We start from the raw sequence: 144,179 nt of genomic DNA, 5'->3' as shown, positions 1-144,179 counted from the left end.
GCTGGAGAACATGATATCCATTGCACGAAAGAATTTCATAGCGTCCTTCAGGATATCGTTGTGCGTTGCCATCAGGGGTCGAACCCAGTCCCGCGCCCCCTTCTCAAGATGCCCAATTACGAAAGCAACTCGGGATTCCTCATCAGGGAACTCATCAAACTGCACATTCAGGGCATATTGCATTTCAGTCCTAAAGGCATGGTAATCCTTGGGGTCCCCCCCAAACTTCTGCACTAATCCTGGTACCTTTCTGGGGAACTGAGTGGTTCTCCCCTTCTTGTCTGCATCTTGAGCCCTCCTCTCCTCGAGCCTCGCCGTCTGCAGCGCAAGTTGGACCTCCAATGCTCGGTATCTGTCTTCCAAGCTTGGACCAGCTCCACCCCCTGCGGCTCCGGCTCCTGCTGGGTCGCTCATGATGCCTTCTCCTGCACAGGCAGCGTACAGAGACTGTCGGACTGCTGTCAGGGGATGATTAGCTGCTTGTGCTTAAAATAGTGCCCCTTCAGAGTTTGTGCGACCCCACAAACCTCTGTGTGTGACAGAGCTCCTCAGACATGTCTGCTCTAGTCACTTGTAGAGTCCGACAGTGGCTGTCTGCGGAAGCGCTTCCAGCAAAGAAGTTCCTTAACGGAAACGCGTCTCCTGGACTCACGACGTGACAGCTTCCGGCGAAGCATAGGTCTCCCTGCAGTTGCTTCTGACACCTCCCCGCTATTTTCGCTCGAAGTGTCTCTCACCCCTTTCTCTCCCCTTCTGCTTCCTGCCTGGGCTGCTGCGTCTCTCTCAGCATTACTGAGATCCTCCTCCAGAGACCCCGCGCTCCCCCTACTGGTCCCTGCTTTAGCTGTTGACTCTCTCCCAGTCTCTGGGAGCCCTACCACTTCCCTTTCCTCCGATGTCAGTTCCCTGACAGTACGTTTCCAAATTAAAAAACAGTTAAAATAAAACTTACATTCCAAGATAAAAAACAATTAAAATAAAACTTACATACAGTTTTGTGTTGGGTAGGCTCCTATGATGTAAGTAATGGGCCTCACCTGCTAGCCTGCTCCCTAAAATATCACTGGCTTGCTCATTTCTATATATAGGGTGCCTACATTCTGCATGGACTGGTTGCATGACAACATGTGCAAATGGCTTTAGATACCTGTTAGGTCCATAGATTACCATATAGCATATATTCAACACAAAAACAGCGAAAATTTGTTGTTGACAAAGGACAGCCGAACATATAAAGGGCCCCATTACCTTCAGTAGCTTTGTTTGTTTGGTCGTTTAGTCATGTCCGACTCTTTGTGACCCCCTGGACCAGAGCACTCCAGGCACTCCTGTCTTCCACTGTCTCCCGCAGTTTGGTCAAACTCATGCTGGTAGCTTCGAGAACACTGTCCCACCATCTTGTCCTCTGTCATCCCCTTCTCCTTGTGCCCTTCATCTTTCCCAACTTCAGGGTCTTTTCCAGGGAGTCTTCTCTTCTCATGAGGTGGCCAAAGTATTGGAGCCTCAGCTTCACGGTCTGTCCTTCCAGTGAGCACTCAGGGCTGATTTCTTTCAGAATGGATAGGTATGATCTTCTTGCAGTCCATGGGACTCTCAAGAGTCTCCTCCAGCACCAGAATTCAAAAGCATCTATTCTTCGGCGATCAGCCTTCTTTATGGTCCAGCTCTCACCTCCATACATCACTACTGGGAAGACCATAGCTTTAACTATACAGACCTTTGTTGGCAAGGTGATGTCTCTGCTTTTTAAGATGATGTCTCTGCTTTTTAAGATGCTTTTTCAGTAGCTTAGGGCCTCATCAAACCTAAATCCAGCACTGCTGATGAGCAGCAGCTCTGCAAGTTTTCAGATGGGGGATATTCCCAGTGCTATCTGGAGATGCTAAGGATTGAACCGCATGCAAAACCGATGTTCTTCCACTGACCTATGGCCCTTCCCCACCACACACCTGTGGGTGACACATTGGCAACCCATGTTCCACACCTTCCAAAACACCTCTTGTGATCCCCAATAAAGCCACTGTTTATGGGGATGTGGATTCGGGTGAGCAAAAGATGGTGGTACCCACTCCAGAGTACTTTCTGTGCCAGCATGCGAGTTGCAGAAATCCCTCCCCAGAGAGATAGGGCCGGCCCACTCATGAGGCAAGGTCAGGCAACTGCCTCAGGAAGCAGGGTCTACCAGGGCAGCAGTTTTACATTTTAGCCCTATTAGCATAATAATGCATATCCTGCCAGCCCGTCTGTGCTCCCAGAAGTGCCACGCTTCTCAGAAAAGAAACATTTTGTGGGCTTTTGCAGAGGAAATATTTCTACTGGGATCAAATTAAAGCAGCGTTTAATTTAAATACTTGCCCTTTTGCACCCGAGCTGTTTGCATCAAAGGATTACATTGGTAATTTCGAAGCTGCACTAGCACTGATGTTTCTTGGTCTCCCAAAGGAAAGGGAGAAAAGGCAGTGATTTTACATATACCTACCCACCCACCCACCCACATTTCCCTTTTGGCCTGTGAGATATTTTTCAAGGGAAATGCTCTTATCTGAAGCTTTACAAATATTTTACATTTATTACACACACACACACACACCTTGGGGTTATCTCTAACTTCTTTCTGGCTATTTTGTCATACGTTTTGTAATATGTAGGGAGTGATTCTCAAAATGACTCAGTTATGCAGCTATGGAAACATCTTAGTCAAGTTAGACAAATGTTCTAAGTACATCCAGTGGTAAAGGTATGGTCTCAGGGAGCCCTATTCATTTTCCTAAATAAATGTGACTCTGAAAATATGATGGAATTAAATGCATAAGAACTGGTTAGCTAAAATCCTGGGTTATTTTTTCACTGATATAATATAATAACAGCATATTTTGATTTCAATTAACCATATATGCACACATGAAGGTAGAAAGAGAAAATCCAAGCAAAAAAATCCAAAAAGAATGGGGAAAATATAGAGAATACCTTAAAAAGCAGTGCCCTCAAATTAATACTTGGGCTTGTTTCGATTAACTTCTGCAGGATAATTTATGGTACTTAAATTTAAAATAGTAAGAAAAGGGGGTAATAATGAACTAAGAAGGAGACGGTTTACCAAAAACAAAAAGAGAACCGTGTTGAGGTTGAAGGAAGTCAACTGGAAGAAAAGAAGAACTAAAATATGGTGTGTGTATATCATTGATTATCTGTTTTGTATAAGCTATCGTACGCTATTATGCTTTTTTGTTTGTTTGTTTGTTTGTTTGTTTTCTTTCTTCTTGCTTGTTTTTCTTTTGATTATCATTATTTCTATGTTTAGTTTTACAAGTGTCTCTCTCGCTTTCTGTGTGTGTGCGCGCGCGCGTTGTAAATAAACTCAATAAATATAAAAGAGAGAAAACTTCATCTGATATGATAGCCATCTTCAGATACCTCAAGGACTGTCACATGGAAGATGGAGTTAGTTCCCCCCCTCCTGCTCTGGAGGGTAGGACTTGAATCAATGGCTTCAAATTACTACAACAACAACAACAACAACAACAACAACTCATTATAAATATTTCGCGAATCTGACTGGGTTCCCCCAGCCACAAGAAAAGAGATTTTGACTAAACATACAGAAAAACCTTTCTGACAGTAAGAGCTGTTCCACAGTGGAATGGTTGCCCTCAGAAGGTGGTGGACTCTCCTTCTTGGAGGTTTTTAAGCAGAGATTCTTGTGTTGCAGGGGGTTGGACTGGATGGCCCTCAGAGTCCCTTCCAACTGTCAGGAGTCCAGGTTCCCAGCTTGATAACACAGTAAGCATAGGTAATTAAAAAGGAGGATTTATTGCAAAAACAAACAGATAGCTCTGGACAGCTCTAACAAAGCCACTGGCATCACTACTCATGATGATCCTTCTGAAGATTCCTTCCGGTATCTGCAGAAGATATTGAACTTTCGCTTACGTCTCTTGTTTTGCTTCCTGTCTAGCAGCCCTCCCCTTCTCTGACTGTGGGGATTTATTGGATCAGCTTTGCTTTTTCAGAGAGGCTGTCTCTGAGTTTGTTAGCCCCGTTTTGTGCTTCCTGTATGCTTTGGCTGTGTTCTAGCCTGCTCCCAGCTACCGCCTTATCAGACTGCACGCCAAGGTCAGGAATAGCTGAATTCTGCAGCTGTTGGCTCTCCCCTGTCTGACGAACAGCTAAGCCTCTCTGTTCCTGGCTGCTTTCTGCGTTTGGCTGCAAATCTTTGCTGGGAGCTGACTCATTCCTGACACCAACTCTACAATTGCTTTCTTGTCGTTTGAATCCATTGGTTCAGGTCTTACCCTCTGGAGTGGGAGAAAAGAAGCTTGTTCCATCTTCCATGTGACAGCCCTTCAGATATTTGAAGAGGGATATCATTTCACCTCTCAGTCTCCTCCAGGCTGAACACACCCAACTCCCTCTATCCCTCCTCCCAAGGATTGGTTTCCAGACCCTCCACCAGATGTCTGTACAGATGCATTTGGATTCTGACTCCCATCAGCCATAAACAGCATAGCTCATGGCCAGAGATACTGGGAGTTTTAGTCTAGCCGTATCTGGAGGATAACAAGTTTCTCATCCCTGATTTATAGGGAGTTCATTTGCCTGGCGTCTCCTCTGCTGTATTTTCACTTCCCCACCCTACATTTTTTTGGTTTGGTTTTTTGCAACCTTGTCCTTCCCTCATCTTTAGTTACCTCCTCTTTAATTGGTATATTTTGGTCTCAGAAGTCTAAGTGCTTTGAAAGCCGGCCATGAAAACAGCTCTTTCTCTCATATATTTCTCCCCTCGCCTTCACCTGCTGCCCCAGGAAAGCAATCAAAATCTTAATATACAGAGTTAACTAGCGGCTGCCAGCTTTGTTGACTTTGTTTGCTGGAAATTAAAAGTGAGGCAAGGGCTAAGCTCAGCTGAATAACCTAACAGCAGAGAGGCAGGGAGAGAGAGCTACATACAAAAGAGAAAAAACCCTCTGAAATGGCAGGTTGCATTGTGAACTCCAAAAGCTCTTTGCCCAGATCTGTTTTGATTTCCCCGGGTCTGTTTTGAAAGGAAATGTGCTGCCTCTGAAAGCTACATTTCCCCCTGTTTCTTTATGTTTATAGCCTTAAAAAGAAGCTATTGCTAAAACCTGGTTTTCCAGTCATGGGCCTGGAGCTGTTTTTGTTCCTTAAGGGGTGTAGCAACTCCTCTATGAGTAAAGGAACATGGGGGGAAACCTGGTGGTCTCATAATGCCATACCGCTCGACTGTCCCAATTTAAGAGGGACATCCTGGAATTACAGAAGCCATTCCGGCTTCTGATTGGATCCAGGAATGCCTTTTTTGGGGTGGGGTGGGGTGGGGGCCCTGTGTCAGTACTCCTTTCAACCGATGTGCAGAGACTGGGCTCAATAACTAGTTCTGCCCTGACTGGGCTGGGCGACTGGAGCACTTTCAGAGACCTTCCAATCCTGGAAAACAGGTCCCAGTGCACTGGACCTACAACTGTGCATTGTGAGCCCCAGACTGATGCAGAGTATAAATAACCCAGAAGCTAGCTGTGAAGCATAACTCCTTTTATTTCTAATAGCTACTACAGACTAAAGAGCTACTGGCTTGCATGAGTGTTACATCTCCCACTCAGCCAACTAGTCACTATATAGATAAGACTCTCTAAACACACAGAGTCAAGCAGTCAGGCAGGAGCAGAAGAACAGAAGAGCAGTTTCTGCCCCTTCCTTTCTCAAAGGATCAGATCAGGAGATTCTTGCAATGGGAGGGGTGAAGATATCAACAGTCTGGTGCTCTGGTGCAAGTCAGCTGCCTTGCACCGGAGCACCGGAACAAAAGGCATTCCATTTTTGGTTTCTCGCTCTGGCACAAGCCAAACAAAAAACAAAAACCCGAGCACCCCAATTTGGATCACCCAGATGTTGGAGGGTATGTAATGCTCTTCGGCAAATCTATAGTGCAGTTTGCTATATTGTGTACACCTCAGAATGAATATTGCAGAATTGTAAAAGGTTCAGAAAGGGGCAACGGAAATGATCAAATCGGTGGAGAGACTCCCTGGTGATGATGGTGATGACAAGAAAAGGTATAGGGACCCCTAACCGTTAGGTCCAGTCGCGGATGACTCTGGGGTTGTGGCGCTCATCTCGCTTTATTGGCCAAGGGATCCAGCGTACAGCTTCTGGGTCATGTGGCCAGCATGACTGAGCCGCTTCTGGCGAACCAGAGCAGCGCACGGAAACACCGTTTACCTTCCCGCCGGAGAGGTACCTATTTATCTACTTGCACTCTGATGTGCTTTCGAACTGCTAGGTTGGCAGGAGCAGGGACTGAACAATGGGAGCTCACCCCACCATGGGGATTCGAACCGCTGACCTTCTGATCAGCAAGTCCTAGGCTCTGTGGTTTAACCCACAGGTCCACCCGCGTCCCTGACAACCCCTTGACACCAATGTAGCGGCCATCGCTGCATCTTGAGGTTGTGTGAATCCCATCAGTTAATCCTGGTCTCTCTGTGATCAAACTTCCTTTTGCACTGCCGTTCAGCTTCACTGGCCGACCCCAAATTCTAGCAGTGCCACAGGAGACAAATCACATCTCCTCCCTCTTTTTCAAACGGTCGCAGTCTGGGTTTCCTAGTTCAACCTCCTGCCAGCGTGTGGGGGTGCTTCTTCACAGCTGTTGGAAATGAAATGAAATAAAATAAGAGCTGACGGATGTGGTTCACAGCAACAGCTAACCCACTCCATGGAAGTTCTGTCACTGCTCCCCTGGAGTTTGAAGCAGCAGGTGTAAGACAGCATTTAACCATCCCTCTGGGAAGCCTTGAGCTGCTTCGAGCATCTGTAAACCCAGGTTACATCTCAAGTACAGATTTAGAATTGGATTAATAGTCCCACATCTGATTTTCAACAAAGTGATTAAGAGTTGCTGTTTTCCCCCTGTACAGCAGTACTTTAGAAAGATGGGAGTTTACATGTAAGCTCCATTTGGAAAACTTAATCACGATGGACTCCACAAAACTTCATTACAGGGGGATGTGGATGTCCTTGGAGTTGGGGACAATTGCCACCTAATGTCGGGGACTGGGCAGAGGAGGAATGGTGGAGACCACCTCCCCATCCTGACCTTTCCAGAGAGGAGGAAGAGGAAGACAGTATAGATTTGCAACAGGGGTTTGAGGGAGGTTCAGAGGCAGATGAGGGGGAAAGCTGGGAAATAATGGGAGAACCAGAGCAACGCCAGGCTGACACGTTGTCATTAGAAAGCATTCCAAACCCTCCATCTCCCAGAACCCAGAGAGCCTTAAAAGTAGGAGAGCAAAGAGCTCAAAGACAGAGGGGACGTAGCAGCACCCATAAAGAAGACGATGAGTATGATGAATGAAGAAGTGGGAGAGATGGAGTGGTGTTGGTGGAGATTCACTCGGGACAATGCCATTATCCAAGAGGCTGGGTTCTATAGCCTCTGTCTGTCAACACTGAAATAAAAAAAGGACTGTAAGAAACTTTTCATTGTCTTTATACTTTCCTGGGCAACCAGCCAGGAGCCACCGACAGCATCCTGACACCTATCCCACAATATACCACAACCCTCAGGTCCTCAGTTTTGGGGGTTTGCTTTTTCAAAAAGAGTTTCTAAAAGTCGTAGAACCTGAGATATGAGCCAAAATGCTCCCCTTTTCAGTGTATTACGATGACAACAACAACTTGCCCTTCACCCTAATGTCTCAGGGTGCTCTCCCAGTTCTGCTGGACAGGTGATGCATGGTGGGAAACATCAGATTGTTCTGGCTCAGGGGAAGGTGTCTGTAAGGCTCCAGAGGCTCTGGACCTAAAAGCCCAGGTGGTCTGGAAGGCTCCTCTGGGATTTATTGTCCCCATCTGGTGTCTTACAGCTTCTGACTCTGTATCCAGATGTCCAGAGTCCAGTCCCCTGCTTGATCACACAGTAAGTGTAGTTAATTAAAAAGGATGATTTATTGTCAAAACAACAGATAGCTCCAGAGGGCTCTAACACAGCCTCCCGGCATCATCAGTCACGATGACTCTTCTGAAGACTGCTTCCGGCGTGACCAGAAGCAACTGAACTTTCGCTTCACATGTCTTTTGTTTTGCTTCCTATCTCGCAGCCCTCCCATTCACCAAGACCTTGGACTGAGTGGGTCAGCTCCCACCTCTTCCCCATTCTCTGAGAGGCTGTCTCTTAACTCTTTCCTGCCTGTTTGTGCTTCCGGCGAGCTTGGACTGCATTCTAGCCTGCTCTCAGCCATTCCCTTATCAACCAGCTTTCCAAGGGGCGGGGGAGTTGGCACTAGCCAATGCTCATCCTGCATGGCAGTTAATCCTCTCTATTCCTGGTTGTTTTCTTCAGTTGGCTGCAAACCGTCCCTGGGAGCTGGCTCATTCCTGACACCAGATCACTGCTGGAGGAAAGGGTCATGACTGGTAGGCTGTCCTTTAGTGCAAAATGAAGCAAATTTCTCCTCCTTCCCAACCAAACGGTGGTGATGGCACCAAGGTCTCGATGGAGGTTTCCCACACTATTTTCATGCTTCCATAATCTCGCGGATTGACTACTGCCACGTTCTTTCCATGGGCAGTCCTTGGAGATGGCTTAGAAGTGGCAGCTGGTGCAGAAGGCTGAAATGAAGTTCATCTCCTGATTACCAGTAATGTTGGTAGAAATACATTTTCAAGACTGCAACTTTCAAGACTGTGACTGGTTAAGTGTTCTTCACCAGCAGTGAATAGGTTCGTCAAAGCTGGCTTGAGCTTCATGAGTTCACCAAGGGTTGGAAGAACTGTGCTTACGTCGTCAAGCTATGCAGACAACCACATTTGTCCAAAGTGCATTTCACGATTCACACAGCAAAGAGAGGGAAGGAAAGTTGTGCGATGTTCCTGCTGTTTGACCCGTAAACCCCGAGTCAGCAATTTAAAGGAAGAAAAGAAAGCAGAAGAAATATTTGAAAGCAGTGAAGAGATTGCAGCTCTCCTAATTGCTGCATTTGCCTGTGAAATATTAAGAAATTTATTGGGGGGATTTTCTACTTTAAAAAAATTAAAGGGAGTTCATTATGTGCCATGAACCTGCTTAAATATTCATCATGTTGTTAATGAACCACATTCATTTTTAAAATGTGCAATCTGAGATGGCATCGAACATGAGTTGATAATAATATAATTTGCTTGTAATGGTGGAATGGATGAGAACAGTGAAAATAATTATATTTCTAAACATTCGACATGGTTTCCTCCTGGCTAACGAGAAGCTGTGATGTTATATCCTTAGCTGATCAACCTGGCACAGCTGGAAACATTTGGAAGGGGGAAAAGGTACTACATGTTACCAAACTGATACATCCTGAAAATAATTGAAGTGTTGAAGTGTGTGTGTGTGTGTGTGTGTGTGGCCTTCCATCTAGGCCTAAGGAGATATGGATAGAAATGAATGCGACAATTTCAGTTTCTCCACTGCTCTCTTCCCTCACCCCCTAGTTTTAGGATCAGTTAATCTCATTTCCACATCAGTTTGCATTTACCACCACACACAAAAACACCATTCATGAAATTCAATCAACAATTATTATTATTTATTGATTAAACATATTTGTTACCTGAAAGGTCGGGACACGGGTGGTGCTGTGGGTTAAACCACAGCGCCTAGGGCTTGCCGATCAGAACGTCAGTGGTTCGAATCCCCGTGACGGGGCGAGCTCCCGTTGCTCAGTTCCAGCTCCTGCCCACCTAGCAGTTTGAAAGCACGTCAAAGTGCAAGTAGATAAATAGGTACCACTCCAGCGGGAAGGGAAACGGCATTTCCGTGCACTGCTCTGGTTCGCCAGAAGCGGCTTAGTCATGCTGGCCACATGACCCGGAAGCTGTACGCCGGCTCCCTCAGCCAGTAAAGCGAGATGAGTGCCACAACTGGACTGGACGTAATGGTCAGGTGTCCCTTTACCTTTACCTTTACCTGAAAGGTCTCCAATCCATTGACTTTAAAAACCATAAAGATGGACACATCATACCACAGTAAAAAAGAAGAAGAAATTCATACAAAGCATCGAAACTCTCAAATTATGTGCCTACATGCACACACCATGCACACTGACACATGTGCAAGAACGTGTCACACTCTCTCTGAGATCTCCCACCTTCCTACAAGTACCTCCAGCTATCAGCACCAGAGTGGGAAGAGGCCTCCATTCTTCTCTCACCAATCCTGCCCAGTGGCGTAGCGTGGGTTGTCAGCACCCGGGGCAAGGCAAGTAATTTGCGCCCCCTAACCCGTGGATTTGCGCCCCCTAACCCTAACCCCCAGATGTTGCGCCCGGTGCAGCCGGCCCCCCCCCTGCACCCCCCACGCTACGCCACTGATCCTGCCTCACTATGAGAAAGACTCAGCCTCACTATGAGGAAAGCTCAGTGATAAAGAATAGGCTTTGCTTGCTCTTGGTTTCAAGTTCAATTCCCAGCATCTCCAGGTAGAGCAAGGTGAGACCCCTGTATGAAACCCTAGAACTCTCCTGCCAGTTAGCATAGACAGTCCTGAGCTAGATAGATCAAGGGATCAATGGTCTGGTAACTTCCTGCATTCCAGGGCTGTTTCCCCCTGTGTTGTCCTCTTTCCTTGCCTCACGATGCCCTTAGCCTCTCACTGATCCCAATGGAACTGTGAGTTCTGGAATGCTCAGCAATGAGTGTCTGAGTATCATCAGAATGCTCAATGGTACCCAATGGCTAGAGATCATCTGCAAGCATTCCAGAAGTGGCAAGATTTAGAATCATCTAGTTCAACCCCCTGCAAAGCAGGAATCATGGCTCAATAATCCCCAACAGATGGCCATCCAGCCTTTGCTTAACATCCTCTGATGAAGGAGAGCCCTGATGAGATTTCTATTCCACCTTAAGGAGCAGACGTGTGGAACGGCTACGTGTCACATGTCTGTTTACATTCCAGCACAGCTTGCTGAGAACTTCAGTTGTGGGTATAGCTTTTGCTTTTCCCATTCTCTCTAAGACAACGAGAGAGAGAGAGAGAGAGAGAGAGAGAGAGAGAGAGAGAGAACATGTTTCTTTGTCCTGATTTATGATTAATGAATCTGTAGTTGTAGTATGCTTCCACAAGCCTCACGCCTATTCTTTGTGCGCAGTTCGCTGTCATGTCTGTCAACGTTTCCCTTTTTTTAAGGGAAATTCCCTTATTCTGAATAGGATTCCTCACAAGAAAAGAGAAAAGTTGACAGCTATGTTCGCTGTGCTGATAGTGTGCCCTGGCTCTGAAGCCTGGGTCGCTGATTTACGTCAGAGCAGAAGCTGATGGTCTACGCAGCGGGACGGCAAGAAGGGGACAGCTCAGCTGGGGCTTGCCAGCTGGCCTCCTGGCCCTCTACATGTCAACCAGCCCACCACCTTCCAAGGGAGTCCATTCCACTGTCAAATAGCTCTTACCCTCAAGCAGTTCTTTCTAATGTTTGGTCAGAAGCTCCTGCCTTAAAATTTGACTCCATTGGTTCGGGTCCTATCTTCTGGAGCAGCAGGAAACATGCTTGTTCCATCTTCCATGGGATAACGCTTCATATATTTGAAGGTGGCTATTGGGTCATCTCTCAGTCTTCTCTTCTACAGGCTAAACACACCCAGCACCCTCAACCATTCCTCATAAGGCTTGGTTTCTACACCCTTCATCATCTTGGCAGGCTTCCTCTGCAGACATTCCAGCTTGTCAACATCCTTCTTAAACTGGGGTTCCCAGAATTTGGGAACTCTAAGAGAAGTGGGCACAATTCATGTGACTATAGAGCAGTTTTTTACCGTGTGTGTGTGGCCACCACCACATTTCCTCAGCATTATTTATTTGAGGATTTATAATCTGCTTTTTAACTCCAATGAGTTTTCAAACAGCAGAACGATATGAGAGAGGGGGGGGACAAAGGGAGGCGGGGGGAAATGTACACTGAATCAGCTGCATTATCTTAACAGCAGGGAGAATAATGCAAACCCAAGTAAACTCCATTGTGCAGGAAGGTTCAAAGCCAGCTTAGAAATAAAAGACTTAATAGCAAATCTCAAACAGAAATGAATTCCCTAAATGAAAAGTGGCGATGGGGAATGATCTGTTGATAGATTATTACCACTATCATCATCATCAATATATTTATATCCTGCCTTTCTCCCAAATTAGGATTCAAGGTGGGTTACAACATTTTAAAAAGTAACAGGTGTTCCCCAGGAGTTGTGGTGTCTTCTATAGCTGAGGGGATTGGATTAGATGACCGACTCTACAATTCTAGGATTTTATGAAAAACATCATTATAAAATACAAATTAATAAGCACAAAAATAGTTAAGATACAATAAAACACATTTAGACCCAGCATTAAAATACTGATCTACATCATCTGCACATTAGTTTCCAAAGGCATTTCTGAAGAGGAAAGTCTTCTTAGCCTGCTGGAGGGAAGATAATAACACAGGCAGTCAATCTAACATCCTTTGCGAGCGAATTCTGCAATATGGAAACGGCCACCAACCATGCCTGTGATGTTTATGGAACCAAGCTAAGGTGTTCTGTCCCCTCTGCCTCCATCTCTACCAACCTTCTTGGGGGTTAATCTGCAGAAATGGAGACGGAACTGTAGACTTGTGGCAATTCCACTATTTATTTCATTCTTCTAGCTTCACAAAATGCATTTATATAGCAGTCTGTGGGCCACTTCAAGATCTGAGTGTTTCATGTGCACTCATCTGAAGGCAGCCCTGTTTAGGGAAGCTTTTAATGTTTAATATACTATTGTATTTTGATATTCTGTTGGAAGCCACGCAGAGAGGCTGGGAAAACCCAGCCAGATGAGCGGGGTATAAATATATTATTATTGTTGTTGTTGTTATTTTGTTTCAGTTGTGTTGCTATTTCAAATGGATATGGATCATGTATGCTTCTTGCTGTTTGCTCATGAGTATTGGATTGTGGATTTAATGACATAAAGCATGGGTAGGCAAACTAAGGCCCATGGGCTGGATCCGGCCCAATCGCCTTCTCAGTCCGGCCTACAGATGGTCCAGGAATCAGTGTGCAGAAAGTGTCCTTTTATATAAAATGCATCTCTGGGTTATTTGTGGGCCTGCCTGGTGTTTTCACATGAATAGAATGTGTGCTTTCATTTAAAATGCATCTCTGGGTTATTTGTGGAGCATAGAAATTTGTTCATATTTTTTTCTTCAAAATATAGTCTGGGGCCCCCACAAGGTCTGAGGGACAGTGGACCGGCCCCCTGCTGAAAAAGTTTGCTGACCCCTGACATAAAGCTACAGAATTATTTGAATTCTAGTTCTAATCCAGGTTTTCTCAAAGTCCAATCACTTCCACACAGTTAAGATTTTAGCCTCTGGCCATTCTCACACATAAATATTTCACCCATTGTTACGCTCCCTCTTGGGATCGCTTAGGCTTGTTTTCTTGCAGCATCGGTGTGGATTCTCCCCGCACCACAAATGTGCCATGTTAAGTGTCAGCCCTGGTTTGGGAACCAATAACGTAAATTATACAAGCGCCGGTAATAATATTGGAGCAATTTGACTGGCATTATATCTCTCACTTCTGTACATGCACCCTGAAAGCAAATCTTTGCATAATTTTGCTCTTGCCACACAATAAATAGCTTTCTGTGGTTGATTAAACACAGCACCTGTCTTAGCAGCTGTTTATTAACCAGCACACTCAAAGACAGAAGGCATTATCTCTTCCATTTGTGATGCTAAAGGAAGCTGTTTGCCGGCACAGCTTAACACGCCTGAACCGTGCTGGAGTTTTGTAACCCGTAAAAGACCGAGGAGTTAGGAAAATGATTTGTTTTGTTATTCTAATTGGCCACTGAAGTGCAGGGCTTGCTGCGTGCTGACTCCGCAGGCTGTTTTCATGCTAAAACAGATAGAATCCGCAAGCCTGCAAAGAGGTGAGCGAGGAGAAAGCGATGCTTCGTATTCCAAGGTGGAATTACTGCTTACATTTGGGAGGGATGCAGATTTTGATAGGGACATGAATCTTGGCTATGGAGAATGAAAAGTGTGCAGTGTTAAAAGCAGGCTGTGTGTCCAAGGAGCTGACATATTTCTGGGGAATTCGTGGAGAATGGGACTCCTCTCCCTTTCTTGTGCTACACTGCTAGACTTGCCCCTGACTTCTGCAAGCTAGGAGACAAACAACCTTTCTTACTACCACTTCTAGAAAATGACAAGAGTTTTACAAGTGAGTTAACACCTGCAGATGATAACATTCTTGGCTGCATGAAGTAGCTGACCTTTGGTCGGCATCCATCTATCTCGAGAGACAACGGAGTGTTTCTCCGGGGTTGAAGCCAAACTTCTGTGTTAGTAGCACTGATATGAACTCCCAGAGCACAAGGCTGGACAGTTTGTGTGGAGGTCCTGGCCTGCCCAGGAGACACAACCCCTGCCTAGGCCTCACTGATGTGATCCAAAGGAAAGCAGAGCAATACGTTCAGCACCAGCTCGGCTGCAGGAAGAAGAAGAGAAGAAGAGTTTGGGTTTGATATCCTGCTTTATCACTACCCAAAGAAGTCTCAAAGCGGCTAACAATCTCCTTCCCTTCCTCCCCCACAACAAACACTCTGTGAGGTGAGTGGGGCTGAGAGACTTCAAAGAAGTGTGACTAGCCCAAGGTCACCCAGCAGCTGCATGTGGAGGAGCGGAGACGCGAACCCGGTTCACCAGATTACGAGTCCACCACTCTTAACCACTACACCACACTGGCTCCAGAAGGTGGTGTACAAAACACAATCAAAACATCTTAGGGACTCCACTCCACCTTTTGTAGGGTTTACTCCTTAGCCTTTTCTTCTCCTGGAGATATCCCAGAAGACAACAGAAGTTTAGGATCAGAGTTTTCCTTCTCCTAGATGGGCTACCTTCCCAGGTGGACGAGTCCCATCTGCTCCCAGTTTCCTTCTACAGCAGACACCACCTTCTTGACCATTGGACCCACAATTGGCCTCATCATCTCAATCCACCAGAGCCTGTCTTCGCATGCAGTGGGTGTCCAAGTATTTGACCACAAACCAATTATAGGTGAAAATGTCTAGCATGCCAAACCAAATCATAGTTCAGGAATGGGGAATCTGGGGCCCTCAAGAGGTTGATGGGATTTGTGGTCCAACATCACTGATCACTTGCACTGCTGGTTGGAAACCCATTGCCATTCCAGGGTAGATTCCTGCATTGCAAGGACTAGATGACCCCTAGGGTCCCTTCCAACTGGTTCTATGAGCTTGATGGACCAATGGTTTGACTTGAGATAAGGTAGCATCTTATGGTGGCTTCTAGCAGCTATGCTGATCAAACAGGATTGCTCAAAATCTCAGAGAAAAGGTCTCAGAAGGAAGTTTGATACAATGGATATTGGCAATGTCGAGCCTCTGAATGTGGGGCGTGAATAGCAAATCATGGGGATTGCACCCCATCCTGCTTGTGGGATCTCAAATGGCATCTGACTGCCTAAACTTGGGGTCAGATTACTGCACCCTTGACCTCATTAGCAGGGATGGCAAACCCTGTTCTGCAGCCTGAGACATAACAGGAAGGTGCTGTCTCCCACCAGCAGCCCAGTGCTGACGTCCCCCAGCCAAAGACTCAGTTGCCACGTGCCCATGGGATCTCTGTCCCATGGGATTCTGCTACCTGAGGTGACAGCATGCTGATCATTCACTATAAACCATAAAGGTAAAGGGACCCCTGACCATTAGGTCCAGTCGTGACCAACTCTGGAGTTGCGGCACTCATCTCGATTTATTGGCCGAGGGAGCCGGCGTACAACTTCCGGGTCATGTGGCCCGAATGACTAAGCCGCTTCTGGCAAACTAAAGCAGCGCACGGAAACGGCGTTTACCTTCCCGCCGGAGCGGTACCTATTTATCTACTTGCACTTTGATGTGCTTTCGAACTGCTAGGTTGGCAGGAGCAGGGACCGAGTAACGGGAGCTCACCCTGTCGTGGGGATTCGAACCGCTGACCTTCTGATAGGCAAGTCCTAGGCTCTGTGGTTTAACCCACAGTGCCACCCGCGTCCCATGAGCTGTGGATATCCTACTGCTATTGTCCCACTTGAAATCTGATGCATAAAGTGTTATGTATTGAAGTTCTCACCCTGGCCACCAGGGGTATCGTGTATATAGTTTTCACTCAGGTCCACGTCAGTTAATTTAGGCGGGAAACCAAGGGTGGTGGTTGCTACAATGTTGACAGCTGACTGCCTTTAAAAGCAGGCCAGCTGAGCTGTTTGCTGTTCAGTTCAGTTCCAGCTTACTTATAAAGAACTACTTGGAGAAATCTCTTGAGTTGTCTGCTATGTCCACCCACTATTTAATATAAAGTTTCCATGAAATAGGCAAAGCTGCTAAGGCCCGAGACTACAGTTTCCATGAGGGTTCACCTAAATATTCAAGGGGAATTGGGAAGTGGTTGCTTGAATACAGTATTCAGAGAAGTTCCCAGGAAAGCACATAAGTTTTAGGAACGTCAAATGCAAGCTCTGTACATCCTTAGGCCTTTGCTGAGTTTGTGATGCTAAGCACCTGGGCAGGCTGGCCGACAGAGGGCTTTGCAGCTTGTGTTAGCGTGCTCTGATTATTCCGGCATAACCCAATTCTTAGGATCAGTCTGTTGATATATACTGGTTGCATTTCCCCTCTGAATACATCAAGAAGGGACCTCCATTTAAAATGAAATCAAAGCTGAATTTGTCTGGGATTCAACTCCCCAAACTGATTTAGCAAGATGTTAGAAGGCCTCATAAATATTGACACGTTCCTTCCCCACCCTCTCTTTCTTCCTTTCTCCTTTTCTTTCCAAGGACTTATAACTCTGTGCTCTGCTTTGTACTCAGCTCAATAATGCCTCCATGTGTTCTGACACAGAGGAGAGCGAGAGATTGTGCCATGGCCTGCCCCCCTGCCCCCCATCTCTGGAATGCTTTGACACATGGAAACTTTTAATTACCATGCTGAAGTACCGTGCCAATATCGTCTCCTGGAACACTCATGAAGCCACTTTGTGGTGATGAAAAATTAAAGGTTTGAGACATCTATTCCTTCTGCCGCATTTTGCCTCGTGGGCACCAGAAAGCGTCCAATTCCACCTAGGCCAGCCATGCCAAAGAAAGACTTTCAGCAGGACGTGCTAGAATGCAGTCCTCCGAAATTGCAATGTGGCTCCTTGAACTGTTTCTATCCGCTTGATAGGTTCCCTACCCAGGAAGATGCAAATTAAATTAACCCAGAGGATACAAAGAACAGCAATGCTAATTGCTGCAGGAAAAGAGGGGGAAGGGGAGGGGGAAAGAGGAGCGGAGTTGGTTTTGAAGCTTAATTGAGTTTTATTTGGCAGTGTTTGAGAAGGTGTAAAATACAGCGATAAAGCACAGTGATTAATAAAGCCAAGAACAAAGTTAAGTTTACGGTTCCATGTAATTCGTTTCTGTTTTTCTTCGTAGGAAAGAAGGCGGCTGCTGATTTCTAGTGTTGGTGGGGCTGTAATTTTTAACCGCCCCTTCCTTGCCCAACCAAGACCTGCTACATAACTGGTAAAGGAAAGAGTGCAAATGATGATGATGATGATGATGGTTGGATGGCCATCTGTCATGGATGCTTTAGTTCAAATTCCTTCATTGTAGGGCAGGGGTCAGCAACCTTTTTCAGCCATGGGCCGGTCCACCGTCCCTCAGAGCATGTGGGGGGCCGGACTATATTTTTGGGGGGAAATGAACGAATTCCTATGCCCCACAAATAACCCAGAGATGCATTTTAAATAAAAGCTGACATTCTACTCATGTAAAAACACCAGGCAGGCCCCACAAATAACCCAGAGATGCAGTTTAAATAAAATGACACATTCTAACTCATGTAAAAACACACTGATTCCCGGAGCGTCCGCTGGCTGGATTGAGAAGGGAATTAGGCCTTAGGTTGCCTACCCCTGTTGTAGGGGGTTGGACTAGATGACCCTTGGGATCTCCTCTAATTCTACAATTCTATGATTCTATGTTTAGGGGAGCTTTTATGTTTGACGGACTATTGTATTTTAATATTTTGTTGGAAGCCACCCAGAGTAGCTGGGGAAACCCAGCCAGATGGGCGGGGTATAAATAAATAAATTATTATTATTATTATTATTATTATTATTATTATTATTATTATATTCTAACAACAACAATATCAACAACCATTTTATTATTTATATGCTGTGCATCTGACTGGTTTGCCCCAGCCACTGTGGGTGGCTTCCAGGAAAATATTAGAACACCGTAGAACACCAAACGTCAAAAACATGTGCAAAGTGTCATAGAATCATAGAATCATAGAGTTGGAAGAGACCACAAGGGCCATCGAGTCCAACCCCCTGCCAAGCAGGAAACACCATCAGAGCACTCCTGACATATGGTTGTCAAGCCTCTGCTTAAAGACCTCCAAAGTAGGAGACTCCACCACACTCCTTGGCAGCAAATTCCACTGTCGAACAGCTCTTACTGTCAGGAAGTTCTTCCTAATGTTTAGGTGGAATCTTCTTTCTTGTAGTTTGGATCCATTGCTCCGTGTCCGCTTCTCTGGAGCAGCAGAAAACAACCTTTCTCCCTCCTCTATGTGACATCCTTTTATATATTTGAACATGGCTATCATATCACCCCTTAACCTCCTCTTCTCCAGGCTAAGCATGCCCAGCTCCCTTAGCCGTTCCTCATAAGGCATCGTTTCCAGGCCTTTGACCATTTTGGTTGCCCTCCTCTGGACACGTTCCAGTTTGTCAGTGTCCTTCTTGAACTGTGGTTCCCATCCCTTGCAAGGAACACCAAGGCCCCTTGTTTGCAGATGAGGAGGCATCAGCACAAAAACCAGGCAGAGTTGAGCATATTTTTCAACACACCTTCGAATGTGAAGGGCAGTTTTCTGTATTCCTGATTCACAGTTTTTACATATCCCAAAGGGATAGCCATGATAGTCTCTGGGCTCATCCAGTCTTCCTTTTCTGTTGCATTTCTAGGCATGGGTGAAATGTTCTGAAAAAATGGTCTATTAGACAAAAGTGCTACAAGATTCACAGTGAAATGCAATGAACTTTCATGAGATCTTTTTTTAGAAAAACAACAACAACAACACACAAACTGATGTGGAAATGTGGAGAACTGTACTGGAGATTTCAAAAATGAAAAGCTGGAAGAAACTGGAATTGGCCTATTCTCCTGCCCCTAGGTCCCAGAGAACATAATGATGGACCTCCTGGTTGTGCGTAGATTCTCCCCCACCAACCCAAAGATCCTGGAGTTCAGGGCCATTAAAAGACAGCTAAACTAAATTTAGGAAGCTCCCTCCTGGGTTGCCATCTGATGAATCTGAATGGGAAAGCTAATGATCCTCACTGTGTACTTTGGGTAAAATATGGCCCCACTCTCACCATTCGGCAGGGGAATAGAGACAGCAACTATTTTGCTTGGCCTGTGCTGTAACATGCATGGTTATGAATCACAGAAGATCTCTTGGGCAAAGCTTGACACTGGTCGTCCAACGAAGCTGAATGTTGGAAGATTCGGGACAGATGTTAAAAAGTCCCTCTTCAGAGAGTGCATAGTTGAACTATGGAACTCACTGCCACAGGAAGCAGTGATGCCTCTGAAAAAGGATTAGATTAATTCATGGAGGAGACGGCTACTGGAGGCCACTAATCATGGTGGCTAGAGGGCTCTTGTGTTTGAACCCTGCTTGCAGGTTTCCCACAGACATCTGGTTGGTCACTGTGAGAAAAGGGTGGTGGACTTGATGGGCCACTGACCTGATACAACAGGCTCTCTTTGTGTTCCTAAAGCATTCAAAAGCCAGGCATGTCAGCCTAATGTTTTGGACTGAATAAAGTCTACCCTAAAGTGCAAAATGGAAGTAAGAGCTGGACCATAAAGAAGGCTGATTGTCGAAGAATGGATGCTTTTGAATTCTGGTTCTGGAGGAGACTCTTGAGAGTCCCATGGACTGCAAGAAGATCAAACGTATCCATTCTGAAGGAAATCAGTCCTGAGTGCTCACTGGAAGGACAGATCCTGAAGCTGAGGCTCCAAGACTTTGGCCACCTCATGAGAAGAGAAGACTCCCTGGAAAAGCCCCTGATGTTGGGAAAGATGGAGGGCACAAGGAGAAGGGGACGGCAGAGGACGAGATGGTGGGACAGTGTTCTCGAAGCATGAGTTTGACCAAACTGCGAGAGGCAGTGGAAGATAGGAGTGCCTGGCGTGCTCTGGTCCATGGGGTCACCAAGAGTCGGACATGACTAAACAACAAAACAGCAACAAAAGTGCAAAATATTAGGCTGTGTTGATAAGATAGCCTGGAGGTGTGGGGGACTTCTTCAATGTGAGGGCCACATTCTATTTGAGACAACCTCCCAGGGGCCACTTACCAATGGATGGCAGGATCAGAGAGGAAAATGGTAGGAGGAACAAATAGATAATTTACCTTTGTGCCCTAAGCTTAGAGCTTTAGAAATATCGTTGTTGTTGTTGTTGTTGTTGTTGTTGTTGTTGTTGTTGTTGTTGTTAATAACCCACCCTACACCCTAAGGGCATGTTACTACCATTCATTGGCGCTGACTCCAAAGGGTTGAGGCAGTTTAAGCCCCCAAAATATAAATTTTTAAGGGGACTGGGCCCCTCCATATTCAGAGGATGTCCTGCAACATCACACCGGCCCACCAATCCTCTGGAGAATCTGGAACCTCTGCTACAATTAAAACACAAGGTTAATATTGAAACATAATATGACACAATCTTAAGAACAGTTCAGAACAATTGGCAGTCCCAGAAATATGCCGGGTTCCAAAAATATACACATCGAGAGTCAGAAGCCAGAGTGAAGAGGTGCGTTTTCAGCCTATATTCTCGATAACAATGGCGCCCGCAAGTGGAGAATGCTTTTTGTGTGTGTTATATATCTTTATTATTTGTAAAGGAAATCGTCACATGAGTTAATACTTTATTATCCCTTTGGAGCCATGCTGTATCTTTGTTCCACTGCCCTCTCAGACTGCAACGCTTTCCATTTTTACATTCTCTGTCTTCTTTCTTTCCGGGATGTTTGCCCTTTGGTCGCTGTTGTTGTTGTTGGCAAAGCAATGAAACATAATAAATAAATAAATAGTTAAGGGATAAACAAGCCTGACCTCTTTGCGCAGCCTTTGAGTAGAGGGCGGAGGGCTGGGAGGTGACGAGGCCGGCTGCAATTCCATTGTGCGGCTTCCAATTGACAGAAGACATGCAGGCAATTTCCCCCTTCGCTTTATTTAATGGATGTTTACAGATTACTTATGTATTGTTTTTGTGATGCTGCCAGCTTTGGGGGCTCGTTGTGCGATGAAGGCCGGGCTGCAAATTGAACAAATAAATAAATTAATGCCGGAAGGCAGCATGATAGAAACGGAGTGCAATTAGGCGTGGCGAAATCAGATAGAGAAAAGGCTTACCCACCCCTTCTCATAATAGTTGAGGAGTTCCGATTAAAGTAAATGTTGGAATATTCAAGAGAGAAGAAAGAGCCCTTCTTTGTGCAGTGCATGGTTGAAGTGTGGAACTTGGAAACAAGAAGAACTACCGATGAAAGAAGAATGGCAGACGAAATTAATGGACCATGCAGAATTAGATAAGATGACAGGAAGGATCCGAAAACTGCGGGACCAGAGATTCTCAGAGGGCTGGAGTAAATATCTGAACTATTTGCAAAGCAATTGTAATAAACAGCTAGTAGGACTGCAAGAAGTTTTGTAAGGAGGACTATGCGAAGTATTGCAGAGAAGATTATGAAGAGAGTTATTAAAGGTAAAGGGACGCCTGACCATTAGGTCCAGCTGTGGCCAATTCTGGGGTTGCGGCGCTCATCTCGCTTTATTGGCCGAGGGAGCCGGCGTACAGCTTCTGGGTCATGTGGCCAGCATGACTAGGCTGCTTCTGGCAAACCAGAGCAGCGCACGGAAACGCCGTTTACCTTGCGGCCGGAGTGGTACCTATTTATCTACTTGCACTTTGATGTGCTTTCGAACTGCTAGGTTGGCAGGAGCAGGGACCAAGCAACGGGAGCTCACCCCGTCACGGGGATTTGAACCGCTGACCTTCTGATCAGCAAGTCCTAGGCACAGCACCACCCGCATCCCTTGAAGAGAGTTATTAGTTAAGGGTAATTAAAAGCAATAGTTAAATTAAGAAATGGAGATTAAGTGATAAAGATGGGGAAATTGTCAGATGTGGTTGATGGAAGTCCAAAGCATTGTATAAGATAAGAAAGTATGCAATATGATTTTTGGAAATTATTTGTAAAAATCAATTTTTAAAAAATATTTTTTTAAAAAAAGAAGTGTGGAACTTGGTCCCACAGGAGTCAGCGAGGGCAGAGGCGGAGCTAGCTGCTCCAACCCCCTAAGTGGCACACATGCTGTGCATCCCCGGGGGGCGCAGTGAGCAGTGAGCATCCGGGGTGTGTGGCGATATCACCCCCCCACCAGGGATGACACCCAGGATGGACCACACCCACCACACACTCCTTCCTCCGCCAGTGAGTGAGGGCCACCCACTTGGCTGCTAAGAATTGATGCCTTTGAATTCTGGTGCTGGAGGAGACTCTTGAGAGTCCCATGGACTGCAAGAAGATCAAACCTCTCCATTCTGAAGGAAATCAGCCCTGAGTGCTCACTGGAAGGACAGATCCTGAAGCTGAGGCTCCAATACTTTGGCCACCTCATGAGAAGAGAAGACTCCCTGGAAAAGACCCTGATGCTGGGAAAGATGGAGGGCACAAGGAGAAGGGGACGACAGAGGAAGAGATGGTTGGACAATGTTCTCGAAGCTACAGTGGTGCCCCACAAGACGAATGCCTCGCAAGACGAAAAACTCACTAGACGAAAGGGTTTTCCATTTTTGCATTGCTTCGCTAGACGAATTTCCCTATGGGCTTGCTTTGCAAGCCAAAAATGTCCTGCACTTTTTTAAAAAAGCTGCTTGAAGAGGCGCAGTTGCGACGGGCCGTGCTTCGCAAGACGAAAAACATCGCAAGACGAAAAGACTCGCGGAACGAATTCTTTTCGTCTTGCGAGGCACCACTGTATAGTGATTTAATTTAATGAAATTGGGACTGCTTAAATGCACGACAGTGTGATAAATTCTGGAATGTTCCCCAGTAACTCTGGTGCGATTGGTTAACTCTGGTCACATGGGAAGTATCTTAATACGATGGACCCTCGGGTTATGTTACTTTCAGGTAATGTAACTTTTGGGTTGTGAACACGACAAACCCAGAAGTGTATACTTTGGCAGTTTCAGGCCTTGGGTGGAATCCTTTAGTCTGTTGTTGTTTAGTCATTTAGTCGTGTCCGACTCTTCATGACCCCCTGGACCAGAGCATGCCAGGCACTCCTGTCTTCCACTGCCTCCCGCAGTTTGGTCAAACTCATGCTGGTAGCTTTGAGAACACTGTCCAACCATCTCATCCTCTGTCGTCCCCTTCTCCTTGTGCCCTCCATTTTTCCCAACATCATGGTCTTTTCCAGGGAGTCTTCTCTTCTCAGGAGGGGGCCAAAGTCTTGGAGCCTCAGCTTCAGGATCTGTCCTTCCAGTGAGCACTCAGGGCTGATTTCCTTAAGAATAGATAGGTTTGATCTATCTTTAGTCTATCTTCCCTAAATGGGGGGGGGCATGAAGCGGTGGCACACGCCCCCCCCCCGGCGATGGCGATCCCAGGGTTCCCCGTTGAAGGGGTTGTGTTGAGGGGAGTCACTGGCCACACGCTGAAAGGTTGTCAGTGCTCTCCTCTGTGTGGCGGTGAAATGGGGGGTGGCTCTCTGCTTAAACATATGCCTTCCAGAGCCAGCCCAATCCCCAGACAGATTGATTAACCCTGATGTGCCCCAGATCCCCGGCTGGGGACTGGGAGGGATGAATGTCCAATGCCTAAACCAAGGTCTTCCAAAATCTGAAAGTTCAATAAAGTTGTGGCTAATTTTAATCCCATAACACGTGTCACGAGTCATTAGTCCACCTGGGCACACAGTGATGACTACCCAGAGCACATGGAATCTTTCCTGATTTAGAGACTTCCTGATTTAGAGACTTTCAAATCACACATTGCGATTTGGATTTAACGCACGCACACTTTTCTGAAAGTCAAAATTCATGCTCTGTAGGACTCCACGATTTTGCAACCAGCCCCCCCTGCTAAAATAAGGAGAAGAGGGAAACCCTGGCTGTGCGCTGTGGTTTCACTGCAAAGCGAGGTTTTGATTGAAGCAGAGATGATAGAGATTTGACACTGGAGCAAAATGATGTGATGCCACGAGATGTATGGGATTTTTTCCCGCCACGTGGGAAAGAAGGAATGAAAGAATGAGCTAATTGCATTTTTATCTTTAAAAGAAGTTAACAAATTACCATTTCAAAGCAGGATTTGCAAAACCCATCACTTTTCAGAGATTAAGTTGGTCTTTGATTTTATATATATATATATATATAACAAGAAGCCGAAAGCACCAGCCTGAAGATGACGAGTGAGACCTCGTCGAAACGTCGCACAGACACCCCGACTCTTACACGGGAAGACACCCGAAGACACCAAAACCTGCATATATATATATATATATATATATATATATATATATATATATATATATATATATATTATATAAGGATAGATTTGTAATGCTGGAAAAAACAGTGCATGTGGGAATGCGTTTACAAATATACACACATACACACACACATACATACACTATTATTATTATTTTTGACATGCCAGTTTTATTATTCCATCTTCAGGAAGAAGACATTTTGAAACACACACAAAGAACCAGAGTTCCAAGGCCTCCTGGGCCAGTGGGGTGTTTTCCAGTGCAAGACCCATGTGGAAATCATTTTGGAACTGTGCAAGGGCAAATTCAAATGTTCTTGCAGGGCTTGTGTTCATTTAAATAGGGGTTGCTCTAGAGTCCAAAAGGTAAAGTTACAGCAGGCATAGGAAACATCTGTGCTCCCCCCAGTGTTGTGGGACTGTGACTCCAATCAACCCCAATGAACTGTCTAGCAGCATTTGAAAGGTTGCTGGTCCCCTGTAAAAGGTAAAGGTAAAGGGACCCCTGACCATTAGGTCCAGTCGTGACCGACTCTGGGGTTGCGCACTCATCTCGCTCTATAGGCTGAGGGAGCCGGCGTTTGTCCGCAGACAGCTTCTGGGTCGTGTGGCCAGCATGACTAAGCCGCTTCTGGCGAACCAGAGCAGCACACAGAAACACTGTTTACCTTCCCACTGGAGCGGTCCCTATTTATCTACTTGCACTTTGATGTGCTTTCAAACTACTAGGTTGGCAGGAGCTGGGACTGAGCAACGGGAGCTCGCCCCATCATGGGGATTCGAACCGCCGACCTTCTGATCAGCAAGTCCTAGGCTCTGTGGTTTAACCCACCGTGCCACCCGCGTCCCTGCAGGTCCCCTGTAGCTGCTGTAAACTACCCAGGGTGGAATCCACACACATATAAAAACCTGAAAAGTGTTTTTTAAAAAAATACATTGAATTTTCCATAAGGCTCACCATCTCCATCTAATGTCACATTGTATATTGCGCTTAAAACACACTTAAAGCTTTTTATTTTCAGCCGTATAGCTAAATTCCAGGATGCACCCCGGAAATGATCTCTTTCAGCTTCTGCCTTCTGGAAGAAGGCACAGGGTAATAAAGATTAGGACTAGCAGCCTGAGAAACAGTTTTTATCCAAATGCGATTTTGGTTTTAAACGTAGTGTAAGGTAGTCTCTGTGGGAGTCTATTGTATTTAATTATGGGGTGTCAGAGCTTTTAGGGGGTTAACCAGGCTGGGATAGCTGAGATAGCAGACTTGTTGGTTTTTGAATGCCTGATGTAGTTTTTTTCAATTTCATTGTTCTGTATGGGTCAATGACAATAAAGGTTATCGTATCGTATCGTACATGGGATGGCTGTGCAGGGTAGGGTACCGTTGGGTTCAAAGAGATCCCAGACAATCTCTCTTGACCAGATTCTCACCTGCTCTTCTTCAGTAAGGTTGAATCTTCACATGCTTCACACCATATGACTGGCCAGAATTGGGATGGACCTCCTTGGAAGTGCAGTCCTTGTCACCAGATTGTTGTTGTTGTTTAGTCGTTTGTCGGGTCCAACTCTTCAGGACCCCATGGACCAGAGCATGCCAGGCACTCCTGTCTTCCACAGCCTCCTGCAGTTTAGTCAGACTCATGTTCGTAGCTTCGAGAACACTGTCCAACCATCTCGTCCTCTGTCATCCCCTTCTCCTTGTGCCCTCCATCTTTCCCAACATCAGGGTCTTTTCCAGGGAGTCTTTTCTTCTCTTCTCATGAGGTGGCCAAAGTACTGGAGTCTCAGCTTCAGCATCTGTCCTTCCAGTGAGCACTCAGGGCTGATTTCCTTCAGAATGGAGAGGTTTGATCTTCTTGCAGTCCATGGGACTCTCAAGATTGTCCTCCAACACCATAATTCAAAAGCATCAATTCTTCAGCGATCAACCTTCTTGATGGTCCAGCTCTCACTTCCATACATCGCTACTGGGAAAACCATAGCTTTAATGCGGAATTGCTAATGCATTTTTTTTAATTTTATTTTTCGTCATTCTTGGGCACTGAATAAAAAAAGCACTCTCCTTCCGATCAAAGACACTCTTTTCTCTTCTTGTTTCCCTGAACTCTGGAGTTAAGCCCTGCCATCGAAACAGCTGCAGAGTTCTGTCATCCTATGATGGAAGTAAACAACAAGGTTGCCTTTTAACATCGATGGGTGTGGGGTTGAATTATCATTCTTAAACTATGTGCATTTCGGGGGAAAGAGAGAGACTCATTTATTGAAGAGGAGGAGAGATTAGGGATGTGCTCAGAGGGGATTAAGATCCCCTCACTGCAAACTTGCAAATGGAGATTACGCCTTTGACTTGATGTCACTGTCACCCTCTCTTTCTGTCCCCCATCCTGAATTAAACAGAAAACTCAGCAAGAGAGAGAGAGAGAGAGAGGTGATGGAGGAGCGGGGGTGCTGTGAAATGTTGGGCAGTACAAGGCTTTCAATTTCCTATTTAAAAGCTTTCCTTCATGTCTGCTTCTCAGAGATATGAGCGTTCAAGTAAATGGTCCCCCCCACCAAACACACACACAAAAATTCTGCCACACTACCAGACATGTACAGAAAAAGAGGAGGAAAGAGGGGAGGAAAGGAAAGCAGGGAGAAGGGGGAAATATGATGATGTTCCATCAAAAGAATGAAAGTTGCTGGCGGAGACAGAGGGAGTACAAATCCCATTTGTAAATCCATGACTAATCCTGCGAAGTTTTATATATTTTCAGGTTTGGAAATGTGTGTGTATATGTGTGTGTTCATGCAAGATACAGTCTCTGCCATTCTTGAAGGGGAAACAAGCTTAGCAGAACTTCTTCTTCTAACCTCCAACCATCCCTGTGAGGGCTTTTATCTCCCCAGCCCCCCAAGTGCCTCTTAGTCCTGAATTATTATTTACACTGATCATCTTCATGCATATAGTAGAGATTTACTTCCTGCAAAGGCTAACTAAACAGGGCTTTGCAGCTCTAAGGGTCAACGTATACAGAGGGCTCTTTTGTGATGATTTTCCTTGTAAGGCAAGGGAAGGCAAACTAAGGTGTGGGGGCCAAATCCGGCCCAATCGCCTTCTAAATCTGGCCCGCGGTTGGTCTGGGAATTAGCGTGTGGCACTGTGGGTTAAACCACAGAGCCTACGGCTTGCCAGTCAGAAGGTTGGCGGTTCGAATCCCCGTGACGGGGTGAGCTCCCGTTGCTCCCAGCCCCTGCCAACCTAGCAGTTCGAAAGCATGTCAAAGTGCAAGTGTATCTGAAGAAGTGTGCATGCACATGAAAGCTCATACCAAGAACAAATGTAGCTGGTCTCTAAGGTGCAACTGGAAGGAATTTTTTTTATTATTTTGCTTCGACTATGGCAGACCAACACGGCTACTTACCTGTAACTAGGATTTGTGAGGAAAGAGACAATGGGGAGGTTTCCCACTTTGACCTTGCAGAGAAATATTTGAGGTCAATTTGTTCCGGACCTTTTTTGTGGGCTTTCAGACATGTGGTTTATATATACAGTTATGAACATTTATTTATTTTTATATATGTGACCTTAAAAATCTTATAATACTGGCCTGATCCACCAAGCTTTCCTTATGTTCTTAAAAAAAGGAGGACTTTGCCACCTTAGATTCTAAGATAAAGCATTGCATGTGAACGGGCAGAGATGGGATAGGAGAGGATGCCAACCCCGCTCATTTGGGGGTTCAGGGAGGCATTATCATAACGTCACAATGTGTTGCAGGAATGGGAAGCTGGGAATGGAGATTGATGGGGCATTAACGAGCCTGAAATGCTGGTGGCTGGAGGCTTAATTACACGGAGCACCTTGGGACTTATCCCTTTGCAGGGATAAAGGCAGCAGGCGGGGGAGAAAGAGAGAGCCAAGCTGGAGGAGGCAAGGCTGAAATGAGCAGCAAGCACATTCTGATGGCTTTGGCTGCAAGTCAGCAGCTCCCGACATTTATAGCCTTTTTCTCTTTTTGCTTTAAAGAGGAGCCAGAAGGCTCCAGAGCGAAACAGGCAGGATATTAAGTGGCTCTTCAGCCCCATACTGGGCCGAAGAGACTCAAGATGCCCATTAGGACAGATCTGAGTCATCGGATAATGGGTTTCCCCAGCGCCATTCTGGGTCCAGTGAAGACGCCTAAAAATAAAATGGTTGGGAGATAAGCCTCCTGTGGCCTAAAGAGGAAGGGCGAGGTGGAACTGTTGATCTGATCAGCCGACTCTGACCGTTCTAGCTTTCTAATAGGACACCCGCATCATTTCATGTTGTGGACAGCTTTGCTGTTCAGCATCACAAAAAAGCGGTGCAGGCATTTCAAAATAAGTTAATAAGTCAGCAGAACATCGGATTAATTGAATGAATTTATGTAATTTAACGGGACACGGGTGGCGCTGTGGGTTAAACCACAGAGCCTAGGACTTGCCGATCAGAAGGTCGGCGGTTCGAATCCCCGCGACAGGGTGAGCTCCCGTTGCTCGGCCCCAGCTCCTGCCAACCTAGCAGTTTGAAAGCACATAAAAGTGCAAGTAGATAAATAGGTACCGCTCCAGCAGGAAGGTAAACGGCATTTGCGCGGTGAGTTCCCACCTCCCGCCAGTGGGAATAAAGACACATGACACAGTTATTTAAGGTTAATGGGCTAAATATGGCCACAACTTTATTGGTTATAGGTGATGAGCGGTATTGGCCTAGGCATTGGTCCTAACCGACTATATCCAACTTCAGCCCATCTGTTTGAAGTCCGGGAAGGGATAACCACCAGTAGGGGGAGTCCTGCTGATGCACATCAACTAGGAACTACCCCAGGGTCACTGATAGAGGACGTGCTTTAGGCCCTCACCTCCCCAGGCTTCGGACAGGGCCACTCCACCCGGAATCCTTTATCGGACTACCCTTCAATATGCGGGGGAGGTGATGGCGCTACCTCCCCTCTTCCATCTACAGAGCAATACCAATGCCTAACCGCCAATCCCAAGGAGTTGTGATGATTTGCTATGAGGTAGGTGAAAAACCAATTGGCTGGTGCCAATTTGCCAAGTGGAAAAAATTCCTATCAACAGCAACCAAGCAAAGTGCATTGCAAGGTCCAAGACAAAAACCTTAAAGGGCGGGAGGGTGGGAGAAACCAGAACAGCTAAAAGCGGCAAAAGAGGGAGATCCCTGGTCACACCTGCATTAAATGGAGCAGGCTATGACCCCCAGGCCAGCTGATTGGCTGGCCAGGGGATGACGCGGTCAGGGATTCCCTCAATCGTGCGGCGGCTGTGAGCCAGTAGCCACGCACGTGGTGGGAGGGTGAAGCCCGCAACCCCACCTCCTTTCTAAGTCTGAAGTGGCTTTCCATTCGCTGCTCTGGTTCACCAGAAGTGGCTTAGTCATGCTGTACGCCGGCTCCCTCAGCCAATAATGCGAGATGAGCGCCACAACCCCAGAGTCGGCCATGACTGGACCTAATGGTCAGGGGTCCCTTTACCTTTACCTCTATGTAATTTACATGATACATGAATTTCCCCCGCTGGTTCCTTTTTGGTCTGCATCCCGATGCCCCTGGTTTAATTGCTCTTTATTGTTTAATTTTCCGTACTGTTTTGTATCACTTTCAGAAAAATCTCTTGAAAAAATTACCAAGCTGCCCCCCTCCATTTCTGCAACGCCCTGTGGCTTCTTTCTTTGAAGCTCGTATTTTTTGTTTTTTAAAAAAGAAATCCATTCCTTGCCTCCTCAGCTGCCCATGAAACTGAGATGCTCCCAAGACGTATTGGGAGAGACGGAATATAAAAATAGATGTCCTTAGATTCCCCAAGAAGGCACTCAGTGCTGAGATTCTGGCTAATAAAGATTTAATTACCACCATTGTTTGCTCCTCACCATCATGTTGAATGGTTTCTTTAAATGTAAAGGTTCATCATTGTTCCACTCCATGTGTATGTCTTTAAGGGGCCGGAGCAAGGGCCAGAGCAAGATAACGAGACCCAGCTTTACAGCTGTGAAATATAGCAGGTGCTGCTGAGTTGTATTTGATTAAGGCGTGTCAGCATTTGGGTAGAGTATATAAGGAGCAGCACCTAGCTCTCCCATTACCCTGGGGGATGGGTTGGTGGTTGGGTCATGTTGGTTTGTTGATGTATTTAGTGTAAATGGAGTTTTTGTTTTTCTTATTAAAACCTTTAAGTACTTTTTGAGTCCTTTCTTTTTAATGCATGATCTCCCCAGCAAGCTCTCTGCAGCGTCACTATACTGCAAAAAGCCAACATCTTTGGTTATGGGCCCAGCTGCTGAGTGGATGACTGCATATTTTTGGACTCTGAGAAAGGTTTGAAAACTCCTTCTCCTGTTAGCGTAGTTTTTGTGGGTCTGCAAGAGTTCCAGAATGGTTGACCGGGTTCCTGAAGCTGAGAAGGCTCTGGTCTTCCCACAGCTAACAGATGAGAACTATAGTTTATGGTCTTTTCGGGTGGAGGCGCTTTTGACCTCTAGAGAAGTATGGACCTATGTAACTGATGACCCTCCTAACCCTGTGACTAATGCTTGGTCGAAAGGAGATGCAAAAGCCAGGGCGATAATTAATTTGGCAGTCAGCGACCAGCAAGTAGTCTATATAAGAAATAAGAAAACTGCCAAAGAAATGTGGGACAGTCTTGCAGCAGTGCATGTTAGAAAAGAGTCAGCGTCTGCATTGACGTTTTTCAAGCAGTTGTACCAGACGAAGTTGCAGCTTGGTGGTGATTTGGCAGCACACTTGAGACGTCTGGAGGCAATACGCGGCGAATTAATTCGAAGGGACATGGAGGTACCTGATATTCAGTATGTTTTTATCATCCTTTGTTCCCTTAACGAGGACTTTGATGGTATAGCTAGCCAGATATCTGCTGTTCCACCAGCACAATTAACTGTGGAAGGGGTAACGGCAAGATTAATGGGCAAGTTGGATAGAAGGGAGGCTTGTGCCATAAGCACTCCTGTTTCCAGAAAGAATGAGGAACGCCATATGCAAACCTGTGGTGATACAACTGCATTTAAAGCTGCAAAGCGTTGTTGGTTCTGCAATAAGCAAGGACATTTTGCAAGGGACTGCAGATCCAAAAGAAAGCAAAGTACTCCCAAGCCTGTTTCTGTTCATCAGTCACGGTCGTCAGCCCAGCAGCCAGCATCGTATAGTAGAGACAGAAACGAGCCGCGAGCTTTTCACGCTCGGACTACAGATTATAAAAGAATTAAAGGTGCCAAGTGGAATTCTTTTACTGTGGACTCAGGAGCATCGCAGCACGTTTGCAATGATCGAAGCTTGTTTATTTCTTTCGAAGAGGAAATTGGTAATGTACATTTAGCCAATTCACAAGTCTTGCAGTCGCTTGGCAGGGGTACTGTTAAACTTGACTCTTTAAACATTACAATAGCGAACTGCATTTACTGCCCGTCAATGGACAATTTATTATCAGTAAGGTGTTTTGCTCGTCAAGGCATAACTGTGCGTTTCTTAAAGTCAATGTGTGAGTTTTTCGAGGGGAACAAACGTCTATTGTATGCCCGGGAATCTGATGGTTTATATAGACTGTATTTTCGCACCTACTCCCAATCGCCTATAAGTTGCAGAGCAGCACAGTCAAGCCAGGGGTTGAGGAATGTAAGACCACATTCTGGGTGTGTCCACATGGCGCACAGAATTCTGGGACACCTGAATTTTGCTGATGTAATTAAGACACAGAATATTGTCAATGGCCTCAACTTAAAACCATGCAAATTCTTTATGCAATGTCTGTCCTGTTGCAAGAATAAGATTAAGGTTGCACGCAAGGGTAGGTGCTCAGATAGGAAAGTAACTGAGCCATTTGAGCGTGTACATTGTGACTTAGTTGGGCCACTCCCACCATCATTAGGAGGTTCTAAGTACTGGCTTACTCTCATAGACCAGTATAGTAGATACTGTTGGACTTATGCAATAGCTGAGAAGTCCCAAGCATTTGAGAAGTACAAAGTTTTTTGCAACTGGGTAAAAACGCACTTTAACAAACCTATTAAGAACCTGTTTTCTGACCTGGGTGGGGAATTTGTTTCTGAGGATTTTGAGAAATTCCTGGAAGCGCAGGGGACTACTCATGAGTTATCTTGCCCCCGAAGTCCCTGGCAAAATGGGCTTGTTGAAGTTGTGCAGCGTGACCTGCAGGCAGGGGTTAAAACTTATCTGCACGATGCTAATCTGCCCAAAGCATTTTGGGCTGAAGCGCTTAATGCCTTTTGTTATGTTAGAAATCGCAGTTATCATTCTGGTTTAGATGTCACCCCCTATGAGAAGCTGTTTAAAAAACGCCCTAATCTGAAATACCTACGCATTTGGGGTTCAGATGTAATTATGCATTATCCTGCTAACCAGAAATTGGGTGAACGTAGTGTTCAGGGAAAATTAATGGGCTACCAGCAGGGGGCGTACAGAATTTACATACCAGCAACTGGCAAATTTCATATTACCAGAAGCATGATACAAACTGTAAATTGGAATGGAGTTGCTGTTTTCCAAGATACTGATGGTATAAATAATACTGAGGAAGAAGAGGAAGCAGCAGCAGCAGCAGCAGCAGGAGAAAATGGTGATTCTGAATTAATGGGGAAAGACAAAAAGCCTGTTGAATCTGATAATTTGTTTGAGGATTTAAAGTCACAGGCACCCGAGGGGAGGTTAGATTCTCTTGAGTTTTCTGACCGTGAGCTTAGCCTACAGGCACCTCTTCAGTCTGACAGTGATGATTTACAACCTGAAACTAGTCGTCCACTTAGTCCCATTAAGTCTGAGGAGTCTGATTCTCCTTCCGGACTGAGACGTTCAGATAGAAAGAGGCAGAAGCCACAACGTTATGCAGATGAACATTTTAATACTGTGTTTGCCAATAAGGCGGTTTTTGAGCGAAAAAGCTACAATGATGTTCAGAATTTACCTAAGCACCAAGCTGCAAATTGGTATAAAGCTATGAACTCTGAGATAGCTTCTTTAAAAGAGCATAACACTTGGTCTCTTGTACCACAAACCCCAGATATGAGACTTATTGATTCAAAATGGGCTTATAGAGTTAAAATGAATGACAAAAATGAAGTTGTAAGGTACAAGGCAAGACTAGTTGCTAGGGGCTTTCAACAAATTCCAGGAGAAGATTATGATTTGTGTTATTCACCAAGTGTAAAATATGAAACAGTTAAGATTTTGTTAAAAGATGCTTCACAGTGTGGAAAAGCCCACTATGCAATGTTTCTCTGCTCTTAAGAGAGTGGTAATGTACCTTAAACATACCAAACATTATAGGTTGCAGTTTACATTACACATGAAAAACATGTACAAAGTATGCTTTATGTTTTTGTTCCACAATGATGAACCGCAGGGGATATGTTGAATGGTTTCTTTAAATGTAAAGGTTCATCATTGTTCCACTCCATGTGTATGTCTTTAAGGGGCCGGAGCAAGGGCCAGAGCAAGATAACGAGACCCAGCTTTACAGCTGTGAAATATAGCAGGTGCTGCTGAGTTGTATTTGATTAAGGCGTGTCAGCATTTGGGTAGAGTATATAAGGAGCAGCACCTAGCTCTCCCATTACCCTGGGGGATGGGTTGGTGGTTGGGTCATGTTGGTTTGTTGATGTATTTAGTGTAAATGGAGTTTTTGTTTTTCTTATTAAAACCTTTAAGTACTTTTTGAGTCCTTTCTTTTTAATGCATGATCTCCCCAGCAAGCTCTCTGCAGCGTCACTATACTGCAAAAAGCCAACACATCATGCCAGTTCTAACAGGTAGCAAAGGAATCCAGTCATTTCCCAAGGTAATTAAATCTGTGTTGTAGTGAGAAGACAGCTGAGATTTCTACCTCCTGTTGCATAGATGTGTGGAGTTTTTAAAAATCATTCTTTCGAAAGTGGGCCCAAGAGTCTAAATGTTACTTGGGTAATGAGCAAGCCTTCTGGATATTCAGGCACACTGAGCCTTGAGCTGAGCCTTCTGAGCAATGCACTCTATTTTGGGAAATGAGCTGCAGATTAAATTTTAAATTTAAAGAACTTTCAGGTCCTGATGGTTTTATGTTCCCCATTCCCCAACCCCACCACAGCCTCACCTCTCACAGGAAATATGTTTTCCCCACAGGAGACCAAAGGAAGACAACATAACGCAGTAGGAAGAACACAAGGGGTGAGATTAGAGGTCACCCAGTTAGCAATGGATGCAAAGAACTTGTGCCACCAATGTAGCTCGACAATATCTAGGGTGGCAAGGTCGGGGCACCACAACAGACTTCTGCACAAGTCCATAAAAGCTGCACTTATACTGGCTCTAACCTAAAGATGTGATCTGGAGACCAATAATAGAGTGGACACCTGTCACTCTGACTGACAATCTTACTAAGCATCATCTTTATCCTGGCCCATAACACCTGAGATGCATGGGCGGTTGACCCAGGTGCAAAATTGTTAGGAGCACAAAATTTCAACACCCAGTGCTGCTTCAACACAACTGCTTGCTTCTGTTCCTTTGAAGATGGCTTCCCCATGCAAACAAGGAAGTGATGTCTTCAGAGAATGGATCAACTCTTTTTTCTTATCTTTGTAGCTGCAATTTATTAATTTATTATTTATGCCACTCTGGGCAGCTTCCAACAAAAGATTAAAATACAATAGACTATTAAACATTAAAAGCTTCCCTAAACAGGGCTGCCTTCAGATGTCTTCTAAGAGTCTGGTAGTTGTTTTTCTCTTTGACATACGGTGGTAGGAGGTTCCACGGGGCGGGTGCCACTACCGAGAAGGCCCTCTGCCTGGTTCCCTGTAATTTGGCTTATCGCAGTGAGGGAACCACCAGAAGGCCCTCAGAGCTGGACCTCAGTGTCCGGGCAGAATGATGAGGGTGGAGACGCTCCTTCAGGTATACTGAGCCGAGGCCATTTAGGGCTTTAAAGGTCAGCACCAACACTGTGAATTGTGCTTGCAAACATACTGGGAGCCAAGCTGAAAAGGTAGCCCACAAAACATAACCATTATAATAATATTTTTAAAAAACAAGCACATTTCAAGCAACGTATCCCAAAACACAACCACATAGCATAGGGGTGGTGTACAAATGTGACAGCCGAATTTGTGACCCTGCCCCTCTTTTGCCCTGTAAAGTTGTTTGTGAGTGACTGTGGCCCTCAGGCCTTTTTTAGATGGCCGTGTTTTTATTTTATTTTTTAAAATATATTTATTAGAATTTCCAGTTATTACAAACAAAAAGAAAAAAGCAAACATAAAAAACAAAAAACACATAAATTTCCCAACTTATTTTCTATAACATATTTCTCCGACCTCCTCATACCTCCCTTTCTTGTATATCCAGTTCAAGTTATTTATACAGCAAATCCTTGTCTCAAAGCATTACAGCTTAAAAAAGAAAAAAACACCTTATTTTCTCTTCCACATCTTAGATTAATATAACCTTAAATAAAAGAAACCATTTTATCAAATTCCTTTTGCCATTACAGCTAGAAACCACTTACAGTAATTTCAATCCAACATCATTCAGCATTCCTTAATTTTACAATATTTTTGTAAATAGTCCTTGAATTTTTTCCAATCTTCTTCTGCCGACTCTTCTCCCTGGTCACGGATTCTGCCAGTCATTTCTGCCAGTCCCATACAGTCAATCAGCTTCATCTGCCATTCTTCCAAAGTGGGCAAATCTTGCATCTTCCAATACTTTGCAATAAGTATTCTTGCTGCTGTCATTGCATACATAAAAAAAGCTCTATCCTTCTTTAACACTGATTGGCCGACAATGCCCAAGAGAAAGGCCTCTGGTTTTTTCAGAAAGGTATATTTAAATACCTTTTTCAGTTCATTGTATATCATTTCCCAGAAAGCCTTAATCTTTGGGCACGTCCACCAAAGGTGGTAGAAAGTACCTTCCGATTCTTTACATTTCCAGCATTTATTATCGGGCAAATGATAAATTTTTGCCAGCTTGACTGGGGTCATGTACTACCTATATATCATTTTCATAATATTTTCTCTTAAGGCATTACATGCCGTAAATTTCATCCCGGTGGTAGATGGCCGTGTTTTTAACCAGTTGCCTGAAAGAGCACCGTGTCAAGAATTTCCACATTTCACCTGCTCCAGCAGCAGCCCAGAAGCCTTGAAGAAAGGTCATAAACTTCTGCACCTCAGCACAAATCATGTCCCCTACAAATGGATTACAGCAAGGACTTGTTTTGAGATGCTGGAATCCTTGAGCCCCTGTGGGAAGTTTCTTCGAGAATCGGCCAAATCGGAACAAAACGCAGATTTCATTTTGTCCCCGCTGCCAGTTAGTGCTCAGGCTGAAAATAAGACATGACATTTGGGAGTGCAGAAGATCCATTAAAATATAAAATATTTAATCAATATGTAAATTGGTCAAGCTGTTCCCCCTGAAGGAAAGCTATGTGACCAAACCTTCCATCTTGCTTTACAACCTTCATTCACAACGCAAATATCTTAAGAGGATCACAAATGTGTGGGGGTTTTTTTCTTCTTTTTTAAATGAAGTTAAAGTTGAACAAGGACTTTAATCCTTCAAGGAATATATTCTCTCAACTGAGGCATTAACCACCAACCTGCCTTGGAACCACAATTCACAATTAAAGCCTTGACAACTCTGGAAAACAAACTGCCAGAGGAGAGGAATGAAGGTGAGTGGAGAAGGAAGATCTTTGTTGGGTCAGTGTTCACCCTGTTTCATACAGCCTTTGAGGTGCTGCTTCAATACACAATGTGTGAAATGAGAGGGGCTGGAGGTTAAGTGTCTAGCACTACAGTGGTACAGTCATACCTCAGGTTACAGCCGCTTCAGGTTGCGTTTTTTCGGGTTACGGACCGCCGAGAGCCGGAAGTACTGGAATGGGTTACTTCCGGGTTTCAGCAGTTGCGCATGTGCAGAAGCGGTAAATCGAGCTTTGCGTATGCGCAGAAGAGACAAATCACAACCTGCACATGTGCAGATGTGCAGATGCGGGTTGCAAACATGCATCCCGCATGGATCACGTTCACAACCCGAGCGTCAACTGTACCTTGGTTTGCAACCGTCTTGGATTACAACCATTTTGGATTACATCCACATCAAACCCGGAAGTCCATGTCCCTTTTTTATCACAACCATTTTTTTTTATTATAACCATTTTTTATAATGGGAGGCCCCATTGGCAAAAGTGCACCTTGGGTTACAACCTGTTTTGGTTTACAACCGGACCTCTGGAACGGATTATGGTTGTAAACCAAGGTACCACTGTAGTCAGAATTTGGGATGTTGTGCTCATTCCTGGTAGCCACACTTTAAGAAGGACATAGCCAGAGATTCCCAAACAGTGACCCACAGGCCACCAGTGATGATCCGTGTCATGCCTGGGCATTGGTGGCAGAAGGTGGCAGGCAGGACATCCATCACATTAAATAGCCAGACTGATTTCTAATTGTATTTTTATTGCTACCCTTATTTCTATGGAGTTCAAATTGTGATGCAATAAAGCATGGGTAGGCAAACTAAGGCCCAGAGGCTGGATCCGGCCCAATCGCCTTCTCAATCTGGCCCGTGGACGGTCTGGGAATCAGCATGTTTTTACATGAGTAGAATGTGTCCTTTTATTTAAAATGCATCTCTGAGTTATTTGTGGGGGAAAAGAATTTGTTCATTATATAGATAGATAGATAGATAGATGATAGATAGATAGATAGATGATAGATAGATAGATAGATAGATAGATGATAGATAGATAGATAGAGATAGATAGATAGATGATAGATAGATGATAGATGATGATAGACGATAGATAGATAGATAGATGATAGATAGATAGATAGATAGATAGATAGATGATAGATAGATAGATAGATAGATAGATAGATAGATAGATAGATAGATATAGATAGATAGATGACAGATAGATGACAGATAGATGATAGATGATAGATGATAGATGATAGATAGATAGATATAGATAGATGATGATAGACGATAGATAGATAGATAGATGATAGATAGATAGATAGATAGATAGATGATAGATAGATGATAGATAGATAGATAGATATAGATAGATAGATAGATAGATAGATAGATAGATAGATAGATAGATAGATAGTCCAGCCCCCCACAAGGTCTGAGGGACAGTGGACCGGCCCCCTGCTGAAAAATTTTGCTGACCCCTGCAATAAATAAATAAATAAAACCTAGCTACGAGAATGCCTTACCCCACACATGCCCAGTCGACTGCTTTCTTTGGCAGAACTGGCACTGCTGCCACACCTTACCCACTCTGCATTTGTAAGAACTCGACTGTTTAGTCACTAAGGCTGCCTTAGCCTTACAGACATGGTGTGGCCCTCAGAGACGTGTCCCCAAGTTGCATGGGCCCCATTCATCTCAGCAGCAGCATGTCCTTTGAAGACCGCCTGGACGTTTGCAAAATGAGAGTGTGCTCTCACTCCATCCCCATTAACTGTCAACATTGCTGTCATGAGCCCTTGACAAAGGGCTGGCATTGCCAACTGCCGGACGCTGGCTGTGGTACCAGCCGGCGTCTTCTCAAAACCTAGATTGGAAGCGAAAGAAACAGTTGTGTTAAGACATTGCTTGGCTAGCTGTTGTGCAGGTGGTCTCGCTCTCCAGAGGAGAGAGATGCCTGACAGCAAAGCATATTTGTGTTGGCAGTGACATCTAAGCTGTGCTTCAAGGGCCAGATCTGAAAATGTCATCTATATCTTTTCCACCTGGTGCAGGGATAGATCATCAGGAAGTGTCGGCTTTCATGTAGAGGACAAGGATGGATCTGTGGCAACAGATCTGTAAATGAATGTGTGTGTGTACCCAATGAGCTCGTGGACTACAACTAATCCAGAATGTGGCAGCTAGACTGGTGACTGCGAGCGGCTGCCAAGACCACATAACACCAGTCTAGAAAGACCTACATTGGCTCCCAGTACGTTTCCGAGCACCATTCAAAGTGTTGGTGCTGATCTTTCAAGCCCTAAATGGCCTCGGCCCAGTATACCTGAAGGAGTGTCTCCACCCCCATCGTTCAACCCAGAAACTGAGGTCCAGCTCTGAGGGCCTTCTGGTAGTTCTCTCATTGTGAGAAGTGAGGTTATAGGGAACCAGGCAGAGGGCCCTGTGGAACATCCTCCCATCAGATGTCAGGGAAATAAACAACTATCTGACATTTCGAAGACATCTGAAGGCAACCTTGTTTAGGGAAGTTTTTAATGACTGGTGCTTTAATGTATTTTTAATCTTTAGTTGGAAGCCACTCAGAGTTGCTGGGGAAACCTGGCCGGATGGGCGGGGTATAAATAATAAATTGTTATTATTATTAAATTAGGGGTGTGGGTGGCGCTGTGGTCTAAACCACAGAGCCTAGGACTTGGCGATCAGAAGGTTGGTGGTTTGAATCGCCGTGACAGGGTGAGCTCTCTTTGTTCGGTCCCAGCTCCTGCCCACCTAGCAGTTCAAAAGCACGTCAAAGTGCAAGTAGATAACTAGGTACCGCTCTGGTGGGAAGGTAAACGGCGTTTCCGTGCGCTGCTCTGGTTCACCAGAAGTGGCTTAGTCATGCTGGCCACATGACCCAGAAGCTGTCTGCGGACAAACGCCGGCTCCCTCAGCCTACAGAGCGAGATGAGCGCCGCAACGCCAGAGTCGTCCACGACTGGACCTAATGGTCAGGGGTACCTTTACCTTTTACCTATTATTAAATTATATGGATGCATATTTGAACTTTTTGGAGAACTGCATCACAAAATTTGGATCAGTGTGAAGGATGGCTGTGTTTTGGTTCTCAAAGTATTTTGTAAAGTGTGGATTTGAAGGACTCAACTTTATATGTGGACTGGGTCAACTTTTGTTCCCATGATTAGTCTCAGGTAGCTGTCCAGTTTCCTGAGTGCTGCTGAATGTTGGAATTGCTGCTTTGGGTGGAAGAGTGGGGTAGCAATTTGATAGATGATGGAAACATAGAGCGATGCTGGGCAGGCAAGCTAATGAAGTCCTTTACTTTTGGGTGGTCTTTTTTAAATCATAGTGCAAGTTCTATGGAAATGGATTGTGTTTTGTGTTTTGTGTGAGTGTGTTGTGCAGTGCCTAGCACAATGTAGCCACGCTGTTTAGCAGCACTTGCCAGAAGAAAAAGGGCTATGACAAATGGGAGTGGGGGGAGATAGGGAACTCTGCAAGACAAATATTATAATGGAGCAAAAAATGTTCAGCCATAAAAACATGAATTCGCTATCCAAATGCAATTACACTGAGTGGAAAATATAAATATATATTTTTAAACATTCTAAATATTTTAGAGAACTATAAATATTCATTACATACCCACCCCACACATATTTTAAAAAATGGAGCCTTCACTTCCATTCTCTTGATGCTGCTGGAGATAAAAATGTCCTTAACAGAAATAGAACAATTATTGTCGGGCCAGCTGGAGTGATAAATCATAAGAAAGCAGTGAGATTAGGCTTCCCAAATGGAAATAAATAAGCATTCGTGCCCGAGAACAAACTGAGAATGACACTAGCAAAATTCAGTGTAGCAGACAAGACAATGAGTTTTGAAAAAAAGCTACTGTTCAAAGCCACAATTCAAGGGGTGAGAACATAGGAAGCCGACAGTAATTGAGACACATAATTGATCCAGTACAACCCCAGTACTATCTACCTTGACTGGTGGTGGTTCCTCCAGGCAGGTAACTGGAAGGACCATAGCTTAGTGGTAGAACATCTGCTTTGCATGCAGAACATCCCAGGTTCAATCCCCAACATCTCCAGGTAGGGAGAGAACGCCATCTAAAAGCATGGAGAGCTGCTACCAGTCAGGGTAGACAATGTTGAGTTTGATGGACTAATGGTGACTGATCGACGAGAATGAATGGCTTGCAGCTCCACTAACCTCAGTCTGTGCTTGGCCAGTTCCTACCTCTTGCCTACAGTCACTCCACAGGGTGGACCTGCCTGTCAGAACTCTCCTCCTCCATCTCATTGTTGCCTTTTTCAAACTCTGCTGGTAGCTGGAGAGGGTTAAAAGTAGAAGGAGTTGGCTCCATCAGTTATTGGTTCTGGCTTCACCTACTATTGGTTTCCCCAATGGGCACCAGGCAACACTGGCAAGTGCTTTGAATGAAGAAGGTCCCAGGTTCAATCTTTGGAATCTCCTGGAATCTCCCGTGTGAAACCCTGGAGATCCAGTCAGTGTATGCTAAGCAAGATGGACCAGCTTGGTATAGGAAGCTACCACTGGTCCATCTATCTCATTATCATGGATGCTGACTGGAGATCGTTTTCTAGGTTTTCAGTCCTACTTGGAGATGTCACTGATTGAACCTGGAACCTTCTGCACACAAGGCAGATGAGCTATGGTCCTTTCCCAATATTCCTATGGAGTCTCCTGAGAAGATAGAGGGGTCAGATAAAGGGGTCTGGAGGACTGTGTTTGGTGCATGTGCCTGAGGTTCTCTGCTCCTGTATTGAAGAACAACCGCTGCCATCTTTGCTCTCACTTCGCAATCTGCTTTTGACTTTGCCACCATTCCTGCTATACAACATCAGCCCCTATCACTGGCAGACAGTATGAAGCCTTGTGATTGGCCAGAGGTGGTATGGATACTGAGAGCGTCTCCTTTTTGATCAACAGCACAATGGCTTCATGCCTTCATCCTGCTGCTCTTCCACCTTTCGGTCAAGCACGGGGGTGAGCAAGCTTAGACCCGTGGGACAAAAGCCACCTCCAAGACTCTCTTTCTAGACCTGAATTCTCTTCCCAGACCACACACCCTCTGCCTTTGCTTCACACCCTACTCAAGCGTTTCTGCCTGGTTGGAATTAGTCCTTCAGATCTGAGAATGCCTCCTCCTTGGTTGGCTGGAAGACAGAGGTGTGTGTGTGTGTGTGTGTGTGTGTGTGTGTGTGTGTGTGTGTAAAGTAGCCTGCTGCCCGATGTTCCATTTAGATCTCACACAACCCTTAGTCTGAAACAGCTGCACTGATTGCCAGTTCATTTCTAGGCCCAATATACCAGGCATAGGCAAACTTGGCCCTCCAGATGTTTTGGTACTACAACTCCCATCATCCGTAGCTAACAGGACCAGTGGTCAGGGATGATGGGAACTGTAGTCCCAAAAAAAATCTGGAGGGCCAAGCTATACAGTTCAGGCCCCCAAGTGTCTACAGACCCTCTTGGATGTTAAGATTGGCAAAGGGGGCCTCTTGGTTTTTCCTCCACCTTCAGAAACTTGAGGTGGTGGCAGCAGCCCCTCAATTGTGGAACTCCTTCCCCACAGAGGTGCATCTTCATTATACAGATTTTGGTGAGTACTGAACACAGCTTTTTCCTCTGTCCTTTGACACTTGAGGTGTTTATCTTCAGGAAAAAGCTGGGGTGGCTTTCATAATTCCAGCACAGTCCCTGGAAAATCAAGACATTTGGAGGATATGCAATTGTAAGTTGTTTTAGACTGGGTTTTTTTTAATTAATTAATTGTGGAATGCCCTCCCATCAGATGTCAAGGAGATAAAGAACTGCACAACTTTGAGATGACATCTGGAGGCAGCCCTGTAATGGAAAGTTTGTAATGTTTGGCGTTTCTTATATTTATATATGTGTTGGAAGCCACTCAGAGTCACTGGGGCAACCCAGCGTGATGGGCAGAGTATAAATAATAAAATATATTAAAAAATGAAGTTGTTGTCATTATCATTATCATCATCATCATCATTGTTATTGAGTTTCAATTGTTGTAGCCTGCACTGGGACCATAGAGTGAAGGGTGGTTTGTTGTTGTTGCTACTGCACAAGCGTAAAATTAACACTCGTTGTACCTATTGCTGCTTCTAGCTCCACCCACCACTTTGGCCCATGAAAAGTTGCCGAGAAAGGAATGCAGACACTCCCTAATGTGTTTGTGGGTGCAGCTTCCTAGCCCTCTCAGTAAGGGAAGGAGAAAGAGTTGGCAGCTGAGGACACCAATGATCTGAATGTGGTTTGATGGTTGGCTTCCTCAAGGTGCAACTTTGCCTCTCCTGCAGTGGGGAGATCTCCCGGTTCCTTCTTCTTAACCCTGTATCTCCTCCGATAGCACAGACTGGGCCCAGTCTTGGCTGAACTTCAGGAATGAGAACTGGAGGGTGTGAAAGCCAGCTCAGACCTTAGCCAGACATCATTACTTACACGAAATATAGACTCCAGAACATCGACTAGCCTGCGGTGAAATATTGCCATAAATTATTCAGACTAAACTACGCTTGTCAGTAATAAACAAACAAGAAGTGCGCAGAGAGATGCAATGGGGCCTGATTTTTATAAATCGTGTTTGTTTCTGTACTTACCGATATTAACATTCAAGTGACTGCGGAACGCCTCTCCCAGTCATTAGTGCCAATTTGGCTGGCTGAGTTATGATTTCATCAGGCACGTTTCGATTGGCGCAGGGGGCTCCGATTTGCATGTCTTGTAAATATCGCTCGTGGGGTTTTAAAGACCTTGCATGACATGCCCATAACTCAGATCTACACAACGTCCCAATCTTGCCGTTCAGATTTCTTCTTTCTTCGGCGGTGGTTGAGAGGGGCATCACAATAGTTTTGCCGTGAGATGCCAGCACTTAAATTAATTGTCATGCCTTGTTTTTTCAGTCCAAACACCAAGAGGGAAAGGAACGGGAAGAGAGAAAGCCTCCAAGCCTCTGCACAATTCTGGGACAGTGTCATTAAAATGAGAGAGGGAGAGAGACCCTCAAGGGAACTAGCTTGCCTAGAATTTGCAAATTTAATTCTATTCCAGATTCCCTCCAAGATGCTTAGGGCCATAAAATTGGTCCTCACTCCAGTTTTATCTTCCGGGGAACTCTCTGAGATATGCAAGTCTTAGAGGCAGTGCTTTGCATTAGAAGGTACAAGAGGTTATCTGCAAGCAGGTAAGCAGCTGGGCAGACAGCCCAAAACGTGCACATTTGGCATCATCAGCCTCATTCCTGCAAAAAAAATACAGGCTGATAGTTACTACTACTACTACTACTACTAATAATAATAATAATAATAATAATAATAATTTTTTATTTGTATCCCCCTCTCTCCAGCCAAAGCCTTCCTCTTCTTCTTCTTCTTCTTCTTCTTCTTCTTCTTCTTCTTCTTCTTCTTCTTCTTCTTCTTCTTCTTCTTCTTCTTTTTGCTGGAGTGCACCTTGTGGGGTGAGGTCAAGCTGTTGAAAGGTTGCAGTACCTGTTGTGGCTGCAGAGACTGATACAGGAGAGACATGTTTTGTTGCAGGTGGGGCAGACGAAGGCATCTGGTTGTGCTGAAACAGATGCACCATGGTGTTTTTTCTCTCTACGCTCCTCTACGCTCCTGTCTTTCAAGTAGTCAGGGCCTCATCCAGCAGGTCTTTCTTACGTTCTTGTGTTTTTTTCACCTTCCCATATATCAGTTTCTGGTGGTCAGGCATCCCCAGCCCAAGTACAACGCAGTAAGAGATTTAAATCAAAGGGAGGAAAATTCCTAAGCAATGGGTCTTCAAACATCCCAGCAATTGGCAGAATGCAGATCATTAACTAAAACCGCCCGGCTAAAACTGCGAGTGGAAAATGAGATTTTGTTCTGTGAAATGAGAAGGAAAACAGAGAAGCTCGCTCATTATGTGCAACAATGATTCTTTGAAATTTTCAAATAAAGCAGGCCTCCCCACTCCCCTCACTCCATAGCACAGAGAGACTTGCACATACAATGCGTTAATAAATGTAGATTCTGAAACAAAAGAAACCCACAAGTCCTTGGAGACGGCTTGTCAAAATTATATTGGATTGATGGTGAAATACAGTAATATTGCAGAGAAATGCATGAGCTGCTAATCCACCTACAAGGAGAAAGTTCGGCTCGAGAGAAAATCATTATTACTGCCACCGATGCCTGATGTTATCAAATCCTGGGCTCACTTCAGATCTTTGGGGTTGGGTTTGTCACAAAATGTGATCCAAAGTTTCTTCTCGACTTACTAAATGCATTAATCTGTTTATCACGTTCATACTCCACATGCCCTCCAAGGAGCTCAATGTGGTTCTCTTTCTCCTCATTTTGTCGTTGCTGCAACTCTGCAAGGCAGGGTCAACTGAGAGACAGTGACCGGCCTGAGGTCATCCAATGTACTTCAGAGCTGAGTGGAGGATTTGAACCCTGGTCTCCCAGGTCCTTGTCTGGCACCCTCACCACTATGCCATGCTGTCTCCCTATTATCGAAGCTTTCGATTCAGGATGAACCTGGTCAGGTTAGAGATGCCATTGAGTGCCTCTGGCCTAGTCATAATCCTCTCCATTCACACAGGGGAGTCTTGTACATGTTTTCATTCTTGAGGAGGAGGGCCAGCACGGTCAAACTCAACCGCGCTGCTTCTGACTTGGTCTGGCCCCATCTAAAATGGACCATCTCAATGATTTGGGGGTACTTTCTCAGGTGATGTGAAACCCCCTCGCCTGAAAACCCATTGGCCAGAAGTCGGTGCGGTCATGCCCCCACTTGAGGAATCATCTGCACAGGATGGTCAGAAGAGTCCCCAAGCAGAACACCACAGAGGAGCAGTCTGTGTCAATGGACCTTGAGGCATAACAGCAGGGTGCCTGGCCCTTGGGGAAATGGCAGCCCATCTTTCACCTAGAGATGCAGATAGCCTCCTCCCTCAATTTGGGGTAGTCATTGAGTTGCCACAGTGCCTCAAGGACCACCTCTCCCCGTGTGAATTGATGCAGACCTGGAGATCATCATCTGAGGCCCTTCTGCATGTGTCTCTTCCTCAAGAGGTCTTGAGAATTATTATTATTATTATTATTATTATTATTATTATTATTATTATTATTATTTATACCCCGCCCATCTGGCTGGGTTTCCCCAGCCACTCTGGGTGGCTTCCAACTGAATATTAAAAACAGTGTCAGACATTAAAAACTTCCCTAAAAGGACCACCTTCAGTTGTCTTTTAAAAGTAAAATACCGGTAGTTGTTTATTGCCTTGACATCTGCTGGGAGGGCGTTCCACAGGACAGGCACCACTAACAAGAAGGCCTGGTTCCCTGTAACTTGGCTTCTCGCAGCAAAGGAACCGCCAGAAGGCCCTTGGCGCTGGACCTCAGTGTCTGGGCAGAACAATGGGACTGGAGACGCTCCTTCCAGTATACAGGACCAAGGTCGTTTAGGGCCTTAAAGGTCAGCACCAACACTTTGAATTGTGTTCGGAAATTCTCTCCCAGCTCTACTCAGAGGTGCTTGGGATTGAACCCTGAGCCTTCTGAATGTGAGGCAGATGTTGTACCACTGGGCTATGGCCCTTTCCCTTGTTAGACTCTTCCATCCCTCCTTTTGTTTGAAGAGTTGAGTTGCACCTCCAGCTTGGCCAAACAGCTGCAAGTGGCAAGGCATAGCCAAAACCGGCTAAATCAAAGAGGTATGACTGCTTGGCCCTGTCCAAGGAGCTGCTTGCTTTCCCCCTACCCACTCTCTGGGCCCAATCCGTGCAATCACCCAGAGAGAGAACACAAAAGAAGTGGAAGGTGCTGCTGCGACTCTATACTCACCCTTGTTGAAGAGTGATGATTCTTCAACATCAACTTTGTTGGACTGGTCATGTTGTGCGGATGCCTGATGATCGTCTTCCAAAGCAACTACTCTCTTCCAAACTTAAAAATGGAAAGTGTAATGCTAGTGGTCAACAAAAGAGGTTCAAAGACTCTCTCAAGGCAAATCTTTAAAAAAAGTAGTATAAACACCGACAACTGGGAAACACTGGCCTGTGAGTGCTCCAATTGGAGAATAGACTTTACCAAAGGTGTCATGGACTTTGAAAATACCCAAACTCAGGACGCAAGGGAGAAACGTGCTAAGAGGAAGGCACACTTGGCAAACCCTCACCAAGATCAACTCCTGTCTGGAAACCTATGTCCCCACTGTGGAAGGACGTGTGGATCCAGAATTGGCCTCCATGGTCACTTACAGACTCGCTGTTAAGTCTATGTTTTTTATCATAGAGAAGAAGAAGAAGAAGAAGAAGAAGAAGAAGAAGAAGAAGAAGAAGAAGAAGAAGAAGAAGAAGAAGAAGAAGAAGATGCCTGGCCACTGAGCTACAGCCCTTCCCTTCATTGCATCATTCAGCTCAGTGAAATGAAAAGCACATGTGTTTGTTGCCCACTCACAACAACAAACAGCACAATCTGTAGCCATAACACTATTTCCCTCCCCCTTTTTCAGAAGCTTTACCACTCCAAACAGCATCTGCTTAGTGCTTCATTTTTAGCTCTGGAACAAAGCATTCTTCAAAACAACAGACTGCCTGTGAATGACACCACAGGAGTTATTAAGTCTTGATGGTGAAGCGTCGATATTGGCCAAGGGATGCACAGTTGGAAGGGATGAGGTTATATTTCACCTTCTGTTTGGGATAACAGAAGAAAGTCCACCTAAGGTTATCCAAAAATGATAATAATTCATGGGTTTCTCTTGGAACAACTTCAAAGGGAACCAAGCAGTTCTGATAACTCTAGCAAAAGCCCCTGTTTACCAATTGTTGCATGCGCCCCAATCACTGGGAGGCGAGAGACGTCATGAGTGCCTGCAATCACCAAGGGTTTGGTATCCTCAGATTGAAGGTCAATGTGCAGCACTGTGTCTTTAGGTTTTGTCTACATTTCCTTTCAGTGCCAAGAGATGCGAAATCATGTTGTCAGTCATCAGAAACAAACTTATTTCAGGTTACATGATCCAAAATAAAAGTTTGCCTTTGGGAGTGTCCCTGTGATGGCCTGGGATTCGGACTCAGAGGCTGAACATGAGGAATCCCAGCCTGCACATGAATCCCCGCCTCCAGAACCAGCTGAGCAGGGGCTGGGGCCTGAGCCTAAAGGGTCCGCACCTGTGCTGGATCCTCAGGTGCAGGCACCAGCTGAGTCTGCTCTGGCTCCTGAGGTGATGGAGGACCCATTGCCTGCAGGTGCTCCACTCTCAGCCCCATCAGGGGAAGCTGAGATTGCCTCTGGGTCCGGTAATCCTCCAGCCTCTCCTGAGCTGCAGAGGATCAGGGCAGAGAGGCGGAGGGAACTAAGTTCCCACAGGAGGAGTGCTCGCCTTAAGGCCGGGAGAGGCGAGTCACCTGTGGAGCGGGGCCGCCCTATGCCTCGGGGCAGATAAAAGCCAGTCAGCCCCAGCCCCAGGTTGCGGGAGCAACGTTGTTGCTAGCCTGTTCCTGCCTGCACACTGTCCTTCTCTTCTGCCAGAGTTCCTGACCTCACCTGACTCCCAAGCAACAGCTTTGACGGACAGCCTCCATACTGCACCATCGACCACGGACTGGACTCGGACCTCGCCACCAGAACAGTCCCTCTATTATTCAAATCACTATTGTTCATCTGTAAACGTATTGTTTATTGATTTGGAACTGGGCTGCGCTAATTTTCACTTCAAAAGTAGCACACTCATTGTAGTCTGAAAAGATGTGTGTGTGTTTGTCTTGCCAAAGATTTGAACCGTTTCATTGCTTCTGCATATCATCATTCCCCTTTTTTGTTCTTTTTTTTGGGGGGGCGGGGGAGAAATTTGCTTAGCTCATAAAGTTAATGCAAACTTCTCAACTTGCACTTTGTGAACCAGTATGTGAAGGGACGTGGGTGGCGCTGTGGGTTAAACCACAGAGCCTAGGACTTGCCGATCAGAAGGTCGCGGTTCGAATCCCCGTGACGGGGTGAGCTCCCGTTGCTCGGTCCCTGCTCCTGCCAACCTAGCAGTTCGAAAGCACCTCAAAGTGCAAGTAGATAAATAGGTACCGCTCCAGCAGGAAGGTAAACGGTGTTTCCGTGCGCTGCTCTGGTTCGCCAGAAGCAGCTCAGTCATGCTGGCCACATGACCCAGAAGCTGTACGCCGGCTCCCTCGGCCAATAAAGCGAGATGAGCGCCGCAACCCCAGAGTCGTCCACGACTGGACCTAATGGTCAGGGGTCCCTTTACCTTTACGTGAACTGAAACACAGCTCTCCACTGAAAGTCAGTCTTCTCTTGATTTTGAGATGCCATTCCCCAAGCAAAGAATGTGTATAAAAATGTATACATCTATGAAAATAGCACGCCCAACTGTCATCTACCCAGGGGCACTGGCAGAGAAAGAGGAGTGTGGGGGGAGCACACCACCCCCGGCAGCGCGATCCTGGTGGGGTGCCATTGCGGCTGTTCCCCCACCTGCGCTGGGCGCCACACCCCCACAGGCAGCGTGCCACGCCCCGAAGACACATGCCATGCCCCTGTGGGTGGCGTGCCACGCCCCCTGGAAGCGCGTCAGCCCCGCCCCCACCTGCTCTCCTCCCTCCGGTGCCAATGCATGAAGCTCCGCCACTGCCCAGGGGAAATTGCTTGCATACATGACTGTACTGGGCAAAATTGTTTGTATATTTCATGCAAGCAACTCTTTTGTTAAATAATAAAAAAATTGCAATAGGGTGAACTGATCTTAGTACTGGGAAAAGAAGACATTGAGGGAGATTGAAATTGACATATTCATCCTTCCCTGCCATCACTATCCTTGCCCTCATTTGCTCACACTGCTGTTTAATTTGATTGGTGTGACAACACACATGATTCAGTTTACAAGCATCCATTACTTCATTTATCTTATTCTGCCATGCTATTATCAACAGGTTGGTGTTTGTTTTGTGTCTGCTGCCAGGTGTTGAGGATTTGCAGTAGCATGTATGTTATGATTCCATAGTTTGGAGTGAGTGATTGGAAGTAGGGAAGTTTTTGATGTTTGATGTTTTATCGTGCTTTTAATATTCTGTTGGGAGCCGCCCAGAGTGGCTAGGGAAACCCAGCCAGATGGGCGTGGTATAAATAACTTATTATTGTTATTATTATTATTACCCTCCAGAGTAGAGAACTGGACCTCTAGAGGAGAGAAGTATTGGCTGGTCCTGTGCTAATACTTCTGAGACCGATGTTGTTGTTGTTTAGTCATTTAGTCGCGTCCGACTCTTCATAACCCCATGGACCAGAGCACGCCAGGCCCTCCTGTCTTCCACTGCCTCCCGCAGTTTGGTCAAACTCATGTTTGTAGCTTTGAGAACACTGTCCAACCATTTCGTCCTCTGTCGTCCCCTCCTCCTTGTGCCCTCCATCTTCCCCAACATCAGTGTCTTTTCCAGGGAGTCTTCTCTTCTCCTGAGGTGGCCAAAGTCTTGGAGCCTCAGCTTCACGATCTGTCCTTCCAGTGAGCACTCAGGGCTGATTTCCTTCAGAATGGAGAGGTTTGATCTTCTTGCAGTCCATGGGACTCTCAAGAGTCTCCTACAGCACCATAATTCAAAAGCATCAATTCTTCGGCGATCAGCCTTCTTTATGGTCCAGCTCTCACTTCCATACATCACTACTGGGGAAACCATAGCTTGAACTATACGGACCTTTACAGACCGATGGATGCCAACAAAAACAAGATCAGCTCTGTGCTATAAAGATTTCTGTAAGCATAACATGAAGGTTGGCAGTATCAGTCCTGCCATGTGGGAATCCCTTGCAGATGACCTCAGTGCCTGGAGAGAGGCCGTCAAGCAGTGTATCTATAGCAGTGACCAGAGGAGAAATGACCTCTGGGAAGAGAGCGGAGAGAAGAAACATCATGGTGCCTCTGTAGAAACACAACTAGATGCCTTCATCTGCCCCAGCTGCAACAAAGCATGTCTCTCCCGTATCGGTCTCTACAGCCAACAGTACACACACACACTTGCAGATTGACCTATTGTAAACCGCTTCTGGATCTTCTAGATAGTAAGCAGTATATAAATGGAAGTAATAAATAAGCAAATTAAACCCCACTCCCCAAGACAAGGTGATGATCCAGCAAGTGGATTTGGGTCTCCATGATGCGTAGGATTAAATTATTGTGTCAAGGAATGATAGCAAGGACAGGGACGACAAAGAAGGAAAATGGTTCCAAGTAAGGAAAAGGTGCGATCAGTTCTGATGACGAGTTGGGGGTGTTGCAACAGCCATTGTTGCAAAATTGCCCCCAATGGGAGGTGCCTTTGAGGGAACGGGGTGGGTTGGAAATTAGATACAGTGTGCTTCGCAAGACGAAAAGAATCCGTTCTGTGATTCTCTTCGTCTAGCGGTTTTTTCGTCTTGCGAAGCAAGCCCATTGACAGATTAGCGGATTAACGCTTTTAGCGGCTTTTAGCGGCTTATCTGCTGATCGGATCAGCTGATAAGCGACTTAGCGGCTTAGAAAAAGGGGGGAACCCTGCAGGAACTCGCAAAACATTTTCATCTTGTGAAGCAAGCCCATAGGAAATTCGTTTTGCGAAGCACCTCCAAAACGGAAAACTCTTTCGTCTAGCGAGTTTTCCGTCTTGCGAGGCATTCGTCTTGCGGGGCACCACTGTAATTTGTTTCGGCTCATCCTTACTTGCAACTGAAGCCACGCATTGTCTTGTCTTTGCATTCCATTACAAAGAACTGGCAGATCTGATTAAAGGAGCCATCACCAAAGCCCTTTCAGCATGTCAGCACAAAGACCATGAACCAGGTAGACTCAGAGATGGATTTCCACTCTAATTGGTGTCTCCGGGTCAATGCCAAAGAATCTCAGGTAATGGGGTGGAATATACATGACGGCTCCCCACCCTTTCTCTGTTCTGCGGAATAAGAACCTAATTCATCAAGGCTGTCAACTTGGTACCTTTTGACAATGCTAAACTAACTTGGGAGAGATGGGGAACAGGGTTTGTGTTATGTCCTCCAGGGAGACTTTGCTTGTTGTCCAGTGAAGGTGAACTTGGAGGAGCTGGTTAGGTGAGAATACTGGTTGCACCTAGAGATGGGGGAGATGTTCAGTTCGGTTCAGTGCAATCATAATAATTTTATTATTTGTACCCTGCCCATCTGAATGGGCTGCTCTAGCCACTCTGTAACACAAACCTACCTTGTTTATTATTTAATTATTACTATTATTATTACTACTAATGCTGCTGCCTATAGTAATGCTGATTTGTACTTACTTAGACATCTGAAGGCAGCCCTGTTTTAGGGAAGCTTTTAATGTTTTGACGGATTACTGTATTTTAATATTTTGTTGGAAGCCACTCAACCCAGCCAGATGGGCAGGGTATAAACAATACATTATTATTATTATTATTATTATTATTATTATTATTATTATTATTACCAAAATAATAAGTGAATAATAAGCTGTGCTTCAAAATTTGCATCTCTCCTGATTTAGCAATTAAGTTCTCTGACCAAAAAATTCATATATTCAAAGAAAGTGTACATGAAAATCCACATAGGAGTGAAAATAGCAAACTTAAATGCACCATAGTTCTTTCAAAAATGTGTATATTTTGCAAAATTTCAAACACATATTATGAGAAATGTGAACTAAAATGCTTAAGAATTTTCATGAGGACTTCTTCTTAAAAAAACTATTCGCAAACTGATGTGGATATGTGTCAAATTGAAGACTGGAAAAATGAAGGACTTGAGAGAAACAAAAAGTGACAGATTAGTTCACCAGTAGTTGTTTCTGACTTCATTAACTCCCTGTCAGAAGGCTTTCAGTACAGTATTAGTGATGGGAAAATTGGAAAGTATTGATATTATCACCTGCCTTAATTTGCTAGGGTACCTCCCTAACATATTTTACAACTTTATGGTAAAGCACATTCAGTGCTTTACTAGCTGCACTGGCTCCCGGTGGAGTACAGGGTCAGGTTTAAGGTGCTGGTTTTGACCTTTAAAGCCCTATGCGGCCTAGGACCCACGTACCTAAGGGACCACCTCTCCTGGTATGCCCCACGGAGGAGGTCTCAAGTCGCAAGGTGGTTAGGTTAGTCTCAACTAGGGCCAGGGCCTTTTCAGCACTGGCCCCGATGTGGTGGAACGCTCTGTCCCAAGAGACCAGGGCCCTGCGGGACTTGACATCCTTCCGCAGGGCCTGCAAGACAGAGCTGTTCCGCCTGGCCTTCGGCTTAGACTCACTCTGACCCCTTATATGGGATATGGCATATCAATTTTCCCTTGACTTTTTTGCTGGCCCATGTAGGACCAGCATGGATAGCTGCCTCGGGTGAGTATCTGATGTTTCCTCCCTTTATGATCTTGATTTATGGGCTACACTAAAATAAGGCTCCATTTCAAGCTGTATTTCAAGCCGTATTTTAATTAACTGTTTTTGGGTTTTTTCCTATTACATTTTATTGTAATTTATATTTGGTGTTAGCCGCCCTGAGCCTGGCCCTGGCCAAGGAGGGTGGGGTATAAATAAAAAATGATGGTGATGATGATGATGTTTCTAGTCCTTCTGCTTAAAACTATCTACCTCTCTGTAACAACCCCCATTTAATGCCTTCTTCCACCCCATCCTTGCCTCTCTCTAACTGTGCAACAATGCAGGCTACAAACATGGCAATGGCACTGATTAGACTACTGCCAAATTTCAGTGTTGGCCACAAGTGCAGATCCGTGTTGACAAATAGGACCCTCCTTACAGAGGGTCCTGGCTGTGTGTGGGCCCCAGGAATAACCCCACAGGGTTAAATTGTTAGGGGCGTAGCTAGCCCTGGCCCCCTCAGCCCAGGGATCACGCCAGGCTGTTTGGGCATTAAACATTAGGAAGAACTTCCTGACAGTAAGAGCTGTTTGACAGTGGAATTTGCTGCCAAGGAGTGTGGTGGAGTCTCCTTCTTTGGAGGTCTTTAAGCAGAGGCTTGACAACCATATGTCAGGAGTGCTCTGATGGTGTTTCCTGCTTGGCAGGGGGTTGGACTCAATGGCCCTTGTGGTCTCTTCCAACTCTATGATTCTATGATTCTATGGACCAATCGTGTGAGGTGGCGTGATCCCATGGCAATTGGGGGCACTTGCTTCACACTGCCAGACAACCTCCCTCCCTCCCTCTTACGTTAGATTGTGTTGTATTGGCCTTGCTTTTGATTGGGCCACCTGTTTTGGAACAGGGGCTGGGTAGGATTTTTTTCCATTTGGCAGATTGGCTTTGGCCACTTGGTTTTCGCCTAACCCCTCAGCTATTGTCACAACTTTCTAAGGTTTGGCGGTTAGGCACTGGCTTATTGAAGTGTGTGGAAGGGAAGGTGCGGCCATCACCTGCCCCTCCATGAATAGGGTATTCCAGTAAAGGAATCTGGGGGTCCTGGTTCTCATCCGAAGTCTGCTTGAGGGGCTAGGGCCATGCCAGGACCACAGGAACCCCGGGGTGAGCTTCTGTCGGTCTTCATCGATGTTGCTCCCTCGTTTGGTGTTTACCCTTTCAGACTACCAGCCAGCGAGGCGGAGTCAGTTATAGTCTGATGCCAATGCCTGAGCTAACACCGCTCATCCTTTTGTAATTAATAAAGTTGTGGCCAAAATTTGCCCAATAACTTAAACTAAAATATGCGTCTGTGTGAAGTTATTTGGTGGGGGGGGGGGGTCTTGGGGCCTCGAAGTGCAAGTCAAGAGTCAACTCTTTGAAATCACAAATAAGACCAGATAGAGAACATGGGTGGCAGAGAGCGGGATAAGTAACTAAACAAAACCTCAAGGCATAGTAGCCAGATGTGTTCCAGTGAGAGAAGCAAATTCCGCTTCACAATTATCCATTAGACTTCACTAGCATTGCATTTCTCAGAGGCCCCCATTCTTCTGTCCACATGGACGGTGGTAGGCTGGATTTACACAGGCAGCAGGAAGTCGTGTTAGAGTTCAAGAGATGGAGAATAGGTGGTAACCCTTCAGATTGCAGATGGATGAATCCCCTTTTCGATGTTATCTCGTGTGTGTATTTTTAAGAAGTCACTGAAATTTGACACAGAAAAGAGAGTCTAGCTCAGGGGTAGTCAACCTTTTTATACCTACCGCCCACTAGTACATCTTTCTTGATGGTAAAATCTCCTTACCTCCCACCAGTGCTCGATGGAAAGAGGATTCACCTTGTGCCATAGAACCCTTTACCGCCCACCTAGAATCCTGAAACACCCACTAGTGGGCAGTAGGGGCCAGGTTGGCAACCCCTGGTCTAGTCTAACTCTCTCCCAGGCAAAATCAATGACTTCCAAGGAAGGAGCGGAACCCTTCACCTTCCCCAAGAACTTTCAATACAATTTATGGGATGCCTTTTGGCTTTTGGTGAAATTTCCGGAAGCTGTTACCCCAGAGATATAACTGTTCCTGAAGAATAATCATGCAGTCTGAAACATGGGCAGGGGTGAGTGCCCCCGTTCCTAAAGAGAATTCTTGGTTTTTACTTTTAATTCTGCCGTGAAAGTTCTTCACGAGCAGAGCAAGAAAACTCAAGGGTGATGACCCTAGCTGACCCTGAACGAGTTGCCAAGCACACATTGTGGGCTCTCAGGTATTCGTCTTTGTATGCAAGGCGGAGAGGTTGAATAGTCGAGTCTGCACCCTAGGGATGAAAGGAAACAAGGATGCATTGGCCCACATCTTCCAGATGAAGAGACATTGCAAACCTCTGTGTATTTTTAGCTCTGTTCTTCCCCACTGCGCATGAGGCCCAAGCAGCATGGATCCATCATCTCCTTTTAACTAATGTGCCTCTCCTTTGTGTTCAACCTCCTATCACTGATTAATTTCAATTAATTTCGCTGGAGATGTGGAAGCATTTAGCAGACACAACCAGCGCCTCCTTGTTAAATGCTGCGGAGGCTAATTGGGATGCTGTTGTGCTGCAGTGTTGTCTGGAAGCTGTCATCTTTGTTCACACTCAGATAAACAAGTTTGTGGATTGGATCTCACTGCGGCTCTCACAAGGGGCAGAGCTATGGATGGCACATACAAAACAGTTCCTGTCATTGCGGATTTGTTCCCCAGTTTTTCACAAGGGGTGGTTGTGCAGATTGTTTTGCAAATGGTCCCGTAACATAAATTCCATCAATTCACCTGAAAATGGCACCAGGGTTGGGGAAGCGGAAGGAAGGGAGAACTACTCCTTGCTGCCCAACTTCAGTTCCGATTTAGGGCCATTTGTTAGGGGTGTGACTTGTCATTTGCAAAAGCCATCTTCAAATATCTGAAGGGTGGCAACATGGAAAATGGAATGAGCTTGTTTTCTGCCGTTCCAGAGGGTAAGGCCCAATCCAGGGGATTCTAATTACAGTGGTACCTCGGGTTAAGTACTTAATTCATTCCGGAGGTCTGTACTTAACCTGAAACTATTCTTAACCTGAAGCACCACTTTAGCTAATGGGGCCTCCCACTGCCGCTGCGCCGCCAGAGCATGATTTCTGTTCTCATCCTGAAGCAAAGTTCTTAACCTGAAGCACTATTTCTGGGTTAGCGGAGTCCGTAACCTGAAGCGTATGTAACCCGAGGTACCACTGTACAAGAAAGGAGATTCTGACAAAACATTAAGAAGAATTTCCTGGTGGCAAGAGCTGTGTTCACAGTGCAACAGACTGCCATGGAAGGACTTGTGGACTCTCCTTCACTTGAGGTTTTTAAATGGAGGATGTCTGGCCATCTGCCAGGGATTCTTTAGCTGTGATTCCTGTGTTGAAGCACGTTGGACTGGATGACCTTCATGATCCCTTCCAACTCTACAAGTCTCTTCTTCTTTGGCGATAACTCATAGCCGAGTAAGATTGTCTTCCATAAACATGGTTTTAATAGTGAGTCCACAAGTGACTGTGGAGGCCAATTCTGGATCCACACATCCTTCCACAGTGGGGACATTGGTTTCCAGATGGAAGTTGATCCTGGTGAGGGTTTGCCAAGCGTGCCTTCATCTTAGCACGTTTCTCCCTTTCTTCCTGAGTTCAAGTGTCTTCAAAGTCCATGGCACCTTTGGTAAAGGCTGTTCTCCAACTGGAGTGCTCGCAGGCCAGTGTTTCCCAGTTGTCAGTATTTATACAGTGGTACCTCGGGTTACAGACACTTCAGGTTACAGATGCTTCAGGTTACAGACTCCGCTAACCCAGAAATAGTACCTTGGGTTAAGAACTTTGCTTCAGGGTGAGAACAGAAATCGTGTGGTGGCAGCACGCGGCAGCGGGAGGTCCCATTAGCTAAAGTGGTACCTCAGGTTAAGAACAGTTTCAGGTTAAGAACGGACCTCCAGAACGAATTAAGTTCTTAACCCAAGGTACCACTGTACTACATTTATTTTTTTAAAGATTTGCCTTGAGAGAGTTTATAAACTTCTTTTGTTGGCCACCAGCGTTACGCTTTCCATTTTTAAGTTGGGAATAGAGTAGTTGCTTTGGAAGGCGATAATCAGGCATCTGCACAACATGGCCAGTCCAACGAAGTTGATGTTGAAGAATCATTGCTTCAACTCTGCTGATATTTGCTTCTTCCAGTGCAGTGGCATTAGTTCGCCTGTCTGCCTATGATTCTATTATTTCATCCAGGCAAAGGGACAGAAGGAAGGTGTAGTGCAGGGCCTGGGAAGACTCCTGAGGGCCAGATTGAGTAGCTTGGAGGGCCATATTTGCCTGAGGTTCATCCTCCTTGTAGTAGGACATGTAGATTTGGTGGTGGAGGGGTAAGGGTTGTGGCAATGGCTTCCCTATCTGTTGATGCTGAACTGTTAGATAAACATAATATTAAGGCGACTGGTTGTATCCACCAGACCTGCATCACTTATTAACTTCTAAATGACAAAACACACCAGTGGTGCTTTATAACTATCAAGAGACAGCAGCAGCACGCATTCCCCATGTCGCCCATATTCATTTCAATAGGGCCCATGGATTGCATCCTGCTCTGTAGCTACAACAATTTATCTTAGCCATTATCTTTTTTATGGATGCTTGTGCTTTTGTATCTGCTAGATCCAATCCTACACTTAGGATTTATGCAGCCTCAGGATGTTGGACGGCTCGCATTCTAGCAAATTTATTATCCGAGGATCTCACACAACGTCCCTTTTCCAAAAGCAAAGGAAAATTAAACTTAAAAAATATGGCTACATTTCCATGAGCGTTCCTCTGAGCAAATAAAACAGCATACTTCTTCCCAAATAAATTTGTTTGCTGCAGGCCAGAGGTTCTCAGAGTTTGTCAGCGAGTCCATCCAGATTTTCCAGGGTATTAAAATGTAGGGGAACCCTCTGGGGTTCTCAAAGATGTGGGGAACCTCTGCATATAAAAGGGTTCCCCATGTCAGATAGTCACCCTTCACTAGTTTCAGGGCTGTGGAAATGGCAATGTGGGGGTCAAAGTTATTATCAATACATTCAGGAGGCTATGTAGGGAAGGAGCAGACCTTTCAAGTATGTGGAGTCATTTGGGCTTTACATACTAGTGCAAGCCGCTTGAATTGGGCTAGGAAATGAAATGGCAATCACTGCTGCTTTTTCTTTTTTAGAACAGGGGTTATATGAGTTCTTAAGGCCACCCCAGCCATTAATCTGGTTGCTGTTTTTCTAGACCAGTTGAGGTTTCCGAGTCATCTCCAAGAGGAGTCCCACATAAAGCATATTGCAACAATCCAAATGGACAGTTAGAAGAGGACTTCAGAGTGAAACTTTGGCTAAAAGATCAAGAAGAATGAGGAGAACCACACTCCTCACCCCTCTCTTCTGACAGATGCCTTCAACTAGGGTGACCAAGGTAGTTTCAGTGCCATCACTGGGCATGAAGCCATGATATGGATCCAGATATTCAATCTCCACCAAGCATTCCTGAAGCAGTCTCTAGAGCACCTTGCCTCAAAGGGGGATATTGGTCACTGGGCAATGTTTATTTAACACGTCTGGGTCCTGGGAACCTGAGATGGAATTAATGTTAGAACCATTATGAGTGAGGATGAGTGTCACGTACACAAGAACATGACCTTATCAGAAGACTGGTGAGAACCAGTTAAAGAGGAACCTAACAGACAACTGTTGTGTGAAATACAACTCCAGATAAGGTGTGAGGCGGGTTCCTGCATGTACAGGAAAAGTGGGTTGAGCAAGTTGATTTTCATGCACTGTGGTTGTAAGAGAGATGGTGAAGTGTTGGGGTGGCTGGGTGAACAGCTAATATTATGCATATTTGCTAATACAGTCCTGTATTTCCTATTTGAATTCCTCTTGCAGACTCATTGGACTCTGTTACTGAATAAAGTCTGACCAATTGGAAATTTGGTATGAGCCTCATACTTGAAGCCTCAAAGGGAATCCCCACGCCCAACTGTTCTTAAGGATTTGCACAGGATTTGTAGATTTAATTCTGGGACTGGCTCAATGTATTTTTCTGCCAGAGGCACCTGAAAAATATGTCCCCCTCCCCAATCCCGTGCAGAGGAGAGGGGCAGCTGGCTACACTTCCCCCGGGCCTCAGAAGGCTTAGCTGGCTGGGGAGCCCCACTAGAGGCACCCTGCTTTTTTGTTTGAGTTTATAACTTTATTCTAACTGGACTCCCATCCTAGGCCTCAGTCAAACTCTGAAAGGCCTGCCCTTCTCCATTCCATAGGGGCAGAAGTAGCTGCGTTGGAATGAGTCTGACTAGGAGCAGTTCCCCAGGAATTCAGAGAGGAATCATTCCCCAGGGATTGAACATGGGACCTTCTGTCTGCAACACAGATGCTATACCACTAAGCCAGGCATCCCAAAACTTGGCCCTCTAGATGTTTTGGGACTACAACTCCCATCATCCCTAGCTAACAGGACCAGTGGTCAGGGATGATGGGAACTGTAGTCCCAAAACATCTGGAAGGCCGAGTTTGGGGATGCCTGCACTAAGCTATAACCCTTCCCAACTACGGAAGCTGAGTGTACTGAAAGCTGAATCTTACTTCAGCACTAGTAAGAGGACAGCACCCTCCAACAGTGCATGAGGACAGCAGGCTATGTAGAACAGAGCTCTGTCCCTTGCCACCTCCAAACATATTAGTAGGGCCAGTTCTACTAAATCCAAGCAGGATAAACAATTACCAAATGTCTTTCTTGGAAAGATGTAACTCTTTGTTTTCTTTTTTTAATTTCTTCCCTTAAGATTCTAGGGATCATGGGACAGTACCTTATATCAAGAGAGACCATTGGACCAATCACTCAGTATTGTCACGTGGGTCTAAACCACTGAGCCTCTTGGGCTTGCTGATCAGAAGGTTGGTGGATCAAATCCCCACAATGGGGTGAGCTCCTGTTGCTCTGCCCCAGCTCCTGCCAACCTAGCAATCCGAAAGCATGCCAGTGCAAGTAGATAAAGAGATACCAATGCGGTGGGAAGGTAAACAGTGTTTCCGTGAGCTCTGGTTTCTGTCACAGTGTTCTCTTGCACCAGAAGTGGTTTAGTCATGCTGGCCACATGACCCGGAAAGCTGTCTTTGGACAAATGCCAGCTCCCTCAGCCTGAAAGCGAGATGAGCGCTGCAACCCCATGGTTGCCTTTGACTGGTTCCTTTACCTTTACCTTTTTTTACTTATTGTCTACAGTAGTGTTTCCCAAACTTGGGTCTCCAGCTGTTTTGGCACTACAATTCCCACCATCCCTGACCACTGGTCCCGCTAGCTTGATATGATGGGAGTTGTAGTCCAAAAACAGCTGGAGACCCAAGTTTGGGAAACACTGGTCTACACTGACTGGCAGAGACTCTCCAGGTTTTGAAGCAGAGAGTCTTCCAAACCTATTTAGAGACCTTCTGCCTAAAAAGCAAATACTCTCCCATGGAGCCACAGCCCCCTTTCCTCCCAGTCAGTGATGCCTTGGACATCTGCCCTCTCCACAGTCAATATTTCATCCGCAATTCTTCCCCCACTTCCTATTTTGCATGTGTTTATTGACCTTGAGCGTATTTCACATTAATTCATCAAGCAGCTGCATCCTTTTTGTTACCTTGGCATTTCACTCCACTGCTAATGGCGTAAAGGCATGGTAAGTATTTTTAAAGATCCCACTCCGCCCCTTTCATACATTCCCAGGGCAATAATTTTATTACACTGCTCCCTCTTTTCATCTGAGTTATCTGTTTCCCATGGACAGAAGCCCTTCATCACGCCTGATAATTCTATTTGGTGAAAGATGCTTTTGTGAAGAAGGGGGTGTGTGAGAGAGAAAGAAAAAACTCTGATGCCTAATTTATGAGATAAGCCTGGCTGACAAGAGAATGACCTTCTTCCTCTATCTGGTTATTAAATTGTTTGTGATCTAATAAAATGCTGGTAATACACTCCTTTTCAGCGGGGTTTTAATTTCCTACCTGACATTTAGATTAAAAAGAGTATGGATTGGGAGAAGAGATTTGTCACAGTCAAAGTAGAAAAGATGGGTCCCGCTACCCTCGGAGCACCTAAGTCTGAGAGACGTTTGTTTGACTTTGAGGAGGGGATTTGCTCCCGGGCAAATTATTTCATAATGTATGTTATTGATATGTATAAATAGAGATGTAAGAAAATCCCTGGGAAATGTCATATTGAAAAACCTTTTAGTGGCTTTTAAAGATTCCTCAGGCATTTAGCCAGAGGTGTGTAAAGTACCAGGAGTCTTCGAACTGAGATACCGGTGCTAAGATCCAGGGGGCATGTTTTTCTTCACCAACAGAGAAGCCTGACAGAGAACCAATTCCTAGGCGGAGAGCTGTGTTAGACCCTTATAGCTGTGTTAGACACAGGGACACAGGAAACTGCCTTACAGGAAGCCAGACCATTTGTCCATTGTCTACTCATGGGGTGGGGAGTTGTTTGGGACCCGTGGGTCAAAACTTTGTCTACATGCCACCCCACCCAACTTTGACACTTCCTTTCATCTGCCCTGAATCTTCCAACATCCAACTTCCTTAGGTGGTCCTGAGTTCTAGTGTTTTCTCCATGCACTTTTTCAGCACATAAATTTATAGACTAATATATCACTTCTTCCTGGCCTTTTCTCCAACACTGCAACCTTCTCCGTATGGTTGTCACTCCATCCCCTTGATTATTTTGGCTGTACGTTTCTGAACCTGTTCCAGCTCTGCAATATGCTTTTCGATCTTTCCATATGTGAATCCCTGCACAGAACTGAAACAGCTGATAATTTTCTGTGGCTTAACCCTTACAGAAATATAGTAGGGATGTGGGTGGCGCTGTGGTCTAAACCACTGAGCCTCTTGGGCTTGCCGATCGGAAGGTCGGCAGTTCAAATCCCTGCAACAGAGTGAGCTCCCATTGCTCTGTCCCAGTTCCTGCCAACCTAGCAGTTTGAAAGCATGCCAGTGCAAGTAGATAAATAGGTACCGCTGTGGCGGGAAAGTAAACAGTGTTTCCATGCACTCTGGTTTCTGTCACAGTGTTCCATTGCACCAGAAGCGGATTAGTCATGCTGGCCACATGACCCGGAAAGCTTTCTGTGGACAAACAGCAGCTCCCTTGGCCTGAAAGCGAGATGAGCACTGCAGCCCCCATAGTCACCTTTGACTGGACTTAACCATCCAGGGGTCCTTTTTACCTACAGAAATATATGATGGCCAGTCTCCTCCTTCAAAGGATACCCCCTAGGGCAAAACTGAAGAACTGGGAGATAGCTCGATCTGAAATCCTAGAAAGCAGCTGTCCATCAGTGTGGACAATATTGAGCTTGCTGGACCAAAGGTCTGACTCAGGATAAACCAGCTTCCTATGAATGAACCCTATTGACCTCTTATATCTCCTGAACCTTTCGGAGATGGTAGCTACAGCACCTCCCTCTGGCCATCTGTGCATGCACCATTGGGAGTACTGGCAGACAAACACTGGAACATGTGGGTGCTATGTTGGTGATCTCTGAGACTGTAGCTTAGGGTTGTCTGTTGTAGCTTTGGATGCTACAGGTCCTGGACTGTAATGGTCACCCCATATTTCAAGCAGTCTCCATGATCTCCATGATCACTGTGAGCAGACATCTGAATCTCTGCAGCAGCTTTAGCTTGGCGGTGGGCTTCCGTCTCTACACAAGAGTCCCCATCCTCACAAAAGATTGCTGGACAAAGCAGGGGTGCAAGCCCATAGTTGCAAGAGTTGCAAGACTGAAGCTGCGCAATTCACGAGCAGCAATACACCATCAGTGGCAGGAAGGAATCCTAGAGTTGTTGCAAGGGATTATTTGTGCTGTATATATTTATGGACGCTTCTCCCTGAGTCGGTGTGCAGGAAAGCCTCCACACACACACACACACCCAACTCCCCACAGGTACGTGTGCAACTGTCACTTACATGGCAGAATCCAAAGATAGATGAGTGAGAAGCAAAAACCTGCAGCCAGGAAGATAAGAGCTGATGAAAGAAGCAGCCCGGATGAATTCCTGGAAGGCTGTTTTATGCTTTTAATTTTGTCTCTTGGCAGTGCTGTTAATCTCAGAGAAAGAGGAGGAAAGGCAGTGCAATACCAACGCAGAATGGACTGCCCTGCAGCCCTGCAGGTGCTGATATGTTTTGGCTGTGCTTCCCATTTTTCTGTTTTTGTTTGGTTGGTTTTTTCCTGAAAGGCTGATGCAAGCAGCGTTTGTAGTAACTTCAAAGAGATGCGAGACTTCTCCAGGAGTCTCAGCACTCCCCTGATTTCTGTTTCCTCTTTTCTCTTTGCTGCAGGCTCTAACGCCTTGGGCAAGGATCTGGTTGGGTCTCAACAGGGAAGTGAGACTGAGCTTAACATTTGTTTGGGTGAGCTCCACGAAATGATGTAAACTGGTAGGATAAGCCACAAGCGTTGGCAGAGATAAGCACAACATGAGTTGGGGGATTTCACTTGCCACTGGAATTTTAAATTTAACCACCATTCTGCACATGCATTCAGGGTCCAAGAGATGTCTGGGTGTCCATGCAAATACGCTTGTCCATCCATTTCATTTCATTCATTTTTTGCATTGATTTCCCACCCTTTTCTCCAAGGAGCTGAAAGTGATGCACACATGGTTCTCCCCCTTCAAATGCTGGCAATTTTCGTGAAAGCTTATTAAAAATGTAGCCTGATATGGAAATGTAGCAAACTGAAGATTGGCAAAATGCGATACTAAAATGGACAGATTTGTCCAACTTCAGCCTAGACTACGCTATAAGAGAGCTTGAAGGAAGGGAAGTGTTGGCAGGTAGCTGTCAAGTCACATGGAAGAGATAATAATGTTTTGAGCTGAGTTGTGGACTGTCTTCAAAACAAAAGAAGGTGGCTGATCCTGAGATGGAAACAATAAAAACAAAGCAGGACATCAAAATAAAGTTTCAAACCAACGTTTATGGCAGTTGGTGCTGTGTAAAGATGTTGTCCTGGAGCTGCTGAGGAGGCCAGGAATGAAGAAGAGATTACATCAGGCGTTCAGCTGCAGGCTGAGTCTCCGTCATGTCACGGAATGTTCAGAAACATTCCAAGTGCTAAAAGTGTTAAGTTGCCAGCACAGAGGAATTGGGGGAAAGGAGAATGGGCAATGATCTGATTAGTAGGAAGGTTTGGAGAGAAGAAAGCAGTTTTATCATATTTTAGTGCGTGAGTAATGTGTATGATCTGAGGAAAGTATGGGGGCCAACTAAGATATCTGGTGGGAGACCTGCTTTGTGGACTGGTGCACTAGCAAAGAGCTTTTTATTTTTCCTGGAAGGCTGACCCAAGCAACATTTATAGTCAGTGGCAGAGCTTCATGCTCTGGCACTGGGGGGTATACAGCAGGTGGAGGTGTGGCTGGTGCACGTCCCGGGGGTGTGGCGCTCATCCTGGGGGCGTGGTGTGCCATCCTGGGGGCGTGGCATGCCACCTGCGGGGGTGTGGCTCCCAGCGCAGGCAGGGGGCAGCTGCGATGGCACCCCACCAGAATCGCGCTGCCGGGGATGATACGCTCCCCCTGCCCCCCTCTTGCTCCCCCAGTGTTTATAGTAACTTCAAAGAGATGCGAGACTTTCTCAGCACTCCCCTAATTTCTGTTTCCTCTTTTCTCTTTGCTGCAGGCTCTAACACCTTGGGCAAGGATCTGGTTGGGTCTCAAAAGGGAAGCAAGACTGAGCTTAACATTTGTTTGGGTGAGCTCCATGTACACATGTCATTCTGTGCTCCATGTACACATGTACTCCATGTAATTAAGTGAAGAGACAGCAGCAATCAGAACATATGTGTATGAACAGGTCAGATGTGTGTTCTGCCACCAATTGGGGGGAATATAAATTGTGTGTGTAATGCAGCAAGTCACCAGCCATCCAGCTGCTTGATACCTTGAAGGGACCTTCTGTCAAGCCATACAAATACTGCTGTGGAACATCTGGCACTCATGCTGGCACAAAAGAGCCTGGTTTCATTTCAAAGCAAGTTATTGTTCTTGCAAAGGGATTAGTTAAGAGATGTGTGACATGGATGAGTCTATAGAGCTGCTGGGTTGTAGAAGCCCAAGTAAAGAGGAAGGAGAAAGCTCCAGTGGTGACACATTCTCCCCTGAAGTTTGTTGTGAATAGAATCATGGAATCATAGAATTGTAGAGTTGGAAGGACTCAGAGAGTCATCTAGCCCCAACCCATGTAACTTGAAGCCGTTGGTTCAGGTTCTACAAACAAGCTTGCCCCATCGTCCTTGTGACAGCCCTTTAGATCTTTTAAGATGGCTGTCATATCTCCACTCAGCCTCCTCTTTTCCAAACTAAACATACACAATTCCCTCAACTGTTCATCATTTCCAGATCCCTTATCATCTAGGTCAACCACCTCTGCACACATTCCAGCTTGCCAACACCCTTCTTAAACTGTGGCACCCAAATCTGGACATAGTACTCCAGATAGGGCAGAATCGAGAAGTACTATTACTTCCCTTGATCAGAACACTAAACTTCTATTGATGCAGCCTAAAATAGCATTAGCTTTTAGAAATAGCATTAGCTGTTGACTCATGTTAAGCCTGTGGTCTACTAAGACCCCAAGATCCTTTTCACATGTACTCCTGGGAAGCCACATGCCCCCCATCTTCTATTGGTGCAGCTGTTTATGCCTGCCTAAGTTTAGAACCTGACACTGATCCCTATTGAAATTCATTTTGTTAGTTTGGGGGCAGTTGTCCGATCTGTTAAGGGCATATTGAATCCCAATTCTGTCTTCTGCTGCATTCGGTACCTCTCCCAGCTTGGTGTCATCAGCAATTTGATAGCCATTCCTTCAATTCCTTCGTCTAAGTCACTTATAAAGACACTGAAGAACAACGGGCCCAGACAGGACCCTTTGGCACCCCACTTGTCACTTTTTTCCAGGATGATGAGGAACCATTAATGAGCACTCTTTGGTTTTGATCAGTCAGCCAGCTACAAATCCACGGTTATCTCATCCAGCCCACATTTAACCAGCTTCTCCACAAGAATAGCATGAAGGATTTTGTCAATAAGCCTTCCTGAAATAAAGATATACTACGTCCACAGCATTCCTCTGATCCACCAAGCTTGTAACCCTATCAAAAAAGAGAAAAGAAATGAGATTTATCAGGCATGACTTCTTTTTGAGAAACCCACGACATCGTTTCGTATAGGTTGTGTGTGTTTTTTAATTGCTTTGAGATATTTTAGAAGAAATGATTCAAAAAATAGATAGGCAATAAACAAAATCAACGTATAGTTAAAGCTATGGTTTTCCCAGTAGTGATGTAAGGAAGTGAGAGCTGGACCATAAAGAAGGCTGATCACCGAAGAATTGACGCTTTGGAATTCTGGTGCTGGAGGAGACTCTTGAGAGTCCCATGGACTGCAAGAAGATCAAACCTGTATCCATTCTGAAGGAAATCAGCCCTGAGTGCTCAATGGAAGGACAGATCCTGAAGCTGAGGCTCCAATACTTTGGCCACCTCATGAGAAGAGAAGACTCCCTGGAAAAGTGCCTGATGTTGGGGAAGATTGAGGGCACAAGGAGAAGGGGACGACAGAGGACGAGATGGTTGGACAGTGTTCTCGAAGCTACCAGCATGAGTTTGACCAAACTGCAGGAGGCAGTGGAAGACAGGAGTGCCTGGTGTGCTCTGGTTCATGGGGTCACGAAGAGTTGGACACGACTAAACGACTAAACAACAACAACAAACAAAATCAAAACAAATCTTTATTACGGTCATAGACCAGCAAATGTAGAGTGTCGTACAATCATTTAATATCTGTAAAACGTTTTGGGAAGCTAAAAATTTAAAAACAGCAAGTATATAAAAAACACTAAAAGCTAAAATAATCTAAAAGAAGGGTTAGGAGCATTAAACGGATGTGGAAGAGCATAAAAGGTTAGTATATAAAAGGCTGTGGCTATCAATTTACAAAGCACTCTGATATGAGTGTTCGTTAAAGGCAATAAACAAATAAGATATGGTGTCAGGCGCTGGGCAGGTAAAGATGCAAGAACAAAGGAACAAGAAGGAGCCTTAAATCACACTTGTGACTGTTCATTGGCAAGCAAGCTTTTCTGTCCACAATGATCAGCAAACTCCCCTAGGATTGGCAGTGCTGCAGGGTTCTCAGCCAATAGGTGCCCAAATCAGGGCCAATCAGCTCCATAAACCCCACCTACCAGTCACAGGATGTACCAGTGATGTATGGAAGTGAGAGCTGGACCATAAAGAAGGCTGATCGCCGAAGAATTGATGCTTTTGAATTATGGTGCTGGAGGAAACTCTTGAGAGTCCCATGGACTGCAAGAAGTTCAAATGCATCCATTCTTAAGGAAATCAGCCCTGAGTGCTCACTGGAAGGACAGATCGTGAAGCTGAGGCTCCAATACTTTGGCCACCTCATGAGAAGAGAAGACTCCCTGATGTTGGGAAAAGATCGAGGGCACAAGAAGAAGGGGACGACAGAGGACGAGATGGTTGGACAGTGTTCTCGAAGCCACACACATGAGTCTGACCAAACTGTGGGAGGCAGTTGAAGACATGAGTGCCTGGCGTGCTCTGGTCCATGGGGTCACGAAGAGTTGGTCACGACTAAACGACTAAACAACAACAACCAGTCACAGGAGCAGAGGAGGTCAGGGCCTAGATCCTGTTATCCCACCCTTGCTTTACACTCTCCCTATGAAGCAGAGATAGGAAACTGGATCTGGCTGGTTTTACTCACCTCTTACCTGATGTCACACATGACATTAGGTGTGGAGAAGGTGTCATGGCTTTGTGGGTCAAATCTGGATGACTGACAGGCCTCATTTATCCCATGAATTAGACGCTCCCCACCCCTGCCATAAATCTTGCATTCCCAATGAGAAAAACCACCAAGGCCACCTATACTGTATACAAAGAAATGACCAAAGCTTGGAAATACTTTGATTTCCCCCCGCTCTATGACATTATCTGAAGATGAATTGGTTCAAATGCTCTTTTGCCTATTGGCTAAATTCCCAGCCTGAAACACTGAGATGAGAAGGTACGCAGTTGAATGCTGTTAAGCAGGTGGGGAGGGAAAGAGCCACATGAGATATCATACTATATTAAAAAGGCAGAAAGAAAAATTTGCAATATCCTGTGAAGGCTATCAGAGGGAGAGATCAGGTATGCAATCCAAAATGCTCAGCCACATCCTATAGGATGGTGTCACTGTTTTCCCATTTCTCTCTCTCTCTCTCTCTCTCTCTCTCTCTCTCTCTCTCCCTCTCTCTCTCTCACACACACACACACACACACACACACACACACACACTTTTCTATTAGAGAAGGAAAGTGAGAATTGGACAGTCCAGTCTGTTACTTTGAACTACAAACCGAGGGCCTTCTCGGTAGTGGCACCCGCCCTGTGGAACACCCTCCCACCAGATGTCAAAGAGAACAACAACTACCAGACTTTTGAAGGCAGCCCTGTTTAGGGAAGTTTTAATGTTTGATGCATTACTGTATTTTAATATTTTGTTGGAAGCCGCCCAGAGTGGCTGGGGAAGCCTAGCCAGATGGGCGGGGTAATAATAATAATAATAATAATAATAATAATAATAATAATAATAATAATAATTAATAATAATATATCCCAGGTCAGAATGACAATATATGGGACTGCCTTCTCCTCTGTATAACCTCCTCTACCAAGGAAGCATTGTTGGAAATTCTTTCAGCTGCTGCTCTCAGAGGTCCAGCTGCTCTGCTAGCAGATCTTTCTTGATAGTGGCTTAGTGCTTGTCAAAATCCGCTCATTGAGTCCTGGAGCATGATCTGTTCAGGGATGATCACAGCGGTCAGCTGTCAGACAACTGCCTGCAACTCCCATGGCCAGTTGCCCAGGAATATACAAAGACAAGGAAATCTTTCTTACCATCTGCTTTTTATTCAGTATTTACAGAGAGAGGCTTTGGAACCCAGCCTCTTAGATAATGGCATTGTCCCAAGTGAGTCTCCACCCACCAAGTCTCTCCCACTTCCTCATTCTTCATCTCTACAGGTGCTGACAAATGCCCTCTGCCTTTGAGCTCTTTGCTCTCCTACTTTCAAGGCTCACCAGGTTCTGGGAGGGGGGTCTAGAATGCTTTCTAAAGACACTGTGTCCATCAGCTGTCGCCCCCCTCCCCGGTGCTTCCTCTTCCTCTTCCTCCTCCTCTCCCATTATTTCCCAGCTTTCCCCCTCATCTGCCTCTGATCTGTGACCTCCCTCAATCCCCTGTTGTAATTCTGAACTGCCTTCGTCTTGTCTGGAAGGGTCAGGCTGGGAAGGCAATCTCCACCATTCCAGTGTGGCATAGTGGTTAAGAGCAGTAGACTCGTAATCTGGTGAAGTGGGTTTACGTCTCCACTCCTCCACATGCAGCCAGTGTGGTGTAGTGGTTAAGAGTGGTAGACTTGTAATCTGGTGAGCCGAAGCGTCTCTGCTCCTCCACATGCAGCTGCTGGGTGACCTTGGGCTGGTCACACTTCTCTGAAGTCTCTCAGCCCCACTCACCTCACAGAGTGTTTGCTGTGGGGAAGGAAGGGAAAAAAGAATGTTAGCTGCTTTGAGAGACCTTCAGGTAGTGATAAAGCGGGATATCAAATCCAAACTCTTCTTCTTATTCTTTGCCCAGTCCCTGACATCAACCAGATGTTCCAAATGGAGAACCCACTAACAGGATTTGAGCACACCAGCACCCACCCCTCCTGCAGTTTCCAGCAACTGATGTTCAGAAACATGCTGCCTCTGACAGTGGACACAGAACATACCCATCAGGTATAGTAGCCAATGATAGCCTTTACCTCCACAAATCACATATAATCCCACCACCCAGTGTGGTGTAGTGGTTAAGAGTGGTAGTCACGTAATCTGGTGAACCGGGTTCGTGTCTCCACTCCTCCAAATGCAGCTGCTGGGTGACCTTGGGCCATTCACACTTCTGTGAAGTCTCTCAGCCCCACTCACCTCTCAGAGTGTTTGTTGTGGGGGAGGAAGGGAAAGGAGAATGTTAGCCGCTTTGAGACTCCTGAAGGGGAGTGAAAGGCGGGATATCAAATCCAAACTCTTCTTCTCTTCTTCTTCTTCACATGGCTATCATTGCCTCTTCTGGTAGCAAATGCCATTCTTTCATTATGGCCAGAAAACTCCTGGACTAGAGTCATAAGAAGAGTCATGCTGCATCTGGCCAAACCAAACATTAATCCAGAGGCAGAAAAGAGGGGAAAGGAGGAGGAAGAGATAAAGAAAAAGGAATCACAAAGGAACCAAAAGAGAGAAAGAGGAGAAGCGAGAGAGAGAGAGAGCTTATGTGTTTGTTTTTAAAACTGACTTCTACTGAAATTTTCTCACATGAGCATTACATAAAGGTAAAGGGACCCCTGACCATTAGGTCCAATCGTGGCTGACTCTGGGGTTGCGGCACTCATCTCACTTTACTGGCCGAGGGAGCTTCCGGGACATGTGGCCAGCATGACTAAGCTGCTTCTGGTGAACCAGAGCAGTGCACGGAAATGCCGTTTACCTTCCTGCTGGAGCGGTACCTATTTATCTACTTGCACTTTGACATGCTTTTGAACTGCTAGGTTAGCAGGAGCAGGGACTGAGCAACGGGAGCTCACCCTGTCACGGGGATTCGAACCGCCGACCTTCTGATCGGCAAGTCCTAGGCTCTGTGGTTTAACGCACAGCACCACCCGCGTCTCTTCATCCAGGATAGAGGACTTCTATAAGTTAAAAATAAGTACAGCTAAGTTACAGGTAAGTAGCTGCGTTGGTCTGCCATAGTCGAAACAAAATAATAAAAAAAATCCTTCCAGTTGCACCTTAGAGATCAGCTAAGTTTGTTCTTGGTATGAGCTTTCATGTGCATGCACACTTCTTCAGATACACTTGCACTTTGACGTGCTTTCGAACTGCTAGGTTGGCAGGAGCTGGGACTGAGCAACGGGAGCTCACCCTGTCGCGGGGATTCGAACCGCTGACCTTCTGATCGGCAAGTCCTAGGCTCTGTGGTTTAACGCACAGCACCACCCGCGTCTCTTCATCCAGGATAGAGGACTTCTATAAGTTAAAAATAAGTACAGCTAAGTTAAAGGGGAGGGGAGAGAAAAAAGAAAAAGAAGAAAGGGCTTGCAATTCACTATCTACCAACTGTTTATATAACGATCATTCAAATTACTCAAAACATACTCTGCAGGGTAACATCTAGCTATAACATTCTGCTTATCATTCTGCCAGGCATATTTTTTCTCTGGAGTCACATATCCATCTTTTTTCCAGTCCAGAAGTCCAAAGGTGGTCCTTAATTTTTTTTATTCCCATAATACTCCCCAGTTCAGTTCAGTAAATTCTTTCCAAAAATTCACTACCCCAAACCACGTTAGGTGGGAGTAACCTATCCTTAGGGGGAAATAGGGTTTTAGAAAATTGCATTTGCAGTGGTAGCTCGAGTTAAGATCTTAATTCGTTCTGGAGGTCCGTTCTTAACCTGAAACTGTTCTTAACCTGAAGCACCACTTTAGCTAATGGGGCCTCCCGCTGCTACCGCGTCACTGCAATATCTGTGCTCATCCTGAAACAAAGTTTGACCTTTTTGGCCAAGGAGATCAAGGTGGTTTGCATGGTTCTCCCCTCCACTTTAATCCCCACAATAACCCTGTGAGATGGAGGTTAGGATGATAGACAACGAACAGCCCCCAAGGGTCTGCATGTCTACATTCCAGTCAGAGCACAATCCATTGGAGAAAATTGCTCCAAATTGTGAAAGACCAAAAGACCAAAATTCTCCCTCAATTCCTAATAGAGAGGGAGGGGCAAATAAGTGAAAGGGAGGAGGAGGAGGAGGAGCTGAGTCCTGCCCCCCCTTCCAATACTGGGGGCATTGGGCTTGGCAGGTGTCCAAGAATGCCAGGAAACCAATTGCCTAACACATACACAGTCTCTGATTTCTACAGATGTGGGAAAGGATTTAGCCAACAGAGCAGGAAGATAATGACTTCCCCTCATCACGAACACAAAAGCACAATTAAGGGATGCGAAACATCTGAATTATTTGCCGAAGATGAAAGGAGGAAAATTGAAGCCATGTTGCCCAACTTTGAATATGTGAAAATGATGTCAATTTCTCTTCTCTGGGCGAGGAAATTAAGCTTCTCTCATTATGCATCTCCTTCCTTCCATTGTTGAAATACGCAGGCTGCAAATGTTCTGTTTTCATTGAAAAGGCAAAAAATGAGCCAAGAACTCAGATATAACAATGACTCCAGAGGAAACCGCCGGATCGTTGTAAGAGATAAAGCTGCCTCCTTGAACAGTGGCTAGATATTGATGATCAGTGAGAGCACCTTCTCATCAGGAGCACCATTCAGATACAGCAAAGGAAACAATCCCCTGTTTTGCATGGCCCACTTCCCTACATGCTGAGATGCTCCCTAGGGGGCAGCTGTCATCAGCCATGCAACCAACATGATGAGCAATAGCCACTGATAAGACTTAGCCTCAATGAACTTGGCTTATCCTTTGATTTATATATGAAATCAGTCATAGAAGTTGATTCCCATAGACTTTTCACCCAAAAATGGGATGATCCTGCTGGATGAGGCCAAAGGCCCATCTAGTGTCCCGGGCAGCTGTTTACCAGCTCCATCTGGTACGCAGGCTGAAACCCTACCTTCCCGTGGACTGTCTCTCCAGAGTGGTGCATGCTCTGGTTATCTCCCCCTTGGACTACTGCAATGCGCTCTGTGTGGGGCTACCGTTGAAGGTGACCCGGAAACTAGAACTAATCCAGAATGCGGCAGCCAGACTGGTGACTGGGAGCAACCACCGAGACCACAAAACACCGGTCTTGAAAGACCTACATTGGCTCCCAGTACGTTTCCGAGCACAATTCAAAGTGTTGGTGCTGACCTTTAAAGCATTAAACAGCCTTGGTCCAGTATACCTGAAGAAGCGTCTCCACCCCCATTATTCTGCCTGGACAGCGCTGAGGGCCTTCTGGCGGTTCCCTCACTGCGAGATGCCAAGTTACAGGGAACCAGGCAGAGGGCCTTCTTGGTAGTGGCACCCGCCCTGTGGAACACCCTCCCATCAGATGTCAAAGAGAAAAACAACTACCAGACTTTTAGAAGACATCTGAAGGCAGCCCTGTTCAGGGAAGCTTTTATTGTTTAACAGACTGTATTTTAATACTCTGTTGGAAGCCGCCCAGAGTGGCTGGGGAAACCCAGCCAGATGGGCGGGGTATAAATAATAAAGTATTAGTATTAGTATTAGTATTAGTATTAGTATTAGTATTAGTATTAGTATTAGTATTAGTAGTGCATCATCCAGTTCTCTTTTTTTTATATAAGATATTTATTAAAGTTTCACAAATTATATAAACAAACACAACAATACAAACAAGCACAAACAAGAAAAAAGAACAAGTATAATTTCAAAACCTTATTTTCTTAAAACTTACTTCACCGACCTCCCCATACCTCCCCTTTCTGCATTCCAATTTCAAATATTTAGTTCAGCAAATCCTCACCCTTAATTTTATCTAATTGTTAACCTTTCTTTTCTTTTAGCTTAATCTTTACAACTGTAATCCACTTACTTTCTAAAGCCGCATCATTTTAACACTCATTAATTTTACAATGTTTCTTAAGATAGTTCTTAAATTTCTTCCAATCTTCTTCCGCCATCTCGTGCATCATCCAGTTCTCACAGTGGCCCAGTAGATGCCTATGGGAAGCACCCAAGTGGGATGTGAACACAATAGCCCTCTGCCCTCCTATGGTTTCCAGCAACTGATTTTCAGAAGCATACAGTGGAGGTAGACCAAATCCATCAGGGTAGGTAGCCTTTGCCTCCATGAATTTGCCTACCCAACAATTTGTGCTCAGAAGCATGCTGCATCGGAAAGTGATGGTAGGGTAGGGTGTTTATTCATTTATTTATACACCACGCTTCATCAAAAAACCACAGGGCAATTTACAGCATGGAACACAATCGTCAACAGATAACATAAAAGTCAAAGCAGTTACATAAATGCAGTTATAGTGAGAAATACATAACAGAATATAGATTCTCAAAAAATGCAGATTCTTATAATAACAGCAGCATATGAAGAAAATCAGCGGCAAGTTATCGAAAATATAAAGGCAGTACAGCATCTTCTGTCTAGCCAAATGGGCTCTTAATCCCAGTCACCCACAGCAAATGACAACCCTCCCTCTACACTCTGCAAGAATCTCAACTAAAGCATCCATGACAGATGGCTATCAACATCTGAGTACAAACCTCCAATGAAGGAGCAGCGGCCACCTTCCTAGGGAGTCCATTCCACTGTCGAACAGTTCTTATCATGATAAAGTTATTCCTAAATTAATATTTTATTGGGATAGTCAATTATGGATAGTATTGTTGATTCATTTATCAAAATTATTTTAATCCCGCCTTCTGCCTCAAAGGGACGCGGGTGGCGCTGTGGGTTAAACCACAGAGCCTAGGACTTGCCGATCAGAAGGTTGGCAGTTTGAATCCCCGAGACGGGGTGAGCTCCTGTTGCTCGGTCCCTGCTCCTGCCCACCTAGCAGTTCGAAAGCACGTCAAAGTGCAAGTAGATAAATAGGTACCACTCCGGCGGGAAGGTAAATGGCATTTCCGTGCACTGCTCTGGTTCGCCAGAAGCAGCTTAGTCATGCTGGCCACATGACCTGGACGCTGTACGCCGGCTCCCTCGGCCAATAAAGCAAGATGAGCACCGCAACCCCAGAGTCGGTCACGACTGGACCTAATGGTCAGGGGTCCCTTTACCTTTACCTTCTGCCTCAAAGGCTGGTTTAGAAGGAGGAAATACATCTGCTAGGGAACCATTCCCACCCCTCTCCCACCCATTGACCATCCACACCAGAGGATATGGCCTCATCGTAGCCCTCCAGCTTGGAGGACACTTCTCCCATTCATCCTTCACCCCCTCTATGTCACAGGAGCCAAGGCTTACAAAACAAAGCTTCTAGGAGTGGGTAGGGCTAACAGAAGGCTCAGCCCATGTCCTCCTTCAGAAGCCTTCAGCATGCTGCTAAGGCAACAGCTTTCCCTGAGTGAGTCCCAGCAAAGCATTGGTAACTTTGAGCTGTCCAGGGTGCTGAAAAGGTGCTGTTTTACATAGTCTCCTCCAGCCCTGGTTGCAATCTGACTGGACAACTAGACTTGGCTTGCTCTCGCTCAGCTCTATGAAATGCAGCCTCTGTCCTATCGGCAAGCCTCCCAGGGTTAACCCAGCAGCCAAAGCTGGAAGGATGGGCTAATAACCTCATAGAATCATAGATTTAACTTCCTTCCGCTGGGCCTGTAAGACAGAGCTATTCCGCCTGGCTTTCAATTTGAACTTAGCCTGATCTTTTATTCCCCTTCCTTCCTTCCTTCCTTCCTTCCTTCCCTCCCCCTCCCTCCCCTTTTTATGAAGATTACCAGCTCTGGGCTCCCACAGCTAATTCTCCCCTGGTCCTCTGGCCCAAATAGGACTAATATAGCCAGCTAGTCCTGGTGGTCATCTCATGCTTTGTTGTTGCTGTTGTTTATTGGAAAATTAATAAACGCACTAACAACAACATCATCATCTCATGTTTATTGGATGGATTTTCCCCCTAAACTGATTTTTGAATTCTGAATTTATTGGTTTTCTCATTTTATACTGTATTTTATACTATTTTTTGTTGCATCAATGAAGTGTTTTAAATTTGTTGTTAGCTGCCCTGAGCCTGGTTTTCTGAACTGGGAAGGGCGAGGTAAAAATAAAATTATTATTATTATTATTATTATTATTATTATTATTATTATTATTAAAGGGACCCCAAGGGCCATCCAGCCCAACCCCCTGCAATCTCAGCCAAAGCATCCAAGGCAGATGACCTTCCAACCTCTGCTTAAATCCCCCAGTGCTTAAAACCCGGGGGAGTCTCTTCCATTGTCAAACAGCTCTTACTGTCAAAAAAATTGATTCATTGGACTTCATGAATGATCCCCATGACTCTTACCAAAAGAAATTCAGTTGGAGCCTGCCCATGAATCAGTTCTCCCCACTGGATGATGACAGCCAAGGAAAGGCAATCTGCCAAAGACAAAGCCCCACAGAGCAGAAGTAGCCAGATGGTTGTCCTTTGGTTGTTGGAGGAGACTCTTGAGAGTCCCATGGACTGCAAGAAGATCAAACCTCTCCATTCTGAAGGAAATCAGCCCTGAGTGCTCACTGGAAGGACAGATCCTGAAGCTGAGGCTCCAATACTTTGGCCACCTCATGAGAAGAGAAGACTCCCTGGAAAAGACCCTGATGTTGGGAAAGATGGAGAGCACAAGGAGAAGGGGACGACGGAGGACAAGATGGTTGGATAGTGTTCTCAAAGCTACCAGCATGAGTTTGACCAAACTGCAGGAGGCAGTGGAAGACAGACGTGCCTGGTGTGCTCTGGTTCATGGGGTCACGAAGAGTTGGACACGACTAAACGACTAAACAACAACACAACTACAAATCCAATCATCCCTGACCACTGAGATGAGAGCCAGTGTGGTGCAGTGGCTAGAGTGTCAGGATAAGACTGAGAGACCAGAGTTCAAATCTTCACACGCTGGGTATGACCTTGGGCCACTCACTGCCTCTCAGCCTAACCTGCCTCACAAGGTTGTTGTGAGGATAAAATGGGGAGACAGAGAACCACAAGCACCACTCCTTGGAGGAAAAAGCTGGTCTATAAATGCAATAAATTAAATTTTAAAAGAAATAGAGTTGTAGTGAGTTGTAGTGCCATGGAATACACCACGTTGCCTACCCCTGCAATCAATCAATAAATATACTATTCTTTCTGCTGCACCCAGTTAAATTAATGTGCCTGGCACACTTTCCAAACTGTGCCTCTATCTTGTTGTCCCGGCAGTCAGCATAATGGAAATGACACATTTTTCAAAATTATTGCACAATTAAGAAGCTATAACAGGCGCCTAATACCGCAAGTAATGTAATTACAGTGTAATATCACTTAGTAAAGGGTTGCCGGGTGATTAGGCAGGGGACGGGAACATAAGGGTAAGCGTCCCCTCTGCGCTGCTTAAATGTTCCTCTAGAACATAGCAAAATAAGATGGGATGGAAAATAAGGTTTGGGAGAAATTGTATCCATGGGGCACATGCTTACGGGTTAGCAAAAGGTTGCATTTACAACGTGGGGAAACCTTTGCCTTGCTAATATATTGCCATTGTTCTCCCGAATGCATAAGAACAGAGGAAGAGTCAAAGGGGCAATTTGGTCCACTATTCTGCTTCCCCTCCATGATAAACCAGATACCTCCAGGAAGCCTTCAAGCGGGACCTTGAAAACATCAGCTCTTTCGCACTGGCAGTTCTCCAGCAACTGCCTCTGTGTACAAAGAACCCATAGAACAAGGGTAAGAAACCCAAGCTTTGGATGGGATGGATTGTTTCAGGAGGTGGCAGAGGGATGTTTTTGGAGTTGTTTGGCAGGGCAGGAAGCCTCGAGTAAAACTTAAGATATTGATGGATGCCAAAGGAGGAGGTGGACCTGCCCTGCCAGACCTTTAAATTTCATTGTGAACCATCTGCTTTTTGCTGGTTGAGAGAATGGCTGCTTCTTGAAAACACTGAAGTGTTGGACAATGGCAGATGAAGTTGATGGACTATATGGAATTGGCGGAAATGACTGGCAAGATCCGAGACCAGGGTGAAGAGTCGGTGGAAGAAGATTGGAAAAAGTTTAAAGACTATTTATAGAAATATTGTAAAATTAAGGAATGTTAGAAAAATGTTGGAATGAAGTTATATGGCTTTAGTAGAAATGTCATAAGGAATTAAGTATAAATAGATTAATAGAAAATTAAAGGAAAAATAATGCAAGAATGTGTTAAGATAATTATAGGATAGAAAACAGAGTAAGATGGAAAGGAACTGCTGAAACAATTAATAGAAGTGGAATACAAAAAGGGAGGTGTGAGGAGGTCGCTGGAAATAAGTGAATGAAATATAAGATATTGAAAATGTTTGAGGTGTTTTTAAATTGTTTTTGTTGGTTTTTGCTTTGTTTTGTTAGTCCATGTAGCGTTTTTGTATTGTATTTGTATTGTTTTTTCTCTTTTCTTTTTTGTTTGAAGTGTTTTGTTGAAAATGTTGAAAAAGTAATAAATATCATTTTTAAAAAAAGAAACCCATGTCTAGAGATGTAGGAATGGAGAGATGGATCTGTAAATTTCTGTTCTCCCCATTTGTCACTTTTTGACTTTTAAATGCACTTTTCCATATTTCAGCAGTAAGCTGTAGCTTGTTTGTTTTTTAAAAAAAATGAAAACATGCTCTTGATCAACATTATGGTGCAAAATTCTACCAATAAATGCATTTTTATATATCATTTCCCCCTATCGTTCACATTTTTGTAAAGCAATTTTCCTAATAATAATAATAATTTATTATTTATACCCCGCCCATCTGGCTGGATTTCCCCAGCCACTCTGGGCAGCTTCCAACAGAACACCAAAATACAATAACCTGTTAAACATTAAAAGCTTCCCTAAACAGGGAATGCGTTTTTGTCTGTTATTTTCATCAATATATGAAATTTCATGCACTCTTTACCCTGGAATTAAGTCTTACATTTGCCAGAAGTCATGTTGTTTGGATGCCTGATTATTGTCTTCCAAAGCAACTAGTCTATTCCCAACTTAAAAATAGAAAGCGTAATGCCGGTGAACAACAAAAGAGATTTAAAGAGGCTCTCAAGGCAAATCTTAAAAAAGTGTAGCATAAAGACCGACAACTGGGAATCACTGGCCTGCGAGTGCTCCAATTGGAGAACAGCCCTCACCAAAGGCGTAATGGACTTTGAAGAAGCCTGAACTCAGAACGAAAGGGAGAAATGTGCTAAGAGGAAGGCACACTTGGCAAACCCTCTCCATGATCAACTCCCACCCGGAAACCAATGTTCCCACTGTGAAAGGATGTGTGGATTCAGAATTGGCCTCCACAGTCACTTACGGACACACCATTAAGACCATGTTCATGGGGGACAATCATACTCAGGTACGAGTGATCGTCAAGGAAGAAAGAAGAAGAAGAATGGCCGACTAGTGTAATCTCGGGATGCGGGTGGCGCAGTGGGTTAAACCACAGAGCCTAGGACTTGCTGATCAGAAGGTCGGCGGTTTGAATCCCCGCGACGGAGTGAGCTCCCGTTGCTTGGTCCCTGCTCCTGCCCACCTAGCAGTTCGAAAGCACGTCAAAGTGCAAGTAGATAAATAGGTACCACTCCGGTGGGAAGATAAACAGCTCTGGTTCATTAGAAGCGGCTTAGTCATGCTGGCTACATGACCCAGAAGCTGTACGCCGGCTCCCTCGGCCAATAAAGCGAGATGAGCGCTGCAACCCCAGAGTTGGTAACGACTGGACCTAATGGTCAGGGGTCCCTTTACCTAGTGTAATCTCACACCTCTTCAGAAATCTATGTATGAAGGACTAGGTTGGTAAAGCCAATGCTATAGATCCTTTATAAGCAAGCATCACCCAACACCCTGAGGGAGGGGGCAATTTTGACATAGGAAGGAGCCACATTATTGCCCATCCATCTGGCATGGGATCACATCACAACAGCACTGGTTTCCCTGTTAGTGGTGCTGGGAGGGAATTCACCTTTAAATGTGAACCTACCTAAGACAGTTGTTTAAAAGTGAACCAAATAAACAAGCTTATTTTATAAACATTAACAAGTTTATGGTTTCTCAGATAATATTCCTGTCAGTATCTTAACTTTAGCTTCTTTACCACCTATACCTTCCTAATACCTTCTGACTGATTATCTCAACTGTTTGACTGACTCCTCTTAACAAATTCTCTCACTCTCTCACATCAGACTAGCCCAACCCACAGACTTATCCTCTCTGTCTCTTCTCTAACTCCAGACTGACTTCTCAACCACCCTAACTCTAACTCCTCCCCTTGGGTTCCCATTAGTTAGTCATTTTACAATTAGTTAACCCTTTCCTTATGAACCCAGTATGATGTCACACACCTGGGAGGGCAAACACCACAACATTCTCCAGTTAAGTAAAGTGTACAGAAATGCATATACCTAACAACAACAACAACAACAACAACAACAACAACAACTTAAGTTAGGAAAAATTGCTTTGCAAGGATTGTTTATTAGGAAAAAATGCATACAAAAATGTTTATATTAAAAGAAAGCCGCACTAAGTGAATTTTTATGATCGTTTTTAAAAAATGAAACTGATGTGGAAATCTGGGGAACTGAATATAAGGTTGGAGAAATGGGAAACTGTGAGAAATCAAAATTGACAGTTTCTCCCAAACCTGTTCTCACATCTGGAAATGGCTGTGGACCAGCCCTTGTTTTTGACTAAGCCGACTTGAGATTCGCCTCCATGTGGGGCTACAGGCTTCCCCAACCCTTGGAGTACATTAGAAATAGGCTAGATAAACATCTGCCGAGGATGGTTAAGTATAAATGGTAGTGCTTCAGGGGCAAGAGATGGAGCGAATGAGCATTTGAGATCCCCTTTGGCCGGAGAAGGTTTATGATTTAATAAGAGATCCCAAGAATCAGCTTCAAGCGCTTTGCATAGTCAGGGAAGAAATGCAAGATTGTTTCTTTGAGAGAAGGAAGCAGATCCTTCCTGACACCTCTTTTCTCACATCATTATTTCCATCACCATAACAAAATCTGTCAGCTCTCAGATGGCAGGGGGGGGAGCTGAAATGGATGTTGCAAACTGTACCACTCTGCTCCATCCCCACAATGCTAAATATAACAGCTGTAACAACAACAACAAGCTTGTCTCTGTGTGTTTTATTCTGGGAAACTCCAGATCAAAGAGAGAAAGGGGCTCGTTTTATGTTAAATGTGACACAGGAGGGTAAATAAGAGAGGCTGCCACTGTCACATTTCAATGGTATTGAGGAGTAATGGACCCAATTCAGCTGCTTTTAAGTTTCCACCAGATTAGCAAACCAGTCAATGTCAGAGAGAGAGAAATGCTCAGGAGAATGTGTTACTGGTATCAGTGTGTTAAAAGTAGGGACCCACACCAGATCAATTGTGCATACAGTGAAAAGAAAAACACCAACACCCTTAAAAAAAGAAGACACTGAAGGTCATTTGCAAGGCCATATATCACAATATGCCTATTGTCTTTGTCCATGGAGTCTTCTTGGCAGGGATACTGGAGTGGCTTGCCAGTTCCTGCTCCAGGTGGATCACGTTTGGTCAAAACTCTCCACTATGACCTGTCCATCTTGGGTGCCCTGCTCAGTGTAGTTCATAGCTTCTCTGAGTTATTCAAGCCCCTTCACCATGGTTTCCCCAGCAGTGATGTATGGAAGTGAGAGCTGGACCATAAAGAAGGCTGATCGCCAAAGAATCAATGCTTCTGAATTATGGTGCTGGAGGAGACTCTTGAGAGTCCCATGGACTGCAAGAAGATCAAACCTATCCATTCTTAGGGAAATCAGACCTGAGTGCTCACTGGAAGGACAGATCCTAAAGCTGAGACTTCAATACTTTGGCCACCTCATGAGAAGTGAAGACTCCCTGGAAAAGACCCTGATGTTGGGAAAGATGGAGGGCACAAGGAGAAGGGGACAACAGAGGACGAGATGGTTGGATAGTGTTCTCGAAGCTACCAGCATGAGTTTGACCAAACTGCGGGAGGCAGTGGAAGACAGGAGTGCCTGGGGTACTCTGGTCCATGGGGTCACGAAGAGTCGGACACAACTAAACGACTAAACAACAACAACAAATATCACAATATGTGTTAAGCTATGGGAAACTGCTGCAGCTCTGAAAGTAATGCACTGGTTTGGACACACTATAATCAAAATGAAGGGACAGGGTTGTGCTAGCAAATACATATCCTAGCAGTGGAAGTCTGTCTTTGGTGGGTGGAAAGCTGAAATGGCTTGAGTAACAATTGTTGTTGTTTAGTCGTTTAGTTGTGTACGACTCTTTGTGACCCCCTGGACCAGAGCACGCCATGCACTCCTCTTCCACTGCCTCCCGCAGTTTGGTCAAACTCATGCTGGTAGCTTCAAGAACACTATCCAACCATCTCGTCCTCTGTCATTCCTTTCTCCTTGTGCCCCTAATCTTTCCCAACATCAGGGTCTTTTCCAGGGAGTCCTCTTCTCTCTCTCTCTCTCTCTTTCTCTCTCTCTCTTAAAATTATTAATTTTATTAGTATTCTCCACACAACAACAAAAACAACAACAAAAAATAACAATACACAAAATACAAAAACAAGCATACAAAAAACCCAAATCCAAACCTTACAAAATAATACTATAAACACTAAAAAGAAAAACAAACATTAACTTCTACCAATCCCACAGCACCTCCTTTACCTCTCATTGTGTCTTCCTGTTTTCCTGTTTTCCTTATCATCTCTATCCTAACATCTAGATATAAATCGCTCTTTCTTATCCTTTCATTTCACAAGGTTATTCCAGATTTAGCCAGATTTCTGTCCTTAAACCTTGGCTTTTAAGGTATTCATTTAAGCACTCCCATTCCTTTTTCACTTCACTTCACTGGTTTTTGTCTTATTATATCTGTCAATTTGGCTAATTCTAAATATTTCTGAAAGCTTACATAACCATTCTCCCCTAGTGGGTAACTGATTCCCTTTCCAATATTTAGCCACTAGAATTCTTGCTGCAGACATCATGTATAAGAAAAATTTAGTTTTATCTTTTAGAATATCATCATTCCCAACATCAGGGTCTTTTCCAGAGAGTCCTCTTCTCATGAGGTGGCCAAAGTATTGGAGCCTCAACTTCAGGATCTTTCCCCTTTTTTGTCCATGGAGTTTTCTTGGCAGGGATACTGGAGTGGCTTGCAGAAATTATGGGCAAAAGACAACTCCAGACTGCCAACTTCCTTTTTTTACCAAGTAAAACTTCATTGCACACACACAGCAAGTGCATTTTTGTTTGTTTGTTTAAAAAAACCAAACAATGTGACTTTCCTGCTATTACTTGTGGAAGTTTGTAGCTCCCATTGTCAATGAGTGTTGTATAGAGCTGTAGCAAACTGAAGCCACGTTTGCATAAACCAGCACTTCCATCTTCCATTGGCCAGAGGTCGACAAGCAGTGATGGCAGGGCAAATGTGGTGCCTCCAGATGTTTGGACTACAGATGTTTGGACCCATTATGCCTGATGGTTGGCTGTGCTCATGTTGGCCATGAGAGTCATAGTCCAAAACACCTAGAGCAGTGTTTCCCAACCGGTGTTCCGCGGCACACTAGTGTGCCGCGGAACGTTGCCTTGTGTTCCGTGGGAGGGAGGCGGGCGAGTCGGGCAGCGAGAGGCGGGGCGGCGGCGGCGAGCACACGCGGGGCGGCGAGTGAGCGAGCTCCCACATCCCATCGCCGCTCGCTTCGGCCGGCCTACTGGAGGAAGGTGCGAAAACCTTGCGCATGCGCAGGCCTTCCGCCTGCGACAGCCCAGTAGGCCGGCCGAAGCGAGCGGCGATGGGATGTGGGAGGGAGCTCGCTCGCCGCCCCGCGTGTGCTCGCCGCCCGACTCGCCCGCCTCCCTCCCACGGCACACCAGCCTACCTCCGTGGGAGGGAGGCGGGCGAGTCGGGCGGCGAGAGGCGGGGCGGCGGCGGCGAGCGCCTCGGGTGAGTCAGTCCGGCCTTAAGCCCTCCTGCAGTTTATTATATGGAGTTTCCTTCTTTCTGATGAAACGATATGCTTTTTTGCAGCAGCTCCGGGTGCTTCCTCTCCCCTCCCTCCCCCCTCGCTCGTGATGCAATTCCCGCAGCAATTTACACGGCTGGGAACCCGGGAGGCGCTAGGACCCAGCCGAGCTCGCCGTGTGAGTTCTGGCTGCGGCTGGACTGCTCGGCTCGAGTTACGGAGCTCCCCGACGTGCCGAGCTCGCCGTCTCACCGACCGGCCTCCTCCTCCTCTACCCGAGGAATTGCAACAAAACCCGCCCTTATCAGCTCCGCGGCGGTCAGTCGATAGCGCGGCCCTGCGCGCACCAGCGCCCAGACATGAGCTGACGTCAATGCAGGCGCTATAATAATAATAATAAAACCCGTGTTATTTTTTGCCGATCCAAAGTGCTGGCAGGGTGGCCAACACTTAACGTGTGAACCCGAGTCCGACACGGGCCCCGACCCGCTTTTACATCACTCCTCTTGTTGTGCATTGCAAGGAAAAGCCCGATGAAAATGCGCCTAATACCAAGTACTTTTGCGGGGAGTGGGGGTGTCCTGATCTTTGCAGCAACAAAACACGCACACATCCCTCTACAGGCCGCTTTGTGGAAGATTCACTTCTTCGGCTGCTTGTCAAAATAATGTAACCTGACTGCTAATGCAACTGTTACTTTTCGTGGCCATATACCTACACGGTTAAGGTCTTTGGGAGAGCACACTGTAAATAGAAACTTACACTTTCGTGCGTCCCTCCCGGCGCGACGCTGCGCGCTGAAGTCACGGGGCTGTAATGGTGGTGTGCCTCGAGATTTTTTTCATCAAACAAGTGTGCCTTTGCCCAAAAAAGGTTGGGAAACACTGACCTAGAGAGTGCTACCTTATCTACCCCTGATCTATGGAATTCAGTGCCAAAAATCCTGAAGCATCTACATTCCCCTCCCTGAGGAACTGTGAAGCAAGTTATCAGTCCAAGTCTCCCACAAAGTGCAGTCCAATTATAAGGTTCTGTTCTTTTACAGCTGCCTGTATGGAGCGTAAAACTCTCAGTGTGCCAGAGATAATACTTCAGAGATTAACAGTCTGTGAAGCCCAGATGTTGGTCTATTAGCTCCTCTTAATGATACCTTCTTAACGAAGGAGAGCTCTTTCTCTCCCCACAGCCCAACTCTCCTTATTATCAACATTGTCTGGGGAAAATCTGTTCTGAAAATAATGGTGGCCTCATTCTTCTCACTGAGATGGGAAACATGTGTCTTGATTTTACCATTCCAGACTGCAGGCATGGGATTACATGTCAGAAATACTTCTCAATGTGAACATCTCCCTGCACATGCTATTCTCCCTTTGTGAAGGGTTTCTATATAAAAAAACATGACCACAGAAGTAAGGAGGAGCTTTCTCTTAATGTAAGCTCATTATAAGCTGCCTTGTACCTCTGTTGTAAACAAAAATTGTCCTTTTTCCTGTATGGGGTATCCAAGAGCCCATATAGAGTCCTTACATAGGTCCCCTATTGGTAGGAGAGAATAACAGAGGCCAACCAGAGAATATTGAGAAGCAAAGCAGCTAGTAAGCTTGATCTTTATTGATCTGTTGCAACAGGGTGCTCCCCTCACCTGCAGGAGAGAGGAGGACCCCAGAAAAATGGCGTGCAAGGCTTTATAAAGACTTTTGAAATTGCCACCCTGTAGATCAAGACCACTCCCAGAAACATCATACATACATCACAGAAGGGGTGTAACCTAAGACCACCCCTCAGATACATCACACCTACATCACAGAAAAGGCGGTCTAAACAGAAATTTGAATGTTGTTTTTCTCCTGTCGTTGTTTATCTCCTGTCTGGCAGGTTACTTGATTGGATTTCCTGGGGAGCCTGGCCAGCCTTTTGTAATGATAAATACTTAGCTCCTGGGCCAGGTCACAGGCTCACACCCTATTCATATCTTAAATGTGCCCTTAAGGCAGGATTTGTGAGGAAAGAGACAATGGGAGGTTTCCCACTTTGACCTTGCAGAGAAAACATTTGCTCAGTTTAGGAATCAAAATGGTTCCAGGTTGGTCTTCCTGCGCTGATCTATGTACATGCTTGGTTGGTACGCTTATGAACATTACCATATATCTAAGACCATAAAATTCCTATCCCACCTCCATGGAACTTGGTTCTGTCTACACTGACTGGCAGCAGCTGTCTAGGATTTCAGACAGCAAGTCTTCCCCAACACAGCCTGAAGATGTTAGAGTCTGAAGCTAGGACCTTCTGCAAGTAAGACCTGCAAGTTCTGCCACTTACTGACACCTGCCTGCCATGCTTCTTCTTGAGCATCCTTGAAGGACTTCATGAAAGTCAAGTGTGCCTGTTTATCAGTGCCAAATGTCAGAGGGCACATTCTCCTTGTCTGGCAGGCCAGCAAGTGGATTGCTTGTGCAGCCGCCCGACACAGGTATCACGTCTGAGAGCCGATCAGGCCTGCTTCTTCCACGTGGGTTAATTGAAAAGGTTGCAGGAGGTATAGATTGGTGCCTGATGGGCTTACCAAAGCAATGAAGAGGAACCCATTTGCATTCATCAATTTCCCACCCCTTGATAGACCGGAGGAGACCTACAGTTGGGCTTATATTGAAATGCCATTGAGAAGCTGATTGGGTTCCATCTCTGCCCTCCACATTTTAATTGAAATCAATTCCTGAGTGCTATCAGAAAGTAATAAAACAGGACAAGCATCTCATGCTCATTCAGGGTGCAATGAAATGCATCATTTGGGAAGAGAGAGAAAACCACCTCCAGAACTAAATGATCAATTATGAGCTTTAGCTCTCCCTGTGTAGACTTTCCAAGGCTGATTGATTTGAAGAGAATCCAGCTGTTAGGGATGTGCAGAACTTGGGTGAAGATTTCCACTGGTGGGATTCAATTGCATTTCAATTTATGGGCTGCATCCAGTGTAGCATTAGAACTTCCTCCAGCACTTCTCCCTCTGTTCACCCACACAACATGTTATGGGAGTTCCCCATTCCCCATGGGAAGATTTAGGGAAGCTGTGGGGCAGTGGTGCAGCTTCATGTTCTGGCACCGGGGGGCGGAGAGCAGGCGAGGGTGGGCCTCGTGTACATCCTGGGGGCGTGGTGTGTGTCCTGGGGGTATGGCACGCCACCTCGGGGGTGGGGCACCCAGTGTGGGCAGGGGGGCAGCCACGACGGCACCCCACCGGGATTGCACTGCAGGGGGCAGTGCGCTCCCCACACACTCCTCTTCCTCCGCCAGTGGTGTGGGGCACATTGCAGGGATGAGAGGTGGGGATGGATGGAGTGCCTACCATAATGAAGAAAGATAGCACAGCATTAAGACTTCTTAGTATAGAGAAAAGGCAAATAATAATAATAATAATAATAATAATAATAATAATAATAATAATAATTACTACTACTACTTATACCCCACCCATCTGGCTGGGCTTCCCCAGCCACTCTGAGTGGCTTCCAACAAAATATTAAAATACCGTAATACATCAAACACTAAAAGCTTCCCTAAACAGGGCTGCCTTCAGATGTCTTCTAAAAGTCTGGTAGTTGTTGTTCTCTTTGACATCTGGTGGGAGGGCGTTCCTCAGGGCTGGTGCCACTACAGAGAAGGCCTTCTGCCTGGTTCACTGTAACTTGGCTTCTGGCAGTGAGGGAGCCACCAGAAGGCACTCGGCGCTGGACCTCAGTGTCCGGGCTGAACAATGGGGGTGGAGACGCTCCTTCAGATATACTGGACTGAGGCCATTTAGGGCTTTTAAAGAGGCAACATAACGGAAGTTTACAAAATTATGCATTGCAAACTGAAATTGGGTAAAGGAAGTTTATTCCTCTCTCCCACACAAAACTAGAGCTCATAGATAGCCATTGAAGCTGAAGATTGGAAGATTTAGGACAGATTTTTAAAAGTGCTTCTTCGCTGTGCTGAACACAACCCAGCGAGGATGTTGAGAACCACAATCAGCCCTAACAATTGGTGAGCAACATCTGAGGTCAGCAACTCCTGTCCGAGAAACTGAATGTGAGGCAGAAATTCAAAGAGTGCTTTGAGCTTTGAAATTTCTTTCCCTGTTAACAGTGGCCTGATTGGTGCTACCAGAAGCCATTGTAAAGAAACAGGCCATGCTTCCTTCCCCTGACATCCTCTCCTTGAAGGGGGGGAAATACAGTGGGTGATGCAGACATAGATGTTTCATGGGAAATTCCACAATATTTCTTGTGTTTGCCTCCAAATTCCTCAGATGTTTCAGCCGATGAGTCGCCACTAACTGTGCTTGATGACATACTTATTACATTTCACTCTTGGCAGAATTTTACGAGCTGTGATATGTTTACTGTTAATTTCTAACTACCTCTTCTGCTTGTCTAAAGGTGTTGGTGGAGAAGGGGAGGCTGCTCTGGGGCTTTCCTCTCCTAAGAGGATTGGCAGTGCTTTCCTTCAGCCTCCTATAAACCCGTTAATTTTAGCCCTGTCAAGCAGCTAAAGAACTTTCTAATGGATTAATCATCTGTCTTTTAATCCATTAACTGATGAATTATTAAATGTGCATCTGCATATTCCCAAACCGAGCACAGCACCCCTTTTAACATATCGGCGGAAGGGCGAGACAGACAGAAATTTAATAAGCAAGATCTGCATCACATTATTAGAAGGGAATGGCTTGCTTGCTTCTCTTTTTTTGCTTTTTGCTTTTTCATCTTCTGCAGCGGTGGCATAGAGGCGTCATCCAGAAGTTGGAGAAAACTTACATTTCCCAACATAACACCCTCCCTCAACTCTTTCACTGCTGCCTCCTAGTCAATCAACCATGCTTCCCCACTTTGGGTCAATTTTTCTCCCTCCTCCAAAATCTCTTCTAATCCTTCCTCTCCAGCCACAAAGCACTGGGCAGGATTCGACTAAGGAGTCCTATCAGCAGAAGACCTGTGCACATTGACTTGTGCAATGTGACTTGCCCCTCTCCCTATTGTTGGAAAACGCTCCCGGGGAAAGGTGCCAAGCTTCCCAAGTCGCCAGGGCTTATCTCCGGTGGTCACTCACTGGCTGGAATTCTCTCTCAGTCCAGAGAGACCAGTAATAAGTGAACCCTCCCTTCTGAGAGGAGCACACTCACTTTCTCCTGGCATCTCATCACAGAAGAAAGAGACAGTCTGTAGTCTATCCAGCTACTTTATTAAGATTGTACAATCATGACTGCTCTCCCTGAGCAGCATAACAGAAGAGTCTCCGATTCGACTCGAAAGCTTCTACTCAAAAGCGAAAGCAACAAACACTCAGTAACTCCACCCAGTTACACTGAGAACTGGCTGAGACTTCCTGTCTCATGCTCAGAGACATCACATGATGTCAACCATGTAGCTGCCTGCTTGCAGCTGGTGGGAACTGAAATCCCAACTCCCATGCCCCCCACATCTGGAGCATAGAGTGCTCATTCCATCCGGCTTGGTGCAATGTTGAATTCTTCCAAAAACTTCCTTCTTCTGCCCTCACTCTGAAGGTGCTCCTCTGAAGCCAAATCAGATCGAAGGCAGGACAAAGCCAATAAAAAATGAAGGAATAAAGGAACTGTGTTTCCCATATGTGGAAGAAGGGATGGGAAATAGATCAAGGTGAATGGAAAGCAAATACTGCTCCCAGGTAGTGAGGGATAAACTTTACCCTGTTTGCTGACCTTCTGTAAAGAGGAGCAAGGGAAACTTCTTTGTCCTGAAACCATTGGCCATTCTAGCTCAGTATTCTTTAAAACTGACTGGCAGTAGCTCAGTACTGAGCTAGATGGAGCATTGCATTGACTCGGAATAAGGCTGATGACCTGTGGCCAACTAACACACTGCTAGTATCCCAAGCCAGAATTATGATTGCCGGAAGAAATATCAACAACCTCAGATATGCAGATGACACAACCTTGACGGCAGAAAGTGAGGAGGAATTAAAGAACCTTTTAATGAGGGTGCAAATATGGTCTGAAGCTCAACATCAAAAAAACGAAGATCATGGCCACTGGTCCCATCACCTCCTGGCAAATAGAAGGAGAAGAAATGGAGACAGTGAGAGATTTTGCTTTCTTGGGCTATATGATCACTGCAGATGGTGACAGCAGCCACAAAATTAAAAGATGCCTGCTTCTTGGGAGAAAAGCAATGACAAACCTAGACAGCATCTTAAAAAGCAGAGCCATCACCTTGCCAACAAAGGTCCATATGATTAAAGCTATGTTTTTCCCAGTAGTGATGTATGGAAGTGAGAACTGGACCATAAAGAAGGCTGATCACCGAAGAATTAATGCTTTTGAATTCTGGTGCTGGAGGAGACTCTTGAGAGTCCCATGGACTGCAAGAAGATCAAACCTATCCATTCTGAAGGAAATCAGCCCTGAGTGGCCACTAGAAGGACAGATCCTGAAGCTGAGGCTCCAGTACTTTGGCCACCTCATGAGAAGAGAAGACACCCTGGAAAAGACCCTGATGTTGGGAAAGATTGAGGGCACAAGGAGAAGGGGACGACAGAGGATGAGATGATTGGACAGTGTTCTCGAAGATACAAACATGAGTTTGACCAAACTGTGGGAGGCAGTGGAAGACCGGAGTGCCTGGCGTGCTCTGGTCCATGGGGTCACGAAGAATCGGACATGACTAAACGACTAAACAACAACAACAAGAAGAAGAAGTATTTAACTAGCACTGTCTTTAACTTAGAGCTCCATTGAATTCCTCCCTGTGTTCCTAGATGCAGTGGAGGTGGTTGGTGCTGAAGTGAGGAAGGGAACAGGTTAGCGGTGCTTGCGGTGTCACAGATGCCACAAAGAGAATGGCAACTGCGTCCCACCAGCAGCAGCTAACCCTTAAAGCAAATTTGGAATGTTCCCCAGTGGCGTGTGACTGCGGGACAGGTTAGTGCCCTGGGGTTGCTGGGTAAAGGAGCTTCACCTGACAGTTTGGTTGAAGAATGGTATTATAAGCCCTGGTGGGTTATAGCAGCAATCTCCATTTATCTCTTCAGATCATCTCTCCCTTCTTCTTCAAACCTTGGCGAAAAGCACCTGACCTTTGCCTCTTACTCCTGCCGCTTAATTGCTTGCTAGCAGATTGTGGTGCTCTTGGATTTACTTCTGCTTCTAAATCATTTGCCAACACAAATCCTGTGCACAATCTCTCTCTCTCTCTCTCTCTCTCTCTCTCTCTCTCTCTCTCTCTGTGTGTGTGTGTGTGTGTGTGTGTAACAAGTTTGCAAATTGCTTTTGATGTTCAAAATGTGTGATGGGCTCCCTTTTCACATCAATCAAGGGGATATAATTGTACGGGTTGACGAGATTTCCTTTTAATCTCAAACACCATCCTTCTTCCTTGTCCTTCTTCCTGGGAGGGGTGGAGGTGCACCGCCATATATTTCACGCCGTGATAGCTGTTTAGAAGTTGCACCCCTATTAAATCCTGATCCAAGTACACAGATGGGGACACCTTCTGCTGCTTTTCATCCTTTTCCAGTGTTGATGGCTAAAGACAGGCAGGAAAACACAGAGTGACTATCCTTCCTCTGTGTATAAACTCAAGTGGCACACCTGGCTTTAGAAGCATAGAATTTTAGAATTGGGAGGGACACCGAGGGTCATCTAGTCCAACCCCCTGCAATGCCGGAATCTCAGCTAAAGCATCCATGACAGATGGTCACCCAACGTCTGCTGGACAACCTCCATGGATGGGGAGTCCACCACCTTCTGAGGGAAACCATTCCACTGCGGGACAGCTTGTCAGAAAGTTCTTCCTGGTGGTTGGTCGGAATCTCCATTCTTGTAACATGGTTGTGATGGCCTGGGACTTGGGCTTGGACTCGGAACCAGAGGGGTCTCAGTCTGCACTGGATCCTTTGCCTCAGTCATCATCTGAACCAAGTCTGGGGTCTGATCCTGAAGAGCCCCAGTCTGCACAGGTTCCCCTGCAGCAAACACCAGCTGGGCCGAGTCAAGGGCTGAGCCTGCCCTGGCTCCAGATGCGGGGATGACCTCCTTGCCTTCAGCTGGGCCATCACTCACAGCTGCTCCACTACCGGTTTGGTCAGGGGAGGGTGAGGCAGCCCCTGGGCCTAGTAACCCACTGATGTCTCCCAAGCTGCAGAGACTGAGGTCTGAGAGAAGGAGAGACCTGAGTACTCGCAGGAGGAGTGCTCGCCTTTGGGTGAAACAGGGAGGTGAGTCGCTGGGGGATCAGGACAGGCCATTACCCCGTCAAAAATAAAAGGCTGTCGGACCCCGCCCCAGGTTGTGGGAGCAACATTCTGTATGCCAGATCCTGCCTGAGATCCTGTACCTGTCTTTGCCTGGTTTCCTGCCTTGCGTCCTGCCTTGGCCCTGTCGGACTGACTCCTAGTGGAACCTTCAGATTCTGGACCGGATCTGGACCACGTATCTCAGGGTACCCCTGGGGCCAGCACAATGGTGGAGAGAAAAAGCACTGCCTTGGAATTTTTTTTTGGGGGGTATAGACATTGTAAATGCAGAGATTGCCCTCTGAATTTTGGGGATGTCATATTTTTATGTGCCATCCTAAAACAGTGATAGGGAATGATGTTCCTAAATAGGTAAAGGTAAAAAAAGGTAAAGGGCCCCTGGACAGTTCAGTCCAGTCAAAGGCGACTATGGGGTTGTGGTGCTCATCTTGCTTTCAGGCCGAGAGAGCTGGTGTTTGACCACAGACAGTTTTCCGGGTCATGTGGCCAGTAGGACTAAGCCGCTTCTGGCACAATGGAACACTGTGATGGAAACCAGAGTGCACGGAAACACCATTTACCTTCCCGTCGCAGCAGTACCTATTTATCTACTTGCACTGGTATGCTTTTGAACTGCTAGGTTGACAGGAACTGGGACAGAACAATGGGAGCTCACTCTGTTGCAGGGATTTGAACTGCCAACCTTCCGATCGGCAAGCCCAAGAGGCTGTGGTTTAGACCACAGCGCCACCCACGTCCCTACGTTCCTAAAATAAAGGGGCCTGGTCTGTGAGGTGCTTAGGCAGCCGCCTAGCTGTGCTCTAGGTGTGAGTATCCAAGATTGTGCTAAGTCTCTTCCATTTGGAATAGGCAAACAACTCATGGGAGTGGAGAGGCCATTCATGGCAAATAGCCATGATGTCTATGTTCTGCTTCCACCATCAGAGGCAATGTGTCTATTGCTGGCAATGGCATGAGGAGGGTGGTGCTGTACGCAGAACCTATTTTGCAGGCTTTTCCATGGCCATATGTTTGGCCCCTGTGAAAACAGGGTGCTGGGCTGGGCAGGTCATTGCCCTGATCCTGGTTCTGGGCTCTTCATATGCTCTTACATTTGAAGGGATAAAAAATCACACATAAAAAGGGGGTCATTTATGAGTTCCCAGACATTTCTTCTTGGGTACATTTTGAGGTTTTTAGCAGCTACAGAGACCGTAAAAGTGACTGATAGTCGTGAATCAGGTGTGCTTGCATAAAAGTGACAATTATGAGATTTACTGAGCTTGGAAAATAGCTTTTATAATTGGTATGAGGGCTTTTTTATTAAATTTTTAAGGCTGTGTATTTGCGTTAAAATGAATTGTATGGGTGTTAAAACTAGCGTTTAAGCGCTTTATGCTTTGTCGTCATAACATCTTGGGTTGGTGAAAGCCAAAGATGATAAACGGTTGCCCGTAAATGCTATTCCTTCTGGGCATCATTTCCCCTGGGTAGGGGGTGACAAGCTACTCAGCATTCAAAGCAAATACCCAGTTTTTTGCCAGAGGTTTTTAATTTCCTCCCCTTCCTCCCTCCCCCATTGCTTTGAACACTCTGCTTGTTGGATTTTTGAAGTTTCAGGGTTGTGTGATGGGGAAGCTACCTAGATCCACAGAGTCAAGGTGACACAGAAGAAAGTCAACCTAACCAACAGCACAGAGCTGGATCCCCACAGTAGCTGTCGCTGGAAGGCTGGCAACCATCATCCAGAAAATGTCCTTCATCATGCCCTTTTTATGGCTAGTGGTAGCCTCATTTCCCCCCTTCTGTGGCCCATATTTTCTTTTCCCTTTTCCCATATAAATTTTTATTAGTTTTTCAACATATCATTTTAACAGTAATTAAACATACTTTCATATCTTATACCATTTTTTTGACTTCCATTAATCACATCTGAAAATTTTCTAAATATACATTTCTTACTTCCACAATTACATTTAACTCATAACTAATATCTCTATTCTTTCTCTACTTTGCAATGCTTCATACATTTCTCCTTACAAAACTTCTTGTAGTCTCACTAGCGTAATTTGTTGATTACAGTTCCTCTTCAAATAGTTGTTTATTTCTTCCACTCTTCTGCAAATCTCTGGTTCCGCAGGTTTCAAATCCTTCCTGTCATTTTATCTAATTCTGCATAGTCCATTAATTTTGTCTGCCATTCTTCTTTCATCAGAATTTCTTCTTGCTTCCATTTCTGGGCTAACAATACTCTTGCCACTATCATTGCATTGTTTTCCTGTTTTCATTCTCCTCAGTGGTTCCCTGTCATCGGACATCACATACTGCATATAATGTAGTAGAGTGGTAGCTCAGGTTACAGATGCTTCAGGTTACAAACGCTTCAGGTTACAGACTCCGCTAACACAGAAATAGTACCTCGGGTTAAGAACTCTGCTTCTGGATGAGAACAGAAATCGCCTGGCGGTGGCGTGGCGGCAGCGGGAGGCCCCATTAGCTGAAGTGGTGCTTCAGGTTAAGAACAGTTTCAGGTTAAGAATGGACCTCCAGAATGAATTAAGTTCTTAACCCGAGGTACCACTCTACTACATAGGCAACCAAATTTAGTTGGTAGCTCATCGGGCAAATGAACCCCATTAAGATGAGTTTGATGCTTTTTAGACTGTTCACCTAGGAGGGTCTAACCATTCAGGGATCACTCCAAGAATCAAATGTTTTCTCATGAACCCACAGAAGTTTCAGAAAGTGGGAACTTTTGATTGTGATGAAACATTTCATTAAAATTCCCCTTTTCTATCCCCCCCACCCTGTTTTCCATTCTCTACAATGGCTCCCAGTCAATCAGGGATCACATACTAGACGTGATATAGAAATTTGTAGGCAATCAACTTTAGCTCTGAGCTGGTGCTTCTCAGGGCAAATTAATCCTATTAGGATGGGGACAATGCTTTTTGAAACTGGCCACACAAGGCACCCTAGCCGATTAGTGATCATTGTTCTTACGTTTGCTCTTACCAAATGTATAGGTGTATATGCTCTGAGTTATCCGTTCTTTGTGTGGTTTTCTTTGACATGGAAAGCCTTAATAAACCACTCCACCCCCACGAAGGAAGAAAAGCCCATCACATGTTCCCGACCCTTTTGCAGTGATCCCCTCAAATTTCTGAAACCAGTGGGAGCTTTTGAGTCTGATGAAGCTTTTCCTGTAAGCACCCACTTCCCATTTCAGCTGATCGCTTGCTAGCAAGTGTGGTACGGTGCCACTTCCTACATTCTGCTTCAGATTTACACCTAAGATTATTACTTTTAAGTGGCTAAAATGTAAGGTATGAAAGAGATGAATGCATATTAAGTAATATGTACCATGTGGCATGTGCTCTTCAGAAAGCCAGGGTTTGCTGCAGGTCCCTGCTTAGTGCATTCAGTGTGTAAATTTTGTGTTGTTGTTGTTGTTTAGTCGTTTAGTCATGTCCGACTCTTCGTGACCCCATGGACCAGAGCACACCAGGCACGTCTGTCTTCCACTGCCTCCCACAGTTTGGTCAAACTCATGCTGGTAGCTTCAAGAACACTATCCAGCCATCTCGTTCTCTGTCATCCCCATCTCCTTGTGCCCTCCATCTTTCCCAACATCAGGGTCTTTTGTATGTTATCACAAAGTAGTGCAAGTGAAGAAGAAGAGGAAGAGGAAGAGGAAGAGGAAGAGGAAGAGGAAGAAGAAGAAGAAGAAGAAGAAGAAGAAGAAGAAGAAGAAGAAGAAGAGTAGTAGTAGTAGTAGTAGTAGTAGTAGTAGTTTGGACTTGATATCCCTCCTTTCACTCCCCTTAAGGATTCTCAAAGCGGCCAACAATCTCATTTCCCTTCCTCCCCCACAACAAACACTCTGTGAGGTGAGTGAGGCTGAGAGACTTCAGAGATGTGTGACTAGCCCAAGGTCACCCAGATTACGAATCCTCCGCTCTTAACCACTCTTAGCCACTACACCATTCTGGTGAATAATGTTCTGCTGCATTGCTGCTAGTGCTTTTTGTCATGGCTTATGGTTTTCAAAAGCTGGCTCCAAAATCAGGGGGGAGGAGGTGGAGGTGGAGGAGGAGAAGGCAGAGTGGAAGAACAAGCAGGGCAGGAAGCAAAAGGGAAGTAGTTTTCCCAATGGCCCTAGGTTATTTGCTTATTTCAGTTAAGGGTACTAGGAATCCAAACAGCCAATGCATCTGAGACACCCTGGCTGACCATCAGTAAAACCCATGCAGGACAAAAGCAGTGGGGAACCTCTGACCCACAAACTGAAGTAGGTCTAGCAGAGGTCGTACTTTGCCCACCGCCTGAGGCCATTTCCCCCAAGCTACAAGAGGATTCCTGAGGATTTTCTTTTGTTTTTAACAGAATGGCAAATTCCTGATGAAGTGTGTAAGGCTGAAATTAAGATTGGAAAAATGAGAAACTGAGAGAAAGTGAAATTGTCAGGCTCGCATACCCTTAGCTGCAAGGAAGCTGTCGGCTGCCTCTTTCCTGGCTCTCAGGGTCGACCAATTAACTATCCATCTCCTAGATGGAATTACAGCTCTGCTTTTGCTACAGGGTGGGCAGCAAAACCTTCTTGCTGCTTGGACCACAGTGTCCAGAGAAGGAGGATCTTATATATCTTTGGCTGACAATCCTTGGTAACTGATATCAGCATCTGTCCCAAAAGTCGTTACCGAACAGCAGTACTTCATAATGTACTAATTTAATCAAGTGATGGTGAAGAAAGATGAGAGAGGCTGTATACATTCCCCAAGGGTGGCCGAGGAGTCATGTAATTCAGGCTGCAGCATTATTGATGGGAAGCCTGGCATTCTGATATTCCTGTGCTTTATAGTAATTGCTCTTGTAAAATAAAATGTCAACCTCTCTTAGCTAATTACAGGCTTCAAAGAAAAATGAAATCCCAATTCCTCATTTATGTAGCCCCTGTCTGCTTTTAGTCTAAAATACTAGAGCAAAGCAAAAAGAAATCAATGGCGATTGTGATGTTATTGTTATTTATTAATTATGGCCACCAAGTGCTGATGATATTCAGTAATGTTGTCCTATATGGACAGTTCAGATCAGGCAGCTTGGCTGAGGAGCTTTGACTGTCACCAGGAAAGAGTAGAAGACTGGTAGAGGTGTATACAGTTAAATATGATATACGTCTATGCTGGCTTAAAAAAAATAATTAAGAAATTTTCATTTATAAACAATAAAGTGGAAAAAGAGAAAAGAAGGAGAGGGGGTGAAAGTGCAAATACAGTCATACCTTGGGTTAAAGTAGCTTCGGGTTAAATCTTTTCAGGTTGCGTCCCGCAGCAACCCAGAAGTAACAGAATGGGTAACTTCCGGGTTTTGCCCCTTGCGCATGCGCAGATGCTCGAAATGACATCATGTACATGCACAGACGAAGTGAATCGTGACGCGCAGGCGTTGGTTGCGTTCTGCTCAAAATGCAAACGGGGCTCCGGAACGGATCCCGTTCGCATCCAGAGGTACCACTGTAAAAAGAAAAATATAATATGACTTTGTGGGCAAATCCAATCCTTACAATTAGGGGGGAAATATGGAAGAATTGGAAGGAAGCAGGAGTATTAACTTTGGATTAACTGATAGATGAGGAAGATGAATTTTATACATATATAGATAAATATCACTTATTAGTTGCAGCCAAATAGCAATTTTTGCAGCTACAACATCTTTTAACGTCTATGATGACTTGGTAAAGTCCACAGAATGGAAGCTGGCAGGTTCCCCAAGGACATGCTGCTTCAGGCACCAGGTCCAGTGACTGATCAACTCCACATTCCAAAGATGTCTGCAAACATGACATGAAGACTGGCAACATCAACCCTGTAGGAATCCCTTGCATACGACTTCAGTGCCTGGAGACAGTCAGGTTGTGCATCCATAGCAGTGACCAGAGGAGGAATGACTGCTGGGAGGATCTCAGAGAGAAGAAACATCTTGGTGCATGTGCAGTAGCACAACCGGACGCCTTCATCTGCCCCAGCTGCAACTAAACATGTCTCTCCCATATTGGCCTCTAAAGCCACAGCAGGTGCTGCAACCTTCCAACTGTTTGACCTCACCCCCAAAGGCACATGTGGATGTGCTCTTGACTCTCTTCTTGTATGGTTCTGTTTGAGGTCCCCAAGTCCATGACTATCTCCTGCAACCCACGTTGCAACCCAGGTAGCTCAACAACTTGAAACCAACCCATCAGTCTAACTGCAGATGTGTGTTGTAGTGATGTATGGAAGTGAGAGCTGGACCATAAAGAAGGCTGATCGCCGAAGAATTGATGCTTTTGAATTATGGTGCTGGAGGAGACTCTTGAGAGTCCCATGGACTGCAAGAAGATCAAACCTATCCATTCTGAAGGAAATCAGCCCTGAGTGCTCACTGCAAGGACAGATCCAGAAGCTGAGGCTTCAAGACTTTGGCCACCTCATGAGAAGAGAAGACTCCCTGGAAAAGACCCTGATGTTGGGAAAGATTGAGGGCACAAGGAGAAGGGGACGACAGAGGACAAGATGGTTGGACAGTGTTCTCAAAGCTACCAGCATGAGTTTGACCAAACTGCGGGAGGCAGTGGAAGACAGGAGTGCCTGGCGTGCTCTGGTCCATGGGGTCACGAAGAGTCGGACATGACTAAATGACTAAACAACAACAACTCCTCAAGGCCTTTACATCACCTGGGATGTAGGACCCTCTTCAGAGACAGTCCCTTGAAACAATAAATCTGCATCGAGTCTTCCATCCTTAGCTAGGAAAAGCCCACAGCAAAACTTGTGCATCGGATAAGAGCTTCTGAAGTGCACCTTTTATCAAGATTTACAGTGGGTGCCTAATGTGTCTTTCCATTTCTTGTCACCCAAAATATTATGCTACACTGAAACACATCTCTCCTTTGTCTTAAGAGCTGTTGCCACTTCAGTGCAATGAGCAGAGATAGAAGTTTTGTCCTGCAGGCTTGTTGCTCATTGAGAAGGGGGGAGGGAAGTTCTTTTGGCACTCAAGGATATCTTTTGATATCTTTAAATGGTCTTCTCTCTGGGCATTAGTCATGTCTCAGTCGAGAGGATTCTGACAGCAGTCAGAAATTCCGAAAGGTCTCACTTTTCTTGAAGATGAAAGAGCCCGCAGCTGTGATTAAAGCTCCGTTGGAAAGACAAAAGGGTGCAAGAGCATAAATGGCCCAAACCTTTGTCAGCTGGAGTTAAACAGGGAGATCTGGAAACAGGTGATGGGAGGGCAACTTCCCTCTGCAGGTTGGCATGGCAGTGACAGATATGAATATACAGTTCAAAAAAATGTAACTGAATAGCTGTAAGTTGTGGAGAGGAGAGCTGGTGTAGAATCATAGAATTATAGAGATGGAAAAGACCCAAGGAGCCATTCAGGACCGGGCAGGACTTTTCCTTCAGACCAATTGGCTCTGGCTGGGGGTTTTGCCTGTCTCATAGCAATCATCACAACTTTGGCACTTTGGGCATTGGGTTGGCCTTGGTCTTGTTGGAGGGGAAGTCGTAATCCTCTGCCCACCCCTCCTAGGGAAAGGGGTTTCCAATTTAAGGGAGATTATTGTTGTTGTTGTTGTGTAGTCGTTTAGTAGTGTCCGACTCTTCGTGACCCCATGGACCAGAGCACGCCAGGCACTCCTGTCTTCCACTGCCTCCCGCAGTTTGGTCAGGCTCATATTTGTAGCTTCGAGAACACTGTCCAACCATCTCATCCTCTGTCGTCCCCTTCTCCTTGTGCCCTCCATCTTTCTCAACATCAGGGTCTTTTCCAGGGAGTCTTCTCTTCTCATGATGTGGCCAAAGTACTGCAGCCTCAACTTCACGATCTGTCCTTCCAGTGAGCACTCAGGGCTGATTTCCTTAAGAATGGATACGTTTGATCTTCTTTGCAGTCCATGGGACTCTCAAGAGTCTCCTCCAGCACCAGAATTCAAAAGCATCCATTCTTCGGCGATCAGCCTTCTTTATGGTCCAGCTCTCACTTCCATACATCACTACAGGGAAAACCATGGCTTTAACTATATGGACCTTTGTTGGCAAGGTGATGTCTCTGCTTTTTAAGATGTTGTCTAGGTTTGCCATCGCCTTTCTCCCAAGGAGCAGGCGTCTTTTAATTTCGTGACTGCTGTCACCATCTGCAGTGATCATGGAGCCTAGGAAAGTAAAATCTCTCACTGCCTCCATTTCTTCCCCTTCTATTTGCCAGGAGGTGATGGGCCCAGTGGCCATGATCTTCGTGTGTTTTTTTATGTTGAGCTTCAGACCATATTTTGTGCTCTCCTCTTTCACCCTCATTAAAAGGTTCTTTAATTCCTCCTCACTTTCTGCCATCAAGGTTGTGTCATCTGCATATCTGAGGTTGTTGATATTTCTTCCAGCGATCTTAATTCCGGCTTGGGATTCACCCAGCCCAGCCTTTCGCATGATGAATTCTGCATATAAGTTAAATAAGCAGGGAGACAATATACAGCCTTGCCGTACTCCTTTCCCAATTTTGATCCAATCAGTTGTTCCATATCCAGTTCTAACTGTAGCTTCTTGTCCCACATAGAGATTTCTCAGGAGACAGATGAGGTAATCAGGCACTCCCATTTCTTTAAGAACTTGCCATAGTTTGCTGTGGTCGACACAGTCAAAGACTTTTGCATAGTCAATGAAGCAGAAGTAGATGTCTTTCTGGAACTCTCTAACTTTCTCCATAATCCAGCACATGTTTGCAATTTGGTCTCTGGTTCTTCTGCCCCTTCAAAATCCAGCTTGCACTTCTGGGAGTTCTCGGTCCACATACTGCTTAAGCCTGCCTTGTAAAATTTTAAGCATAACCTTGCTAGCGTGTGAAATGCGTGCAATTGTGCGGTAGTTGGAGCATTCTTTGGCACTGCCCTTCTTTGGGATTGGGATGTAGACTGATCTTCTCCAATCCTCTGGCCACTGCTGAGTTTTCCAGATTTGCTGGCATATTGAGTGTAGCACCTTAACAGCATCATCGTTTAAAATTTTAAATAGTTCAGCTGGAATATCATCACTTCCACTGGCCTTGTTATTAGCAGTGCTTTCTAAGGCCCATTTGACTTTCTAGGATGTCTGGCTCAAGGTCAGCAACCACACTTCCTGGGGTATACAAGACATCCATTTCTTTTTGGTATAGTTCCTCTGTGTATTCTTGCCACCTCTTCTTGATGTCTTCTGCTTCTGTTAGGTCCTTTCCACTTTTGTCTTTTATTATGGCAATCTTTGTACGAAATGTTCCTTTCATATCTCCAATTTTCTTGAACAGATCTCTGGTTTTTCCCATTCTATTGTTTTCCTCTATTTTTTTGCATTGCTCGTTTAAGAAGGCCTTCTTGTCTCTCCTTGCTATTTTTTGGAAATCTGCGTTCAATTTCCTGTATCTTTCACTATCTCCCTCGCATTTTCCTTGCCTTCTCTCCCCCGCTATTTGTAAGGCCTCGTTGGACAGCCACTTTGCTTTCTTGCATTTCCTTTTAACTGGGATGGTTTTAGTTGCTGCCTACTGTATAATGTTACGAGCCTCCATCCATAGTTCTTCAGGCACTCTGTCCACCAAATCTAAATCCTTAAACCTGTTCCTCACTTCCACTGCGTATTCATAAGGGATTTGACTTAGATTGTATCTTACCGGCCCAGTGGTTTTTCCTACTTTCTTCAGTTTAAGCTTGAATTTTGCTATAAGAAGCTGATAATCTGAGCCACAGTCAGCTCCAGGTCTTGTTTTTGCTGACTGTATAGAGCTTCTCCATCTTTGGCTGAGGAGAATATAATCAATCTGATTTTGATGCTGCCCATCTGGTGATGTCCATGTGTAGAGTCGTCTCTTGTGTTGTTGGAAAAGAGTGTTTGTGATGACCGGCTTGTTCTCTTGGCAGAACTCTATTAGCCTTTGCCCTGCTTCGTTCTGAACTCCAAGGTCAAACTTGCCAGTTGTTCCTTTTATCTCTTGACTCCCTACTTTAGCATTCCAATCCCCTATAATGAGAAGAACATCCTTCTCTTGTGTCATTTCTATAAGGTGTTGTAAGTCTTCGTAGAACTGGTCAATTTCAGTTTCTTCAGCACCAGTGGTTGGTGCATAAACTTGGATTACTGTGATGTTAAAAGGTCTGCCTTGTATTCGTATCGAGATCATTCTATCATTTTTGAGATTGCATCCCAGTACAGTTTTTGCCACTCTTTTGTTGACTATGAGGGCCACTCCATTTCTTTTACGGGATTCTTGCCCACAGTAGTAGATATGATGGTCATCCGAACTGAATTCACCAACTCCCCTTCCATTTTAGTTCACTGATTCCCAGGATGTCAATATTTATTCTTGCCATCGCATTTTTGACCACATCCAACTTACCAAGGTTCATGGTTCTTACATTCCAGGTTCCTATGCAATATTTTTCTTTACAGCATTGGACTTTCCTTTCGCTTCCAGGCATATCCGCAACTGAGCGTCCTTTCGGCTTTGGCCCAGCCACTTCATCAGCTCTAAATCTACTTGTGCTTGTCCTCCGCTCTTCCTCAGTAGCATGTTGGACACCTTCTGACCTGAGGGGCTCATCTTCCAGCGTCATAACTTTTATATGCCTGCTGTCTTTGTCCATGGAGTTTTCTTGGCAGGGATACTGGAGTGGTTTGCCGGTTCCTGCTCCAGGTGGATCACGTTTGGTCAAAACTCTCCACTATGACCTGTCCATCTTGGGTGGCCCTGCACGGCATAGCTCATAGCTTCTCTGAGTTATTCAAGCCCCTTCGCCACGGCAAGGCAGTGATCCATGAAGGGGTTAAGGGATCTTAGAGGAGGTGTTTTTTATTCAGATGCCCAGGCAGGGGTTAGAGCCACAGCACTCCTCGAGGTGGTGACTGTTGGGATTTCCCATTCCACCTTAAGTTGCAGACATGGGATTGTTACGTGTCACATGTCTGTTTACATTCCAGGACAGTTTGCTTGCGTAAGTGGTACTTCTGCTGTATTGCTTTTGTTTAGACTCTTTCTCTGAGGAGATGGCAAGGAGAGACGACATGTTTCTTTGTCTTGATTTATGTTCAATAAATCCGTAGTTCATAGTATGTATTCACAAGCCTCAGCCTCTTCTGTTGTGCAGTTTACACTGCTAAGTATAGCACGCTCAAGTCTGGGAGGCTTGGGTCACTGGTTTATGTCGGAGCCACAGGTTGCTGGATCTTCGCAGCGGCACGGCTGCAAGGAGACGATTCATTTGGGAGCTAGCCAGCCTGCCTTTTGACCCCCGGATGCCGACAGTGACACCACAGGTCAATCCTGCTTGATGTAAGCCTTGGGTCCTCCCTGCCTCTGGGTCATCGCCTACAGTAATACTTCCAGCAGGCATACCCACTGCCTATGCCAAACCTCGTACATCTGTACTCAATATAGTTGTTGCCTTATTTGACTCAGAACAAATAAGTGTCTGATTTGTTCTCTAAGTCAGGGTGTCAAGGACTGTGGCGCCTGGGCATGCAAGCAACACCAGTGAGGTGTGTGGCCTGGGGAGAGAGCTGAGGGCCAGGCAGAGGGGTCTAGAGGGCCGCACATGACTTCTGAGACAGAGGTTCCCCTCTCACATTTCAGCCAAGTGATTTGAGTTGCTTCAGCGCTGATGTTTGCTCTTCTTCAAGTGCACGGATCGCTCAAAGTCCCTCTTTTCAGCAAGAAGCTTCAGTCCTCTGTGAAACATCCTCAGTCCCAGTAACTACCAAACACCCGGAGTAACTGACCTAGTTATGGCAAAGCTCTGAATATCCATCTCACAGCTCTGAGCTGTCAGTTCAGCTTGATCTCCTGACCCTGCGAGCGTACTTAGCGAGGTTAGTCAAAGAAAGATGATGAGGAGCTAATTGCAAGCGTCACACTCAAAGCGGCCTTCCCACCACTTTTAGACACTGCCGTGGTTTCTATTGAAGTTCCCTTCTCTGGCTTCAGCTCTGGCAGGATCAGGTTCCTTGTGAGGGGAGAATAGTTGTGAGTGGGATGTGAGGCATCTAATTGCAAATACAGTGGTACCTCGGGTTAAGTACTTAATTCATTCTGGAGGTCCGTTCTTAACCTGAAACTGTTCTTAACTGAAGCACCACTTTAGCTAATGGGGCCTCCTGCTGCGGTCACGCCGCAGGAGCACAATTTCTGTTCTCACCCTGAAGCAAAGTTCTTAACCTGAAGCACTATTTCTGGGTTAGCGGAGTCTGTAACCTGAAGCGTATGTAACCTGAAGTGTCTGTAACCTGAGGTACCACTGTACATACGTTGAAGGCAGAGGAGGGGTGTCACTCTAATAGGCAATGTTGATCTAAAAGCCGTATCTGTGTTCCCTGACAGTATAGGAACATCAAGAAGAGCCCAAAACCTCATCTGCTTCAACATTGTAGTGCAAAGTTAAACTATGGAACTCATTTCCACAGGAGGCAAGGATAGCTACCAACTTGGATGGCTTTAAAAGAAGAGAAGGCAAATTCACGGAGAAGGCTATCCGTGGCTACTAGCTGCTACAGCCTCTAGGCTTGCCTTTCCCAACCTTAGGTTCCCAGGTGTTATTGGACTACAACTCCCATCATCCCTGACTGCTGCCACTGCTGGCCATAGATGATGGGAGTTGTAGTCTAACAACATCTGGGGACCCAAGGTTGGGAAAAGCTCATCATCATCATCATCATCATCATCATTTATTTATATTCTGCCCATCTGGCTGGGTTTCCCCAGCCACTCTGGGTGGCTTCCAACAAAAGATTAAAAATACATTAAAACATCAGTCATTAAAAGCTTCCCTAAGCATGGTGCTTGAGAGCAGCAGCAAGAATACCAGTTTGGTTGCCCAGTGTCTCCTCTAAGCCTTGATTCGCAAGCCATCTAAATCAGATTTCTTTGCTATCAGTGGAGGTTAATTTTCAACAATTGCTTGCTGATCCCGTGATGTTCCTCACGCTTTGCTGCCTACATCTTGCTTCTACTCCTGCTGAAGGATTAGGTACCCAAGTTATTCACTCATTTGATTCACGGGCTGCCTGGGTCTGGAGCTATTAAAAATGCTGTCACCTCCCTCGTGACGAACCACAGAAACATTCTTTCCCCCACACAAGGCAGCATATTAAAAGGTGACAGGGTAGCATTGCCTTAGATGGATATCTGTGATGCAGAAGCTGGCTGACAGCAATCAGTAGAACCTGAATGTGAGAAGTCAAAATGAAAACAATCCTCACCGTGATATCATTTGTATTGTTTGATGTCTAGTTTGTTCACAGCAAGGCATTTTTATTGGGGGACCGACAGCCCCTGTTTTCCTGCATTGTATCTATCAGTCTCTAAGTGCTTTGCAGAGAGTGACAAAGAGATGCCCCAATCATTTCATTTTTTAGCCTAGAAAGGGCTTGGGAAAACATCCTTCATTGCTCTGAGGTCCAATTTTATTTGGTGCTAATATGGCACAATGATCACAGTACCAGGCACCATGATGGTACGAGTACTACATCTGTGAATATGGCTCCAGTCATCACATACCCTCCAACATTTCTCCAATGAAAATAGGGGCGCTCTACTCCATACCCTCCAACATTTCTCCAGTGAAAATAGGGACATCCTACCACCTTCCAACATTTCTCCAGTGAAAATAGGGACGCCCTACTCCACACCGTCCAACATTACTCCAGTGAAATAGGGATGTCCCACCATACCCTCAAACATCTCTCTGATGAAAATAGAGACATCCTAAGGAAAAGAGGACATTCCAGGATCAAACAAGAAACTGTGATGGCTTATGTAAATCCGGGACTGTTCCTGGAAAATAGGGACACTTGGAGGGTCTGTCATCAGGACCGGACTGCCCACGAGACAGGCTGAAGCAGCTGTCACCAGAGTCTCTCTAGGGAGGAAATGTCAGCAGCAGTGGCAGGTGATGCATTCCTTGGAGATTTGCTGTACCTGTGGATTTTGCCACCCGATGCAGTTACTATACCTTGCCTTATGGGTGGGCCAGTCCTGTGGCTCAAGATAGGAATGGCTATCACATCCCACTTCAAATCCACAGAAGAGCAACTCCAGCTGTACGGAGGCAGAAGAAGAGACAAAACATGAAACCGAGGCCATGAGATTTGGCTTTACATCTTAATAAGGTTTTTTTCCCCTCTCTCTCTCTCCTTGCTGATTCTCAGCTTAAAGAAATTGCTGAGAAGGGAGGAATCCTTTAATCAGGCCCAGGACCCATTTTAAAGCTGCATTTGCATCCCTTTCCCCCTGCATCAAGAGAACGTCACATGGAGACCATCAAACCAAGACAGTGGCATGCCAAGAGGATAAGGGAGAGGAGATAATAAAATGAGAAATTAAGAGCATGAAAACTAAAATGCTCAGAGAAAAGCTGACATTTCAGAACGCTCCGAGTGAACACTTGCTTGCTTTTCAAAGTTGGGGGAGATAAGAAACTATTTGCTTGTTTTATGGAACCAAAAGAGATAAAGGATTCTGTTTGGGTAGCAAGTAGATTTCCATGAGGATGCAATTCATGGCTGAATGCTTAATATTCAAGGAAATTGCTTCCTATTGTTTGGCAACTGACATAAATATATGCTAAAGAGGGAATTCATTAGGAGGGGGAAATCATGCATTCCATGAACTCTGCTAAAATAATCTCATTCTTTCCAACCAAGTGTTAATGTATGGCATTGGGAAACAAAGCATGTATTAAGCTGCTGGAAGCTTACATAAATATGATGTATCTGTCTTTGCCAGGAAGGAATCTAACCTGTAAGATCTCTCCTCTGTTGCTGAAGTCCAGGGATAGAGAACCTTTTGCTCTCTGGATGTTCCTTGAGTATAACCACAATTACCTTGACCGTAAGCATGGAGAGATCTAGATTGGAACCAGTAGGGAGCAAAGAGTTAAAGTCCCCTGCTCCCAAACCAGGGTCTCCAATCAAGATCACACACCCCAGGCTGCTACTTACTAAAAAAATAAAAATAAAACCATGCATATGCATTACATATGGACCTGTGTTATAAAAACACCTGCCTAAAAGGTAACACACAATCTCCATGTCTCTCAAAGCAAAGAGAAAACAGATACTTTCTTTATGATTTGGTGGCCTTTTATTTCAATCCCGGGAATTACAGATTATCATCCTTTCAGTGACAGATATGGCTGTCATAACATGACTATAGGGACATTGAATAGCATTGATGTGACAAGTTGATGGTCTTCTTCATCTCCAGTACGATGGATGAACAAAACTGCACCTGGACGCCTTCTGATTACTCCAGGTGGCACAATGAAGGAAAACCAACAAGCACTAGAATTCTTAACTGACTTGCAATCTAACTGTACCACAGAGGGGTAAGGAGGCGGGAGGGCAGGTAATACGGGATGTTCTTTTCTGTCATGATGGAAATTAAAAGTATTTAAATATGAAAAGAATGAAAAGAAAAAATGGGGTGGTGGATGCATTCCTTGCTAACTATGTGTCTGGCATCTTATCTAAGATGGCCATAAGTAAGAATAAGAATAAGAAAGTAATAATAAGTAGTAGTAGTAGTAGTAATACTACTACTACTACTACTAATAATAATAATAATAAGGCTAAAAGTGTGGTCCTATACAACAGGGGTGGAGAGCTTTTTTCAGCATGGTTGCTGCATTCCCATGTGAGCAGGGTCAGAGTACAACCCAGGCAGAGCAACGGATGTGTATCTTACCTTTACACAGTGAGCTTTTTCCAGTTCAGACTCACCCGCTCCTCTATGTTTTCCACCCAGACAAATAAGAAGCATTATCAGAGTTTGAGGACACATATTCCAGCCAGCCAGAAACATTCAAGGAGAGTGAGAGATGTGGGAGATTTTCAGTCAGACCTAACAATGCTAGTTGGTATTTGAAGAGATTAAGGACCACAGAGTTCTAAATTGCTAGAGCAGCCTCAGTGATGTTACATCCCTTTTTCTTATGAGAGGGTCAGACGCATGTCTGTTGTATTTGTCAGCTAAGAACCTTTATGTGCATTTTATCATTGTTGTGTGGACAATGCATGACTGTAAGTAAAGTATATTTTAAACTTACTTCAGTGTGTGGTGTTTCCTTGCAGGAGAGGTAGCAGGGCCAGTTGCCTCCAGTAGCTGAAACAGATTAAAAGAAGATTTAAAAGCCTATTGCTGTGCTTTACTAAATCTGCCTAATGGTAGGGTTTATACTTTGCTACTGGGGCTCTTTATGTGAAAAACCTGTGTTTCTAAAAACAGGCACCAGCCAATTCTCTTCCATTTACCAACCCACACACATGAGTCTGTAGAGGATTAAATATAGCTGTTATATCCTCTTACCTATACCCATCAATAGGCCTTGGGAAAGTTACAAGGGCCAGGTAGAGAGATATGGGGGGCCACATTTGGCTCCATGCCCTGAGGTTTCCCATCCAAGCTGCCTGGAAGGAAGCCCTATGAGCTCAAATGATAGGATTACTCCTCAGTACTTTCCCTCCTGCTCGTCTTTCTTTCCAGGGCAGCACCTCGGCAAACAAGCAATTCAGCCGGATCCAGGAACAACCCCGACAAGCAGAAAAACACTTGAGAGGAACAAAAGAGAACACAGCGGCCCACACGGGCCTCTTTTCAAGCTGCAATCACTTTGTTCCAGTTAACCAATTCAAAACATTATCGCACCATTTGAGAAACACCGTTTGAGATCCAAAGTACACGGCGAACTCCATCCCACACCATTCATTCAGCCTCCTGCCGCAAGCGGGAGAGAATAGAAGCCCCAGTCAGGCATCCTTTCTGTGCAATTCTCGGGAGGAAATGGACAAGGGGAAGATTTCTCCTTTGTTCAGCGTCTCGTAGCAGAAAAAGCCAGATGATGGCATTTCTTTCTTAGTTGTCAGGCAACCGCTGAATGGCGAGCCAGCACTTTGGCTAAATATAGTCACACCAAAGACCCAGGTAAAAGCAGAAGTGTGCGTGTGTTTGTGTGTATGTGTGATTATATATACAGTGGTACCTCGGGTTACAGACACTTCAGGTTGCAGAAGCTCCAGGTTACAGACTCTGCTAATCCAGAAATAGTACCTCGGGTTAAGAACTTTGCTTCAGGATGAGAACAGAAATCGTGCTCCGGCGGCACAGTGGCAGCGGGAGGCCCCATTAGCTAAAGTGGTGCTTCAGGTTAAGAACAGTTTCAGGTTAAGAACGGACCTACAGAACAAATTAACTTCTTAACCCAAGGTACCACTATGTGTGTGTGTGTGTGTGTGTGTGTGTACACACACACACTTTATTGTTACTGTACCACTTGTTTACAGTGAGATTAAATGAGCCCCCCCCCCAATCTCTCAGTGCTTGTTACACACTGTGTGGTGTCGTACGACCACCAACCCCGAACATCAGCCGCAATGTTGCTGTCTTCCATTCAGCAGCCTCACGGCCCACGGGTAGAAACCGTTCTTTCACCTGTTGGTGCGGCTTATGGTGTTTCTATATCTCCTACCCAAGGGCAAGAGATTTAAAAAGGTGCTGGCCAGGGTGTGAGTCATCCCTGAGAATGTTCCTCACTCTTCTGAGGCAACAGTCTCCTGTGATAACATCTAGTGGACTCAGGGGACAGCCCATGGTATCGTGTGCTGTCTTCACCACCCTCTGTAGGGACTTTCTGTCCATGGCTGTCAAACCAGCGTACCACACCGTAATATAGTATGAGTTGCATGCCACCCCAACCTCTGAGGGGTGTGAGATTCAGGGGTTCTAGCTGCTTCCATGTTTCCTTTTTGGAATAAGTCACAGTGGAGACTGTCTGTTGTGTGTTTATATCATGTATTTACATATCTATACAACCTGAGGCTACAATGGAGGAGTTCACAGCATTAACCCCCCAAAATGGCCTTTCTTTTTTCTCCCATAGCTTCAGCCTTGGATTCAAACAGAAATCAGACATTGTGTTCTGCCTCTCTGGCTTTCCAGACTACAACTTTTTCCTCTAGGTCCCATCACAGCCAACTCTGCTCTTTCACCCAGGCTTTGACCTAAAAGCTGGATAAGGAGCCCGACCCATTTGTTGTCTGGCACAGAGCCCTCTTTCGTTTGCTCTCTTAATGGTCCATCACCTTCACCTTGTTCTCTCTTAATGGCCCATCGCCAAGGAGATATCCTGGCTTACATTTGAACATATGCTGGGTTTAGGGACTAGAATAGCTTGTTTAGATTTTAACACCCACAAACCCATAACTATATCTACCTACCTACCTATCATCTATCTATCTATCATCTATCTATCTATCATCTATCTATCTATCATCTATCTATCTATCTATCTATCTATCTATCTATCTAATCAGCACACTACCACCACATCCTTAAAGAAAGTCTCAAGACTGGAATGTGTGCAGAGGAGGGCAACCAAGATGATCAAGGGTCTGGAAACTAAGCCTTACGAGGAGCGCTTGAAGGAGCTGGGTATGTTTAGCCTGGAAAAGAGGAGACTGAGAGGAGTTATGATAGCCATCTTCAAATATCTTAAGGGCTGTCACATGGGACTCGGGCTCAGACTCGGAACCGGAGGAGTCTCAGTCTGCACTGGATCCTCTGCCTCAGGCGGCATCTGAACCTAGTTTGGGGCCTGATTCTGAAGAGCCCCAGTCTGCAAAGGTTCCCCTGCAACAAACACCAGCTGAGCCAAGTCGGGGGCCTGAGCCTGCCCTGGCTCCAGATGCGGGGATGACCTCGTTGCCTTCAGCTGGGACATCACTCACAGCTGCTCCACTACCAGTTGGGTCAGGGGAGGCTGAGGCGGCCCCTGGGTCTAGTAACCCATCGACATCTCCCAAGCTGCAAAGACTAAGGTCTGAGAGAAGGAGAGACATGAGTACTCGCAGGAGGAGTGATCACCTTCGGGCGTGACAGGGAGGTGAGTCATTACCCAGACCAGGGGTCTGCAACCCGCGGCTCCGGAGCCGCATGTGGCTCTTTTACACCTTTGCCGCGGCTCCGGGGCAGATACTAGCGAAGGGAGGAGGCGCATTGTGCGCCCCGACACTCCCCACTGTGGCAGGCGCTGTACTGGCTGTGATGTCGCATGGGGGCGGTGCGTGCGTTAGTCACGCACCGTCCTGACGTCACCTTCCCACCCACCCGCCCGCTACATTGTAAGGGGCATGTACGCTGGTCACTGCATTGAAAGGGGGCATGTACGCTAGTCACTGTTTTGAAGGGGAGTGAAGAACACACACACAAAAAAAGGTAACTTGTTAATTTAACGTTTATTTCTATGAGGAGGAGTAATTCTGAGGGGTCAAACAAAGAAATAATAAAAAAGTTATTTTTATAATGACTAGTTTTGCGGCTCCCAGTTTTTTTTCCTTCGGAAACGGGTCCAAGTGGCTCTTTTTGTCTTAAAGGTTGCAGACCCCTGACCCAGACAAAGATAAAAGGCTGCCGCACCCCGCCCCAGGTTGTGGGAGCAACATTGCTGCTTGCTGGAACCTGCCTGTCACCCTGTGCCTGACCTTGCCTGGTTTCCTGCCTTGGCCCTGTTGAACTGACTCCTCACAGAATCCTTGGATTCGGGACCGGACCTGGACTGCGTTGCTCGGGTTAACCCCCGGGCCCAGCACAGGGTAGGACTCAAACCAATGGCTTCAAGTTACCAGAAAACAGATTCCGACTCAACATCAGGAAGAACATTTTGAGAGCAAGAGCTGTTGGACAGTGGAACAGACTCCCACAAGAGGTGGTGGACTCTCCTTCCTTGGAGGTTTTCAAGCAGAGGTTGGATGGCCATCAGTCATGGATGTTTTAGCGGAGTTTCCTGCATTGCTTGGGGTCCCTTCCAACTCTACATTTCCATGATTCTATTATTCTAAGGCACAGAGCTAAAATGGGGGGGGGGGGAATTATTAAAATATAGTAATAACAACATAGCGCAGAAGATCTGAAGAATCCAGTGTCAATGCAATAAATAATAATGATAAAAACCACTTGGGAGGGTCAGAAGCATGATTTCTCTGAATACCATTGTCTGGGATTCACAAGTGGGCAGAGTGCTGTTGTGCAGATGTCCTGCTTCCGGGTTTTGCATAAGTATCTGGCTGGGCACCGTGAGAACAGAATGCTTGACTAATTGGCGCCTTGGACCTGGTCCAGAAAAGCTCTTCTTAAGTCCTTTTGGGGTCATGCAAAGCCACTGAGCCATGACCCTAAAGCTGGAGTGTCCCTACTGGCTTGCAGAATAACAGGATATAAACTCTGAGCCCCAAGGGTTGTGAGCAGAGGGCGATTCAGTGATTTAAAGCACTCCACCACAGCAGCTTCAGAGCAGATGCTTCTCTGCAGCCTAATACCTAAGTCAAATGCATTCATTCCCAGCCATTTGTTCCTTCCAGGCAGCAACGGCTGCGAGGGAATCTCATTTCCCCAGGTATCCCTGGGCCATATTTGATGTCAATGTTCAACAAAGTTCTTCAAGGGAAGGGGAAATACGGTGCAATTCCAAAGGGGAGTGAGCATCAGAGGTGGCAATGGAAGAGGAAGGGTGCTTTTCAAAGTGGCAAGTATTTATGCTGACTTTCTGACTCGAGGCGATACAAAAGAACCGGGGAGGAAGCAGCAAGACGTGCCCTTCTAATCACCACTTTTAATGAAACGACTGCCGCCGTGTTTTGATCAGAGGGGATCACTTGTTTAAAAGGGGAGGAACCACTTTGTCAGATGTATAATCAAAGCTTAATGGATTCCTAACAGCAGAAGTATGTTATTAAGCCACCCGTGTGGGCTTCCTTAGCTCTTGAATTATTCATTCACCACAGTGCTCCAGACATGCTAATTTGCACCGACGTGTCTTTGAACCTCAGGCAGGGACTCAAACATTTGCAGAGTGTGCCGTGGCCAGGAGTGCCAGATATTCTCAGTTGCTATGAGAAGGGTAGTGGCCTTTGTGGGAGGCCCATGACCTTCTGCAATATAGGAGAACCCAAGCTTGTTCAGCCCCAAAAGGATGTTATGGTTTTCCCAGTTGTGATGTATGGAAGTGAGAGCTGGACCATAAAGAAGGCTGGTCGCCGAAGAATTGATGTTTTGAATTATGGTGCTGGAGGAGACTCTTGAGAGTCCCATGGACTGCAAGAAGATCAAACCTATCCATTCTGGAGGAAATCAGCCCTGAGTGCTCACTGAAGGGACAGATCCTGAAGCTGAGGCTCCCATACTTTGGCCACCTCATGAGAAGAGAAGAGTCCTAGGAAAAAAACCTGATGTTGGGAAAGATGGAGGGCACAAGGAGAAGGGGACGACAGAGGACGAGGTGGTTGGACAGTGTTCTCGAAGTGGCCAACATGAGTTTGACCAAACTGCAGGAGGCAGTGGAAGACAGGAGTGCCTGGCGTTCTCTGGTCCATGGGGTCACGAAGAGTTGGACAGGACTAAACAACTAAACAACAACAAGGCTCGGAGAAGGTTCAGGAAAGGGAAACCAAACATTGTACGGTTGGAGAAGGGAAACCAAACTTATCAATGGGTTGGTGTGCCCTCTCTGTGAAGAAAGGCTGCAGTGTTTGAGAGTTTTCCATTTAGAGAAAAGGCAAGCAAGGGGAGACATGGTGGAAATTTATGAAATTATGCATGGCATTGAGAAAAGCGAATAAGGAAGTTTTCCTCCTTTTCCCATAACACTACAAACTGGGGACATCCAATGAAGTTGAGCATTGGAAAATTCAGGACAGAAAAATGAAAGTATTTCTCCACATCGCACATAGTTAGACGATGCAGCTGGTTCCCACAAGAGGCAGTGAGGACTTGGATGGCTTTCAAAGAAGATTGGATAAATTCATGGAAGTCTATTGATGGCTGCTAGTCATGAAGGCTGTGCTCTGCCTCCGCAGTTCAAGGCAACAATGCTGCTGATTTCTAGTTGCTGGAAACCATAGGAGAGAAGAATTCTCTTGTGCTCAGATCTTGCTTGGCGACTGAGAGATCAGGATGCCGGATTGGGCCATTGGCCTTGTTCAGCAGGGTTCCCCTTATGTTCTTAATGCAGTCCTAGTTATTGTGCCCACTATTGTGGTCTAAACCACAGAGCCTAGGGCTTGCCAAGTATAAGGCAGCTTCCTATGTTTCTCGGTCTTATGAAGGTCTGTAGAAGAACATCAGCCTCACATCTAGAAGGCCTCAGGTTCAATCCCTGCCATCTCCAAGTAGGGCTCGGAAAAATCCTTCCCTGAAGCCCTGGAGAGCCTTTGGCAGTTAATGCAAGGAAAGGTAAAGGTAAAGGACCCCCGGATGGTTAAGTCCGGTCAAAGGTGACTATGGGGGCTGCAGCGGTCATCTTGCTTTCAGGCTGAGGTAGCCGGTGTTTGTCCACAGACAGCTTTCCGGGTCTTGTGGCCAGCAGGACTAGACCACTACTGGAGCAATGGGACACGGTGACGGAAACCAGAGCACACGGAAATGCCGTTTACCTTCCTGCCGAAGTGGTACCTATTTATCTACTTGCAGGACGTGGGTGGCGCTGTGGTCTAAACCACAGAGCCTAGGGCTTGCCAATCAGAAGGTCGGCAGTTTGATTCCCCGCGACAGGGTGAGCTCCCGTTGCTCAGTCCCTGCTCCTGCCAACCTAGCAGTTCAAAAGCACGTCAAGTGCAAGCAGATAAATAGGTACCGCTCCAGCGGGAAGGTAAATTGCATTTCTGTGGACTGCTCTGATTCTCTAGAAGCGGCTTAGTGATGCTGGCCACATAACCTGGAAGCTGTCTGCGGACAAACACCGGCTCCCTCAGATGAGTGCCACAGCCCCAGAGCGTGATGAGTGCCACAACCTCAGAGTCGTCCGCAACTGGACCTAACGGTCAGGGGTACCTTTACCTTTACTTTACCTTGCCCCGCCTGATGCAAAAAAGAAAAGAAAAACCTTCTCTTTTTCCCTTCCTCATCTTCCCATATCTCATTCCTGTTTTATCTCTTCCATCTTTGCTTGCAACTGAAAACAGAAGACTGGATTCCCCTGTAACTTCTGATGAGGCCCAAGACCGTAACAATACGAACACAATTTAATTGTCAGAATTCCCTTTTCTTTCTCAATGCTTAGTGTTATCCAAGGGGGGGAAGGAATTTGTTGTTCACAACTTTAAGCCTGCATTCTGGTTTTGCTTATCGTTACTTCTCTTTCGTTTGTATTGTTCTTGTCAGAGATAACGAAGAATCATAATGAATTACTGATAGGGAAAGGGGGAGGGCCGGGTGGGAGCTATTTCTAGTGCTGCCTCAAGCAAGAGCTTGAGAGGCAGAGTGTGATTAGCGCTGCATCGGAAATTTCTTCTGGGTTTCCACACCCCAACCCTTCTCCACCAAATATTAAAAATTGCCTTAAACGTTATCAAGGAGGAGGAAAAAATGCAGTGAAATTCTCATGGGTGGGATGGGGTCGTTTTGCTGCGCTTACCTGAATTTGAGGAGGCTGAAAGCTGTTTGTGAGCTTCCTTTCTTGTCTTCTAGAAATCATCCCTCAGGTGGCCTGCAGCTTTCTTTGGTGTCCGGGCTTCCTTGAAAAAAACATGAAATCCTCAGCTGGCCTTTGAGTATGGACTACAGTAACCCTTGCTCCTGAGAGCTACAGTGGTACCTCGGGTTAAGTACTTAATGCATTCCGGAGGTCCGTACTTAACCTGAAACTGTTCTTAACCTGAAGCACCACTTTAGCTAATGGGGCCTGCTGCTGCTGCCGTGCCGCCGGAGCCCGATTTCTGTTCTCATCCTGAGGTAAAGTTCTTAACCCAAGGTACTATTTCCGGGGTCTGTAACCAGAAGCGTATGTAACCTGAAGCGTATGTAACCCGAGGTACCACTGTATTCTCTTTTCTCTAGAGAAGTGTTTTTACATTTGAAGAAAGCAGTACTGAAAGACAAGAAGAAGAAGAAGAAGAAGAAGAAGAAGAAGAAGAAGAAGAAGAAGAAGAAGAAGAATTTATTATTTATAACCGCCCCCCTCTGGGCGGCTTCCAACAAAAGATGAAAAATACATTAAAACAACAGTCATTAAAAACTTCCCTAAACAGGGCTGCCTTCAGATGTTTTCAGATAGTTGTTTATTTCCTTGACATCTGATGGGAGGGTGTTCCACAGGGTGGGCGCCACTACCAATAAGGCCCTCTGCATGGTTCCCTGTAACTTTGCTTCTCGCAGGGAGGGAACCGCCAGAAGGCCCTCAGAGCTGGACCTCAGTGTCTGGGTAGAACGATGGGGGTGGAGACGCTCCTTCAGAAGAGGAGGAGAAGGAGGAGGAGAAGGAGGAGGAGGAGGAGGAGGAGGAAGGGAATGGCTTTAAAAACAGTAGTCAGGCTCCTTCACTTCTTCCACCTCAGTTAAAGCCCAGAGGGAGGTGTCATGAGGTACCGGTAACTTTTCCAGGGGCTTTTCCAGATCAGAAAGTGCAAGTAGCCAGAGATGCTGCTGAGTCCATAGACTCCAATATTTCTCTGATGAAAATACCCATCTGACTGGATTGCCCCAGCAACTCTGGGTGGCTTCCAACATATAAAAAAACATAATAAAGCATTAATTTTTTTAAAAAAATACTTCCCTAAACAGGGCTGCCTTCAGATGGCTTGGAGGTCAGACAACTCTATACCCTCCAATATTTATCCAATGAAAACAGGGACACCCTAAGGAAAAACAGGGCATTCCAGGGTCAAATCAGAAACCAGGATGACTTCTGTAAATCCAGGACTGCCCCTGCAAAATAGGGACACTCGGGGTGTCTGTGAGTGCTAGAGCAATATTTAATGGGAAGGGGAAAAGCCACACACCCTCTCGGTGCTAAGGTAAACTAAATCTTGCACCCACTGAAATTACAAAATGCTTGGGGGGGAGAGAATGGAAGACTCTTCCATAAGGGAGTTTTGGGGGTGGGAAAATTGGTGGACACATTTTGGCCCAGCACTAAATGTAATGGATAGCTAGAACTCCTGGGTTAGCCCTAACCGCAATGTTATGCAGGAACATGGGTGGCGCTGTGGGTTAAACCACAGAGCCTAGGACTTTCTGATCAGAAGGTTGGCGGTTTGAATCCCCGTGACGGGGTGAGCTCCCGTTGCTCGGTCCCTGCTCCTGCCAACCTAGCAGTTCGAAAGCATGTCAAAAGTGCAAGTAGATAAATAGGTACCACTCCGGCGGGAAGGTAAATGGCAATTCCGTGCGCTGCTGTGGTTTGCCAGAAAGTGGCTTAGTTATGCTGGCCACATGTGTTTGGGGGAGAGGTAAGCCCTGTCTTGCATAATTGACCACCAGATGTGGCACACGCACACCATTTGAATGGCAATGCCTATCAACATTGGAGGGGGCCCCCCCTCAAATATTTTATTGAGGGAGACTGAAGGGACCTCAGCCCCTAGGAATTGGCTCCTATGGGGGGAGGGAGATAGCTAGAACTGAGGCAATGTGGTTTTTTCCACCCTGACATGCATCACTTTACACTTGCTGACATTAAGAAGCTGAAGTCAATCACGGTGAGACAGTTCAAAGCTGGTCATGGTCCAATATCTGCATTGGAAGGCAAAGACAAGGTGGAGCCCAGGAGAGCAGTGAAGAGGTGGGGAGGATTCCTAGAGCATAGCATTAGCAGGGATCATTAGCACAAGGCAGTGTCATCAACTGGGGAATACAGAGTTAAGGACCTTTCTTCTAGCAACTGGGATGATATTTCTGATTATGAGCTGTTTGACAGTAGAATGGACTACCTTGGAGGAGGGCTCTCCTTCACTGGGAGTTTTTAGACAGAGGTTGGCAGAAACCAATTCGCATTCACTCTTCAGGGTTCTCTGCTTCTGAGGAGGCACCATCATCCCAAGGAGGCCAGTTAGCTCTGAGAAGCCTGGGTCTTCTGGATCATTCATGGGTGTCTTCCTGCAACTGAACCTTCTGATTCCTCTGATTCTTCAGGCAAGGCAGTTACCACTTGTCCATGGGTTCTTCTGGGTCATGCAATGCGGCTGGGCTTTCACCACTTCTCCTTAAAGGTGAATGGAGTAGTGCTGGTGTCAGAATGCCCCATAATGTCTTCACCTGAGGAGGTGTCGTCTTAGCTTGGGCCTGGATCAGACACGACACCATCCCATCCCTGTTCTCCTCCATTTGCCTCAACAGTCGGTCAACCAGCATTCAGCATCCTTCAGGGTCTACGGCAGCTTTCCCAGCATTGTATCATAGTGCTAACATTATAACTCATTAAGATCCAAGTGAGTCTCGCATCATGCTCCTCTGCCTTTCCCATTGTGCATTTGGCTTTGCTTTGATAGTCCATTGATCATGATTAGATTTTCCTTTTGGGGCCTGGCAGGTCCATTTCTCAACCTGTTCTCTAAGGTGAAGAAAAGAAAGGATCTCTGTGACAGGGATGGTCAGTAATAAATAATATCATACTTTGCATTTATATTGCCTTTGCTCTGGGATATCAAACCAGCTTGTAAACCAAACTGTCAGTGTCACGACACTCTTCTGAAGTAAGGAAACATTCTCATATTCATCTTACAGAGGAAGCCAAATGCGCTTTCAAGGTCACCCGCCCTCAGGACTGGAGCTGCAGAGACAGAAAAAGACCTCCACTGAAATATGCATATATGCAATCACTGAGACTTTGATCAATGGGCAGATTACGCCAAGAGTGCTCTGGGTCCTAGCAACAAGGAGAAGACAGGCATAAGAGTCTCATGGCAGAGTTGCTCGTCTGCCATTTTTCTCATGTCTGCCCTTGGTAACCAGCTGTGCCTCTTTTGACTCCAGGGGGAAAAGGTTTGTGTGTATACATCCTAGAGGAATAATAATAATAATAATAATAATAATAATAATAATAATAATAATTTATTATTTATACCCCACCCATCTGACTGAGTCCCCCCAGCCACTCTGGGCAGCTTCCAACAAAACACTAAAATACAATAACCTATTAAACATTAAAAGCTTCCCTAAACAGGGCTGCCTTCAGATGTCTTCTAAAAGTTTGGTAGTTATTTTTCTCTTTGGCATCTGGTGGGAGGGCGTTCCACAGGGCAGGCACCACTACTGAGAAGGCCCTGGTTCCCTGTAACTTGGCTTCTCGCAGCAAGGGAACCGCCAGAAGGCCCTCGGCGCTGGACCTCAGAGTCCGGGCTGAATGATGGAGGTGGAGATGCTCCTTCAGGGATACTGGACCGAGGCCATTTAGGGCTTTAAAGGTCAGCACCAACACTTTGAATTGTGCTCAGAAATGAACTGGGAGCCAATGTAGGTCTTTCAGGACTGGTGTTATGTGGTCTCAGCGGCCGCTCCCAGTCACCAGTCTAGCTGCCGCATTCTGGATTAATTGCAGTTTCTGGGTCACCTTCAAAGGTAGCCCCACGTACAGCGCATTGCAGTAGTCCCAGCGGGAAATAACCAGAGCATGCACCACTCTGGCGAGACAGTCTGTGGGCAGTTAGGGTCTTAGCCTGCATCCCAGATGGAGCTGGTAGACATTTTTGTTTGAAGCCCATAAGGTCCAAATAAACTTGGCCTGATCCAGCAGCCTCTCCTTATATTCTCTGTCATCGAGGAAGAGAACTTTTGAGAAATCAAAGGACATCTTTTGGCACAGCAGGAAGCGAAGCAGACAGATTTGCAGAGATCTTCTTCTGGCAGATGGGCAGCTTTACTTATTTATTTATTTCCCATCCAGCTAGAAATAAATTTAAGGCAATTTGCGAGAGGAACGGTCCCCCCCTTCTTCATTCTCTGCAGCTGTACTCAGTTCCACTGCATCGTACAACTGGTTCCTCCAAGATGGAAGCACTGCCTGAAAAAAGGCTTCCACTTTTGTAGAATCATAGAATCATAGAATCATAGAATCATAGAGTTGGAAGAGACCACAAGGGCCATCGAGTCCAACCCCCTGCCAAGCAGGAAACACCATCAGAGCACTCCTGACATATGGTTGTCAAGCCTCTGCTTAAAGACCTCCAAAGTAGGAGACTCCACCACACTCCTTGGCAGCAAATTCCACTGTCGAACAGCTCTTACTGTCAGGAAGTTCTTCCTAATGATTAGGTGGAATCTTCTTTCTTGTAGTTTGGAATTTTAGTTTTGAAAGGGATACCCAGAGGTCATTGAGTCCAACCCCCTGACAGGTTGTCAGCCAACCTTTATTTAAAAACCTCCAATGACGGGGAATCCGCCGCCTTCCGAGAGAGTCCATTCCACTGCTGAACAGCTCTTAATGTCAGAAAGCTCTTCCTGACATTGAGTCACAATTTCCTTGCTTGTCATTTGAATCCATGGGTTCTGAGCCTACCCTCCAGAGCAGCAAAAAACAAGCTTGCTCCATCTTCCATGTGGCAGCCCTTCAGATATCTGAAAATGCCTATCATATGCAGCATCTTCTTAACTGAGGTGGTGCCGTGATTCCAGAGATTCTTGCTGTTCGTAGTCATTTGAGAGAAGATGCAGCTTTCTTGGCGAAGCGACGCTTCTGCAATGAGAAGGGGACTGAAGGCTTCCTGGGTGATGAAATATTGATTATGATATGCTTCTGTTCTACTGTCTTCTCTGGAGACATCTGGTTTTCCTTGTAGTGCCAATGCCATGAGAATTGTACTTCCAACCTGACAGGTGGCTACAAGCTCTTTCCCCCTGTGTGTGGCTCCTCCAGGATTTGATTGCTTGCTGCTTCAGAAGCTGATCAAATCACAGATCAGGAGATGGAAGGCAAATCAGGAAGACTGACTGCCAAGATTTGCAATCTCGGTTTCTTCCCCCTCAGGGTATCAAGGAGGGAAGTGATTCTGTATACGTTCTTGCGTATTTTGAACTGCCCAGTTGGTCTGGTGCATCTGAAACCTGAGGCAGCAGTTGGGAGGTTTGCCACGGGCTCAGGCTGCTTCATCAAGGATGTGAACTTTTTTTTTTTTCTTTGCCAAGAGCGTCGGGAGCAGTTTACAAATCTTGTCTAATTAATCCTCTCAGCATTCCTGCAATATGGAGATCTTTAAGGACATGTGGCGTGTTCCATCTCAAAGAGAGAGGTGGAGTGATTCACAGGCAGAGTCTTCTGTGTTGGATCCCGCAGACCTGACAGAAGAAGAGGCTTAGATGTGACTTCACAAGCCGTAAAAATATAGTGTTGCCGTTTTCAGAGAAGCCCTCAGCTGTGAAAGGAAGAGAGAAGAGAGCTTTCAGTGTATGCTTTGTTTAGGCAGCTCTGTTCTGGCTGAAATTGAAATCCAGTTCTTTTTGTAATGGTACCCTTTAAAATTGGGGGCAGGGGGGTGGGGAAGGTTGTCCATCCCTTTGTTTCTGACCACATGTGACAATTGCTCAGGACTGCTTCTGTTTTGAACCAGCTCCATGATTCTACTCTCACAACAACAACAACATATTGCCTTTTCTCCAGATCAGGAATCAAGGCGGCTTACACATATCAAAGAGGGACACGGGTGGCGCTGTGGGTTAAACCATAGAGCCTAAGACTTGCCGATCAGAAGGTTGGCGGTTCGAATCCCCGCGACGGGGTGAGCTCCCGTTGCTCGGTCCCTGCTCCTGCCAACCTAGCAGTTCGAAAGCACGTCAAAGTGCAAGTAGATAAATAGGTACCGCTCCAGCGGGAAGGTAAACGGCGTTTCCGTGTGCTGCTCTGGTTCACCAGAAGCGGCTAAGTCATGCTGGCCACATGACCCGGAAAAACTGTCTGCGGACAAACGCCAGCTCCCTCGGCCAATAAAGTGAGATGAGCGCCGCAACCCTAGAGTCGGCCATGACTGGACCTAATAGTCAGGGGTCCCGTTACCTTTACCTTTATTTTAAAAACTACAGTTGTTTCAAATCACTTTCTTTTGACCCTAAGTGCTCAGAAAAAAATCTGTCAAAATCTTTCTACAGTTTCTACTTTGGGTTAAGTATTTTTATTTATTTACTTGATCTAGGGGGGCAGCTCCCCACCCCCATCCCCTCTGGCTATGTGCATACTGTTGGGCAAAATGATGATGATTCTGTATGAGCCAGACTTGGGTCTCCAGCTGCTGGCCCCCTGTCTGGAAAAGCATTTGAGAGAGAGAGGAAGCACAAGATGAGAATGGGTAGGGGAAAACCATCTGGAATAAATGAAACTTGAAGATGTCTGCCCTGAAGTTTTCAGAGAGAAAGAGAAGGGAAGATTCATCTTACGTTCCCCGGGCTTCTTTAATAAAAGCATTTCATAATGTATCACAATGAAATATTAATCCGGCTTCCTTTTTCCTCCTCAACGTCTTGAGACCATTCACTGGTGGAAGGGAGAAGAAAACATGTAACCGTTTAAGGAATGGAGTCTATTTTGTCCTTTCTTCTCAAGATGTTCAAAGTGGGCTAAAGAGATGCACATTTGCAACTGGGATTGCAATGAGGCCAAGTAATCTTGGCAAAGTGAGGAGGGAAAGGGAGTCGGCACAATTTTGTCAAACATGTTTCTGCCTTGAATTATGGATGAATCAAGGACTCGGTGCTTCTTCTCGTTCACATCCCCACCAACCCCCCATCAACTGGAATTGGCTGGGTTTAAGACCATAGGAAGAGCCTGCGGTTAAACTCGCACAGCATCCTGTTCTTACAGTGGCCTGCCAAATTTATTTTATTTATTAAATTTGTATAGTGTCCTTCATCCAAAGATCCCAAGGCAGTTGACAGCATAAAAATACAAAATGAAAACTAGGATGCTTGTGAGAAACCCACAAGCAAGATTTGAGCATGCAACTGTGGGGTGTAATCCCTTGGTACAGTCAAATGCAATATTCCTTATTCCCCTAGAGTGGGCACAGGCAGAGGGGCATCCTTGCATGTGACCAGGGAGATGGGCATGGCCCTGGCTGGCTAAATAAAAGAGCCGAGTCACGCAACCATTCTCTCTCTCTTGCTCTGATCTCTTGCTTGCTGCTCTCCTGAAGCCATTTTGTTCTCCTAATGTAATTTTTCTGTCTGCTGGCTCTCAGCCAGCAGCCCATGAACTCAATCTCCATATGAGATAAGCTCCCCGTTCGTTATGTAACTGCTAGTAAAGCCTACCTTTCAGGGATCTAATCATGAACTGAATGTGAGTAAATTTCTTGTTGCCTTTAAGGAAAGACTCTTGTGTCTTTACTCTTTTAGGAGGGATAAAAGGGGACACCATGAATAGTCCATCTGGGCAAGCCAGATTGGATTACGTAACTAAAGAAATTCAAACGAATCTGCAAACTAGCTTCCTTCTATATTGAGGGGAATCTGTTCTGCTACATGTCTCACTGGGATGAGTGAAGGAAGGATGATACTTATTCAATATATCCTTTCCCACTATCCTTAACATTCCCACAGAAACCAGTCTCCCCGTCTGTGATTTCTAGCAATTGGTATTCAGAAACATTGCTACCTCAGACTGTGAAGGTAGAACCGACTGTCTAGGCTTCCCACTTCTAAGTCTCCTCCCCATCCAGCTGTTTTTCCTGCAATCTTAAACTCTGCTGGATAGGGGGCCCCTGAGACCCCTGAGACATGCAAAGGTCTCTGAGTCCTTGGAGACAAGAGGGGAGGGGATCTGAACACAGTAGGACCAGCAAGTTCTTCCTGTTTATCTGTTGTAGCCTCAGCCACCCCCTTGCCTTCAGCTGCCTATCCTAGGTCTACAGTGCTTTCTGCCTCTAATAATAATAATAATAATAATAATAATAATAATAATAATAATTTATTATTTATACCCCGCCCATCTGGCTGGGCTTCCCCAGCCACTCTGGGCGGCTTCCAAAAGAATATTAAAATACTATAATACATCAAACATTAAAAGCTTCCCAAAAGTTGTTCTCCTTGACATCTGGTGGGAGGGCGTTCCACAGGGCGGGCGCCACTACCGAGAAGGCCCTCTGCCTGGTTCCCTGTAACTTGGCTTCTCGCAGTGAGGGAACCGCCAGAAGGCCCTCGGTGCTGGACCTCAGTGTCTGGGTAGAACGATGGGGGTGGAGACGCTCCTTCAGATATACTGGACCAAGGCCATTTAGGGCTTTAAAGGTCAGCACCAACACTTTGAATTGTGCTCGGAAACGTACTGGGAGCCAATGTAGGTCTTTCAAGACCGGTGTCATGTGGTCTCTGCGACCGCTCCCAGTCACCAGTCTAGCTGCTGCGTTCTGGATTAGTTGTAGTTTCCGGGTCACCTTCAAAGGTAGCCCCACGTAGAGCGCATTGCAGTAATCCAAGCGGGAGATAACCAGAGCATGCACCACTCTGGCGAGGCAATCCGCAGGCAGATAGGGTCTCAGCCTATGTACCAGATGGAGCTGGTAAACAGCTGCCCTGGATACAGATTTGACCTGTGCCTCCATGGACAGCTGTGAGTCCAAAATGACTCCCAGGCTGTGCACCTGGTCCTTCAGGGGCACAGTTACCCCATTCAGGACCAAGAAATCCTCCACACCTGCCCGCCTCCTGTCCCCCAAAAACAGTACTTCTGTCTTGTCAGGATTCAACCTCAATCTGTTAGCTGCCATCCATTCTTCCTCTCTCTCACTCAAGCCTGTTGCTTGTTCAGCATTCAACCATTCTGCCCCAACCTCCTTTCATCCTCTGACCTGTCTTCTGTATCCTACCACCATTCCCCTGACTCTGAGCCTTCCTCTTTGGAGACTTCTCTAAGAGGTTCACCAGCTGGAGCCTCCCATCATTCCTCATCATCCAGCCAGTCCAAGACAATCCCCAGCATCTCCAAGTAAGGGTTGTAAAGATTCCCTGCTTGGCATCCTGGAGAGCCTTTGCCAGTCACTGGGGGATCTCAGACCCAGGGGCCAAATGTGGCCCTACAAGCCTTTCTTTCTGGCCCTCCGAGTGCATTCTAGCCTGCGTCACTGAACTTTGATCATTCGTCTTGCTTCTGAGAATGCATAGGTGTCTGTAGAAACTTCCGAGTGTGGCTGGAATGTAGCCTATGTAGGATATAATCCACTGGAGCAGTCAAGTACAACATTACTTTTTGGCTAGAGTGGACATTCAGGGGAATGTTGGCTCAGCCAGTTTGAACTTCCTGTTACACCTGGCTGGGGCATCCTTTCCTTTGCATGTGGCCAGTCGGTGGGCGTGACTTTTCCAGACCTGGTAAAAGGCCAAGTCACATAGCCACCCTCCCTTCTTTTTCGTCTTGCCTGCTTCCTGCTCCACTTGGACTTCACTTCTGGCTCTCAGCCAGCAGTCCCTGGGTTATCTCCCATATGGGGTCAGGAGCGTCTTGGCCATAGAGGCAAGTGGCGCAGGGCGCCAGGGCACCAGGGAAGAGGTAGAGGCTGGATGCAGCGCCTCCTGGCATCAGCTCGCTGCCCTCACCCAGCTCGCTGAAGCAGCATCGCGCCTGGAGCCTCCGCCTCTTCCCCACCAGAGGAGCCGCCCTCCAGCCGCTGCCTGCCTCCTCCAGCCCCACAAAGCTGCTGGCAGTGCCGTAAAAAGGTCAGCAACTCTGGGAAATGGAGGGGGGCTGCCGGAGGGATCTTTGCACCACGGTGCCGGATATACTTAAGACAGCCCTGTATGGGGTAAACCTATTTGTGTAGTGGTTAAGAGTGATAGTCTCGTAATCTGGTGAACTGAGTTTGCATCTCCGCTCCTCCACATGCAGCTGCTGGGTGATCTTGGGCTAGTCAAACTTCTCTGAAGTCTCTCAGCCTCACTCACCTCACAGAGTGTTTGTTGTGGGGAAGAAAGGGAAAGGAGAATGTTAGCTGCTTTGAGACTCCTTCAGGTAGTGATAAAGTGGGATATCAAATCCAAACTCTTACTATTATTATTATTATTATTATTATTATTATTATTATTATTATTTGTAGCCCTAAGCCTGCCTTCAGAGATCACACTGTGCTCTGTCTGATCATGAGTAAACTTCTTTTTGAAACTTATGAATAAGATTGTGTTGTCTTTATTCTTTTAGGAGGGATTCAAAAGGTGATCTTACCAGGAACATATCTCAGTCTGGGAAAGCCAGATTGGATTGCTTATAGTCTTAAGAGATTCTAATGATTCTGCAATCAGCTTCCTGCTGTGTTAAAGGGGAAATGCACTCTGCTGAATGAAGAAACTTGCTAGCACGAGTTAGGAAGGATAATGTTAATCAGTTTATCCTCTCCTGTTACCCACAACATTCCCACAACCTACTGCAGAAAAATCAGAGCCACACCCATTCATCCATAGACCTTTGCCTCTGGCATCCAATCTGGTCCCTGAATAATGCACACTGGCACCATGGACAAGAGTTGGGGATATGCATTCTTCTCACATTCCCAGAGGAACTACTACAGGTTCATCCAAAAACATGATGTTGTCACTGCAGTCATGCTTACCGCAATGAGCACAATGTATTCCCATGTGACATTTTTCTCTTTCCACATCAACCCAACTATGCTGTTGTGATGTTTTAACTCTTCCAGCTACAGATGCTAATTTATTGTGGCATTTGATCTTGCCAAAACCTGCAATGAAAGTTGATGATGATGGCCACCATTGATTTATTAATTACCTTCTAAACAATCATCTCAAGACAATTTGCATAGGAGATAATCAAAGATGGTTAAAGGGGGATACCTAGAGCAAAACATTTATTATTCATTCATTTATTAGTTCACGGAATAAAATACAGGATAAAAACAGGTAAATAAAAAGCAGAGACATCACCTTGCCAACAAAGGTCTGTATAGTTAAAGCTATGGTTTTCCCAGTAGTGATGTATGGAAGTGAGAGCTGGACCATAAAGAAGGCTGATCGCTGAAGAATTGATGCTTTTGAATTATGGTGCTGGAGGAGACTCTTGAGAGTCCCGTGGACTGCAAGAAGATCAAACTTATCCATTCTGAAGGAAATCAGCCTCACTGGAGTGCTCACTGGAAGGACAGATCCTGAAGCTGAGGCTCCAATCCTTTGGCCACCTCATGAGAAGAGAAGACTCCCTGGAAAAGACCCTGATGTTGGGAAAGATGAAGGGCACAAGGAGAAGGGGATGATAGAGGACGAGATGGCTGGATAGTGTTCTCGAAGCTACCAGCATGAGTTTGACCAAACTGCGGGAGGCAGTGGAAGACAGGAGTGCCTGGCATGCTCTGGTCCATGGGGTCATAAAGAGTCGGATACGACTAAAAGACTAAACAACAACAACAACAACAACAAAAACAATGACCCTTCTTCCCACAGACACATTTAAAAGGGCTGATGGAAGAAGAATGTTTTCGCCTGGCACCTAAAGGTGTATAATGAAGGTGATCGCCGAACTTCCCTAGGGAGAGCATTCCACAAATGGGGAACCACCGCAGAGGAGGCCCATTCTCGTGTTGCTACTCTCTGTACCTGGCATGGAGGAGACACATGAAAAAGAGTCTCAGATGATGAATGCAAAGTCCAGGATGGTTTATATGGGGACAGGTGGTCCTTCAGGTATTGTGGTCCAGAGCCGTTTAAGGCTTTGTAGGTCAAAAACAGCACTTTGAATTGGGCCTGGAATCTAATTGTCAGCCAATGCAGTCGAGCCAAGATCAGTGTAATACGCTCAAACCGCCTTGTCCCAGTGAGCTACCTGGCTGCTGAATTCTGCACCAGTTGAAGCTTCGGAACCATCTGCAGGTGATAAATGTGACTGTGAGGGTGTAAGACTACAAAACCCATGATGCAGTGGGACCTAGAATTAAATATGCATGCGGAAGAGCGTGGGACCTCACGTAGATGAAACAAGCTGGCACTATTGAAATGACAAGTGCTCTGATGTCTAATATATTATTTTGAGGATTTTTCTCTATATCCTTCTGGAGATTGGGACGTGCCAAATTTAGGGCAAAGGTGCATCCAAAACATCTCTGAATAGAGCGGGGTGGTGGCAGATTCCAAACAAACTGATGCCCCATGCTGTGAATGCAACCACTCCTAATATTGATCTCAGGTGGTGAGGGCCAACAGAAATGGGTCCCAGATGGTAGGAACCTAGAAACAAGAGGGCAGATTCAGCACTGTCGGGGGAAGCTGAAGGGTTACAAAAGTACAATAAACTTTAAAATATATACAATGGGGTGCACAGACACAAAAAGCCCGTTTAAGATTTAGCCTGCTCACTAGTCATGGAATGTTGAGTGTCGCAAAAATAGGTGGATAGATGGAAAGTTCTCACTTGGGGGAGGTTATAGCTGGCTGGCTGGCACCTTGAACAAGAACACTCCTATTCAGCATCATCTGACTAGAAGGGTAGAACTCGAACCAATGGCTTCAAGTTACAAGAAAGGAGATTCGGTGAAACATCAGGAAGAACTTTCTGACAGCAAGAGCTGTTCGACAGTGGAATGGTCTCCTTTGGGAGGTTGTAGACTCTCCTTCCTTGGAGGTTTTTAAGCAGAGGTTGGATGGCCATCTGTCATGGATGTTTTAGCTGGGATTCCTCCATTGCAGAGGGTTGGACTAGATGACCCTTGGGGTCCCTTCCAAATCCACAATTCTTTGATTCTATGAAATATGGTAGGCTACTGTATGAACAGGATGCTGAACTAGATTTGCCTTTGGCCTACAGCATCTGTCAGGGATGCTATAGTTGAGGAAAGCTCAAGATACACGTTGGTCTACCCACACATAGTTGTTATCCCTGAGAAACATAGAAGATAACAGGATATATTTATCCGAAAGTCTTCAAACTTACACAACCCTTTAAAAATTATCTGATGAAGGTGAATACATTGAAACAGGGCCCTGTCCTGGCTTCTAATCTATAACTGACTTCTGACTTCTGCTCTGTGATTGAAACTGAGTCTCCACCTGCAAGCTGATAAATTATAAGGATCAACATTATTGTCGAGTGAAAAAGAGAAAATCTTTGTAACGAATTATTGTGTTATACATATCTTTATGAGTTTGAGTTTGTAATCTCTGTTAGAGTTTGTAATCTCTACTTGAGTTTGTCATTCTTGTCAGAATACATACTTTTTGAATGGATTAGTTGTTGTTACTATTGACTATTGACTTTTGAGTAGGGACCACTCCCAGTATTGAAACTTACCTTGGCCTGAGTTCTTGGTGTGCTTTTTTCTTGGTATAGTTGAGATTCCTGAATTGTAGGGATTTGGAACACATGACCCTTGGGGTCCCATCCAACTCTATGATTTGATGATCTCGTGCAAACATTCAAAGAAACAACCATGAAAACAGGAACCTTTCCTTCTTCCCTGCCTGAAATGACTTTGACAGCAGCGATAATGAACAGCAAAGTGGCTTTTTCTAACCGACATGAATTTCCACCCAAGAGGAGAAGACCTTATCATGCTTTCAGCCAAAGAGGATTGAAATGTCACAGGACGTGTCGGGCACTGAGGAGACGTTTCATATATTGTGTGTGTCCTGGACGACAACAGCCATCAGCTAGGAGAGTGAAAGACAGCAGCAACGTGTCCAAAATGTGTTCTGCTGAAAGAGTGTCCGTCCTTCCACAATGTCCCCGGTAAAACATGATGAAGCTGAGTGACATTCTACCTTGTTACTTGTGAAATGCCAGCCAAACAATGATCTGGAGGAAGCCCCGCTGCTTTTGCCTTACAGGCCTGCAGCTGCTGCAAATCTTTCAGCATTTACTGACTCTGATAGCGCAGGAAGCAATGGAGAAGCCATGCAAATGTTATTCCAAAGGGAATATCTGGTTCTATTAGAAGGAGGAGGCAGGGCTTGGCTGGGGGGGAAACCCATCCGAATACTGCTGGCATATTCTTCCTAATAGGGGAGAGATTATCTGGTTTCCTTCTAGGACTGAAATGCAGATTAGAAGCAATTTTTTTATCCAGGGTGATGTCTGGGTCCACGAGCTTCAAACACACAGTTCCAACCCTGATCTTATGAAGAGGGGGTGTGATATGTCAGAAGTCCAAAGACTGTGCCATGATTTCCCCAAAACAAAGCCCTCTCGATTAGCTTGCTCTACTTCGTCTCTTTATGAAATCAATGCGCACTTATGATATTAAAATGTATTGATCCAGATTAATTATGTATATGAAACTCACCCACCCACCCCAATAAGTATCTCCACATTCCATTGAATTAAGCAAAACCCTACCATGAAGTTGCTGGTCATTGGCTACAGCTGAAATGATGTCACTTTGCTTGAATTGTACTCCTCAAAGCTACAATCGGCTACATCTTCGTGAACTGGATTCACAGGACAGTGAACTCAGATTATAGTGCGTGGATAGCCAATATTTTGAGTCGAACGAGTCCTTCTGTTTCCCTAAGGATGGTCCAAGGCCATTGAATTAGTGCTGCAAATTTCAACCGTTCAACATATGGCTTCATACTGAAGTCAGTTGCCCCCTAAGAACACAAGAACCGACTCATCTGATCAGGTCAGCAGCATAATCCAACACTTCCATCACTAGGAATTCTTTTATCCAAGTGGTTCATATTGAACTTGCTTGCAAAGGGACTTCAAAGGGATGTCTCCTGGTGAGCATTGGCTGATTGACATTGCCTTCAAAGTCCATTTGTGAACAGTTTAGATTGAGAGAGGGAAATCTAATTGTGCCAAGATCCACTGTGGAAAATGAACAATGGGAAAGAATGTGTAAGTTAAACTAAGCAGCTATGGGTTAGAAGCCACCCACAAGAGGCCAAAGGGCATTTCTGCCTGGCAGTACAGAGGGTTGTCATATGTTCTTCCACTCTCTGAACGTTGGCTTATCAAGCTCTGCTGGTTCTCCCAGGCCAACCCTCCGTGGGGAAGAACAGAACATGTTGACAGTGAGAACAGTTTAAAAATAAAGTCCCTCATCAGTGGACTTTTCTCTTTCTCGGGGGAACACTTCGGAGTCTCTGCTGACTTCCTTCCTTCTGCTCAGATACTTCTATGGTTTCGTGGCTTTTTATGATGAGAACTCCAGGGGGAAGTTAAGTGAAAAGAGTGTTAAACCAGGGGCTTGTTAAATTTCTGGAAGAGCTGCACAAAGCTTCTGTGAACTTTCACTGTGGCTGCAGTAAAGGTAAAGGGACCCCTGACCATTAGGTCCAGTCGTGGCCGACTCTGGGGTTGCGGCGCTCATCTCACTTTATTGGCCGAGGGAGCTGTCGTACAGCTACTTGGTCATGTGGCCAGCATGACTAAGACGCTTCTGGCGAACCAGAGCAGCGCACGGAAACGCTGTTTACCTTCCCGCCAGAGCGGTACCTATTTATCTACTTGCACTGCTTGAACTGCTAGGTTGGCAGGAGCAGGGACCGAGCAATGGGAGCTCACCCCCGTCATGGGGATTCAAACCCCCAACATTCTGATCGGCAAGTCCTAGGCTCTGTGGTTTAACCCACAGTGCCACCCACGGCCCTTTTCAGGTTATAGGAAGGAAGTCCCAAATTCTGCAGCCTTTCTCCATCCTCTTGATCATTCGTAGGAGAGCACAGAGAATTGCTTCTAGTTTCCCCTGCCATTCTAAGCTCTTCCCAGCCACAAATGAGACAACCCCATCGTCTTTCTTTCCTTCCAGTCCAAGGCTGCCAAGCCTTGCCGTGAAGGCTTTGAGACCAGCACTGACAATTCTCATGGAGTCCTTATCTTTGCCACTGCCCAGCGAGCATGACAGCCAGACAGATGTTTGCTAGGAAAAGAGACGGAAAGGCAGCCGATTGCCCCCCACAATCCGTGAAGAAGCGGGCATCAAATGCGACAAACGCTTGGTGGCTGCTGAGCTGTGGCTGGAACGAAGCCGGCTCGCTCGAAGCCCCGGCAAAAGTCTCCATGGCTCATTACGGCATCTCCTGTGGTGCAACAGCAACAACCCACAAAAAAGGCAAATCTGTCTGCTGCGTCAGGATCCATCTGAGCCAAGGCAGCTCCTGGGTGAGGGATGGGAAGACTTCTGAGATGCAATATTTTGATTCGGTTATTCTAGCCGTTGTCACCCATAATGGGCAGTTTGCGTGATTTCTGCCTTCATGAATCACTTCAAGTGCCTAATGGCCGTCGTTCTGCAGGGCCCCGCAAAGGAGGGAGCTGCTGCCATTCTCAGGCATGGCCTGCTCTGAGCTTTATACCCATTTGCTGTCAAAGCCAGCCGCATGTCATCAGTATCACAGAATTGTTGAGTTGGAAGGAACCTCTGAGGGTCATCTAGTTCAACCCCCTGCAATGCAGGAATCTCAACATGCCGTTCCTCATCCAAATTGAAAGCATACCGGACCCTGCTTAGCTTTGCAAATCTGCTAGCGGTTTTAATGCTGAACCACAAGGAGGTAATATGCTGGTTGTAGGTCAGGGAGTCCCAGGTTCGGATTTTTATCCATATGGAGCTGCCTTATATTGAGTCATACTGTCAGGTCCAGCATAGTCTGCATTAACTGTATGGGATGTGGGTGGCGCTGTGGTCTAAACCACTGAGCCTCTTGGGCTTGCAAATCAGAAGGTCAGAGGTTTGAATCCCAGTGACGGGGTGAGCTCCTCTTGCTCTGTCCCAGCTCCTGCCAACCTAGCAGTTCAATAGCATACCAGTAAAGGGTAAAGATACCTCTGACCGTTAGGTCCAGTTGCGGTTGACACTGGGGTTGAGCGCTCACCTCGCTCTATAGGCCGAGGGAGCCGGCGTTTGTCCACAGACAGTTTTTCCAGGTCATGTGGCCAGCATGACCAAGCTGCTTCTGGCAAACCAGAGCAGCACACAGAAACGCCTTTTGCCTTCCCACTAGAGCAGTACCTATTTATCTACTTGCACTGGTGTGCTTTCAAACTGCTAGGTTGGCAGGAGCTGGGACCGAGCAACGGGAGCTCACCCCAAAGTGGGGATGCGAACTGCCCACCTTCTGATTGGCAAGCCCTAGGCTCTGTGGTTTAGACCACAGTGCCAGCCTCGTCCTGCAAGCAGATAAATAGGTACTGCTGCGGCAGGAAGGTAAGCGCCATTTCCGTGCGCTCTGGTTTCCGTCACGGTGTCCCATTGCTCCAGAAGTAGTCTAGTCCTACTGGCCACAAGACCCGGAAAGCTGTCTGTGGACAAACACCAGCTACCTCAGCCTGAAATCGAGATGAGCGCTGCAGCCCCCATAATCACCTTTGACCGTACTTAACCATCCGGGGGTCCTTTACCTTTACCTTTCCTTGCATTAACTGTCAAAGGCTCTCCAGGGCTTCAGGCAAGGATTTTTCCCAGCCCTACTTGGAGACGGCAGGGGTTGAACCTGAGGCCTTCTAGATGTGAGGCAGATGTTGTACTACAGACCTTCATAAGACCGAGAAACATGCCTTATACTTCGACCATTGGTCCATCCATCTCACTCTCAACTATATTGGCTGGTAGCAGCTCTCTGGGGGGTTTCAGACCAGATTCTCTCCCAGCCCTACTCAGAGATGCTTGGGATTGAACCCGGGGCCTTCGGCATGTGAGGCAGATGTTTTACCTCTAAGCTATGGCCCTTTCCCTTGTTAGACTCTTCCATTTTTTAAAAAATCTTTTATTGCTCAATTTCAGCAAAACAAATTGTCAAATCATATCTGTGTATCTGAAGAAGTGTGCATGCACACGAAAGCTCATACCAAGAACTAACTTAGTTGGTCTTTAAGGTGCTACTGGAAGGAATTTTTTTATTTTGTCAAATCATATGATCACCTACATAATTCCCCCCCCCTTTTCCCCCACCAAGAACTTCCCTCAGCTCCTCTCCCTGATTTCGCTGCACATATTTTCTCTGCATATTATTAAATTGTCTACCTCCTTACATATCTATCCATCCTATTATCAACAATAAATCTGTGTATGTTTATTCAAAGCCTGCCAAGGAGTCCAATTCATTTTGTTGTCTTTTTAAGTAATTTGTGAAACTTCCCATTCTTCCTTAAAGCCACAGTTGTCCATATCTCGCAGTTTATATGTCAGTTTCACCAATTCTGCATAGTTCATCCATTTCTCTTGCCACTGTCCTTTTGTTGGGGTTTCCTCATTCTTCCATCCTTGTGCTATCAAGACTCTTGCTGCTGTTGTAGCATACATAAATAATTTCTTTGTTTCCCTTGGCAGGTCTTGTCATACAATCCCTGACAAAAATGCTTCTGGTATTTTTACAAATGTCATTTTAAACATTTTCTTCAATTCATTATATATCATTTCTTTTCTTTTTTTAACTTCTCTACATTCCCACCACATATGATAAAAACCCTTGTTAGACTCTTCCATCCCTCCTTTTGTTTAAAGAGTTGAGTTGCACCCCCAGCTTGGCCGAACAGCTGCAAGTGGCAAGGCATAGCCAAAACCAGCTAAATCAAAGAGGTCTGACTTCTTGGCTCCTCTCCAAAAAGCTGCTTGCTTTTCCCCTGCCCTCTCTCTGGGCCCAATCCGTGCAATCCTGATGCGGATGCCTGATGATCGTCTTCCAAAGCAACTACTCTATTCCAAACTTAAAAATGGAAAGTGTAATGCTGCTGGTCAACAAAAGATGTTTAAAAACTCTCTCAAGGCAAATCTTTAAAAATGTAATATAAACACCAACAAGTGGGAAACACTTGCCTGCGAGCACTCCAGTTGGAGAACAGCCTTTACCAAAGGTGTCATGGGCTTTGAAGACACTCAAACTCAAGACGCAAGGGAGAGACATGCTAAGAGGAAGGAACGCTTGGCAAATCCACACCGTGATCAACTCCAGCCCAGAAACCAATGTCTCCACTGTGGAAAGACATGTGGATCCAGAATTGGCCTCCACAGTCTCTTACGGATTCATTGTTAAAACTGTGTTTATGGAAGACAATCTCACTTGACTACGAGGGGTCGCCAAAGAGAAAGAGACTCACTCTTGGCATTACTCAAATCAGAGGTGAGGAACTTCATGCCCATGGGCCAAATGCGGCCACCAGGTCTCTCTAGGCAGCCCTTGGGGTTGCATACAACCCTCGTGCCTTGTGCTCCTCACCTTCCTCTGGTGTGTTTGCCTAGCTGGAACATGTCCTTGGAATGTGATGTTGGTGATGCATTGCTTGTCCAGATGGAAAGTTTTATCCGTGTGTCAAAAGAAACCCTTGGAATGGAGACTGGGGAACATCCATTGCTTTTGTCCCTGGCCCCCTCACCATGTGGCCCCTGGACTGTTCCCTGTGATGGAATGCGGCCCTCAAGCTGAAAAGAGTTACTGGCTTGGGTGCTCCGAGACAGCAGGTGAACACCTGCAGTGAAAGCAAAAGGGGCAGGGAGAGGGACCAGGAGTCTCAGGAAACAACAATGAATTTCCTTGAGCTCTTTCTCTGAACCTATCCTACCCTACAATGTTGTTGCGAGCATAAAATGGGAGCGGGGCATGTTGCCCACCTTGAGATCCTTGAAGGATGGGTAAGTTAAAGGGACCTCTGACCATTAGGTCCAGTCGTGACCGACTCTGGGGTTGCGGTGCTCATCTCGCTTTATTGGCCAATGGAAGCCGGCGTACAGCTTCCGGGTCATGTGGCCAGCATGACTAAGCCGCTTCTGGCGAACCAGAGCAGTGCACGGAAATGCCGTTTACCTTCCCGCTGGAGTGGTACCTATTTATCTACTTGCACTTTGACGTGCTTTCGAATGGCTAGGTTGGCAGGAGCTGGGACCGAGCAATGGGATTCGAACTGCCAACCTTCTGATCAGCAAGTCCTAGGCTCTGTGGTTTAACCCACAGCGCAACCCGCGTCCCAACAAAAGCAGGAACTAAATATATATGGATATGAAATTTCCCTAATCTGCAGCCAGGTTCTAACATGCGCTCCATGGGTGAGAGATGGCCCTGAACATGGGACTCCCTTCACGGACAAACCATCCTTTTCGTTCTTTTGCTTCTTCCCCCTTCCTTCCAGATGCTCACATACCCATCTGCCAAGGAAATCCTTTGGGGATTTTTATATTTTATTTTTTAATCTGTGCCAGCCAAGAATTTTGCCTGATGTGAACTGTGGAGAGGTTCTTCTTTTTCCACTTGGCGATCTGCCTCGTCTTCCGTCTTTTATTTTTCTCTTTCTGGAAGTACAAGCAAGAAGAGGGCAAACTCTTCCCAAGTGTGAGCTCTGTAAGTAGAGCTAGAAAAAAATTTAAAGAGGCATTCCAGTTCACAAGCAGTTTTTAAGCCTTTAGACAGAAAAGGGAGGCTTCCTTAAAAAAAATCAATTCCTTTTAAGATGAGCCTTTGTGCTAGATCAGGCCAAAGACCCATCTTATTCCAGAATCCTGTTCCATCGGTGGTCCAGCAGGTTATGAGTGCAATAGCGATCTCCTTATTTGTGAAGCACAGCAGCTGGTTTCAGGGCTGAATTTAGGTTGGATGAGGCCCTAAGCTACTGAAGGTAATGGGGCCCCTTATATGTCCAGATGTCCTTTGTCAACAACAAATTGTCACTGTTTTTCTGTTGAATATATGCTATATGGTAATTTATGGACCTCTCCATTCTGAAGGAAATCAGCCCTGAGTGCTCACTGGAAGGACAGATCGTGAAGCTGAGGCTCCAGTACTTTGGCCACCTCATGAGAAGAGAAGACTCCCTGGAAAAGACCCTGATGTTGGGAAAGATGGAGGGCACAAGGAGAAGGGGACGACCAGTGCCTGGCGTGCTCTGGTCCATGGGGTCACGAAGAGTCGGACACGACTAAACAACAACAACAATTTATGGACCTATCTAAAGCCATTTGAACATAACAAATAGGAGCCTACGCAACACAAAACACTGTTGTTGCATGTAGGTTTTATTTTATTTACTTTCTATCTTATATTTTGGAAATGTACATCCAGTTTGTTTTTTCTTTAATTTTTTTTTTGGGGGGGGTCCAAGAGAGTGGGGCTTTAAGCTATAGCTTGTTTAGCTTATACGTAAATCCAGCACTGGCTGGTACTCAGAAGCATACTGTTTGCGACAGTGAATTGTTACTGCTCTTTCCCTTTAAAGCAGCCTTGGACTTCGAAGAGAGGACTGGGAAGTAGGACACACAGCTAGGCACTTGAGAAACCTCCTCTTTACAGCACCTGCTGGGGTCTCCAGAAAAGGAAGGATTGTTGAGATGGTCTGAATCCATGACTAGAAACTTGCGTTTAGCTTGGCGAGCTGTGCAGGACCAAGCTAACATATTCAGTTTGCTTAAGGCCAGTCAGTCCCAGGGGAACAATTGCTCACGGCATGGAGACCTTTGAATGATTATTGGAATGTGCATTACGCTACTCATAAACTGTAAATGGACAATGTCAGCACCGTTTTCGGTGCAGACGGCTCGCTCCATTTTCCTTTCCACCGAGAAAGTGTAACCAAGAAAGCAAAAATAAGTACAGTGCCCAGTTTCTTTTTCCTGTGATCCCACATCCACACACACACACACACACCGCTGCCACTGCCACCCGACTTGGAATTCAAACCTCAGACAGGGAGAAATATCGAAGGAAGAAACAGATTATACCGTCAGAAGAGAGCAAGAACCCAAATAGGTCAGCTTGCGAATTGCCGTGGTGGCAAACCTCCCCTCTGGAGTTGTGACAGAAGCTTTAAACATCTTTCTTTGGTGCCCATAAACTTTGTATCTATTTAGTATCTAATTTAAAAACAAAACAAACACACACACACCAACCTTAGCTTTCCTGGAGAAGGCAAATGATGGATGGCCTCTGGTTAGAGGGAACCAGAACAGGGTTGGAGATGTTTGCTGTGCTAACAGTGCCACCAAGAGGACAGAAAGGGCATAGGAAGGAGATTACTTGACAATAAGAACAGATTCGCCTTTTCAGTTGTATTTGATTTAGCAGAGCGTTCCTCGCTCCCCTGATTTTACCAGATAGAGGAAGATAAGAAAAGATGCATGGTTAATATCTAGAGTTTATAGAGGTGCTGGTGATGAAGGGGCATCTGTAGCGAAGGAGTGTGTGATTTAGTAGGGTGACCAGGTGAGGACCAGGAAATTCTTTCTCCTTGTTGTTTAGTCGTTTAGTCGTGTCCGACTCTTCGTGACCCCCTGGACCAGAGCACGCCAGGCACTCCTGTCTTCCACTGCCTCCCGCAGTTTGGTCAAACTCATTCTGGTAGCTTCGAGAACACTGTCCAACCATCTCATCCTCTGTCATCCGCTTCTCCTTGTGCCCTCCATCTTTCCCAAAATCAGGGTCTTTTCCAGGGAGTCTTCTCTTCTCATGAGGTGCCCAGAGTCTTGGAGTCTCAGCTTCAGGATCTGTCCTTCCAGTGAGCACTCAGGGCTGATTTCCTTCAGAATGGATAGGTTTGATCTTCTTGCAGTCCATGGGACTATCAAGAGTCTCCTCCAGCACCATAATTCAAAAGCATCCATTCTTTGGCGATCAGCCTTCTTTATGGTCCAGCTCTCACTTCCATACATCACTACTGGGAAAACCATGGCTTTAACTATACGCACCTTTGTCGACAAGGTGATGTCTCTGCTTTTTAAGATGCTGTCTAGGTTTGTCATTGCTTTTCTCCCAAGAAGTAGGCGTCTTTTAATTTCGTGACTGCTGTCACCATCTGCAGTGATCATGGAGCCCAAGAAAGCAAAATCTCTCACTGTCTCCATTTCTTCTCCTTCTATTTGCCAGGAGGTGATTGGACCAGTGGCCATGATCTTCGTTTTTTTGATGTTGAGCTTCAAACCATATTTTGCGCTCTCCTCTTTCACCCTCATTAAAGAGCCTGTGAAATTCCTGTGTTAAATTGTATGTGAACCATCACCATCACTGTCATGTTCTTGGGAAGGGCTGGGCAAAGACTTTGATGGGACAGCCTGCCTGTCAATCCTCTGATGTCATAGTGACATCAGGTAATTCACTTGTAGACAGTCCCACCCGCTGGTCGATTTTGGGCCAAGGGGAATGAGGAACTACAACAAGGACCTCAACTGCCAGGCTACTCCTTGTTTAATTCAGTGGCACAATTGGTCATTGAAACTGGCTGTTAACCAGAAGATTGGTGGTTTGAGCTTACCGAAGGATTGTTCTTGCTTGGGAACCCTTCCAACTTGACAATTCAGAAATTGTATATGGCAGTGGCTTTTAACCAGTGTGCTGTGGCACCCTGGACTACCTTGAATGATAGTCAACACTGGCCTCTGTCCCTCTTTCCTTCCCTCTCTCCTCTGATGCCCTCTCGCATCTCCGCCTCCCAAAGCCTTGCACAGCTGTTTGTTGCAGCAGTCCTGGCTACAAGGACCCCAGGCGAGTTGTGCCTCTGGGGCTGGCCAGGTGGTGCTTCCCAGGCCACCGTGGGGCTGTGTGAGGAGTCATGTCTCTTTGGGGCATGGAGGAGGAGGAGGAGGAGAGGAGGAGGAGGAGGAGGAGGAGGAGGAGTTTGGATTTGATATCCCGCTTTATCACTACCCGAAGGAGTCTCAAAGCGGCTAGCAATCTCCTTTCCCTTCCTCCCCCACAACAAACACTCTGTGAGGTGAGTGAGGCTGAGAGACTTCAGAGAAGTGTGACTAGCCCAAGGTCACCCAGCAGCTGCATGTGGAGGAGCGGAGACGTGAACCCGGTTCACCAGATTACGAGTCTACCGCTCTTAACCATTACACCACGCTGGCTCTCTCTGGTGCTCTCTGCAGCTGCCCAGAGGACTCCCAAGAAGAGGGGAGGCAAAAAGAGGATATGGGAACATTTCCACAAGGGGACATGTTTGAAAAAGGGTGAGCGGCTGCCAGCTCTGCAGGTAAGGGGTGGCATAACTGGGCTCCTGAGCCCCAAAGGGGTGCCACAGAAAGAATGTTGTTGGCCAAGGGAGCTGTGGACTCAAAAAGGTTGAAAACCTCTGCTATATCGGTTGAAAACCTTGTTCCAAGATGGCTGTACGTTCATAAGCTGCGGCTCTGAGCTCCCAATACTTCACCTCCTCACCCACAAAACTGGTAAAATTCTCAGGGATGATTCACACCCTGGTCGGCACTTTCTTGATCTCCTGCCCTCGGGCAGAAGATATAGAAGCATGATTAGTTGCACCAACAGGGCAAAGAACAGCTTCTATCCTGGGCTGTTAGGCTCCTGAATGAAAAGATAACAACATGGCAACTGACTTTCGGGTTTGGTGGGTGTGCGTCAGTAAACGAGGGGAATTAAGACTAAGAGAGCTGAGTGGGGGTACTTGTGTAATCTCACTGTATACAAGTTGTACAAGTGACAATAAAGTATTTCAATACAGTGGTACCTCGGGTTACATAGGCTTCAGGTTACATACGCTTCAGGTTACATACGCTTCAGGTTACAGACTCCGCTAACCCAGAAATAGTACCTCGGGTTAAGAACTTTGCTTCAGGATGAGAACAGAAATTGTGCTCCGACGGCGCGGTGGCGGCAGGAGGCCCCATTAGCTAAAGTGGTGCTTCAGGTTAAGAACAGTTTCAGGTTAAGCACAGACCTCTGGAACGAATTAAGTACTTAACCCGAGGTACCACTGTATGGGGAAAGAGGATTCCATTTCTGAGAAGCTTCAAGCCCCGCTTGGAGCTCTCCGTGGTACTGGCTGCTTTCTAGTTCTGCATCTCTGAAAATTCCCTTTCAGACTGGACTGTCAGTCTGCATCAAAACCTGACTCCTCTCTTTGCAAGCCTCCCACCTTCATAGAATCATAGAATTGTAAAGTTGGCTGGGACCTGGAGGGTCATCTATTCTAACCCCCTGCAATGCAGGAATCTCAGCTAGATCGTCCATGACAGAATAGATCTGCCTTTCTGGGTTGCATCTTTGACCTCACCTGGCTCTGTTCTCTGGACATTCCATGGGGGCAGCTGTCCTGCAACCATGGACCTTCCCACAGACTGGGACCGCTCCCTGAAATTACCAACAGCGCCCTAAGGCAACCATCACCAACCAAGTGTCCTTCTGATGCTTTGCAGTACAGATGCTATCAGCCCCATGCCAGGGCTGGTGGCAGTCGCCGTCCAAAATAACTAGAAGAGTCCTGTTGGATCAGGTCATTATCCAGTTCTCATAATGCTCAGGTTTCTGGAAAGCTCACAAGCAGAACCAGAGTGCAATGGCATTCTTCCCAGGTATCTGGCATTTGCGGGTATACTGTCACAAACAATGGACAAAGAACACAGCCATCATGCTAGCTGCCATTGGTTATTATTATTATTATTATTATTATTATTATTATTATTATTATTATTATTACCCCAGCCACTCTGGGTAGCTTCCAACAAAAGATTTAAAATGCATTAAAACATCAGTCATTAAAATCTTCCCTAAACAGGGCTGCCTTCATTGATAGCTTTATCCTCAGTGAATTTATCTTATCCTCTTTTTAAGCCATCCACCACGATTTGCTGCAGGAGCGAATTCCATACTGAGTTATGTGCAGTGTAAGAAATTCTTTTTTTCCCTATCTGCCTCAAATCTTCCAACATTCAATGAATGTTGTATTTCTGTGCAGTGCACCTGCTGAAGAAAGAATCATAGAAATTGTGATGGCCTGGGACTCGGACTCAGACTTGGAACCAGAGGAGACTCAGTCTGCACCGGATCCCCTGCCTCAGGCATAATCTGAACCAAGTCTGGGGCCTGATCCTGATGAGTCCCAGTCTGCACAGGTTCCCCTGCAACAACCACCAGCTGGGCCGAGTCAGGGGCCTGATCCTGCCCTGGCTCCAGATGCAGGGATTCCCTCGTTGCCTCCAGCTGGGACATCACTTACAGCTGCTCCACTACCGGTTGGGTCAGGGGAGGCTGAGGCAGCCCCTGGGTCTAGTAACCCACTGACATCTCCTGAGCTGCAGAGACTAAGGTATGAGAGGAGGAGAGACCTGAGTACTCGCAGGAGGAGTGCTCACCTTCGGGCGAAACAGGGAGGTGAGTCGCCGGGGGATCAGGACCGGCCGTTACCCCGACAGAGATAAAAGGTTGCTGGACCCCACCCCAGGTTGCAGGAGCAACGTTGCTGTTTGCCAGAACCTGCCTGTGATCCTGTACCTGACCTTCCCTGGTTTCCTGCCTTGGCCCGGTTGGATTGACTCCTCGCGGAACCCTTGGATTCGGGACCAGACCTGGACCACATTATTTGGGTTACCCCCGGGCCTAGCACAGAAATGTAGATCTGCCTTTCTGGACACCAAAGAACATCTAGTCTAACCCCTTGCAGTGAAGCAATCACAACTAAAGAAACCCTGACAGGTGGACATCCAAGCTCTGCTTAAAAACCTCCAATGAAGGAGAGCCACTGTTGAGTGGCTCTCACCATCAGAAAGTTATTCCTGGTGTTAGTCGGAATCCCCTTTCTCTTAACTTGAATTCATTGGTTCAGGATCTGCCCTCCAGAGCAGCAGAAAACAAGCTTCCTCCATCTTCCATGTGGCAGCCCTTCAGATATTTGAAGGGACTGGTGGAAGGAGAAGCAGTCAAACATCCCTGATCCTCTGATTCCTGGGGTTGCTGTTCATCCCAGAAACTGGTAGGTTATACTCTCTCCTTTCGATGGGGGCTGCTGCTGAACGCTGAGCTCCCTGGCACTTACCTCGACAAGCAAAACCGCAGGAAGAAATGGATATGGGAGCTGATAATTGCGGAGGGATTTGATAGGCTTGGAATATGGAAAGAGCAATGCTGAAGACGTCCCTCTTATTTATCAATGCATATTTTCCCGCACCTGTTTCATTTGGCTTAATGGGCCTTGCCTTATCATACTGAGTGCAGATGCTTCATTACAAAGCATAGAGTAACAGAATAATTTGAAGGCGCCGAGGCAGTTGGGTTTCCTGATCTTGGGTCTAATGTGAGGCCAGGAAGGGAAATACATGATTTAGCTTTGCTCAGAGCTGAGAGTGAACATGTAGCTTAAGGGACCAACTCACCCATCCCTTGCCATGCCTTGCTCCCCACCCCATGTTATTTGAACAAGGCTAGGGGGTTGTACATGGAGTAAGGAGCCTGGTTCGAATCCCCGGTTAGTCATAATTCTCATTGGCCAACCTTGTGCAAATCACTATCCTCCCCCTCCCCAGCTCACAGGGTTTTAACTGCTCTGGTTTCGGTGCTCCGTTGCGCCAGAAGCGGCTTAGTCATGCTGGCCACATGACCCAGGGAAACTGTCTGCAGACAAACGGCAGCTCCCTCAGCCTGAAAGCAAGATGAGTGCTGCAACCCCAGAGTCGCCTGTGACTGGACTTAACTGCCAGGGATCCTTTCCATTTATTTATTTTTTAAGGCCCATTAGCTTGGGTATCAGACATGGGTGGCACTGTGGGTTAAACCACAGAGCCTAGGACTTGCTGATCAGAAGGTCGGCGGTTCTAATCCCCGCAATCACGGGGTGAGCTCCCGTTGCTCGGTCCCTGCTCCTGCCAACCTAGCAGTTCAAAACCACGTCAAAGTGCAAGT

This window comes from Podarcis vaucheri, assembly GCF_965113315.1.
Source record: "Podarcis vaucheri genome assembly, chromosome: 8".
Taxonomy (NCBI): domain Eukaryota; kingdom Metazoa; phylum Chordata; class Lepidosauria; order Squamata; family Lacertidae; genus Podarcis; species Podarcis vaucheri.
This window is presented reverse-complemented; position numbering follows the sequence as displayed.